General features: G+C 39.1%; 1 protein-coding gene across 6 annotated transcripts; it reads left to right on the top strand.

Annotated features, from left to right (window-relative positions):
- The first annotated feature begins 30,825 nt into the window (after positions 1-30,825).
- On the top strand, positions 30,826-86,853 carry CYRIA (CYFIP related Rac1 interactor A). Of its 6 annotated transcripts, XM_063150862.1 has the most exons (14): positions 30,827-30,915; positions 46,610-46,660; positions 48,471-48,539; positions 67,280-67,359; positions 67,548-67,627; positions 75,159-75,280; positions 76,186-76,291; positions 77,315-77,451; positions 77,536-77,613; positions 77,889-78,005; positions 78,100-78,179; positions 79,669-79,795; positions 83,585-83,655; positions 84,805-86,853. In XM_063150862.1, the coding sequence occupies exons 5-14, from the start codon at positions 67,555-67,557 to the stop codon at positions 84,866-84,868; spliced, it is 975 nt and encodes a 324-aa protein (XP_063006932.1). In that variant the 5' UTR covers positions 30,827-30,915; positions 46,610-46,660; positions 48,471-48,539; positions 67,280-67,359; positions 67,548-67,554; the 3' UTR covers positions 84,869-86,853. The 6 variants fall into 6 exon arrangements, with proteins under 6 accessions (XP_063006935.1, XP_063006932.1, XP_063006931.1 ...); XM_063150861.1 differs by lacking the exon at positions 67,280-67,359; XM_063150864.1 differs by lacking the exon at positions 67,548-67,627.
- The last annotated feature ends 57,326 nt before the right edge of the window (positions 86,854-144,179 follow it).

Genomic DNA, 144,179 nt, shown 5'->3' with positions numbered 1-144,179 from the left:
GCAGTCCCTCAGGAACAGGCTGTTCCAGCATGGGTCCCCCATGGGGTCACAAGTGCTACCAGCAAATCTCCAGTTTGGGCTCCTCTCTCCATAGGCCACAGGTCCTGCCTGGGGCCTGTTCCAGGGTAGGCTTCTCACAGGGCCACAGCCTCCTTCAGGCACCCACAGCTCCACTGTGGGGTCCTCCATGGGCTGCAGGTGGATCTCTGCTCCCCCGTGGATCTCCTTGGGCAGCAGGGCAAAGCTGCCTCACCAGAGGCTGCACCAAGGGCTGCAGGAAAATCTCTGCCTGAAGCACCCCTTCTGCTGCACTGACCTTGGGATCTTCAGGCTTGTTGCTCTCTTGTGTTCTCACCCCACTCTACTCCTCTATGTCCACAATTACTTCTGCCCAATACATTTATTTTTCCTTCTAAAATGCGATATCACAGAGCTGTTGCCACCACTGCTGACTGGCCTGGCCTTGGCCAGCACTGAGTCCCTCTTAGAGCGGCTGACCTTGGCTCTGTTGGATGTGAGGAAGCTCCAGGCAGCTTCTCAGAGAAGCCTCCCTATTGGACCCTCTGCTATGAGAACACTGCCATGCAAACCCAAAACATCAGCTCTCTATCCAAAACAGAGAGACAACAGACAATTCAGCTGCCTGAGCCTAAGCATTCCTGTCCATTTGAGTTAGCCTAGAGATGCCTCCAGCTGCTGCTACAGAACGGTGCATGACGTGCCAAGATGTGTGTTGCAATTGTCAACACCATGCAGGTGCTTGGGCAGAGTGGGACATCCCAAACCACGTGTTTGGGGGTCTGAGTTGAGACCACACATATGGACATTTTCAAAATATAACTCATCCTCCTTGTTTGAGCCATGTCGCTCACAGTGATGAAGTGCATTAGGAGGAGGTACCTACCCTTTCTGTCCATTTAGCAGAGAGAGTTGAGGGATTTCATTCAGCTGGTTTCTGTGGCTATGCTTGCCACTAAATATGTGTTCATCATAACTGACAAAAATGGAAAAAAAAATTCAAAAATTAATATTTCATAATATCAAATTCAAAAATCACACCCAAATTGGAAGCACCACCCAGTCTTCTCAAAAGTGTCAGTAGACATTAAGGTTATCCTCCCATGGTGAAACTTAATCTTCTACTAGGACAAAGCCATTGGAGATTAATTAGGAGTAATGATCTGTGGGTAAGTCTTTAAAAAGAGGACTGGAATACTTTTTGTGTTGCTGTTGTTATTGCAATTGTCAGATATGTCAACACAGAAGATAATGAACTTTTGGAGAAAAAACCTCTATTGGATACTTTTACAAATATGTTAATAAACCACACAAAGTGGTATCTTCCATAGCTTCCTGGTGCTGAAGTCCCAGCAAATGAGTAGTTCAAAAGTTAGAAAGTTAGTTAGGCCTCTCCAGTTTAGGCATTTTTACTTTTTTAATTTGCAATAATTTCTTGGCCACAACGGTACAACATCCTTCTAATCTTTCCTGACTGATCTGTTCAGATTTGTACAAACACACCTTAATAATCTTTGGCTCATGGATTAAAAAGCAGATGCCTGACTTCTCAGGGGTCTGTCCCAACCCCACCCTGCAGAGTTGGTCAGGTGCCCCATCACAGACTGTGTCTGCTTCCACAGAAGCTCCAGAGCCAGGCAAGGATCCAGTACAGCAACTGAAGGTAAATCCTATAATTATTCTTTAGGTAGTATGAAAAAAGGCAAAAGATTTTTGAAAAATCATCTTTTTGCTGAATCCAAAGCAATTACTCAAACAGCTAATAATCCATTGCTTATTAGTACAACATGTTTTTTTCAAGCATCTGGACGTGGGTGTTAAATCCCAAACAGATGTTAGTGATTCCCTGCTGTATTCCTGTATTTTTATTATTGTAATCCATGTATCTCTTGAATATTAGAAGCATTTTAACACATAGAGTTACCAAGCAACTGCTCAAGAGAGCTTTATTATATGCACATTTCTTGCATGCTTCATGAGGCTGCGCTGTGAACAGAATTATCAAAGCACAGGAACAGAAGACTAAGCTGGAGAAAGAGACCAGCTAAAGGAGACAGCAATTTTAGAGGACTAATTCTATGAAACTCACTCTATTTAATAAACATAAAGACTCAAAGAGCATAGAGGCTGTTAACCTTCTGCAGCTCCAGGCTTCACATTCTGACATGTGAGGCTGGCTGCAAGCTTCATGCTACAAGAAGGATTTCAAAGACTTTAGCCTTTCTATCTTGGCCCTAGAATTATACTTGTGTAGAGGATATTCTCAAACATTCAACCTAATGACCCCAACATAAATGAGCAGCTCAAAATGACAGTTTGTATGTGGTAGCAGTGCTCCTACAATGCTACAGTGTCATCATTCCTCATTCTATTTAGTCTAATTTGTGCATGCTTTAGTAGCACCTCTCACATTTTAGGCCTTTTCTCCAATATCAAGAGAGCTCAGACCTTACATCTTTTATAAAAGCCAGGTATTTCCTGTAATCACATGATTTCTCAAACCTGCAGTGCTTGGAAGCAAGCAACTATATATTTGTTTTCTATATTGGTCATCATACTTTGATTATGGTAAGAGTCTAAGAAACTGACATGCCATGGTGTTTTTTGTGAACTGCAATTCATATACACATTAATACTTAAACTGTAACAAATATGCAATTTAATTAGAGATTAGAGGAGAAGATGGTAGTAATGTTCCTTTCTGGAAAATTAGGTGTTTCTGAGAATGATGATACCAAACAAGACTAGAGCATTAAAAAAAGTGAATATATGAGACATGAAATGTTGTTCATTGAAAGGATTTTGGGTTTAAGGCTAAGTACTTTATTAGAAAATGTGATTTTTTTCAGTCTGAAAAAAAAAAGCTATTTTTCTTTCCTTCTGTACTTCTAACTCCCAGTGTGCTATGGCATTGTAGAATGAATTTTCTGTGTTTTTTTTTCTAGCAGTAACGCCCACAAGAGGATCTGCAGGAGTTAGCACATCTCCTGCAGAGCTTTTGTTCAGGCAAAATTAAGAAATCTTTCTGGATAGCAGCTGACATGGAATAGAGCTATTTGTCTTTTCCCTGTAACCTTGAGAACTCCAGCTTCCAGGAACACAGCTTACTGCTATGCTAACAGGTCTGTTGCTGACAGGCAACTGTCTTAGGCTTTACTGCTTGCCTTGGAAGGAAAATAAATACATTTACTGGCTGCTATGCTTCAACTCATGTTGAAGCTCAAGCAGAGCAAGCACCACTGTCTGATCTCCAAGCTGGGTAGACTTTTTCTGTATAAATGAGAGTTTTCATGTAGAAGTGCAGTATGCTTTCACATAGCTAATCAAATGGGATGAAAATATGCTGAAAAGGTGAGCATGTTTTCGTATTTCCATATTAAAAGGATACGTATTTCCCATTAAAAGGATGCTCACCTTAGAGTCAAAGAAAGTGAAAAGCTCTACAGGATAACTTGAAAAATATAGTTGTATGTTATTAGCAGGGCAAATGTGATAGTTTTTCCAAAGTATCCTGGGTCAAATTTATTTCAGGTTACCTGGAATACGAATCTACATCAAAAGCTCTGGCAATGCTTTCCTGAGCAAGTCTCCTACCAGCACTGACGTAGTGGTTGCCATAAATTGCCACCAGGGAAAGGGAGCACTGAAGAAAGGATGGGATGACTTTCTGTCCCACACCTAAAACCATGGTGGGAACATAGCAACAGCTGAGCAGGAGAATACAGCATGTTTCATATGGCATAGAGAGCATGATAAATCAGGTAGACTCACACTGAGACCTTTTAATTTTTAAGTGGTTTATCACAACATGTGAACCTTTGTTTTATGTTGAAGATTTGCTTATGGGATGCCTTATTGGGTCCATTAGCAACTGGCCATGCAATTTCAGACATTAACATCTGCTTCTCTTCCACTAAGCAGCTCTAAAGTTAAACCTGTAGTTGTATGTCATAAAGCATTAACCCCCCAACATCATCTGAATGACTCACCTTTGTTAGCAAATAGGCCTACTGATTTTTGAAGATGGACTAGCAAAAGTCAACACTAGAATGGCACAAAGCATTGTAATGGTCATGCTGTGTCAGGCATCTTTTCTGGAAATGCATACACCAGCCTTTTCCCACCCACCTGAGGAACTGTGCAGGATAATAAAGATAATTTAAACATCCTTCCTTCAGACTGCTCCGTTTTAGCTGTAAAAGGAACATGGCATTGTCAATAGAATATGCTCCTACTAAACTGCTTTCTGTGTGTAATATCTGGAAAAAGAAACCAACTTTGTATTTCCTTTTGCATAATACATTAACACCCTGTCACCTATAAATACTCAGACTCAACCTCCTGTCAGATTCCATTTGTACTTCTATTTAATATTTTCTTCCCCTCCTTTCAGCACACTCTTTGATACTCTTTGCCTTTTTACTGGTTTCTTGGGACCTTGTCTGCACATGAAATTAATTTAGCAACTCCTTTTGAATATTCCTGCTTTTGAATCTTACTTTTAGGCTGATTTAATTTCTGAAGTAATTTAAATGGTGATAAAGTACCCTAATGAAGATTTCTAAATACATTGGTATTCAGGAAAAAATACTGTAGATTACAATCATTCTCTGCCTTAATCCAAAATAACATTTTATTTCTGGGCTTAAAATAAAGCCTATTGCAACTGAGACTCTCCCTAGTGAAGTGAGACCATGATTGATGTTGAAAATATAATTAAATGAATAATATAATGTAATGTAATTTGTAACTATAACATAGTTCTACCATAGCAGTCTTTTTGAATTCTACTTTAATCATATTTGATATAGTTCCTGGAAGCTATGAATGATTCTGGGAATAGAGGACTTCTTATCTGATAGACTTCTACTTTTTGCATGACCATTGCAATACAGAAGTCTCCAAAGATCTTCTACCATGAATACTGTTAATTTGATTAATATGGTCTGTTTAACTGATTTTGTTTCTTCTATTTGTTGTCCCTCTCATCATTTTGAGCCACTAGCATGGGGGTTCCCACATCATTGGCTATGGATGGAATCTGGAGAATTTGAATAAGGAAAATTTGTCTCTCTCAATTTCTGACTTCTTTTATCATGCAGGCTTCCTCATCTGGACATCTTCTCAGCTCTGGTGGACTGCCTTGTTATTGGGATCTTGAATCCACAACTGCCTCCTCTTCATTCTTGTTCTCCTCTTCCTCCGCCTTCTCCATGGTGTCTTCATCTGTCTGCACTGCAGAATGAGAAATGTCCTGGGGGGGATGCTCAGCACTGAGACCCTTTTCCTACACTCAGCACTGCTATGTCCCTGCCTGCTTGTGGAAATTTCCAACAATATGTCTCCAAGACAAATCCTATGGCAATTTTGGGGGACATAATGATACCTGCTAGGAGGCAATATCATTAAATCTACCCATTTCCCAAATGCAAGCATCCCTTACTCTCACTCATGCAAGGCAGCAGGCAGGTTGCACCATACCTGCAGAAAAGCTGCAAAAATGGATTTTTTGGACCCTAAGTTCATCAGATGTGGGCATGTGGCTTAGTGCTGTGCTATATGGTCACATGCAGTCTGTCACAGAGGGAGACAGATCAGGACTGGGGATTGTTTTAAATGATGAGTTTAATTTACTCAATATTCTTACTCCTTCACCATCAGTCTCCCTAAAACAAAGAAAAATTTATTATCCATTTCTACCAGTGAAGATCTTCTTAGAATTGGCCTTAAAGACACAGAAAATTACATCAGTGCAATTATATACATTGTTGATGCCAGTCCTGAAAATTTTATCATTTCTTTTTGTTTGAAAAATACATATGTGCTTGTATACATATATTGCAACTGAGAAAAGCTACTGCTTAGCAAATAAAAGCATATTGTCAGTGTAAAATTTGTCACAATCCCAGTTTTCTACAGACTCTTACAATGGCACATTTTTCTACCAGCTTTTTTATGTCATCAGTGCACTTGCTGAGAGTAGATAGATTCTAGGGGTTTACACAGGTTAAATTACCTTATGACATTGCATGATTGCTTTGGAACACAGCAATATATCTACTGCATGCAGTGCTTGGGTCCTAGGCACTAGCAGCATTGTTTAAAGCAAGGAGCTGTCATGAAGATTCTGCACTCACTCTTTGCCCCAATTCAGTTCAAGAGGAGGATACAGCTGCTTCATGTTTTGAAAGATCTTAGCAAAAGAAATCATATTTTTCGTTCCACACTTTTTATTCTGCTCCAGCTATTTACATAGTTAGGATACAAATTGAAATAAAGATTTCTTGCATTTAAAATGTAGTGAGATCTGATCTCCCATTGAAGGGAGAGGGTTCAGGGGCTGTAGTTTTATTATCAGTAATTTTGGACATCTGCCCCTGATCTTTCCCTAGGCCTGGAATTATACCAGTTATTTTCTGCATTGATGAAGGAGGAAAATAGAAAGAGGAACAAATGTCAACACAGCGATGTGTTTAAAAGGTCAGAATTAAACATGGAGTTAGATCTGCCATGGGACAGGACAGCAGTGCACTAAAAAGGGAATGACCATCCCTGAGGAAGTGTCCTGGCAGTTCTGCACCAGGGCAACAGCCAGGAGTTTTCACTGGGTTTGCCAGCAAGGGCACAGCTCCCTCCACAGTGGCATCAGGGACATGAAAAGCCATCCTCTGAACTCTGCATGGACTCCACAACTCTGCCCAGCTGCCAGCGGCTCTGCACCGGCCCTGAGGCATGGAGATGTCGCAGCTCCAGCCTCCTGAAAATCCCCTGGGCAGTTTCCAAGCCTTTGTCAGATCCCATTGACAACAGACCTCAAGGCTCCTCTTTATTGTATGAAAACAAAACAAATATCTGATAATTCCCTGATTTTGCTTCATAATATATAATATGACTGGAAACATGTCACTTGTAAATATGGACAATATTTAACCTAACTTAATATCTTAAGCAATTAACAGATGTGATTCTTCTGCCAAATGCTAATTAGGGTAATATAGTTAACAATCTGTACTAGGACTAGATCTCTAAAGGATGTGCAGAAGTTCTCCTTAAGAATCTGGTGCTTTTCTTTTAACAATCCTTCACACTCACGTTATGATGAACCCTATAGGAATTTATAGGAATTTCAGAGCAGTCTGGACCCTTGAGGATGCCATTAAGGAGCTTGCAGAAGGCCTGTCAACAACTAGTCAGTACTCTCACCCATCCACCACCTAAAAGTAATTAAACTAATTATGAACAAATGTCAGTGAAATCATAATATTTGCTGCAGGATGATAAATCACAAAAGAAACAAACAAAGAAACAAAAACATAAAAAACCAAACGAAACAAAATAAATAAAATAAAATAAAATAAAATAAAATAAAATAAAATAAAATAAAATAAAATAAAATAAAATAAAATAAAATACCACAAAAAACCCCCATAAAAAACCAAACAACAAGCTTTCCCTTCTTCTCCTTCCTCCTCCTCTTCTTCTTCTTCTTCTTCTTCTTCTTCTTCTTCTTCTTCTTCTTCTTCTCTCCTAATATATTTCATTTTGTTTGTTCTGAGCACCATCTGCTGGATGTTGCCAGCTTGCACTAACATCCCTGCCAGAGTGAGAACAGGTTATTCACACACACAAGCTGAGTGAGGCAGACCCTGCTGTCACAAACAGACACCACCCTTCATATAAACATCCTCCCAATCCTCATATAACATAGGCAACTGACATATGTTTTATCATTTATTTTTAAACACAGGAGAGGCACACATAGGTCATGGGTTGCATCAGTGTTGGAAGTGCTAAAATAAATCAGTGGTCAGTGGTACAGCTGAGTGCTCCTGTGTCAGGCACTAATCTGCTCTTAGACAGGCACAGAGTGTGCTTGGACAAAGACAAGCTTTAATCCTAATTATCAGACTCATGTTTACTTGGTGCAAAAAGGTGTAGAAAGAAGAGTTTAAACGTTCACTTTTGTTTTAGGCTTGCCACCCTGCCTTGCGACCACAATCTGATGTGTTTGTTCCTTAGAAAATTCCAACAGAATTTCTCTAAAATGTTTCTCCAAAATTTCACTGACTCCAGTACCTCCCCATTAGAGCCTATTAGACTTGTATAAGGAAAACACAATCTGATCTCATTTGTAATCCTCAAGACACCTACTTTAGAAGCTTTTCAAACTATGTGTATGTAAGCCATGATATTAAAGTGTCCACAATGGTCTTTATTAGCTGCTGCTTAATTTATTTTTACATTAATTTTGCAACCATTAGGGGTTTTGGCAGGTGTTCATGCAAATCTTGGGGGAAATATAGTAATGTTGTACATTGTTATCTGTGCTGAGTCACTAAAATACAATCATTATCTGTGTGGACCTGATACAGTTATGAAGAGAACAAAACTCTTTTGAGCAGAAAAGTATCCTTGACAGAGCTATACTTTGAAGAGGGAATGAGATAAAGAAGGAACCCTCTCTTCCAGAATTGTCTTTTTTTTTTTTGCCACAAACTCCCTGATTTCTCCCTGAAAACTGAGGCAAATGAAGATGTTGCTAAGGGCAAAGGCAAAACTAACTAGTGCAGAGGGAAGGAGCAAAACAGAACGTCTTGAATCATATTTAGAGGGATTCTATCCATGTGCCCTAAAATGCAAGCCACTTACTCCATAAAGAGCACATGCAAACAGAAACCACTTCAGGACAATTTTCACTTGTCAGTTTTCCTTTGGCAGCACAGGATACATAGGCCAAATCAAATATACCATCTACAGTGTTTACTATAAATAAATTCCTTCTACATTGGATTTTATTGTGACTTTATGAAGAATATGGGAGTCTAGGTAATAGTATGTGTCTGCAAAGGGTACATCAAGAACAATCATTGTATATGTTAAAACACCCTCATAATCTCCTTAGAGACTTTCTTTTCTGAAAGGAAAAAGATTATGAAAATGTGAAAATGTTTCTTTTTTTTTTCCTTCCTTAGTCCCATTGTGATTGCTCTAGTATTCCAAAATATAATATTCAAGGGTTTATAAGCAAAGTAATAGATTGCTGGGGGTCAAAATAAAAAAAAAAAAAAGAGAAACCATTTTACGCCATCATCAAAAGATGAAATCAACAACACTATTGTTAATAAATTACTCTAGATGGCATACCACTACTGCCACTGTGATCCAACTAAGTAGAAATAAAAATATTTAAGATTTATGGAAAGATCAAGGAAGTTGATGTTCTTATTGCCTGAAAATGTTCTTGCAATGTCTGACAATATTAAAACACATCTACTGAGGTAAAATCAGGAAGTTGTACCATAATGTAGGTTGAAATGGATTGTTGGAAGTCATGTATCCAGCTCCCCACTCAAAGTAGAGCCACTTGCAAAGCTGAATCCAACTTTGAAACCATAAGGTGGTCAGAGCTTTGTCAAGCCTAACTTTGTATCTAAGGATCAAGATCCCACAGTCCCTCTGAGCAACCCATTCCAACCATTTATCAACCTCATTACAGTAATTGGCTTTGTCTTACTTCTTAATTGGGATTTTAGCTGTCTGCAGTTTGTGCCCACTTCCCCCAGCAGTGGAGGCTGTACATCTCTAGGAGGAATCTGGCTCCATCCTCACCGTAAACACTCACTAAACTGTTGGAGAAAAAGCAGCTTGTTTGCTCTTCCATGGGCTGGACAAACCCATCTCTCTACAAGGGTCTCCATGTCTCATGTGCCAGTCCCCTGGTCATCTTGATGGCCCTCTGCCATACTCAGCTCAGCTAATCAGTGTCTTCTTTGTGCTGAGAAGCACAAAATTGGATGTAATACTTTCAAGGCAGTCTTGGGACTGCTGCACTGAATAGCCAGCAGCAATCACATCCCTCTTCCTGTGCCTGTGGTCTCTACTAGTACAGTCTTTGATGTTCTTAGGCTTCACTGCAGTACATACAAACCAGCTGCATATAAACCAAACACTGCTGGGTATTGTGTTGCTCTAATATAATTGTAATGTTGTTGTGCTGGACTGTAACTGAATTTCCAGAGGAAAATGTGTCATTAACTGCAGTTGTTATTTAATTAATAAACACAACTTGTAAGCCATGTTATCTATTTTAAAGATAATGTCTTAAAAAAGTTTTGTAAGCTGGAGAATCCCTCCTAAGAGCTATAAAACAAACTACCATGTGGAAGACACAGCAAATGCAACTGCAGTAGAAGCACACACCCCTTTGCACTGCTGCAGTCAGTTTTATCCAACACTAATGAAGTTTGTAGAACTCCTACAGAGCAGATAATTATTACATTATGCGGAGGGGAGGAACTGAAGCATAAATAAGCAACTGAACTAATTTTTAAGTCCGCATTTATGGCCTAAATGACCTCTTACTGAGTGGGAGTTTTAGGAATGATTTAATTAGAGGAGAACTGGGTCAAGGCTAAATGCTTTTGAAAATCTCAAGCTACCTTTTCTAACTCAAGGTCAAGCAGAGAACAGAAGTCAAAAGGAAGCTCCACTCCTAATCCTTTAATTTATTTATGCATATCATACTCATAAGCAGTGAATCAGATTCCTCCTACCCATATTCTAACATTCCCATTGGGAGCAACACAGAGAAAAAGAGGGAAAATCGGTTAGTTCCACAATTCTGGGGAATAAAAATAGTCAGCTAGAGAGTGGATGGATGTAATAGTAGTAGATAGTGGGTTTTTAACCAATTTTTAATTCAGATATTTAGTGTTTATGTACAATACATTGGTATCCAGAACATTTTTCACACATTGTAAATAAATCATACCCCAAAAACCATTTTTATCAGGGCAGCCTGTCAAGCTACCTTCTCGACCACATATTTTCACAGCATGAGAAGACATTTGCTTATCTGCAAATCCTGAAATATCATTTAGAAGTTGTAAGGACTTTTTCTTTCTATTTAATGATATGATTTTTTTAAAGTGAAATAAAAGATCTCAAAAATGTTCCTGGGTGAACAGGGAGATTTTATTTTATTGTGTTGTTAGACAACACATCAAGAATAATCTTAAAGACCTTAAAATTATAGGTTTTTATTGTATCACAACAAAAATTAACATTCTTGAAAATGTCAACATTTTATAAAGTAATAGAACAGAAAAATCAGGAAATAACCATACAAGTGATGAGTTCCACAAGATGGCACTGCTTCATGCCATCGGCTTGATTTTATGCATCCTAAAGCTACTAATAGATTAACAGAGATGATAAAATAAAACCAGCAAAAAGATACATGTATAGGCTTATAAATATAAAATTATATTAATAAAAAAAAATTAGAAGTTTGTTAAATAGCAGGTTCCGTAGAAATAGGCTAGAACTCATTCAGCAATGCCTCATATTTGCCTCAATATTATCCAGAGGTGCAGAGGGCCTGGAAGTAAAGAACTCATTAAGATAGTCTAGTATTAAAGCTTTCATTGTAAGACTTAAGATTGAGGAAATATTTGTCCTCACTGCATTCCTCAACCTTTTTCTTTCCTTTGAAACATAAAATTCATCTACACTGGTATCTGTACAAAACCTCTCTCTTTCACTGGTTAGAAAATGTATTTTACAGAAGAAAGGAATTCTGTAGTATGGGCACTTAGGCATTTGTGCAGAGTGTGTGTATTGACATTATTGACAGGCCTAAGAAGAATTGTACCCAAGCTCCCCAGAACAACAGTGTGATCAGAGCACCATGTTTCCATCCCAGAGAATAGGAATTTGTTTCAAGTTGGGAGAAAGGTGGATCAAAAGAACTTCTTGGCCACACCCAATGCATTCAGTTTGGTATTGTTGGTTGAAACTTAAAACAGCTGATGCTTATTCAGACCTAAAAAGTTGTGCCTCTTCTATTAGTGGGCAGCTCCATAAAGGTCAAGTAGCTTTATTACTCACATTCCTTCATGAATGTCAAGATCAACTTTACCTGGAAGGTCTTGTCCTAGACCTTCTTTGCATTTCTCAGGGAACACTGTGTTCCCAAAGGCCTATGGATGAAGGCATTCATTCCCACTGACTTCACTGGGAAAATGTAGGCCATTAAATCTTTGCCTGGTTAGCAGTCTTTAGTTCTGTGTACAAGTCCTGCTGGGGAGCATGTCACCCAATTAATGTACAGCTTGTCTTTATGTCAATGCAGGGGAGGGCAACTTTCTCTCTTGTGGGAAAATGTCAATTTACAATATTTTTCAGGCATGTCTTAGGAAAACACGCCTAAGACCTTTGACTGAGTTTTGAGTTGCAATTCATCACAAGTAGAGCTGTGTATTCAAATAAAGCCAAAGATAAAAGGAAAATCTATGCTGCATTTAATGTCTGAAATTCTTTCCTTTTTGGATTATTTAAATATTACCCATATTTTTTTCTACCTCTGTATTTGGAACATACAGGAAAAGAAAGTATTTAACTACAAAATGTGTATGTCTGTGTATAACAATATTACCTCAAGTATGAAACATCAAATTTGTTAAGCGTTGCTAGAAGCCTTTCTAAAAAGTATTAATTTGCTATTCTAAAACATTTCCCAGCCCTTTCTTAATAGTCGAACCGTTTAGGTTGGAAAAGACCTTAAGATTGAGTTCAACCATCAACCCAGAACTGCCAAGTCCAGCACTACACCATGTCCCTAAGCACCACATCTACATGCCTGCAGGGACGGTGACTCACTTCCCTGTCCCAATGTTTGACAACTCTTCTAGTGAATAGATTTTTCCTAATATCCAATTTAAACCTGCCCTGCTGCAACCTGAGGCCATTTCCTGTCGCCCTGCTGCTTGTTACTTGGGAAAAGAGATTGACACCTGCACCACCACCCACCCTGGTAAAGTGCACTGGCACAATCTGTCTGGAAAAGCTATGACTTCATTGATCAAAGTCCATTCCTCTCTACTATTGGGGAAAAAAATTCAGGCATTATTTTAGCAGCCTTCATGGAGGAGGAAAGCAAAAAAAAAGCAAAAAAAAAAAAAAAAACCAAAACCAAAAAAGGGGGAGTAGCATCAGAGGTTTGGAATACTTTAATCCATTATGACAGAAAGATAATAATAAGTGTGAATCTTGGCAAATGATTTCTCAGCTCAGATCTTTATGTGTTTGCTGGGGAGGGAGGAGAGACAGGAGGGGGGTAAAACAGACATAGTGTTTGGAAGATTGGCTCAGGACCCTGAAATATGTGTTTGTAGAGAGTTCCTATTCTGCAGATAGTCCAGCCTTGTCATGTCTCTAAGCAACAAGATCTATAAAATGCACTTGCAGTAACAGAGAGTAAATTCCCTCAAATGTGCATAAATTTTAAGCCAGATCTGAATCTTTATTTAATGATTGCTTTCTTGTCACAGTAAGTAGGGGAATAAATATTGTCATGGCTTTAAGACCTTCATAAAGCTTATTATTTTTCAATATTCATAGAATCTAGAAGTATTCATATTCAGAGTTCTGAGTAATGATCAAAATTGTGGGCAATGCCCTTTACCTGAAAAATTCACCTCTTAATATTTTTCAGAGGATAGTGCTGGCAGAATGTAGAAATCTCTGGATTATGTAATATTCATTTGTGTTATACCTTTATGTAAAATACACATTTTTTCCAGCACTTGTGATCTAAATGACACGAAACATTCATGTAAATAGTAATAAATGCATACTCTAAATCTAGAAATAAATTGAGTTGAATAATGGAAAGAAAAACATTTCATAATTCTGTTAGAAGTACACTTCTAAATTGCAACATGCAAATATGAAGTATGTTATGCCTATTCCATGTATATTTATATATTTACATAATTATATTTATTTTTTAATAAAAAATGTCACAAATTAGACTTAAATCTTTCTGGTAATTCACAACATTCATTAAAAACGGTACAAGAAACAAAATAATATTTTAAAATGGAAAACCAATGTTCTGAAGATTAGGAATAAACCAGTATTTATTAGACTTGAAAATTGGAGTTTTTTCTTTTTTTGCACCTGCATTAAGGTAACTGGTAACACTTCAACATGACTGACTAAGTCTACTATAATTGATTGACTTTTACAGCACAGAAACAGCCTTCTATAGCACAGAATAGAGAGAAGATAATAACAGCTCAAATGATGTAGTTAAAGTGTGAATTTTGCCATCATGATAAAGTTGGTGCTATTGAAGATATGAGAGTTTTATTTATTCATTAAATATGCCAAGGTAGGTGTTTAGCAACATTCTGACTGGGAACACTGGAGGTCAATGTATAGTCAATACAATTTGCTATATAACTCTATATAGAACAGTACAAATTAGCTCAGCTGGACAGGAACCTGGGGAGGGTTCAGGGTCTGTACCTCACTTGATAAAGTCTCTTTCATTGATAACATCCTCTGGACTGGATAGTCTTGTCAAACAGTATTAAACACCAAGCACACTTACAGACTCCTATAGAAGCACAGGTGCCTCCATCTTGAGCTGAATTCCATCCCAGATGTATTTCTAGAAGACCATTAGAGAGCTGATGTGATTGTCCACACCTTGACTTCTGGGACTGTTAGATAGGTGTTAGTGTTGATTTGGTCCCTACCTGCCACTGCAGAATGGCCTGGATCACCTTTGTATTTGACACATCTCTTCAAGGTTTCTAAATGTGCAAGGCATCTGAAAAAGCAGTGGATATTTATGAGTGAGCAACCGAACAGAGGATATTTTGAGTTTCAGTATCCCTTTACAGAACAAGAAAGGCTCAGCAAGCACCCAACATCTATAATTTTCCTGGCACCAAGTGACTTCAGTATCCTTTTTTCCCCTATGCAAGACTAAGTCTTACATAGTCTGGTCTCTGCTTTCAGATAGTTCAAATTGCATTCATCTGTCCTATTTTACACACTTTTATAAGATCTGATCTCACAGAATAATTTTCTAGTCAAGGGAGCTACAACACATTTTTAGACTGCAATTAAATGTGTCCTAAAGTACATGGTCAAAATAGGTTAGATGAATCACATGCCCATTTCTCCTGATTGTTTATACAGGATGGCTAAGTCAGGTGTACACATCTAAAGTCAGGTCAGATGAATCATGCAGTGTGGTATCCCTCAAGGACAGAATTGGAGGGAGGAGCTGCATTCCTTCTGAAGCGACTTGTTACCACAGTGTTGTCAGAAGTCAGAAAGATTAATTTCACTTGCATATTTGTATGAAGTATGATCGTCATTTTGCATGTTATTGTTTGTGAGTCTCAACAAGTGAAAAGTTTTACCGTGGGAAAATAGGTATATCATCATCAATATTCAACTGAGCATTTTAAAATTATTTGGTTTAAAAAGGACAAGATAATAATGCTTTCACAGCATTAGTCTCAAACTTATGGCACAAAAATTGTTGGCTTTATGTCTTTCTGCCATTGTGAACACAGGAGAACAGCAAGCATTTTATGCAGCACAAGGGGGACCATATAGACAATGACTTACTATGCATAAAACCTAGCAGTGCAAGGTCCATGCCTCACATAAATTAATCATTTAAAAAGGCTTGAATTTACACAGCTGGTTTATACCAGAATAATTATGATTATCATGTGATTATTTTGTTCTGGTACTAGGAGTCCTAGACCTAAATTTACTCTGTCCTCTAAACAAAGACTCAGAGTTGAATGAGGCCTTGCTGGGATGAATATTTTAGCAAGTGCTTTGTTCAGCACAGAATAATCCTCTGCACTTTTGATCCAATTCATCAAATCTTCCTTTATGCAAATACAATTCCTAGTGAAACTGGATTGTACACAGATCAGTAGAATTATGGAAGTTAAAAATAACTGGCAGCATCTAAAAGCATCTAAAACAGGAGCAGAAGAAAGAGTAGAAAGCAGGGATGAAGGGGATGAGGGAGCTTCACTGTCAAACTGGCTTTGGTGTCAAGAAAATGCCACATGTTTACTGCTAGGCAATAAATTACTGCATATGGCCATGACATATGCATATGCAAGTTGATAAGCTCAAGGGGCTGAACAACCACAAAATGACAGGAAAGCTGAAAATACTTCCTGATGGAGTTGAGGACCCAGAAATCCTTAAAGGAGGCAAAGAGTTGGAGGACTAAACCTGAATGTCCTTCAAAGCAGTTCAGAAGAACTTCATGAGTTCAGATTTGTGCCAGTTCTTGTGCAGCATGGAGATTTAATCCTGAGGGAGGTATACACATATCCTTAGCCAGACGACTGTGAAGTATCTATTAGTTAGTCAGACAAAGGATGAGAGACATCTTTAGAATCTAAATATTGCATAAATGTTACATAACTGTTATTAGAATTTACATGAAAACTGTGTTTTTTAAGCCTTTATGGCATTATTGTTCACTCATAAGAAGGCTTATATGCCTTCTTAATAGAAGGCTGTTCATTTTAGCAACTCCCAGTTGGATGACCTGATTCTACATCCCCAAAGCTTGGAACTTGCAAGAGGTGGACACCACAGTAATGGATTAAAGTTAAGTTATGTTTAACACCTTGCTATTTCTTTCACAATGGAAAACTGAGAGACCCAGAAAAAAAGCTTCATAGACAGCAAAAAGAGATAGCAAAAATAACCTGTGGTTTGCAACAGTCAGGGAGATGTGAGTCTTTATTAAAAGGGATGTTATGTGCCTTAGGAATTCTTTTTGGCTCTAGTTTTAAAGCACATTGATGAATATTGTAACATGGCATTTTTTGTTCCACCTCCATGCATTCTATATTATCTATAACTATTGTGTCTCTGGGAAAGTTGTGAGTATTAAATTTATTTTTCTGTCTTGAATTTTGCATCCTAGCTTTTTTCACAAAAAAATAAAGGGAACAAAGGGAAAAAAAACTTTGAACATGTATTCATATGAAAGACAGTATCTACAAAAAAGATCATCTTGAAATAAACCAGTAGACCTCCCAGGAATGTTCTATTACAAATATTGTCACAGTTGGAATGAATACCTCCTGAAGCCTAAGCCTGCTACCATAACTGGTCTGACTCTGTTACAAGGCATCCCAAAGGGGGAGAAAAAAAAAAACAGGAAAAAAAAGGAAAAAAAAAAAGTAGCGACATTTTAACAACGTGCGATGACTCTTAAGGGCTGTCCTCATTGACTATGGCACAAACATCTAATGTTCCTAGTGTCACTTTCTACAATCAGCACTTTAGTATGTGCAGTAATTTTTTATTTTTTTTAAGGAGATCCTATTTCACTAGATCTTTTGTAAGGGCTTTTTAGAACTGGTCGCACAGAAGCTGCCAAGACCCATATTTGCCAGTTCTTTGAACAGTTAAGCCTTCTCTCAAGTGACCTCTCTGGTCGCAGTTGGGCCACCAGCCCTACACTCTGTTCCTTTTCTTTTAGTACGCTTATAAACAAGAGTAACTGCAAGTGTGTATCTATAAAGAAATAAAGCCATACAAGGTTTGATCAAGAACCAATCTGTGCCTTTACAACTGCCTACAAACATTTGACTTGTGACAGACCTCACACTACATTTGAATATCTGTAGTGCCACATACGGATCTCTGAGGCAAAAAGTGATGAAATGCTCCTGCATGCATTTGCAGGTCTGACAGAAACACTGGCCTCTGACGAAGATTTAGAGCAGACATGTACAAAAAAGGGTCATTGGATTTTTAACTGTTAAGAAAAATAATTACTACTTAGGAGCTTTGCTTTTCTTATAAAACTTTTTGCTTGAGCCTAAGAGACATTAAATTCCATTAAAATTCATGTTTCTAACAGAAATATACTGTTAAATAATTATAACAGAACTGCTTTTTTCTGGCCTTGGCCTTTTGGCACCATGGCAGGGGCCATGACTGACCCTGTCCCCCCATCCTGGGCTCTGGCACTGGGGAGTGGTGCTGGCAGAGCAAGGGCACTCCCCAAACCACCTGCACCCTGCTGCTCGTGACACTTCATTTGAAACACAGAGATCCCCAGCCCTCCCCAAGGTGCCTTCTGCAGAAAATGAAAGGAAGAAGCTCAATATGCCGTGTCCTTTGCAGGGAACCTCCAAGGGCAGCTTTGATTCCAAGGAGAGGCTGGGCTGGCGGGCCGAGCTCTGCTCCCACCCTCTGTGGGCACCAGGAAGGTGCTGACAGTTTGTGCTCTGTTGTGGTGTGCTGTCACTTTTTTCCAATAGTGCTCATCACCAGGCTGAAGCAGAGAGCCTCTTCCTGGTTCCTAGAATGGGCTTGATTTGTAGATCCTTGCTCTAAAATTATAGCAATTTTAAGGAAAGGTTTAAACCAAGGCCGTAGGAAGCACAACTGATGAAATATTGTGGTATCTGTGAAATAAAGCGGGGATTTTGAGAACTACTTTCCAGATTAAGATGTCTAATTTCAGCCTCAGCCACAAATACAACTTGCACTTACCACTACGAGCATCACCTATATGTTTTGAGGTGACAATTGCTAAGAAAAAAAAAAAAGATTTCTATAATCACAACACGATTTTGTGAAATTTCTTCTTTTTCTTTCCTTCATAGCACATATCACTGCTATAGCTATGTCAATTATGTCAGCCCTTTATTGCTGTTCTTAGCAACTTATCCAGGCCACGATAGCCATTATGACTTGCTGAGATGCACATAGCACAGCACAGTACTAATGCTCCAGCTGTGAATGGGAATCAGGGATGGAGTCACATTTTTCCTTACTGCATGCAGGTAGTAATTAAAGCTACTGGAGATTTTCTTCATTGGATTCTCCCATGGCTCCCTGAAGTTCCACTCCCAAACTTTATTAAAAAACAATCTGTTCAATGTTTTTCTGTGCAAGGCATAAAGTCCCCTTGAGAACAGTTGTTTGTGTAGTGATGAGCTTTTACTGTGCTTTAAAGTAGCTTTAATATTTCTGTATATACAGGAACACACGTCACTGTACACATGCAAGTACTTTGTTTGCAGTTTGGGTTTTATCAGCCTGCACTAACATAAACATACCCTTGACAGTTATGTGTCTATGTAGATACAGTATCATAACATTTTAAGACTTCAAAGATGAATTCTTGCTATTAGAGGGTTTTGGAGGTTCTGTTATATGCACAAGAAATGGTTACAACCAGAAGAAAAGGGAATCAGAACACTGTTTATTTAAGAAAATCTAATGAATACTGCAGCTTATTTTCATTTTTTACTTTACAACTTCATGCTTCATGTTTTCTAAATAAAATCTCCTCGTGGTATATTTGTGACTTTTCTAAACACTGCAGACTGAAAGTTCAGTGCCAGCTAACTTTGCCTTCTATCACTTTTTTCTATGACAAGAACGTGTGCACATGTGTTTCCTGCTTGAGGTGAGATTCATATTTACAGGATATGGAAAGTTAGCATGACAAAAGTAATGACTGTGTAGAAGGAAACTCACTTTCGTTAGCAGGCATCCTATTTACTCTACTGTCACCTCCCATGATATGCCACATGCCATTTCAGACACCAAAGCTCTTTTAGTGAAAACTTCCTGCACAGAAAATGGAAACTTTGAAAAAAAAAAAAGCTGAGTAGTCTGCCCTGGGAAAAAAAATGTACCAGTGAGATCTTTCCTCAGATCTACCCGCCCAGCTTCTACTGAGCCCACTGATCACATATGAACTTGATCACAGAGGATTATGAAGAATTACTGGGCGTAATTAAAAAAAGCCCACTTTATTTTTTTTAAACCCACTGCATTCTACTCACTGAGAGGACTGGCTGTCTTCAAAATACTTTTTTCCAAAACCTTTCAATTATGACTTAAGATAATTTTTCTGGCAGTGGCTGAGGAAGGATTCCTGGACAGAGAAGTAACATCCAGTGGCACTGGACAATAATCCTCAGCAGCTATCCATAGGATTACTGTGGGATAAAGAAGGACAGCAGTAGGTTTGCACTCATAAATCCTCATAAAATGGACCCAGAGACACAATCACTGTGTTGGAGACAACCACATGCAAGCCAGTGGTTGGATTCATAACAATCTGGGGGAACTGCAGGGCTCACAGTTACCCTGCCTACAGATGGGCACCACAGGAGCTGGAAATTTAAGGGAAATAATTTTCCATGGATTTAACTCTCCTACAAGTCCTCTGTGCTAAAAAACTGGGCTCAATGTGATTGCAATTCAAAACACTGAAATTAATATAAGACTAGGAGAAATTCCCATTAATTGGTGCAAAAACTACTTTTTGTAAAATATTTCTAGGCTTTCTAAAAAACAAAGATATAAGAAAATAACTATTAATTTGAGTGCTGCAAGAAATAGCAAGCTTTGCACCTTTGTTTTAAAAATGAAAGATTTGGATGCTTATTTCATCCCAGAATCACCTGCAACCATTCTTTTGCAAAGGCTATAACACTAAAATTTAAAAGGATGTCATTGACCCACATGATAAATTATAACCTGTGAAGCAAGATTTGACCATAAGTCAGCTCATATGAATGACTAAATTTAGAATCATGGAATAATATTCTTCTCTGCTCGGTGATGCATGAATTTAATTTTGCGCAGCGGTACGGATCACTGAAAATGACCATTTCCAGGGTTATGGAAGAGCTTGCCACCAATTAGAAACCATTGAGTGCACCTGAATTTAGGAACAAATGGCTGAGAATCAGCATAAAGATGTGAAGTTCTAGCTTCAGGGAAAAAAAAAAAGTGTGAATGGTTCACTAGTTACTAAAATAGATCGAGTGTTACAACAGCAAGAGCTTGTAGACGTTACTTGTGTAATAAAAATATGGGTGGTAGAAAATTATATTGCTGTGAAGAGCAGATGAGGAGAGACGCCTACTGAAACCTGATGCTGCCTTTGAACTTTAAAATTTTGACTTAATAAGCTTTGCAGTGGCGCTGCTTAGCAAAGAGCTGTCACGAAGGGCAGATTTGTTTCACAGCAGAGTTGCTTTATTAAAAATCCTCAGCATTGCCATAAAGTCCTGATTCAGAAACAGAAGGAGGAGTTACACTGAACTTGACTGCTGACCTGACAGTGAGAATGGAGCTATTGTGCCCAGGACTGAATATGCATATCTGTGCTTCTCCCGAGCTTCACAGGGCAGCTCCCCTCCAAGGCAGAGGAACCCTTTAGAGATCTGAAAGCTGCTACTGCCAGATACTGAAACCCTGTAACAGACACTAAACTCTGTAGGTTTCATGGCCATTAAGAGGTTAAAATACAACTTTTAACCTTCTCCTTTTTTTCCCCTCTGTTTGCTGTAGGGTAATCAATGGAGTGCAAGCCATGTGCAGCAGCGTGGCCCATGGCGTCATCTTTGTGCTATTCAGCAAACTGCAAGCTAGATGTGCTCAATTAATAGTGAAGATTGTCAGGGAAGCAGAGCTGGAAATGCTTATTTGGTACTGCATGAATTGAACCTGCTTGTTTGAATAAAATACTAATTACCTCACTGACTCTTTTGCATTAAGCCTTCTCTTTTTGCTGTGCTTTACTTGGTGGGAAGGAGTTGGTACAATTCAGCACAAAATGTGATACAAACTAATGCTTGGGAAGGAGAAAAAACTCTAATAGCACATTAAGTGTTGTCAATTGCATGGCTTTCTTTATTATTGCTGAGCTTTCAGGATAAAAAAATACCATCTGTAATCATGGCTGCACAAATAGAACACACAGAAAGGAAATTCATTCCCTCATCTTCAACCTCAGAAAAAGGCAGGGCTCTTTTCTGCTCTGCATGTGTTACTAGGAAGACTAGCATGCAACTAAATCACATTTTTCCCCCAGATTTTGACTGAATTTCAAACTCTGTGATGCAGATAGATATGCCTGGGATTTGATCTAGTAATGATGACAAGAAAAGCTATTTTACTTGACTTCTTCTGTGCCATCCTTGAGACAGAGAAGCTGTCATCTCTAGGAAATTTTTTAATCCTTTTTCAATTTTCATCCTGATGGAAGCTGTGATGCAGTTAAGCATTTTCTTGTTAAGGCTGCACTGAGACAGAGCTCTTGGTTCTATGGTTCTAATAGATCCTTCTTAAAGGGATACCAGCAGCAGTAACCACTTATTTTAAGCAAAGACATGCAGAAAATACACTGAAAGACTTAAAGAATATGCTTCATTCAATTTTTAAGTTTCATTTGTTTTATGCAAAATCAATTGTTCTATAATTCAGTGCTCAGATGCTCCTCTAAAAACTGAATGAACAGAATTTTTGTCATGGAAGAGATAGTTTTATATTGCCACCTATTAGTGAGCTAGAACAGACTGTTGGCATAACCTGTTGTCTGAAAAACACTTTATTTTGCAATGAAGTGACAAACTGAAATCACTCTACAAAGTAGAAGTGCAGCATGTCTAACTGGCACCACTGCAAGAGCAGTGCCACAGCAATGAGACCCTCTGAGGTCTTGTCACCAAGGGTGAGAAGCTCCTCTCCCCTGAATGAAAGCTCAAGGCAACATTGGAACATTGGAACAACATCATGGAAGATGGCTTTGTGGGCTTTGGGATGAATGGGTCTCCAAAGATAAAACAGGGAGGAGGGTGAGATTAGGAAAGGTGATGTTATTGGGTAAACAGAAGAAAGTGAGATGGCATACAATATTTATTTCTTAATCATAGCATTTGATGGGGAAAATGAGGCAAAGTTTTACTGTGGTGCTTATCTCTATTAGGTAGGAACTAATGGCAGCTTTCTAAGGCCCTTGAGAAGGTTATCAAGAAGAACCATCCCTTCTGCATCCCTGGAATTTTTCAAGGCCAAGTTGTATGGAGTCCTGAGCAATATGGCCTTGTGGAATTAGATGTTTTTTAAGGTCCCTTCCAACCCAAACTACTCCGTGATTGATTCCAAGAGAGGGACAGGCTCTCCTGAGTGGTGCATGGCAGGTGGAGGAGTTTCAACACATGTATGCTGAAAACAGTAGTTCAGACTTGTTGTAAGCAGTGTCCTCAACACGAGGACAGTGACAAGCAGAACAGCTTTCACATAAAGGTTGTGCACTTTACTTCCTTGAGGGTTTGCAAGATCCATCTGGATGAAAACCAGAGCAACATGGTCTGAGTTGACCCTACTTGGAACAGGATGTTGGGCTAGAAACTCCCTGAGATCCCTTCCAACAGGAATTATTTTATGGTCCTTTGAGCCTAAGATTTTTCTATTTTTTGTGGACACAGGTCTTTTTCCACACATATAAATGAACCTTCCATTTATCCTTATAATTGACTCAGAATTCACTACTGTTCATTATAAACATCTGTTTGACTGCTGACTATTGACTTTCCATAATTACTGGTGTATTTACCTTTCAGTTTAGTGAGATTTTATTTCATTTACATATAGATTCAGTGCTTGCAAGAAGAGATGTAAGGTTATTTAGAGAACATGGAAGAGCATGTTCAGCTTTTCTAGTTCAGATGCCAGAAAAGGCCAGAATACTTTACAAAGAATAAGGATATTTACTTTTTTTTAGGTAGTTTTAACATCATCTAGCCAAAGGAGCTAGATGAGCTATAATCATTCTAATTCCAATAAGACAGAAAAAAGAATAATGCACTTTTTGGAAGTGAGGAAAGCATTATTTCAATGTCCCTAACACTTCTATTGCTGTGCTGTTGGTATTACATGCTAGACAAATGAGAGTCTAGGCTTGGAAAGTGTAAATTGTAGAGGGCTTAAATTGTTTTCATGTTTTCATCTCAAATGGAATCTAACAGTACTGATACACTTATATTTTCTTTGAATTTTTCACTCCTTTGTAAAGAGGTGGCATTCTTGATTCTTCAGATTTTAGGTGAAAAAATAATTATAAGGATGTGAGGATTATTTTGTCAAATGACACGTAAGACACAGTTTTAAACTTACCTTTCTTGTTCTCAGATAAATAAAAAAAAGAAAAAAGAGAAAGGTCAGTCTCCTACTGGCTTAGTTAGTATAGTTCTACATTTTGGGAAACATGGATAAAGAGAAAGAAGGGCCCTGTAGAAAAAAACTTATGAGATTTACACCAAGTGATTTTTATACATCCTGATACAGCAAAGAACAGACAAATCCAAGTGACTTTGATAAGAGCTATAGCATGTGGTTTAAGTTATTTGCTATAGGAGAAGAGCCAAATAATTGTAGGAGAACTCAGTTTTTTAAGTTCCTTGAGTTTGCTGGACTCTAAGCAGATGCCCACTCCAGGAACATCCAGCTCATCTCTCTCCACACTGTGCTGGAGGCTGACACATCTACTCATGTCTTCTAGAGCTGACAGGGTGAGCACATCTTAATATGGTTCAGTCAAAATGGAGTGACCCAGGAGAGAACTACTTCTTAAACTGTTTCATCTAACCTGTCTCATTTTGACTACAATAGCAAATCACCCCCACAAATCTTCGGGGACAATAAACAGAGGCAAGCTGTGAGTGGTGATGTGATGGTACCAATGTAATTGAACTGAGAAGATGACATCCATTCACACCTTAATGCTCCTGCAAAGGAGGGTCTGGATCCTGCAAATCCTTTCCAAATAGTTAATGCAAGACAAGGCATTAGATCATATTTGGTTTGATGTATTCTTTAAACAATGGTGCTGCATACATAAAGCATTTGGTAAAAAACATATTTAAAGCTGCAAAGTTAAGATTTTAGGAATTAGGAAATATCAGAATCAAGATTTTCATGTACATTTTCAGTTGGCCATAGTCCAGTTGGACACCTACCCTTCTTTCTGGCTGAAAAGCAGAGGCTTGGGAAATTGGTTTATAAACAACGGGCATTCATGTATAAGGATTTTGCAAAAGTTGGATCCACACTGATATAATATGGGAAATTCAAAGCCTGGCTTTTCCTATTACAAAAGACTAATTTAGCAACCCAACTGTTACTTCAAAACACTTGTGTAATTTCCTATAACAACTGCTCATCACTTCATACATCTTCAAATTGGAGTCCTGGCCTTTTAAATTACCTACAAAGATTCAGCTCAGTTGAAGTTTGGTGACTGCCACGCAGCAATGGAGCAAAATTAGATGGCTGAAATTTCCATTTCCATCAGGTCTGTCCTCCTCTCCTTTGAAAGAGCCTCCTGTACTCAAGGAAAGCTCTACTGCTTATTTCCTGAAGCTTATTCCAAATATTGTGCTGGTCCGTAGCTATATGAATGTAAATTGAAAGAAGGGTCCTAGGCCACCAAGAGTTCAGTGGCTCAGGAGCTGCTTCAGAAAAAGTTCTTTTGCTATATGTACATTTAACTCTTGACATGAGCACAGGAAAAGTGACTGAGGACCATTTCAGTTGTCTAACTTGAATTTATTCTGGGTATAACTGAGTCCTACTGGTCAGCTGAGGAAAATAATTTTAGGAGTAGAACAACAATAGCTATCATGTTCACTGAGGAGCAGCTGTAGGGTTTTGGTTCAGCTTACCAGCCATGCTGCTAGAAAAAGCTTCATTTATTGTTGTTGCTTTGAAAGGAACCACATAGGCCTGGCTGTTCAGAGTATTCAGATTCCATGATTTTGATCCAGGCTGAGAGCTCTTGAGGAACACTAATTAAAAAAACCAGGAAAGAAAAAATCAATTTTTCTAAATATGCTGCATTTACAGGGTATTATACATGGTACATTTCTATGAACAAGCTTTGTCCCTGATGAACTCTATAGAGCTTACCAAAAATTTTAAAAATTTGTTTTAAAATACTGTAATATAACAAAGATACACAGGTTTCTGTAAACTGCCTTCTATACCAAATGTAAAAAAATTAACTGACACATAATCACCAAAACCAGAATACAGCTCTCTGAAAAATGTCCTTTCAATGACATTCACACATGATATAACACATATATATAGCACTTCAACTTCATATTGCTGTAGATGCTGTGTTAGCTTCTCAAGCTTTCAAGTCAGCATTCCTAGGTGTGGGAATGTTGGGAGCCCTTGATCCTCTGCTTCTCTGCATAAGTTCTATGTGAGTTTGGTGAAAAATACAGGATTTTCAACACAGAAAATTACAGAGAAGAAGCAGGGCTGTGGTTTGGGATAATCATGATGGCATAGGACTTAGGTGGGGTTGCTGCTTGCTTTCCATGTTTGAGTGAAAAATACGTGAATCATGCCGGATACACATTTAAGCTAGATAAATACACTGAAGAAAACGTCTAACAGATTATTTTTTCAAAATCTAACTCACATAAGTTCCTAATCATCTATCTATAGCTCTGAACGATGGAAGTTATCCATCTTGTATTCTCATGATTCCTGCAGTATTGGTTACCTCATTTGCATAAAATGAATAGAATAAATTGTTACGAATCCAAAAATATACGGTTGCCAGGATACATCTTGCTCGATGCAAATGAAAATGGGTTTGTGCCGACCAGATTAAAGTAGTTTGGAACTTAGACATTTTCTTATTAACATTAATAGTGATAAATGAAATACTACATATCCAGTGAGCTATTGAAATTATTAATATTTGTTTGGCAAAAGGAATTTTACTTCAAGCAAATCTGAACTAATGGTTGTACAATGTAATTCTATTAAAATACCCTGAGGTTTCACTGTAGAAGCAGCATTCAAAGTGAATATTTCATGCTTGCTTCTTTATAAACTTTTGAATTTAAATGATGAGTTTTTTGTTAATTGTTTTTATGATTTTCACTGCTACAGCCTTAACAACAAGCATCTATCAGTGCATAGAAACACTATTATTATGCTTTGTCCATGCCTAATATGTGCATAAAATAGTCATAGTTGACAACCATAACAAAAAAGAAGCCCTAGGATCTAACCACATTTCTATACAAAGACACTGACAAACTCTTATTTAATGTATTCTTACTTGCTAAAAATGACAAAAATATGATTTATTTTTATTTGAAGCATTATGCTTTATACATCCCAATTTTTAAGCTGTACGCATGCATATCAATATTTTTTAAAGCACGTGCCAGAAGTTAAGCTATATCACTTTTTTGAGTAAATTTGTTTAATTTCCATTGAATGCCTAATGAAGATACTTAATGCATAAAATAATGACATGTTTTTGGTGAGTGGTGTAGCTGCCCTGACCTGCCGTGGCTGGTCCCTTGTCAGCAAAGGGCTGGCTGCCCATGCCTCTGCCAATGTCACGTGCCACTTGATCCCAGAGAGAAACTGGGGGTTATTACAGTCAAGGCGCAGTGTGCTCTGAGAAAAAAAACTCTTAATGCTGAAGACACCTGAGACAATTGAGATGAGGAAGTTTATACCCCCTTACTAATGGTTGATTCTTTCACAGGAGAGAAAAGTACCGACAAAACCACAGCAGCACTGTTTTTTCATAGGAAAAAATTTCAGACACAATTCGGAGTTGTAAAATTATAGATTAACTCCCTCCTCTCCTCTTTTGATTTGTTGTGTCTTGGAAGCTACTGGCTTCATTCCTAATTTTCAGTCACATAACTGAAAAAGAAGATTATGTCGCTAAATTATAAAATAGCACTGAGGTTCCTCTTCACAAGTTGCCATTGCAAACAATATCAGTGGTACTGTGAATTATACAAGTGATGACAGGACCATATTGAATATTCATATAATTTACTTCATAGAATATATAATTATCTTTTATTTCCTCAGTTAACCACAAAAATAAAGGGCTTCCAGACTGAGGAAATGATTAAGGGGCTGATGGAATGGGCACTGAAATTAAAGACCCTCTCCTTTGAATTTAGTAATTTCTGAACAGAGCTCTAAACCTTTCTTTTCATCAAAATGCTCTTTGTAATAACCTGTTTCCTTTCAGTCTGCACAGAGCTAAAATGAGCATTAAGGAAGATTTCCCTTTATTCTACAAATAAACTCCTACATGTAATACTGGAGAAAAGTGCTAGATAAATACATTAGTTCTGCTTAGCAAGTTAAACATCAAAAGCTGAAAAGTCACTTGCCCATCTGTTCAGAGACTGCTGGTTGCATCCAGGTGATTTTGAATGCAATTCTGCATAAAGCAATGAGTTTCAGGACTTGAAAGGCACCATACTCTACAAAAGACTAAACAGCACTGTTCCAGGTAGATAAAAATACAAGTATTTACCAGTATTGCAGATGACTTCTATGAATCATTTCTGTTTAAAAAAAAGAATTTATGTCACCATTCAAATTTCACCAGATGTTATAAGACCAGCACCTTAAAAAATCCAGAGATTGCTGCTATGCTCCAATGTCCCAGTTGAGCCATGACAACTGGTTATGTCATAACCATGAAATAAAATGTGTAAAAATCCCCTCGGATTTCAGACTGCAAATCAGTTTGGATGGGATTCAGTGTGAGATTCAGACTTCTAAGTTTTGGATGTCTGTCAGCAGGTGTCTTTAGCTAAGTGACTTAAATTTCCACTGCAGTGATGACAGATTCACGTAGGTAGCAATGGACATTCTGACCTACATCTACAGGTCACAGGACCTACAGGTGCTTCTGGAAGATGAGTAGAAAATAAGGCAAGATACCCAAGGGTAACTTCAAAACCTCTGGATGTTTGTTCTTATCCCACCCGTGGATCAGGACCAGGCTAGCTTTCAGCTGTGATAACCAGACTGTTACTGGCTGGCCCATTGCATTGCTCACCAGAGAACTGATTTTAGATGCCTACCTTCTTCTTGTGATGTTGAAACTACTTCATGAAAGCACCAGACCTGGACTTTAGCACTGCCTGTAATGGAAGATTAGACACCTAAATAATGTCTGAGAAATAGGGGTGTCTGCATACCCAAATTTATGGCACAAAATTTAGAGGCACAATTCGCCAGTGTAAATGCAAGCACATCCTTTAACCTGAGAAAGTTTAGGTGTTAGTGCTTGAGGTATTTAGGGATGGGGCTAGCAGAGATTAGACAGGAAATCATGGGTATCCTGAATCTTTTCAAAGAAAAACTGGCTGATATGTGAGATCCCTCACAGAGTCCATGTGATAAGAAATTACCAAGGAATCTAATCCCTACCCAATGTGCTGCAAACTGATTTTGTCTCACACAAGCACCAAGATAACAGTTTCACACAGACAGCTGTGGCCTGGCTACTAAGCCAGTAGGCAGTTAAATAATTGTTTCCTGGTCTCTAACGTCATTGTCCAAAGCTGAGAATCTGAAATCTATCACTCGCCTGCCATTTCCCCTACAGGCTGATCAACTTCAGTCTTATGGCAGTATGTGACACTACATGTAGGTGTTCTACAGTTCATTTCACCAATATCTACCAGTCCCTTTATTTGGCGGGATTTAAAACTTGGATTTTTCTAACTCCTAAATATTACCTGTATGCAGAATAAAAATATTCTCCTGGCAAAGCCCTTGATGTATTCAGTACAGACAACTTGAGAGCATACATAGCATGCAGTCATAGACTTAGGATATTTCCAAAAGATGGGTGACAGCTGCCTCTCCTTTTGTAAAAGCATCCAGTTCAAGACACAACCATTATAAAAGCAGTCAGAATGCATGCCCCAGAAAAATAATTAAAAGGGGACATTACGTTGCTAGCTGGGAATCTGAGGTTCAGTTCTTTCTCCTGGTTCCAGTTTTCCATGTGACTGTTCTTCCCGCTTGAAAGTGGAGCAATGCTATTTACTTCTTTTAAAAGGTACTTTGAGACTTGTGGGTAAAAAATGCAAGCCAGCAGCTCAGTGTTCTACTAAGCTGGGTGCTGTAAGGGTAGCTATACTAAATGTGGTACAGCAGCAGAGACACAGCCTTTTAATAGACTAAGTATGTCACTTGAATTATTTTCTAACTAGACAATTTGGAATTTTCAGACCAAAAAAAGAACAATTCAAGGACATCTGGATCAAGCCTGGGTAAAGGGCAGAAGTTAAATCATGAAAGTGATGCTGCTTTGGACTGCTTGCTCAGAGGGAGTGACAGGCCAGAAGGTCAAAGCAGCAGCAGCAGGTCCTACACGTTCTCAGCTCCACCAAACCACTCCACTTTGCAGTGCTCCAAAACTTGCCTTATTCATGAGAATCACACCTCTCTGAGCACACAGCTCTCCTCAACATATTTGCCCGAGGCAGAACGCAGCTGTGAACTCTCGGGTTCACTGGCACGGAGCTGTGATGGCTTTGTGGTCAGCATCACAGCATTTCTCACATTTAAAGAGCTCAGCAAGCAAAGCCCTTTGAACAATTGAGCAGGTATTTCTGTACTGTACTTCTAATATTGCCACTTTTTGTTTTGTTTCTCTTTTCTTGCTTTCTCACTCTAAATGACGCACAGACTGGCTTTTGGGGAAGGGAGAAACCAAGTGCTGCACAGCCATTCTGGCGACTTTAACCTCATTTAACCCTCAGCACAGCAAGAGGAAGTACAAAGTATTTTCACGAGCTGTGAATGGGCTCAGATCTAGTTTTGACGTCTTGAGGAAGCGCTGCCTTCTGCAAAGCCAGAAACACACAAAAAAAATGTATGTGAAGTTCCGAACTCCAGGGTTCAGAGTCGCAGAATCACACGGAAACCGTCCCGTCCCACTTCCCCCCACCCCACAACAGAGGCCACCGGAGAGAGGGGGATGGGATGCCTGCGGAACGGGGAGGGTTTGGGGCAGCGCCGATGTCCCCGGGCGGGGCGCAGCGCGGGTGACAGTCACACGCACCCTGCCCTGATCCCGCCGAGCGGACAGCCCGGCGCCCCGCCCCGCCGCCTGGGGAGCCAGGGGGTGTCCGTGTACGGTCCGCGCGGGGCGGGAGACCCATCCCTGTCTCCATCCCTGTCTCCATCCCCATCCCCATCCCCATCGGAGGGCGCCTCGCCCCGCGGCGGCGGGAGGCGGGTCCGGGGAGCCGCGCCCGGGGCGGCCGCCGGCGGGAGCCGCACGCAGCCACCGCGGGGCGGGGCGGCTCTGCCAGCGTCGCGCTGGGCCGGGCGGGCTGGGCCGCGCCGCAGCGCCGGCGGCTGATTCGGAGGCGGCGGCGGGGGATGGACGAGGGTACCTGCGGCGGCCAGCGGCGACGGGCGGCCCAGGTAAGAGCGGGGAGAGACGGCGGAGCCCGGGGCTGCGCGGGGTGGGGGCTAAGCCGCCTCTGCTGCTCCTTCTGTCGGCGCCCCCGCATCGCGGCGGGGCGGGGACGGCGCGCTGCAGCCCCGGAGTCTCCCCGCTCCCCTCGCCCTCTGAGCCTGCTCAGCCGCCTTTGTGCCCGCTCCCCGGCCGCGGGGTGCCCCTGCCCCTCGCGCCGGGGGGGCTGCGGGCGGTGGCGGGAGGGACACGGCCAACTGTTGCCTGGGAAGCGCCGGCCCCGGAGCGCTGCCCGCGGCCCCGGGGCGGGGAGCGCCGGGGGCTGGCTTCGCCCCCAGCCCCGCTTGGAGAGGCTTCGGGTGCGGTGCGAGCCCGAGCTGAGATTCCCGATTGGCCTCGCCGAGCCGGGCAGGCGCTTCCCCGGCCACTGGGCTCTCCCCGGTGGACGTCTCCGGGTTTTCGGTGCCGGCCGGTGGGTGCCGGAGCCGCCGCGGCTGCAGGGACGAGCAGCGCCCTGGCGGAGCCGGCTGGGCCCGGGGAGCCCCGCGCCGGCCCGGGCTGTCGGTCAGACCGCGCGTCGCTGTGCCTGCCTGCGCTGAGCGCGGCGGGGAGGGCGGGGGGCATGGGGAGATTAGGCTTCAAACTTTGATTACACCGAAAACTTTCTATTCCAGCTGCTGGTGATTGCAGGGTGCCACAAGCGTGGTGTTTCCAGAGGGATGTACCTAGACAGGAGATGAAAGGCTCTGTAATGCTGCTTTCATCTCGTTTAAATTGCTGTCCATGTTGGGAGGTGTTACAGCGAACAGATAGCACACTTGCATCTGTTATTCCTATTACTGTTTTTCTCTTCATTTGATTCCAAGACCGTTTAGTTTTATTTATCTTTATCTGGGGTTTGTTTTGCTAAGGGCTCAGTAACACATTGTGCTACTGTGTAGAATCGAATGCTTCGTAATTCACTGGCAACACAGCGAGGCTCTTAACTGCACAGGCTTTCAGTGGTGCTGCTAATAACTTGCCGAGGGTGGTGATGTGAGTTGATTTCCAGCCTGTTCCTGGTCTCTAATTGCCATGCTGACCATCTTTACACTGCATTTTTGTTACCAGTTCTAAAGTCAGTTTATATATGTTTGGGGAAAGGGTGGGTTAAGGGGGACAGAGATATCTTTGCTTTGCTTCTTCTGTTATGATCATCTGCAAGGCCATAAAAAAATTAAAATTACTTTGGCAGTGGGGGGGGGGGGTTTGGAATGAAATGCTGTCGTGACATGAGGTTGCCTTGTGGGCAGAGATTTTCACATGCTCAGCACAGCTCTACAAAAATACCCCAACACCTGTTACACAGGGAAGAACTGAGCTGATACTTCCTTTTTCTCTGTTATGGTAACTTTCGTATTTCTGTAACATGTAAGGAAGACTGTTACATCAGCAATATACTTTTTTAAAAGTAATTTTAAAAATAAACCTTGTAAATTTAAGTCTCTTTTCTACTCTTCTGTAATACCCCCAATCTTCCATCTCACCAGGCCCAAATTAAAAATTAATTATAAACTCCTACTGTTTCCTATGGTACACTTTAAAATAAATGTTTTAATGAAAATAAATTACAGGTTATGGGAATATCATGAAAGGTTTGACTTAATTTTATAAAGAGCATAGAGTAGCAACCATGAATAAAATTCTAAGAATTTTATTCTTCAACTTAAACTGCTGTAGTATAGTTTAACTGCTGGTCTTTAAAGTTTCACTCAGTGTAAACTATGGCAAGTAAAAGCAAGGCTCTCTGAGTTACTTACATGGTTTCTCAAAGACTGTGCAATATTTTGCTGTATTCTGTTCTGAACTTCTTCAGTACCCTCCTGTGCTGCTTTTGCAGTGATGCTTTGTTTTTTCCCCCAAGAACTTCTGTTCTTAAAAACTGAAAATAAACAAACCACAAGCGATTGAAAAGACAGTGTATATCAGTAATTAGAATGAAACCCCCTTGATTAAGTCAGAAAGAAAAATGGTGATCATCTTGGATACTATTGCATAATTACTGTCGTCAGATGTCATTTTGCCATGACAGTGAGTCTATAGTGAATTTTACAGTGCTGAGAAAATAATTCATTGTTAGTGTGCTTAGCTTGTCCTCATGACATCACTTTTGACGCTGTTTTGTCAGGCTGAAATATCTGGTCCTCAGCAGTATGGCAGCCTTACAAAGGCATTGAGGATTTGCATGTGCAGTATGTTGCAGATTTCCACATTGTGTGATATACAAAACGAGCTTAAATGCTATATGTTATGCAGATGAATAACCATTTCTGTACTTTGACAGAAATAATATTTTGTAGGTGTACAGGTACTATAAGTAAGATCTGTTTATCATATTTTTATCTACTTCCAAATGCCATTCCAATTAGAGTTTTTGGAGAAAGTAGAATATTTTTTGTAGAATTACTGACATTCTTGAGCACTAGATGTATATTACATGCAGTAGCATATGAAGTTAATCATTCAATTCACATTTTATACAAACTAGGAAAATGCTATTCTATGTCTAAGCCCTGTATATGATCCAGACATCATTAAGTCTCCCGTTAAAATCCCTGGAGACAAACAGGGTATTTTATTGGGACCTATAATGTCAGTGGATAGGGGTGTATGAATGCTAACAATGTATGTTAATTTGAAGCAGCCAAACATCTTAGTGTTTCCTCTGTACTGAATTCAGTATGTCTTTGGATCCATTTCAGTATTATCAATCATTCTTTTAGCAGTGCTTTCTACTCATGTTATCTAGGAATGCAAAACAGTAACACTAAATCAGAGAAAACAGTTTGAGAGGCATGAATTAAAATGTTTAATATATGGGGCAGTTTGAGAGCTGCAAAAAATGCAGTCATAAATTTGAATTTTGTTGTTTAAATTAAAATTGTAATAGAAGCTGCTCTGCACTCGTGTGAATGATGACAAGAGCAATCTGAATGATTTGAGCTGTAGAGGTCCTAATTGTTATGAAGTACCCGAAATTTGCCATTCTTCTACTTAGACAGAATTCCAATTCCTGCTTTCAATTAAAATGAAAAACGTGTCTTATTTTCTATCTTTACATACTGCTCAATACAAGTTCTTGAATTAAACTGGTAGCAGCAGCTGATCCTACAGAAAAAATAACAGTAATAGGTATAGGACATAACCTTTCAGGACTCAGCCAGTGCAGCACTGACACACAAGCGCTTGAAAGAGTTATATTTAGTATTTTATTTTATTTAGTATTTTAGTAGGTTTAAAATGTTTAGAAATGATGCCAACATGAAGATACCAGCCATGAGATTTAGTTAAACATCACTCAGCTTTAACTCAGGAATGGTTACTTTGGCATGCTAACAACTGAAATACTCTTGTCTAATTTATGAACTTGTCAATAGACTAGAAAACCAGGGCTCTGAGGGACTTCTTTGTGCATATTACCTTTTTTTGTTCCTGTCCATGACAGTACTTCTGTAGCGCTTTTCATTGTGGACGAGTTGACAGATTTTAACATGGTTTGGACGACCAGCAGTGCAAAAGGTGAAGCTAATGCATAAGTTCTAGTTTTATCTTTGAGTAAATCTGTATAAGGAATTTGCAATGTTTATAATGTGTGAAACATTAATTTTGAAGGTTCCAGTAGCAGTGCGGATTGTGGTGTTAAGTGTGCCTATCAAAAGTGCCAGTCTGGTTTGGTTCAAGTCTTGGGTTATTAAATGTGATTAATGAACCTGTGTTCCTCAGGCCTGGTGAAGAGCCTCCATAACATCCATTCAGCATGGGAGTTGTCGTGACTAGAATGTGGCATGGAGCATGCTGAAATGTTCAGTTTGATCCCATTTGTCTGTGATGAGCTCAGGATGACAGAGTGCAAGTTCTCACGATATAAAAACACTGTGGAGGTGGTTTGGTGTTTTTAAGGGAATGTGTAGACTTAAACTGACATTTTAGATAAAAGTCATTCTGTACTGTGCTGTATCTCTCTGATACACATAGGTTTAACTTAAAGTTTAAATAGCTGCTAGAAGCTTTCTTATATATAATTTATGGGATTTGTCGAGGGGGGAAAGTTCTTCTCTCTGCTGTATTACTGCCTGAGTTCATGAATTATTTGAGTGGCCTATTTTACAACTAGATGCCTCAAAGCTGAGGTTGATGGTCCTAAAACCCATGTCTGAAAGCAAACTTTTCTACATTTTTTACTGTGAAGAAAATGAGATGCACAGTTCTGCATCCGTCCATAGCTGTTAACCACTGAGACTGTTCTGGAGAGTGGAATCTCTCTCCTGCCTCACTGCCTTTGGCATCCAGAGATGGCAATGTTCCCTCAGGATTAGAAAAGCTTGTTTTGCTAAGAAATAAGTGTAATCTATTTACTCAAACTTGAGTAAAAGCATTTGCAATTATGTTAATCTCTCTCCTCTTCATGTTTTATGGTGCATTAGTTGCATCACACATTCATTAAGTATGACACTTTATTCTCTGTCCTTTTTAGCTTTAAGCACCTTGAGCTCACATCACCCTCTTCCCAAAAGACCGAAACAAGCACAGTGTCATAAGCTGTCCTTTATTTCACCTGCAACCTCTGAAAAAAAAAAGTAAAAACAGTAATTAGGCCAGAGGCCTAGACTCCTGCCCTGTGATTAAGGCATTCAGGTGAGGGAAATCTGGTTTCTATGGGTGTTTCATTCTTTAATCCAGTAAATATTTTTCCGTTTCAGAACTTCTGCAGGAATAGTCTTAGGACAGACAATAGCCTGTGGTTTAGGGCTCTACCCTGGTGTGCAGAGATGTGGTTGGGAGGCAGTCTCTCAACCTGAGAGGAGCCTGCCACCCACTTCTACTTCCTCTGTGGTTGCTTTCCTGATGCTGTTAAATAGCTCCATGGTGCTTGAGAGCATGCTCCTGCCCTCTCATCCGAAACTTCAAAATTGCATGACTCCTTTCCTCAGGAGCTTGTGAAAGGAATGTATCTTGCTTCTAGAGAGCCCTGAGGGTTTTACAACCCTTTTTAATAACATAGGTACCTCTTGAGCTTCCAGGAACAGCCTTCACAACTTTCTTACCTATTTGGTTAGGTGGCTTCCTGCTTGCTATCCCAGTTATCTTACTTTCCCTTCTATACCCAAATTTGTTGCAGCCGTGCTCAAAATTCTCTTGTGAGTCCAACTTGGTCTAGAGTCTAGACTTATATGGATAAGTAAATCTAGGAAGAGTGTAGATTTTGAAGGGATGAAGGCCAGACTTTGGCAAGACTGAGGACTTCTGGAGAAAGTCTTTTGGTTTTAGGATGCAGTTTGAGTCTGGTTTGATTCAGTTGTCCAGGGTAAATGTTTTGTCCTGGATGAGATGCTTTGCAACAGCTGTTGCCTCTATACTTGGTTAGCAGGCACAAGGAGGCCAGAAGACCCATATCCTGCATAGACCCATGTCCTGGAGCACCTACTGGGATATTTCAAAACAGCTCAGTATTATTTGCCTCTGCAACTGAACGGAGCCCAGTAGTATCCTAGGAGTGTTGTTGCCTAAGCTGTGTGTGGTTATTCTGAGAAGTGGGAGGAAAGGGTTGTTTTCATGTTTTTCAAAGATATTTCAGAGCAAACCTGAAATATCTGTTTTATTTTCTTATTGTGAGTGTATTTAATACCTAGCTTGATCATTATAATTTTCATTTTGCAGCTGCCCCAGATAAAATCTGGAAGGTTAGCTTGAGTTAATGGCTTTCTGGAAAGAGGGGAGAAGGTTCATCCTCTGGTTTCTCTCATGCATGTTAATAATGGTATGGAGCTGTGGGGCAAAAATTCATTACTGGTTTTTTTAGCTGTTATCAGAATGCTGAGTGATGGTGCCACTTACAGAGCAGAATTGGTTTTGGAGAAGAAGGAAAATTCTCTCTGGTAACTGGTCCTTATGATTCTATCTCCAGTAAATTGATTCCAGAATTGTATTTAAATAGCCTCCATGGGAGACATACAGTAATATTTATTTCGTATGGGTGATCTGTTGGTCCTAATTTTTCAGAGGGGATTGCTATAATACTGAGGAAACTGAGGAGGAAGTAATGGCAAGGGGAAAATTCGGTAACATTTCTCAGAGTTGTTGAGATCTGTTTAGATTTGAGAAGGCTAGATTGTTAAATTTGTTATGTTTTATCTCCAGGAACAGTCTAATTTTGTCTCAGTTGTACTTTGTCCCACCCACATACACACAGTCTGTACTGTATTGCTCTGTAATTGCAGTATTTTGCTTCAAGGATCATCTGTAGGCAGTTGGCGACTTCTTCAAATCCAGATTTCATGATGGATGTTGGCATCTTTAGAAGCTTCTGGAAATAAGCCTGTAATCCTCTCCCTAAGAATGGGATGGTGGCAGAGGAAATGGGTTCTGATATCTTGTAACTCTTTTCCTTATTTTTTTATTATTAAAGCATAAAAGCCCTGTTGGACTGACTGGAATGCTTCCCTCTCCCAAGGCTGTGCTGCAGCAGGGCTCTGTAATACCAATTACTGCAGGGATGGTTTTGCTGCTCCAGATGAGATCATGATGGGGGTGCTGGAAAATGAGTCGCCCTTAAAATGTATTTTACGCTCTGAATACATTACAGATTGTGTTGTTATAGTGCAATACTTAGGTCTTTGGGGTTTGTGTTTTTAGTTAGTGAAGGTGTTAAAAAATCCACTTAGAATTTTTTATCAATGTCTCTTGTATTCAACAGGAAAACAGAAAATATTTCCTGATCTTGAAGTATTTTGGGACTGTGTTGCCTGTAGAACTGATTTGTATTTCTGTAGCTAGATAATCTTCCTGCTTTTATTTATTTTATTTTTTCCCAGAAAGACAAGGTCATATCACATATATTAGAGGTCCTAGATGTATAGATGCTATGTTTGTCCAGTTTTATACTGTGAGCCTGAAAATGATTGGGGTCTGACTACTTATGCCTTTGTTTTGCAGAGATTTTGATTCATTAAGGCACAGACAGTATCATGTTGTCCTTTACTGAACTAGAAGTAAAACTGCCAAAAAAAAATCCCCTTTTGTTCTGCTGCTGAGGAACACTGTGGGCTGCCAAATCCTGACAGTCTGAGTCACCACAATTGTAATAAAGTGTTTGTACTTTGTCGGTTGCTGTTATTCAGTGTCTTCTAATTTATTCATAAGGCAAAGGGACACCTACAGGTTTTAAATACTACTTTTTAAAGAAATAGTCAGTGTTTATAAAGAAATAACGTTTGTCAATAGAGAATTAAATACACTGTAGTTAACACTTGAAAGCTTCTAAGGAGTAAATAGTTAATCTTTAACAATAAGAAATATACATGTATACTTGTATTTAACAAATTCCACGTTTCATGCAAGAGTAGTGCTAGACTTCAAAAAATGATGGGATTATTTTAAACTCCTTACTGAACTCTGTTGTTTTGGTCCTCTGATCTGACCTTATAATGATCTGATAACCAGAGAGACTGCTTCCTTCCTAAAAAAAAAGCCAAAAAAAAAAAAACCAAAAAAAGTTTTAAGGACAGGGCCTGTGACCCTGGAAATGCTTATCTACATTTTAGCTTTGAAGTGTGTGGGTTGTGACCCAGCGAGCCTAGCTCATGTAATTAAATTCAGTTGTTTTCAGCATCACTTCCAAACAAAATAGTCAAGTTCTAGTAGTCAAATTAAGTTGTAATAGTCACATATAACTCAGAATGAGCATGCATAAAAAGCTGGAGGAAGGCAGGGTGGTTCTGACTCAGTGGTGGTACCTGTAAGGCTGACAGGTGTGTTCCAGTACCCACAGCAGGTGTTCTGTCCGTGACCATGTGCATGCTGTGGTTCTCTGGCTGATGGATCCTGCCGCCTGTGCTTGGGTGGGAGGTGGGAGTACTTACAAGTTCTGGATCCCATCACCTGTTCATGGAGAGGAGGTGGGTTTCTATATAATTTCTCAATACTGTAGCTGTTATGGATGTGAGTCCTCATATTGTCTAGTATCAGTTATTGAGGCAGAAACAATGATTCCTTTCTTTCCATTGACAAAATAACAATAAGGCTTTTATTCTCGATACATGGGGAATTTTGTGTGTCATTTACCTTTCCCTACATTGAGCTAATGAAATTTACACGGTTCTCGCTCTCAAAAAAAGCACCAAATTGGCTAAACTGGATTATTAATAACTTTCCCCGATTCTATCTTATAGAGCTGCTGGTGAAAAGCACCGGCGTGGGTGTGGGTGGTAGGCACTGGGGCAGTGTGGAACATGTGGAAATTCTTGCAGCAGAAAGTACTATAATTTTAATTGCTGCTCAGTGTCATACTATCACTACAGCAGTTTCCCGAAGAAGAGGTTTGCCTGCTATTGACAGGACATTCACACAAAGGGAGGAGATGGTAGATAAGCAAATGCAAATATATTACATGCCTTCTATCCTTTGGTTTTTAATACATGCTGTGGTGACGAGTTCAGTGTGAAACACTCAGTGACATGTAATTATATATGCATTAAGTGGATGTTGATTCATGGTGTCCCTCTCTGAGAGTACCTATCCATAATGCACTGAGGTAGGGATGCAAGAGGAGCAGCACAGCTCTGAGCTGCTTAATTCATGTGGCACTGCAGTCCCGCTCAGCTGCTGACTTCCTTTATCCTTTTTTTTTGCCCATAAAAGGAGAAAAGTGCTGCCATATGACTCTCTTTAGAGAGAATCACAAGATGAGGTTGGGGCCAGAGGGAGGGAGTGGTGGGGGGGAAGTTATTCAGGTAGCTTTGTTTCTTGTACATGATACAAAACATTGTGCTTTCTGTGTTTATTTCTGTGGTATTACTAGCAAAGTATGTTGTAGTATTTCCTTCAACTGACATTGCAATCAGACATTTAATTCTTGTAATAACTTTTTTTTTTTTTCTTTTGCTTTTCCATGGATGAGAGATTCTGAAGGGAAGGGATATAAATGAGTTTGGAAGGAGCTAACTTCAGTTCTTAGGGATTAGGCTGTCCTCCAAACTTGCAGACAGTTTCCTGCTGGTTGTTGAGGAATGACTGTATGTGGTATTCTCCCATCTTGTGCCAGTGGCTGTAGGTAGACATGCCTGAATTCTTTGCCTAATTTTGCGCTGTTAAAAAGCTTCATCTCCGGTTTTTCCAGAAAGCAGACTACTTAGGTGATTCTCTGAAGATTTGCTCAGAGATCAAATCTGGACCACTCTGTGCCTTTTCACAAAGTCCTTGAGCTCTCTTACTCTGCAGTCTCTCAGCGACTCTCTTTTACAGTAAAGCAAGAATTGCCTGCCTTCCTTTGGCATATTCTGACAAAAAGCACAGCCCTCCCACTGATGAGGGTCACAGTTTCTCCACAGAGCTAAGGCATTAGCAGCTCTGAATGAGTTCCACCCAGTTTCTGGCATGGGTTACTAGATGGTGTTTGGTGGGGTACTGATTCTGCATCAGAGTGCTCAGCAAGCACCAGGATGGTCAGCTCCCAACCATGCTGCCAGCTAGTCCTGTGTGTGTTCAAAGCCATCTCTGAGTCAATGATTCACAGTATTGATCAGCTTGGGTTTAGTCAGCCTTGCTGTTCCCTTTATTTACTGATGCTGTGAAGTGATTTGACATGGCAACATACAAATCAGCTGTCTCTCTTCTTGCTCAGTCCAAAACAAGAAGTTTTAGAAATCACAGCAGAATATCTGTGCAAACCAGACTTGGTTCTTTGACAATTATGGAGATCTTCGACCCAAACATTTCCTTTCATACAAAGTGAAGCATTTTGTCAAGGAGTCCAAAGGGATCTGGAGAAAATTGAGATCTTACTAATGAACAGTCATTTCCTACATTTCCTAACATCACCCTTTTCTACTATCACTGTAGGTATCTTGGGGAGAGAGCAAAAGGACCTTACTAATTATGGATCTAAAGTAATCTCTTTTTCCCTAGCTGTTGGTTTTTGGCTTTTTTTTTGGCTTTTTTTTTTTTTTTTTTTTTTACGTCAGAGCTAGGATGTAGGCCAAGATCTGTGAAAAACAGATGTCTGTCTCATGCCTACAATGTTATCATCACTGGGATTTAATAAATTTGTTAGTTCATGTATGTGGGTGGGTTTTTATTGTGTTGTAGACTTCTGGTAGTTTTTCTTGAAAGATCAGACAGTTTTGTGGTTTATTGGAGTGATGGTCTTTAGTTGAGTGTTGATGTCATTGTTGAGATGTATTTGTCATCTTTTCATCTGTTTGGAAGACTGAAATTGTACCTGTAGTTGAAGGCACTACAGTTAAAGTATTCACAGGTAAACCAGTGTGGGACTATTAGGCTGGAGCCGATGGTTATTACGTAGATTATTAGGTGGACTCACTAGACCAGATAGGCAGCTGGTATTGCAACAGTTATAAATTGGTGCTCAAGATTTTACAGAGTAATAAGCAGTTTTGTCAATATTGCCGTGGGTTGACCCTGGTTGGATGGCAGGTGCCCACCAAAGCTGCTCTGTCACTGCCCTCCTCAGCTGGCAGAGAACAGAAAACATAATGAAAAGCTTGTGGCTTGAGATAAGGGCAGAGAGAGAGATCCCTCATCAGTGACTGTCATGGGCAAAACAGACTCCACCTGGGGAAATTAGTTTAACTTACTACCAGTCATATCAGAGTAGGATATTGAGAAATAAACCCAAATCTTAGAACACCTTCTTCCCACCACACTCTTCTTCCTGTGCTCAACTTCACTGTCAATTTTTCTACTTCTTTCCCTCAAAAATGAGAGAAGAAGGAGAACAGAGGTTGCAGTCAGTTCAGCCCACCTCTGCCACTCCTTCCTCCTGACATTCTTTCTCTTCTCCAGCATGGGCCCCCTCTCACAGGAGGCAGTTCTTCATAAGCTTTTCTAATTTGAGTCCTTCCCATGGCCTGCAGTTTTTCATGAAGTGTTCTAGTGTGGACCCTCCCAAGGGATGCAGTCCCTCAGGAACAGGCTGTTCCAGCATGGGTCCCCCAGGGGCTCACAAGCAGCAAATCTCCTCCAGTTTGGGCTCCTCTCTCCGTAGGCCACAGGTCCTACCAGGAGCCTGTTCCAGGGTAGGCTTCCCACAGGGTCACAGCCTCCTTCAGGCACCCACAGCTCCACTGTGGGGTCCTCCATGGGCTGCAGGTGGATCTCTGCTCCCCCATGGTCCTTCATGGGCTGCAGGGGCACAGCTGCCTCTCCATGGGCTGCACCAGGGGCTGTAGGGGAATCTGCTCCAGCACCTGGAGCACCTCCTGCCCCTCCTTCTGTACTGGCCTTGGGTCTGCAGGGCTATTGTGCTCATGTTCTCACTTTCTCTTCAGATGCTCTTCTGCAGCAGATTTTTTCCCCCTTCTTAAGTCAGTTATGCCAGAGGTGCTGCCACCATCACTGATGGGGTCGGCCTTGGCCAGTGGCAAGTTGTATCATCCCATCCTGTTCCCCTTCACTGCCCTCCCCCCTACCAAAACCTGGCCACGGAAACCCAGTACACAGTGCCACTGCACTTAAGACTCCAAGGTGAGGAGTTGGCACTGAGGATGATGATCTGTGGGTCAGCCCTTGTGAAAGGGTTGTATGTTTTTGTATTGTCAGAATGATTTTTCAGTACCCTGTGACACTGCATAATCACATCTATACAAAGTTTCACGCACAGTAATTCTTGCCAAGTACAATATTTATGTCCATATTTGCACCACGGTAGTTGTGTTTTCCTTTGGAAAGTTTTATATGCCTCTCTTGTCTTTACAACAACTTCTTGCTCGTGTTCCTTTTTGTGCAAAATAAGGGTAAATGCTTTCAATTCAGGTTTGCATGAATTTTTAAAAAGTAATTAATTTGGGAATTCTGACTTAGATGTAAAAAAACAAATTTGTGTGTGAAGACATATATAACTTTGTGAATTATTGAAATAAACCCACAGATTTGTTCCTAAAACGCTGATCTTGCAAGATGAATTTCTTCCTTGCCCATCACTCCTGTGTGGGTGAAGTTTGGAGAAGCAGAATCTCAGCTGTGCATTGGAATGCAGTTGATAGAGCTATGCCCATTCTACACCAGCTGACAATCAGGACTAATGTGGTACTGGCAGCAGTCCAGGCTTGCCAAAATTAAGAAATCAGATGCTCATGTTCAATCCATCTGAACACATTAAAAAGCTCCAAAACCTAGAGAGTGCAGATTTTCTTGTATGCTGCATATGATACTCATTGTGGAAACACAAATGCTCAGATATGACATGATTTTGTGATTCTGTTTCCCTGATTTGAAAGCAACAGCCACCTAGGCAAGGGTGATCTGTTAATTCTGAAACACATTTGGCCGTTTATGGAATTAACTTCCATATTAACTAATAAAAGTGATGTTCTCCAGAAACAACTGAGTACTGTATTTATGATGCATGTTCATAGCAGGAACTAAATAAGGAGTGGGTATGGCATGCAACTCTACTGTTACATTTTTAGTCCTGCTCATGACACAGTTTTGTTCTATGCCAGCTAACACTCTCCCAGATAATGCCCAAGCATAGTTCTGGGGTTGGGAGGGACGATGGACTGTTTCCAAAAGTCTGTTTGGATCTGGCTGGGCTGTATGGAGGAGTAGGATTTTAGTTGTCCAGCTACAAGCTGTAACGTGTTTGCTGGTTCCAAGCCCAGAACGTGGCTGTGTGCCCTGGTCTGTTTTATTTTTTGACATATATGTGGCCACAGATCCTGCTTTCCAGGAAGCTGGGATTCAGCAGCTTCTTTAGGGAGGCAGTAGCAGCATTGTCAGTGTGTGCTTAGGAAGGTAGAAGAACAATTCTTTCAAGCCTGGCAGTCAGAAGCTGTCTGGGAAGCTGGAAAAATGAGCCAGAGCAACTTAAAATCATGGAATAATTGAGTTTCATATTTGTTTTATAAGACAAGCCCCAGAGAATACACAAGTATAATCAGCCGTTTTGAAAGCAATTGTTTAAAAAATATATATATATTTGAAGAATTATGGCCTGGCATTTTAAATCAAAATTAATAACCTGAGTGTTAAGCAGATGGCATCTACAATGTTCTCAACCAGAGGATGTAAATCCTGGCAGTAGAGTAAAACTTATCCCTAACCTAAGCTTTGCTTTCTGTTAGCTAAAGGAGCAGTGCTAGTGCAAACCTGAGTTGTCATGATCCTTAGCTTTTCCCTGGAGAATCCCTGTCTTCAGCAGATGCCTCAGCCCTCTTCTAATTGTCTGTTTGCCTCATGTCTAGGAGGTGCAAGTCTAACCTTCTATTTAGCAAAAACTGTAGGGTGTGAAGTTTTGAGTGTGGGTGTTTTTTTTTCCTTTAAGCAGTGTTAAAGCTATTAGAATCCTAATGACTTAACAGTGTCTGGTCCGACAGACAGCTCGGGGGTTGACTCTAGTCCGTGGGGCTCGGCCATCTGTCTCACCAGCCCGATCCTACAGGACATGAGGAATAGCTCTTGGGATGGCCTGGGCTTCTTGTCATGCATTCCTCCAGCTGGCTGTGCTCCAGTGGTCAGAAACTGACCTCCCAGTGCCCACGGGGACAGTGCCATTCCTGGGCTGGCAATTCCTGCTGCAGTTTGTGCTTTGAGGGCTGTGTCGGGTGCGCATCAAAGCTCAGGTCAGGATGCTCTAAGGATGAACTGCCCGGAATTACTGGGATTGCCATTGCCATCTCTTGCATTTTTTTGCATAAGATAGAAATATTACCAGATTGGTAGTAGAGTTTTTAATGAGTCTGTGTTTTTTTTCAGTTTTTACATTGATAAGTGTGTTCAGTTGCTGCTCCTTTTTTTGGTTTTGTCTTTTAAATCAGAATAAAACTCGTTGCTTTGTTTTGGAACTTGTACTTTCTACTTCTTGAGTAAAGGACTTCTAAAACATGAAATAATGTTGTGGTTGCGTAGTTAGGATAGAGAGTTTGGCCTCTGACACACACTTCCTCTCATTTAACTCTCCTCTTTTTGCCTTTGAACATTATGTAGTCCATTCTGTAATGTAGCTTCTCTTAACTCCTTATTTCCAAATAGAATTAATTTAGCATCTCTGCTATTTATGCTTTGTTGAATACTGATCGTACAGCCTTAATTATTTCTTACACAGCAGGAAACCTTCAAAATAGCAGCTGTGTTTTTCCTTAAGTCAAATTGGTTGTGAACTACGACTGCTCAAATCCCTGGGAGGATAATAAGCTTTACTCCCAGCAGGTCCCCCAGACTACTACGCTAAGGGAACCAAACTGACTCCTGTGTTTCACTGTATAAATGCATTTTAACTAGAGATAAATTGACTTGCTGTAGCTTCCCAAAATAGTAAAAGAGTATCTTCTCTTCTGTGTTAATATATATTATGGTTTGCCTCCTTGCTAATACCCTTTCCTTTGAGCAACATTTTACTAGAGTTTCAGGGTGCCTTATTTACTTCAGTCCATTTTTGTCAGGCTGGTGTTTAAGAAATGATCACTTTCCTTTCTTTCTGACTCCCAGTTCTCCCAAGAACAAGAGTGGTTGCTCATAAATACATTTCTTCATGCTGTGGTTAAGTCACAGTGCTGTAAGAAAGTGTCTTGATACTTAGTTTTTTTCTGAAGTTATTAAAGTGTTGTTCCTCTTCCCTCCCTCAGCTTTCCTGTGGAAAACTGATACCAGTCTTGGGATGTTTATCTCCACTTTTAAAGGAATATTTTAAAGATACCAAACTGGAAACTAAACTTTTCAGAGTAGTTTATCCTCCTTCCCACCCATGGCATTGGCTTTGGCTTTCTCACTCAATGGCATCTCTCTCAATCCAAATGTTATACCTCAGTGAACTTGCCTTGCAGCCCATTCCATGCAGTTATTGCTCACAGATAATAAATGGTTTTTGGCATCTGTTTGTAGTCTTTTTTTTAATGCCCATTTCATACCTGCTAATCACATTAACCCTGTAAATTACACTGACGTTGTTTTTATATCCTGTTTGATTTTGTGGTTTTTTTTTTTTATAGTGAACAAAATTTAGATATCTGAGAAATTTTTTTAATATATTAAAAAGCAGACTTCCAGAATGTTGTATTTGATTAAAAATCTAGTTCAGTCCTAGCTACTACCTGAGTTATGCTATTATGAGGGATAGCTTTCTGTATAAGTTGCAAAGGTTTTGTAGTTTTATAACTCGGATGAACAGGAGGTTCTCCTTGATAGTTGCTGGGGTTTTCTTTCCAAAATTTAGGGTTGTTTTTTTTTTTACATTTTCTATATAAATGTAACTAGTGCTGGAATTCCAGAGTCTTTCAGACCTGTGATTTTTGTTGCTGGGTCAAGAGGGAAGGGGACATGTTTTCTTACACCTTCAAGCAGTAAATGCTGTACTAAACAGTGGTATTTAGAGCTGATTTTTGCAGCCCTGTAGCACTGGAGGGTCAGGAGTTGTCTCGTACTCCATCACTGCTCTGTGGGAATGGGTGGGTGTCTGGGTTCTGTGCCAGTCCTTTCCCTGCCCTGCAGCAGTCCTTCACTACCCCGGTGTGCTCTGGTGTGAGATTAATTGACCTTTGGCTCTGGAAGCAATGCACAGTAGAAGACACCTTGCAGAGTACTCTTTGCTTTTGAAAAAATGGAAGTTATTCTCTCCATTGAAGGCATTTAAGTAACTTTTCTGATTTTTACTCATTAATTAAAGCAGTTTCATTAATAACGATCGTTTTAAATAAATTTTAAAATCCACAGATTGCAGCCTCTGTTTAAGTATTGGGAAGGCTCTGGATCATCTTCAACAAGGTAAGAGTCACCTCTGGTCCTTTCATCCTTTCAGACTTGCACAGAACAGCTGTGGAGCAGATTTGAACATCATCAATGATAAATGAATGCTCAGCCCTCATTGAATACCATCCTTTATGCAGTTTTGCTGTTGCACCTCACTGATGCTTTCAGAACGCTATCTGGGCATAATATTCTCGCCTTGAGGTTTTTATTTGTTTGCTTTTCTTGTTATAGAACAACAATTGAGAATTCTTCTTCCCATGTACTTTTTTCATTTACTCCACTGTTTGTTTTGAGTCATGTCACTGTTATTGTTCTGGTCTGTCTAAACCCTTGGGACAGAATTGGCTTAGGGAGAGAGCAGGATTTGTTCACATCCCGTTTGAAGTCCTGGTTCTGTGATTTTTATGGGTCTTCTACTACCATTTTTTTTTTCCAGATCTTGACCAATTTCCCATCAAAGTGTCTGAAATACAAGTTGCAAATACCATTCATTGCTACATAACTGGAGAGAATTTGCAGCCAGAAGCAAAACAAATCAATGCTAAAAAAAAAAAAAATTGTTTTTCCCCTAGAGAGAGGGAGTTCCCTGACTTGACCAGCTACTAATTGGTACAAAGATTTGTTTACACAGAGGAGCAATTCCTAATTAGTTCCCTGTGTGGGTGTTCTACTTGGGAAATTAGTATTACATTTTGATATAATCTGCTTTTATAATGAATTGTTACAATTTGCAGTAAGGAATGTATTTTTAGGGAAAAAAACCCAATCTGCACTGTACCACATGAGTTTCGAGAGATAATTCCTCTTTAGGCAGCAATCAAGGTTACTATTTTGAAATTAAATGAATAAAAGTCGATAATTAGATTAAACCAAGTTTTTAGTCGCATATTTATAAATATAGCTGCAGAAACACAACCATGTGTTTTTCAAAGCCAAAACCTAATGAAGCTGAATTAAGCTGATTTATGGACGGGATGGCTTGACCTCTGAGGCTATGAGGATAGTGAAACTCAATATTTGGGAAAAGTGTTTGTGGAGCTCTATTACCATTATTAAGGTTATGGTTGAAATTGAAGTTCACTTCCAAACTTTTCTGTAGTGGACTTATTTTCCTTATTACTTTCACCTTTATTCTGGGAGCAAGCTTGCATCTCTCTTAAGTTATTTTATTTAGAGAGTTGAAAAAGTAACATTAAAATAGCTGTCTGTATAGAACCTTATGAAGCACCTGGTCCCTTGTTTTTCTAGTGACGTCCCCTGCCCCAACACTTGGAAAATGAAATGATCGCTATTGGACATTTAAATTACATTCTTTATTTCAGTAGTTTCAAAAGATTGGAAAATTAATTTCTGAACTTAGAACTGCTTAGAACTGGACTTTTTTTCATTATAAGTATTGCTTTAAATAAATATAGCCTTTATACTAAATTGCTAAATGTTTTGGAAATGTATTCCATTTCCATGATTTCATTATTATATCTTTTAATTCTTAATATAATTCATACCACTATCAGTGCACATTATTTTCCTTTGGCTGTACTAGTCTTGGCAACAGCTCGTTATAAAATCTAACTTATCTTCTGCATCTATTCAGCAGAATTATATGATATAAAATTTAGTTTGAATACCTGATCATTTCAACCCAGCTGCAGTATTTAATGATATGACTACAAAAATTTTTGGATGTTACAAATCTCACTTTCAATAGAATAACCTCCATTTCTCATGGAAATTTCTTTTTTAAACTAGAAAGTTCTATTGCAAAATTGAGATAGGGAAGAGCGAAACTGACCCCAAGTGTAATCTTGAATGTTTTTCATGACAGACGGACATTGAATGTTTAGCATCGCCTCTTTGGAGTTTTGCATGTGAATTGGAACCACTTTATTTCTAGGTAAGACATAACTGTGGGTTTGTGTTAAGTACCCTCTTCCTTTTATATGTGAGTTGTGAGAAAGCTGAAGAGTGCAGTATGCTGGACTTTGCTTTATGCACTGTTTATGTGTTTGTTGAATGAGTCCAATGTAACTTGAGATTTTAAGTGCTCATTTGTCCGAAATGTGTTTGTTCCCTGAGAGAGACCACACCAGCCACTCTGCATGGTCAATACATTTACAGGAGTTTATTTTGTGATCAGATGTATAGCTGTTCTGTTAGCTCATTGCCACCTTGAGGAGTTAGCTGAGTGCTGTCTGCCCCTTCTCTTGCATCAACACCTTCACTCAGCAGGATGTAGTGGTTTAGGGAATTTGCTGCTGAAAATCTGTGGGATTGCAAAGGCTTCCCGGAGGATTACTCTTCTGTCAGGTTAGGCCTCTGCATCAGCTCACTGCAGATTCACACAAGTACTGGTATCAACACAAGGGAATCAGTGCCAGTACCTGCAGTAACAAATCATTTTATTGGCTTTAAACTTCTTATTTCTCTCTGCTCCAAGAAAAGGATACATGAGAAGGACTATGAAGAGGTTGTGAACAGCTGCAAACTTCAATAGCTGAGGGGGAAGCAGCGGGGTGATAGAAATGAACTAGAAGGTTTTGATCTGTAGATGTAATTAAAAGAAAATTTGTCACTGGAAACAAACTACTTCTTAGTGAAATACTAGAGGTTGTGCCAGTCCAGCTTCTTGTGCTTTCTACAAAGACTATAGGGACCAGAAGGGACATCTCTGTCACATTTCACATGCAGCTGAGTTGTGAGCAGGGCTTCAGGGCTGAGATTCACGGACATTGGTTCTGGTTGTGACCCAAACAGTGCTGTTTGCCAGTCCTTCCTGGATTCCTGGGAAGTGTGAAGCAGACAGGACATCTGACCTGGACTGCTTGCAGTAACACCTAAAATCTGAAAGGCAGTGGTATCTTAACCGTACTGTTGGAAGATGGTGGCTTTGATTCAGTAACTTCTCAGAGAGGTGGAAGCCACTGAGTATAGAAAGGATTCTCTGAGTTAACCCTGCTTTAGTAACAGTGAATTCTGTCATTAATTCAGCTTGCTGTGAGGGGCATCCAACAAGTGGTGCTGTGGGCAAAAGACCACAAAAACTTCCACTTGCAGGTGAAAACAAGCCCAACACAGCAGCAGCCTGACTGGGTTTCTGTCAAAGCAGGTTCACAGTACCCAGGCGGAGTCAGGGCAGTCTGTCAAAATAAAGGTGTTTGCTGATCATGTGGAGGTTTGTTCAAAAGAAATAAAGCCACCTGCAGAGGTGGAAGGTGTAGAGGTTCATCAGTTTAAGGTTACAAAGGATGTGGAACCAGCATAGCTGAAAGACAGCAGTATTCCTGTTTTATTTCAGTGGATGGGTCAACAAACCCAGGTCCAAGGGAGGAGGTGGATGGGAGGGGTGGCAGGAGAGACTTAAGATGAAAGACTGCAATCAGAGCTTTGACAATTTCTACAGGGTAGAAAATTATTCTCTGTGTTTTAAACTACTGATGTGAACTTGTAAGAACTGTGTACACAACCAGCAAACCTACTTTGCATCTTTTATTTCTAAGTTTTACTTTCTCTGTTAAAAGAGCTTCCAATCTCCTATTTGGTTACAGTCATATGGGAGTTGAAATAGGAATTATGCAAATGACATACCTATTAAATTTTATAATAGCATTTCAACTAAGATTAATGGCCCAGGATGATCCTGATCCAGAGAGGAGAGAATCTGAAATCCAGGTGTTCAGCATGGATTTATCCACTCCAGTGTCTGGGACTGAGAGGAGGTGAAGGGAAATCTTAGAGACAGGACAAGTAGAAGGAAAAGAAAAAATAAAAAGACAAATGGTAGGAGTGGAGATGAATACTCTTGATGAGACAGAAGAAAACAGGAAATGGGGAGGAAAAAAGGGCAGTGAAATGAGGAAATAAAGATTTGTTAAATTATGCACTACTTAATATTATTCCATATAAAGTTAATACTACTATAGCATGATTAACTGTTTTTATTAAGTTCATTGGTAGAAGGTAATAAACTGGTTGTAATTACATCTGGTAAGAAAATTAGTTAGGCTTTTTTTTACCTGATATATGTTTGAAGTCCTAACTGTTGGCTGTTAGACCTTTTATAGTTAAGACTTTTTTTCAAAATGAAACCCTCAAATATGACTTTACTGATCTTAAAAATATTTTTTTTCAGTCTAACTAAATACAAGATTTTTTTTTGTTTCTAAAAGGAAAAGTTCTGAAGATCAGATCTTAATATAAAAGTGAAAAGCCAATACTAAATTCTAAATACTAACACAGCAGAAGCTATTTTTTGTGTTCTGAAGTGTGAGCTGTTTGAGCTGTGCTGGGAACTTTACATGATAAGGTTTTAATTTCTGTCAGTGCAAAGAGGAAAACTGAATCTTGTAGACTGTTTTTAAAATGGCCAGTATTCCTTACTTTTGAAAAATGTGACATGAATTATTGCTTTAGTTCTCCAGAGTTTGAATGTCCCTATCAGATTAAATAATAGTATAACTGTTTTCAGAAGTGTTTTGGGTATACATGTATATGGTGATCTGTTACTGTTGGTTTTTTTTTTAAATGACCTTGGGAGCAGGAGAATATGGGGTGGGAAGGGAGTAAACTGTTTTTCATTTTCAATTTCCTGTTTTCTAAGAATACTTGGGAAAGTTTCTTAATTAAATAATATCATAATAGACAGTTGGAAGATGAGCTGTGATTACATTCAGGTCTTTACATGGTAAATATGTTCTTAAAGTAGTAACTGCTTGACAAGAATTAGGCATCATTTTCCACCAAAAGTAGTGTGAAGTGTTAAAGATGAAGTTAGCAATGCAGGGAGAGTAAGATCAAACATTTAGCCTAATCCAGACAATTAAGTTGGATGTCTAAAGAAGTCTTCACTAACTGCTTAAGCATTGATGTTGAGTGCCAGAATTAATATCTGAAGTTGAATCTCTGGAGTGAATTTGTACTTCACACACAAATGTGTCCTTAGTTTACCTTAGGCCATGATAACTTACTAACATTTCAGGTATCTTGATAAAAAGAGGAGCACTGTGGTTGTAGAATTTCAGAATGCATTTCAAACATTATTTTAGAAAGTTATTAAAAGTTTATAAACAAGTTGATAACGTTTCACACCTACTGCCGTTCAGTTTTTGAGCCTGTTTTTATCTCACAGAGTATCTTGTACAGACATGTTCTGTACGGTTATGAGGAGTACCACGTAATGAAGTCTTTAACACAGACCTCTAGTTAATTCATTGCCAGGTATTTTACAGATACAATGCATAAATGTGTTTCAGGGAGAACTGTGAAGAAAAGTACTGTGGTAATTCTTGGGATTGCCTTGTATTGTTGGGCAGATGTGCTTTCCCAAGAACTGGGCACACTCTCAGTCTGGAATTCAGCTTTATGCCAGATTTTGGTCGGTAGTGCTAGACTGTGACTCAGAACCTAAAATTAAAAGGCTTTTCCTGAGTTTTACATCCTCAAAGAATGATGGCTTTCCAGCAGGTGTTAATTATGAGTTGTCTGCTAATTTACAGGCGCCTCAGTGAAACTTCATGAAGTTTTTGAAATTAAGGGTAACATTTTTCAAAATAGCAAAGGACACAAACTCAGTTAATTCTTCTGAAACAAAGGCTCAAATTCTTCATCCACAGGCAAAAATAAGGCCTTGTACTATCTCTTTTTTAATAAAAAGTCTTTCAAATACATTTTTTTAATGAAAAAAATTGCAAGCCCTTTTTTGCAATGTTCACCTTCATTAACACAACTTGCTGACTTCCTTCCTCAGCTGCAGTTCTTCCTACACTCAGAGGTCAGCAAAGAGCAAGATCAACAAGCCACACATCTGGCTCTCTCTCTTTCCAACTGGAACAAAGAAACAATTTTTTAATGGCTTTTTGAGTTAATTGTAAACAATTTGGTTTTGGAGTCGCTGACTTGCAGCAAATGTTTGTCGTAGGCGGATGTAGGGAAGAAGGACTATGTCCTAATGCAATTCCTCTGTGGCCAGTGAGGAGAAAAAAATCACTTAAAAATCGCTTTAAAAAAAAGGGAAAAGGAATGTCTTGCTCCTTGTAGCATTGAAGTATGCTGAGAATTTTGAGTGCATATATAGGATATTTCACAAGCTTAAAATATATACTTTGATGAGGCAGAGAGATGGAAGTACTTGCTCATTTAATTTTTCTGTAATCTTGTATACAGTAGTACTGACTTTTCCACCCCTTTAAATTCATGAGCTGTTTATGTATGAACAAACTGACAGTGATAAAAGACCAGAGACAAACAATAGGAATAGGGGAAAGCTATTTTAAAATAAGCATTCTGTTCTAATACTTTTCTCTGGTGTTCATATTGTTCCTAAAGGCGTTTTTCCAGTAAACAATTTTCAGAACCCTATATTTACTGTTGTTAACCATTAATTAATATTTTGAAAACAAATTCTTAATTAGTATAGTCGTTTTCTTACTTTCCCAGTTGTCATAATCTTTTATACTCCCTAGAATCAGGTAGCATCAGTATATCTTAATTATTAGAATTATCTTTTTTTTTAAAGGCTTTTGTAAAGTAAATATTTGGTGTGACTTTTGTACTTTTGCACTTCACAACAGGCTTGCTGATTTACAGCACTTCTGAAACCCCAAATACTTTTAAAATATCTTGCTGTAATTTTATGTGTCTTAATTTGATGTCACATTGCTCCCATATTTTGGTTGCTTTGTTTAATGCATTTGTCATGATTGTTTTATTTTTAATCGGACCATCCTGATAAATATTTGCAGATGTCTTGATCTGAAAAGGAAATTGCCAATGCTGTTTGGAATTATGCCAAAGCTTATAACAAAATTGAATAAAATGAATCATTCAAAGGAAATGTTTTCCATCAATTTGTTTGTGGGAGATAAAGTGTTCTGTATTACGATTTTTTGTCAAAATTAGGTGTTTGGGTTGCTAATGCCACTTAGTGGATATCTGCCTTAACTGCAGCCTGTTCCAAAGCCAAATCAGGTGCCAGACAGCTCTCTTAATTTGTATATTGGAGTTTTCCTCCTGCCTAGAATATGTTGACTATAGCATGTTTTCAAGAAACTTAATTATCAGGTACATTTTAGGAAGTTTCTTACTGCTAGTTCATTTTTTAAATTAAATTTGTTAAAATGTCGGAATTATTTATTACAGAATTTTGAACTTAGAGGAAAAATAAGGATCTTAATTTCATATTTAATGTGATTTGAAACATTAAACAACAGTCTTGGTCACTTTGCACTGATTCTTTAGGTTAATGAAATATTAATTGATAGTAAGGTGATAATTTTGGTGGTTTAGGAAATGCTTTGCTTTAGCCCTTTTGGTTGGTGACTCAGCAAACGTGGAACAAGCTGATAGTTCAAGAACTGATTCGAAGAAAATAGTGAATATGTTTTGTTTGATATATCCAAAATGGGAGTGGGATAGGCTCTGCTGTAATTGGACTTCTTCACACTTCAAATAACTGGTGAGAGCAGGGTGCTGATAATGCCCAGGTTGGGTGTTTGATCCCCCGCATGGGCCATTCACTTCAGGGCAGGACTCGATGGTCCTCGTGGGTCCCTTCCAACTCCCAATATTCTGTGATCCTGTAATTCTCCTTTGGAAGATCTGAAAGGTGAGATAGACGCCAAATGTATATTCTACCACTGTCAGTGAAAGTTATAATTTCCTGAATATATTTTTAAATATAAATTCTTTTTTTGCTAAGTAGTTTGGATGGTAATATTAATAACTTGGTATATTTGATACAAAATGTAAATGTATAAAATTCCATCTTTTGTCTGATACCAATACATATATAATCTATATTGTGTAATTTTTTTTTTAATGTTAGTGTTTAAAAAAAAATCTAGTCTATACAAAAAGATATCCTTTTTGCAATTTAAAGGCTGTTTTTAATGGAAAAAAAATTTTGACTTCTGAAATGTGTACGATTTAGGTCTTTCAATTTCTTTTTAGTCTGTGAACTCTGTTCTTTGAACTTTTTTGTTTACTTCAGTAAATTTTCATTATTTTCCAACAACCGTGATAATTTTCAATCACTATGTATTTTTTACCTAATCTCTCGGGCTTTTTTGTATGCTCTTTTTATTAGTAAATCAGTTGAATAATTTGCAACTAAAATAGTAATTGGCTCAGAGGAAGATAAACCACAATTCAATTTCCAGACATGTTTTACTGCTGTATTACGGGCTGGTTAAATTAACAATGAAGATTGAAAGACAATGCAAAGACTTTTGGTGTTGTGAGTAACAATATTTTTTAGAAAATTTCTTATCTTCCATTTGTTTACAATGAAATTAGGAATAATTGCAGGGTTTTATCTGCCTTCTGCCATCCTCCAGAGAACTCACATCATCATAGGTTATGAGATAAGAGGAACGTGAGCTGTAGGATTCTTCTTAATGCAGCTGAAGTCATCCAGGCATTCCTCCTGCCCATAGATGGCTCTCAGTCACCAAACAGAAAGCTTTGGTTAAGTCAATGGGTTTAATCTTTTGATTTGGTTACAGTTGTAATCTGGATGTATCTAACTTTTTTTTCTGTAATAAGCAGCCAGTTTTGAGTTCTTGGTTAAGCAAGCTCATTTGCAAGTCCCTCTGTACATGCACGCAGTCGGTGTTTGCATGTCTGCACATTTACTTTTTACAAAATTTAAGTTTTTCAACAAAGTTTTAAAATGTTTTTACATTTCCTATTTAAATAGTTATTTATAATTTGGAATGTTCTCAGAAAAACTAATGGATAGTACCTTTTCAAGGATGTCATTATTTTAGATGTGACTTCTGTCATCTCTAAGTGTGATGGCAAGTTAGTTACAAGTCAAAATGAGACAGGGTTGTGCCAAAGTAAAATTTTAAATTTTGCTCTAAACCTAAATATATTATATCTTGTATAGTTCCTAGTTCTACAAGGCATGATTTGTCTTTGAAATGGGATTCAGCAAAGGCAGTAAGGAAGTCTTGGATGTGACTGCTTCCCTCCTTTTTTGGTAGCAGGTAACTGGCATTTTAAAATTAGAGGTCTCATCATGTGTATCTCTTTTTTTCAGACTACAAAACCATTTCTTCATTCTCAGCTTCTAAGCTGCTTCTTGAATTCAAAAGAAATAATGTTAATCCATCCTTCTTGAGAAAGTGTAAATGAAGCCAGTGTTTCTGTACCAGTTGTACTGGTGCCAGAGCTGATGTGGCACATGGCAGATGCCAGGCGGCGATGCCCTGCTGAGAACCCTCACCAGCCTCGGGATCTCACCGTGCTAAGCCTGAGCAGCCCCCATGTGTGTTCCACTCAGCCTTTGAGTGGAAATGACACTTCTGATCATTTCAGATGCAGTCACAGTTACTTTTAAGCTAAATTCTGAGTTTCAGCCAGAAGAAAAGGAAAGCAATATGATTTGATTTCTAATGCAGGTATTAGTTCTGAAATGTGGTTATTACATTGTCTGGATTAATTTGGGTTTTGTTTGAGCTGCAAGAGTAGAGGAGAAGGTCATGCCCTGGAGCTGGAGCCCATGCAGAACTGCTGGCTGATCGTGCAGAGGGAGGTTGGTACTGTTGGGCTGATTTCAACTGCTGTGAGGGCTCCATGGCCTTTCTTTAGGTGGGAACGTGAGCTGTGGAGACAGTCAGGGAGCTGATGCACCTCATTTATAAGGAAAGGCTGAGGGAGCAGGGGCTGTTTAACTCGGAGAGGAGAAAAGTGAGAGTAGACCCCGTCAATGTGTGTGAAAGGGAGGGTGTCAAGAGGATGGACCAAGCTCTCTGGTGGTGCCCAGCAGTAGGACAACAGGCAATGGGCAGAAACTGATGCACAGGAAATTTCACCTAAACATGAGAAAGAACTTCTCTGTGGGGGAGCAGATTGCCCTAAGGGGCTGTGGATCACCCTGGGGAGCTGTGGATTGCCCAGGGAGGCTGTGGATTGCCCAGGGAGGCTGTGGATTGTCCTGAACGGCTGTGGATGGCCCACAGGGGCTGTGGATCACCCAGAGGGGCTGTAGATTGCCCTGAAGAGCTGTGGATCGCCCACAGAGGCTGTGAATCACCCGGAGGGGCTGTGGATTGCCCAGGGGGGCTGTGGATCACCCACAGGGGCTATGGATCGTCAGGAGGGGCTGTGAATAGCCAGGAGGGGCTGTGGATCACCCACAGAGTCTATGGATGGCCTGGAGGGGCTGTGAATGGCCCGGAGGGGCTGTGGATCACCCACAGGGGCTGTGGATGGCCCGGAGGGGCTGTGTATCACCCACAGGGGCTGTGGATGGCCCGGAGGGGCTGTGGATCACCCACAGGGGCTGTGGATGGCCCGGAGGGGCTGTGGATCACCCACAGGGGCTGTGGATGGCCGGGAGGGGCTGTGGATATCCCGGGCGGGCTGTGGGTTGATCTGCCTCGCCGGAGCTGTTCCAAAGCCTGGGGCGGTGCGGTGGCGGCCGTGCGGCAGCAGGGGGCGCTCCCACGCCGTCCCGGCCGCGCTCCGCATCCCATGGATAATGGATGGTGGATAAAGGATAATGGATGGTGGGTAATGGCTGAGGAATAATGAGCCTCTGCAGGCCTGTGCGCCTCCCAGGGTGGGGAACCGATGGGCATGGATGGGTCTGGGAGCAGCCACCATCCGCACTGGTCAGTCAGCAGTACATACATACCTGCAGGAAAGTGAGAGTAGGGTATAAAGTCACTACTGTGCATCCATTTTACGGTCTTAATAAAAAGTTATTGTGCAAATTTCATTACTATACTAGGAATGGCTTCCAGGAGTGATTGGAATTAATTACTGCAGAGCCTGCCAGGGTCAGTACATGCTTTCAATTTTCATTTACACTTACAAGAAATCTAATTTTTAATTAAAAGGATGGTTTTAATTCGGCACCATCCATACTAGTCCTTCCCTGTTTGTCATTTCAGGCAAATGACAGAATTGTTAATATACTCAGAAAAGTTGCAGTGGTTTTAGCAGCTCATGTTGAGGCACAAGGCTTGTTTGCCAATCAGTGTAAGTAAAACACATTATTTGAAAATAGATTTACTCGGGAATGTGCTTCTTAAAGTATTAGGCACAATGCAGAATTAAGAATCTCTTTGTGTTTGCATCATTAAGAGGGCTAATGTGCTTGTCTATTAACACAGTTTTCCAGGCAGGCTCTTTTGCAGAAAAATGCCACAAACCCATTCTGCTCCGTATGCCTTAATGAATTGAGTCTTTAATTTGAAAGTATGTGCACTAACAAAATAATATCAGGAGGATTTTTAAAAAAATGACACAGAATTAATTAAGAAAGAAAGGAGGCATTTTATTGAAATTTATACTTTTCAGTAACTCCTGCATACTTACAGGTTAAGCTAATGTTTTGGAGAAAACCTTTTATTGTTCAATATTCAGTCTCCTCCTCCCTTACCTTGACTGTGAGAGCAGACATTGAAAAATTCCAGAGTTTAGCACCTTTCTAACCTGCCTTATGTTTAATTTATAGTCCAGTATAATGATTAAATATTTTTCCTTGGTCTTTCTGCTTACCAGTCTGTCTAGGTCTGTGGGATTGATTTCTTTTTATCATTGAGTGGAATAATTTACATTTGTATTTGTGGAATGTCTTCTGTATAGTATCTCTAGTTTATTAAAGTATTTTGAATTACAATACTATTTTCCAGAATATTTTAATTCCCTTCTAGCTTAGTGCATATTTTAAAAGGGTATTTTCTTCTTCTCTACCTGTCACTAATTAAAAGTATTGAACAAAACCAGATCTATACAACAAATACTGTTTAAAAATACCATCATCTTTTTTTTGCCAGTAAACTGCTGACAGCTACTTTTTCAGATTTTCAGTGTTCTAGCTAATTTATGGAAGTAAATAATATTTTCCTCGTCTCCAGTGCTTTGTCCAAGTTTCCTCTGTATATTTTTTCGATTCTGCCCTATGCTTATGCAGGTGTATTGATTCCTGAGCCTCAGTTTTGTCTCTCTTGTTCATCCGAATAACCTGTTGTGTATTTTCTGCTAAGTTTCTTGCACTCCCTTATCCATTAAATCAACTTTCCGAGAGACCTGTCCTTCCTTTAATTTGCTGTTTTCTTCTTGTTTAGTAACCTCCTCTATTTTTAATTTCTCATGTTTCCATCCTTATATTTGGTTAATTCTCCCCATAACTACCAAAAAAAGTCAATAATAGCCTCTCAAAAGGACTTTTATTACTCCAGAAGCTTGTAGAGATGCATGGTTAATTAATGCTCCTGAAGCTTCTTGCCCCATTCTGTTACTTGTATGCCTCCATACTTCAGCAGAACCTTCTTAAGCACTTCCCTGGGTTATGTGGTCTCTCAAGTTACTGTTTTGGGATGGTACCTGTTGTTTCTTTTTTTCTCCTTACCCAGACACACATAGAAGTTTTTGTTTTATCTTTTTCTGAAATTTTAAGTACATCTTAAAAGTATACATTATCCTCCAATTTATTTAAGGTGGATTTTGATTTTTTTTTTTTTTCTAGTGGAACTCTTGTTATCCATCAGCAGCCTTGTGGTCAGCAAGTTTTCCTATTTTTGTAAGGAGATATTAAATAGGACCACTATGACAAATTTTTAAACTAAAAGCAGCAAATCCCTAGAAAGATCCGCATTTCATTTCTAATTCCCCAAATCTTGAGCTGTTGGTAACTATTGCCAGCCATAGCTGTCTTAATTCCACTAAGGTCAATATCTTTGATTGAATTAATTGTCCTTTTAGTATTTTAAGATATTCTTTACCTTCTTTTCCCTTTCCTAGGAAACCATACTTGTAAAGACTGCTCTGATCCATATCTTCTAAATTATTACCCTCCAAACCATACATACAAAATGGCAAAATGCATTATATCCTACATAGTGACACATTCAGAGCAGATCACTAGGAAGTGTGCACTAAGAAATCCAGTCCCTGTAGGATTTATGTTTGACTTACTAAGATTAGATGTGCTGTTTTGGCATTTATGTGTTAAAATGAGAATTAAAATAGAAAAAGAAAGCTAGCATGTAAAGACTTACTCCTGTTATCAACTGGCACAAGAAATAACTGTAAAATAAAATCACTTTGAGTAAAGTTTTTACCATAGTTGCCCAGAGAACTAGAATATGATGGTTTTCATCCTGTCTTTCAGACACTTGCATTGGATTTTCTGTGTGTATAATAAAAATACTCTGTATGGCATAGGCAGAAGACTGAATGATCAGCAGTCATTTATAGGTGGAAAGGACCAGAAACTTTTTGTTTTCTGTTTCTGAATTTTCACCCAAAAGTCCTGCTTCTGATTCTAATTCTTACCTGATTTAGCATAGATTTTTCACTCATTATATTCACAAATATTGAAACCAGATACCTTCTCATCATGTTCAGATGTTCAAATCATTAGATTTCCAAAACTGAATGGATTCTAAGATGGCTTATTTCTTTTCCCACTGTGAATTTGGTGGGAGATGATGAGGACAAGAAAACTTTTAAGAGGAAAATTGTAGTGTGGCTCTCCTACAAGATATTGGAGGAACTAAGTAAAACTCCACTTGGAACAATATATAGTGATTTTATTTTGAAGGAAGAAACACACAAACTATCCAAACCTGTCCTGTGTCTTCTAAAGGTGTCTCCCTGCTGTGAAAATTGATAGAGGCTTCATTTGTTGTGTACAGAGGAATTGTGTCCCTGGTTTGTGTAAAGCATCTGTTCAGACTAGGTTACTCTAGTTACTCTCTGCTCAGGCAGAAGGATCAAAGTGCAGTTTTCTTAAATGTAATTTTACTCTAATTGCTTAATTGGATTCCATTTTACATTTTTGTTGGTGTTTTTTGTTTGTCTGGTTTGTGTTTTGTTTTGTTTTTTATTATGACATATGAATCAAAATCCAGATATTTTGGATGCCTGGTTTTCATTCTCTCATGATGGCTGCTCTGACATTTTAGACTCTGAAAATATACAGGAGTTCTGTTCAAAGTAAATTCAGGTGTGAGGGTTGGTGTATAGAAAAATCCCCCTGCTGGACAGGTTTTAGGTTCATCTAAGGTGATTTTTTCTTTTTTTACTTTTAATTTTAGAGAAACCACAAGCCAAGCTCTGTAATCCTTGAGGCTACAGGCATTAATGTTGGCCAACTCTTTAAACATTTTATGATTACTGAAAGACATACTTGTCATTACAACCCATTTATTAAATCCCTTTGACTTGCATCACTTTTTTGTAGGTTTTAATTGTGTCCTGCAATCTGCATATCAGTTAACACCAAAAGCTCTTGGCTAGAAGTGTTCCTTAACTAGGAATTTTAATAAAATGTTTGTTCAAAGAGGGAATGATTCTTTTATCTTCAGTTATTTTCACCTTGAGCAACTTTCTTCTCTTATTCTACTTTTCACTTCTTTATAGCTGTTTTCTGGCTTTGAGTTTTGTTGGGGTTTCTTTTTGTCTGTTTATACTTACCTGCCTAAGGAATGTGTGGCGCTGATTTTTCTTTGCTTGTGTATAGGTTGCCACTTAATGCTCTTTATGTATGTTATTTGTATTGTATGAAAACCTTATAAATCCAGTGTTAAGAGGCCAGCATTGGGGATAATTTCATTTTTCTGGAAAGTGAATATGGCTTGCTTTCTGGAAAGAGTTTGGTTATGTTTTTGTATGTGCTTTTCTATAGAATACTGTACATACTTCATTATCAAATATCTTTGGAGGTTTTGTGCAATTATCACCTCAACTCAAATGTATGGTGACTATTACTACTTTTTTCTTAGTACAACTGTACATTTTTAAACTTATTTTTAGAATAAAAATAAATTGAAAATACTGTAGAGAAGTAATACCATTTTTGCAAACTGATTGTATTTGCAGAACTGAGACTAAATATCAGTTATATATTAAATATATTAAATATCAGGTGTTATATTTTTCTTCATCAATGCAACTGCCATTTATAAGATTTAAACACTTAGCAGTAAAACAGCTGAAGACAGTAATAATACCATATCCATGCAAATATTCTCAACTTTAAGAAAATTGAAGAGATTATTGAAAAGAAACCTACTGTGGAATTTGATGGGAAGAAGTAGTAAAAACATAGAATCATTTAGGTTGGAAAAGATCTCTGAGTTCATTGAGTTCAGATGTTGATCTGTTCCTGCCAAACCCACCATGTCCCTGAGCACGACATCTACAAGCCTTTTAAATACCTCCAGAGATGTTGGCTCACCCACTTCCCCCGGCAGCTTGTGCCAGTGCTTGACTGCCCTCTCAGAAAAGAAATTTTTCCTAATATCCAATCTAAACCTCCCTGGTGCAACTTAAGGCCAGTTTCCTCTTGTCTTATTGTCCGTCACCACTTTGCTGGTCCTGCCGGCCACTCTGGGCCCAGCCTAGCTCTTGCTCAGCTGCTGCTGACCAGCACCCCCAGGTTGTTTTCCTCTTGGCCGCTTTCCAGCTGCTCTTCCCCAGCCTGTAGCACTGCAGGGGTTGTTGTGACCCAAGGGCAGGACCCAGCACTTGGCCTTGTTGAACCTCACACCATTGGCCTCAGCCTCAGTCCAGCCTGTCCAAATCCCCCTGCAGAGCCTTCCTGCCCTCCAGCAGGTCAGCACTCCTGCCCAGTTTGGTGTTGTCTGTGGACTGACTGAGAGTTGATCACAGAATCATTGAGGTTGGAAAAGAGCTCCAAGATTATCGAGTCCAACCTCTGATTGAGCACCATCATGCCAACTAGTGCTAAGTACCATATCCAGTTGTTTCTTGAACACTTTTGGAGTGGTGACTCCACCACCTCCCTGGCCAGTCTGTTCCTGTGTTTAACCACTCTTTCCTTGAGGAAATCCTTCCTGGTATCCAACATGGGCCTCCACTGGTGCAGCTCGAGGCCATGTCCTGTCATCCTAACACCAGTTGCCTGGGAGAAGAGACCAAAAGACCAAACCCCCCTGGCTCCAGCCACCTTTCAGGTGGTTGTTCAGAGCGTTAAGGTCTCCCCTGAGGCTCCTTTTCTCCAGGCAAACACCCCCAGCTCCCTCAGCCGCCCCTCATCAGACTTGTGTCCCAGAGCCTTCCCCAGCTCCCTGCCCTGCTCTGGACACGCTCCAGCCCCTCATGCCTTTCTTGTAGTGAGGGGCTCAGAACTGGACACAGCACTTGAGGTGTGGCCTCACAACTACAAATCCAGGTCCCTGGTAAATATATTGACTGGGACTGGCCCCAGTACTGAGCCCTGGGGAACACCACTGGTGTCCAGCCACCATTTGGATCTAACTCCATTCACCACCATGTTTTTTTCACCCTGTGTACCTGTCCAGGCCATGAGCAGCCAGTTTCCCCAAGATAAGTTTTTGAATCTTGCACTTCTGTTTCCTTACAAGCACTTAGACAAACTGTATGAGTGAATATCACAATGATTTGAAATCATACTTTTGATCTGAGAGGTCTTGAGTTTTTTCAGATTCTGGTATATTTTTGAAGCCACAATTAATTATTCATGCAGTAAGGTCAGTTCCAGTATCTTAATGATGCTGATGTGCTTAGTACATTTCCCTCAGACTGTGGACTGGATGCCTCCTGTCTCTACCCACTTAGGTGTGCCACTAGAAGTCATCATTCTGAATCATCCATTGCCACTCCTGAGCTTGAGAGCCTTTCTCCTGAAACTCCCAGTGGAGCTGCTCATGAAAACATGCAGAAGCCTTGCTTTCGTTAGGATGATCTAAATGGGGTTAAGCAGTAGGTATTTGCTGATCCAGCTCATTTTGACAAAAGCCTTTCAGACCATGTTTATGTGAGCAGACAGATTTAGGAAATATTATCTGGCAAAGGAGCACTGATGAGCTGCAAAGGCTTGAGCTGGTGAATGTGTCCTTTTTCACTAACACAAAGTTTTAAAGCTTTGTCTCTCTGTTAAATCTTCAGTGTACTGCAGTGCTGCTGCTGGTTTTGGATTGATACTGATTAAATTAGTCCTGTAAGAGAAGAAATCAATCAGTACTTCTCTAGCAGTTTGTATAGTACTGTAGCTGTTACTTGAAAGGGGTACAAAACTCCACGCTTGAGAATTGGGTAGTTGCTTAAAACAGTGTAAACCAAAATTTTAAAGAAGTGTTGAATAACATGATACTCAGTCTTCAGTTAGTAATACACAGTTTGGGAACACTTACTGTACTTTCAAAAGTGGATTTAAGCATATAATAGATATATTTCAGTATACTTTCAGTACATGTATGTAAAATCCATGGCAGATTTGTGGGGTTGAATTCTGATTTTTTTGGGGGAGATAGTATTTTATATATCACAATTCAGAAATAAACTGATTGCTTTAGTGGGGAAGAAGGAATTTATTTTCCCATACAAGGTAATACCTCTAGAACGTTGAAACTAAATCAGTGGAATCTTAGGAACACAGTTATTTGTTGAAAAAGCAGCCTGTGATATTTTGTTCAAAGCTCGAGTTTTAAAACCCACTACTGGATAATGGTAAATAAAATGCAAAATGCTAAATGTACCTTCCTGTTCATTGCTGGGTTATGGTTTATTTATGTCTCTGTGCTACTAATTAAATGTTGAGCATCAAAAATTAAGCAATGAGCTTTAAAATGTCAACAATAGCTTAAAAACTATTTTCTATATGCTTACATAATATCTTAGGGTAAGCTTTAATGGTTTGGAAAACAATAGGGAAAAATGCAGACATCGTTGTCAACATGTCATAGTTTTTAAAGCATAGTTACAAGTTGGAATTTTAAGAGATTAAAAAACTAAGGAGAAGCTGCTAGCATTTAGTGGTGCATCATCAGCAATATTTTTAAATATGCATTGAGTCTCAGTTCAACATTTAAACTGATTTTACAGTAAGTAAAATAAAATGCTTTCCGGTTTAATGAAATAGGGTTTTATGCTACTATGTTAAACCTTTATGATTTGCTTCTGTACATCAGCTGTTATTTGCATTTCTCTTGCAATCACAGGATATATATATAGACCTGCTCAGAATGTGTGCTGTTAGTTACTTTGAAATCTCATTAAAATTATCCTGGAGGTGGCTTTCAGTTCCTGAGGTTTGGAATATGTTATTAGAGTTTTTGAGGAAAGACAGTTTGAAAGAGCCAAGTACTGGGAAGCAGCAGGCTATGCAGAATAAAATAATACAGTTTGAGGCAAAGATTTGCATTTTATTAGCACTTCCTTTAAGTTTTGCCTTTTAATTTGAAACTAAAATTTAGTGTTGAATGATGAATTACACTTGAAAGGGTAAGTTTCATGGAACCAGATGTTGCTTTTAGTTTCGTTTTTTAGGAAACCATTAAGAAATAATATAAAAAATAATTAAAACATCTTTAGCAGCTGCCTCAACCATATTTTTCTGGATGTTGATGTTGAATACGACTATTTTTGGGGTTGGTGTGCTTTGAAAATGGGTGGTGTCAAACCAGAGCCTCCAGGATCACTGGAAAATGTCACCTGCATGAACATGTGTGATTATAATAAGTTTGTGGTAGGCTTCTGTTCCATACTTGTGACCTGAATAGCTGGATCAGTTTCCACACAGGGATTGAAGGAGAGGGAATAATGTAAAAAACAAGCTAGGAAATGTAACAAAAGTTCTGGAAAAGCTCTAAGAAATCTCCCAAGCCGAGATGTGCTGTACTTGTTTAAGAAGGATCAGAGGCAGAGCTTGGGCACATGACCCCAAGCGACTCCGTGCAAATGAGGGAGCGTATCCTCAGGTTTTTGGCACAAAGGCTTCCTCGCTGTTCGAAGCATGCTATCAGCTAAACCAGTTCTGGATGCAGTGCAAGCTTTGGCAGCAGAAGAAATGCTTGGGTACTCTCTGAAGATTGAAGGCAATGAGGTAAGTTATGGCGTAAAAAGAGTTGAAGGTGAAGAGTCCAAGCTGAGTCAGTCATGTCGATTGTGATGCTATTACATAATTTTTTTTTTCCAAGGTTATGAAAAGGAAAATAAATGTGTGTACTTTATCGTGTTTCTCCTAGCTGATGCTGATAAAATGTATTATACCAGTGTGATGAAAATATTAAATTATTGAAGATAGAAGTTTTAACACTGTGTAAAATCTATTTTGCTCTGTTTGCATGTTTTTCCCCTTTGTAGGCTAATCAGAAAGTCAAACTCGGTGTATAAGGTGCTGATTTTGTTCTGAGAGTAAAAGTGTAAATATTTTTCCTGCATGTAATGAATGTAACTTTATGAATAATGGAAAATGTTTCTTTGTGTTTCAATTTTGTATATGCAAGATGTTGCTAATTAGGAAGGGCTTGACAGTCTGCTCACTGGATTTGTTCTGGAGAGAAAACTTTGAAGAAGTATTTAATGCAAAACAAAGCCATTTATTTAACAAAAGCCTTGCTTACATGAAACTGCATGTTCTGAACAGACTATTGATTAAATTTATATCATTTTATGTTATGACTGTGGCTGCTTTGAAATCTCCAAGCCTCACATTACTTTCCTAGGTTTTACTGATGTAGAAATACATCCTTTATATGCACATAGAAATTGGGGTTGATGATTCTTTTCCTACTCTAATGCTTGTGGGAAAACTTGAAAAAAGCTTTTTGTCCTTATGTGGAGTATCAGCCATGTACATGCTTAGAATAATTTTTTGTGGTCTGATTTCTTAAGTGGGAAAAGAGTTAAACTGAATCACAGATGAACATCAGATGTGATCCCCAAGAGCCGTGGTTTAAAGTAATGAGAATATTTCTCTTTGAGGCAAAAATCAGTTTTCAATCTGTGTTTTAAATCTAAAATTACATTTTTCTACATCCCTCCAGGCAGATCTCTTTATCCTGATATGTGCTTTTCATGGTTTAATTTTTCTGTCTTCTGAGAGAAAGTTTAAGTTTGACCAAGAAAGCTCTTCTTCTACATGGTGTTAGAATAACTTACCTTCTAAAGACTGTACTGGCAAAAGAACCTTTTTTCAAATCTCTTTCTTTTTTATCTTCTGTGGAGACTTGCTTTTTTAAGAACTAGTCACTTTTCCTTTTGGAAGTTGTTCATAACTTGAAATGCAAAGAATTCCAAGATGATAAAAGATAGGAGTAACAGATAAAAAATAAGGTTCAAGCCTCCCCTTTTTACTCTCTTTTTTTTTTTTTGAAATGCATGCTTACACTTTTAAAAGCTAAAAAGCTTTTTAGCTGTCCTTTTTGATAGAATTTTGTAGTAAACTTGTTATAAATCTTACTGACTAGAAACAACTAGATTTTTTTCCTTATAGTCAGTTATTTTCTTAAAATGACATGGATTTTTGCTGAAGATCTAAGACAAGTGTTAAGATGTCAGTTTTTAATTTGAAATGGTTTTAAGTAATCTGGAGTCCAGCAATTTAGGGAATTAACAAATAGAGATATAGCTCTGAGTTTATTTCTCTTGCTAAGTGAATAAATTCATAAATATCTGTTTATACAGTAGGATGTTATCCTGATGTTTAAATTCCAATTTGTTAAACAGAATTATTTCTGTGTTTATCTGAGGTCTTCCTCTTCCTGCATAAATATCACAGAATTGACCATCAAAATGTTTCTCATGGTCCAGAACTTGCCAAAATGTTGATTTTATGATGCAGACTGTGTCAAGCTCTTAACTGTAGTATTGTGAGTTTACATGTATAACTGTTTATGATTTTGTTGCATTTACTAGGTTTGCTGGGATGGGTAATCTTCTTAAGGTCCTTACCAGGGAAATTGAAAACTATCCACATTTTTTCCTGGATTTTGAAAGTAAGTTCAAACTATTACAAGACAATGAGAAAATCTTTTCCTTGACTTAGCAGCAAACTGAGGAAAAACTTTTAAAATCTGATTGCTTACAGTGTGTATTTTCCAGCACAACCAGTCTGTCCAAGTCCTTGTCTCTAAAATAATTTGTTCACTCAGGACTCCTTTTCTCTTCCTTTTCTATTTTTCAGGAACCAAATGGGAAATCTTTTAAAAGTTCTCACTTGCACAGAGCTTGATCAGGGGCCAAATTTTTTCCTTGACTTTGAAAGTGAGCAAAGCTTCTTGCCTGGCTTGCCTTCTTTGCTTATTTCCTAATAAACTGCATGTGCTTATGCATCATAAAGCAATTCAAAAGGGATTTGCAAACAAATCAAATTACACTTCAGTAGGATATTACTTTCTGATATTTATAAAACCATACAAAATTACTTTATTCTGAGCAGAGAAAAGGGCAGAGAGGCAGATATGCAAGTAAAACCCTATCTTGAATTAAATTCAAAACATTTATGAACCATTGTTAAACTTACATATGAATGAACTCAACCTCAGCTTTCTTTAACAAATCAGGGTTAAAAAAATTATGATTCTTTCTTGAACAGAAATACATGTGGAAATAAAAAGCTGGGGAAAAAAGCAATGGAGGTGGAACTATTTTTGCTTGGTTTGGTGATGATTTAGCTGGGTTTATAGTTTCTAAAAAGTAGTGAAATGGTCAAAGTGTATGTGCTTGATTGCATCTCTCTAAATGATTATCAGTTATCAGGCATGGTTATCAGTTGCAGAACAGTGTTTCCCATTCCAGTTCTCTTGTCACATCCATATTTGATCCAAAGCTGTTCTCGCTTTTGCTGACTACAGTTTCCCTGCATCTACTTCTAGACACTGTCACCAAATCCTTTAATATGGGTTAAATCTGTCTTCACCACATACATGAAATGTATTTTATTTGAAACACACAGTTTGTGACGTTTTCTCTCTTAATACCTCTGTTCTAAAAAGAAAAAAAAAATAACCCAACCAAAAAGTTTTGAGAAAATCTAGTGTTTTTAAAATATTTTCCTTTTCTAGCATGGTTTAAAAGAGCATTTCAGGTGATTAGACACGTATTTTGTCATCTTGAAATAGTTTTGTTCTTTAATAATTTATTCTTGAATTATTTTCTGAAAGAAGTAACTGGCATGTTATAAGCATGTGTGTCTGTGTACATTCAGAAGCACTGCTTCAAAAAGTCTTTTAAATACATATTTAAATCTGATGAAATTGTTCAAACATGCATTCTTAGATGAGAGCTAGAATGTATGATGAGAACTGTGCACAAATCTTAATCTTATCATCTAGAGCTTAATTACCTCATTATGAAAAATTAGTTTTAAAATATGAAAAAAAGGTTAATTGGTTAGTTTGGGTTTGGGAGGAGCCCTATCCCTTCTTCTCTGTCTATATAATTTGTAAAACTTTGCTGTCACCCCAGGATGTCAAACCTCTATCTAAATCACCACTTAATTTTTTTCGACCAAACTTTTGAGGGCCTTGGCAGTGCTCTGTGGCTTTGCCAAGCTATTGTGAAAACTTTCAGCTGCCCTGAGCTTACAGGTTTAATCAGCCCCATTGTGTCCTTGTTGGCAAGCAAGTGTTCCTGACCCAGGCTGCAGGCTTGGCAGGAAACAGCTGCTCTGGCAGTGGGGAGCCTTGGTAGAGGGGGCGGTGAGAGGGGGAAATACCAAATTTGTTGCCTTGGCAGTGAAGGTTGTTTTTCTTTCCAAAAGCACGTGGCCAAGAACTGAACGAAGTACCCTGTCCCACAGGAGGTGCCAGTGGTTAGGGCACACTAGTCAGGCACACCTGCCTGGAGAGGAACAAAACTGTCAACTCCAAATTTCAGAGAATTTCATGCTTGTAAGTGAAAGTTTAAAAGTTTTTCTCACAAAGTACAGTCCCAGAGGTTTTTAGTGGCACAAAAATCTGTTGCGGCTCAAAGGGATGTGACTAAAAAAAGGGCTGTAGTTTTGTGCTTTGGTCTCCTGTAGCTGGCTATTGTACAGTGAAAAAGGACACTCTGAGTGAGTGGACATGGAGCAGAGTCTGGTGTGGCCTTGCTGGACGTGTGGCTTTGAGCTCATGGCTGAACATGGTCACTACACTTGGCCATTCAGAGGATGACAGGTGTGCTGAGCTGATGTGTTTACTGTATTCATTATTTGCATCAGCATCTTGCTTTTCCATTTCTGTGGGCTTTTTCATTAGCTGTCTACTAAAAAAAAACAGAAAAAAAGAAAAAGTTTTACATCATCTCTTTCCCCCTACTTTCATGCAGGTGTCCACATCGTCACTTGCAATTCTTTTTGACACCTAACATTATTCTTCAAACTGGAAATCAAGTTTTGCAACTCCATGGTCATACTTGAAAAAACTTGAATCCAGCATTAATTTCACTTAATGTTGTATAGCAAATGCAGTTCTGTTTGCTCCCCAGTACTCATTTTAGCGTCGGGCAGTTATGCTGGGTCTGTGTGGAGAATAACATTCTCCATGCAGGTGGAAAGACCTTTTCTTTAAAGGGGTATTGCAAAATTAATGCATTCAGCCAAATTACTCTTTTTTAAGGTCTACTGAAAGGTTTAAATAGAGAAAAATAATTTCATCCTCATTAGAAAGTGCACCATTTTGCTTTTTACACTTGGATCTTGATGGGAGTATTTTTAATCAAGCTACTACCTCTTCGTTTGATTATATATCATTTACTTTACCTTAATTCCTTCTTAGTGCTCAGCTTGAAAGTCATGTTAGGAAAAGTGAGTGCCTGGCAAATCTTGAGAGTGGCAAGTCTTGAGAGTCTGTGGCTTTCGGGATTTCACATCAAATTCTCTTGAAATGGATTTGTCAGTTTTGTCAGTTCAAGAGCTGTTTTGTACTTTAAATGTTGACCTTATTTAAATTAGTTGCAGATAAATTATTTCTGGGTATTTGAGTTCTTTCTCTCCATCTTAAAATTGCTCTTTTTTGCAGAAAATCTGTTGTCAGATCACTGCCATTTCAGGCAAAGTAAACAATTCCACATGAATTCTTGGAAATAATTTGAAAGTTGAGGCAACAATTTAACTTGAATCTAAAAGACTATGCTTATAGATTATTCAAAGATGTCCTTAAGTGACACCTACGGTTCCATCCTCTCCTCAAATACTTTTTATAAGATGTTTTTTATCCTTAATGTGAGCAGGTTCTTTTTTTTTTTTTTTACTCTTAGCTAGGTGGATTTCACTTGAGCCTAGTTAAATCTCTCTCATCCCCTCCAAGAATCTTATTTTCTAGTATTCCCCATATCCCCAGAAAGATTAATGAAATTTTCAGTTATTATTCATGTACCGTTAAAAGGGTCTATTATTAGAATGTGTCTGGCAGCAGAGCAACTGCCCACTTTTCACATAATAGGCTATTAATTAATACTCTTGTTGCTCAGGCAGCAAGGCTGAGGATATAATCTGGGTCCAGCCTGTGGGAGGTTGCACTCAGTTCCTGAGCTGTGGAATGCCCTGAGGCACAAACTGCTGCTCAGCCAGAGAGGTGCTGTGTGTCCATCCCCCATCCACCACAGAGCTGAACCCAGGCACTGATCTCCCTGGCACAGCACCCTGCCTGGAGCCAGAATTAACAATTTTGTGAGCTTCACTTTATTCTAGCTAGTTCAGACAGAACGAAATTCAAAAATCCCGTGTAGCCTGGATAGGGTACTGTTTCTATCCAATACTGGGGATTCGTTAATGTATGGAGTGGAGCAGGTTCTGGTACCCTCAAAAGTGTATTACTCACTCTAATTATAATGCCTTTGCTCATTTCTGAGCTTTTCTTTTAATTTTGTCCCAGATTGGCATGGAAAAAGTCATTGTCATGGTGACCAAATCTGAAATAGGACTTCAGCATTATGCAGTTAAATACGTATACTGCACTCTGACTTGCTGACTGAGGAATTATTTGCCATGTTCAGCAGTGAAAGCTGAAAGCAGAACCCATGAAAGCTCTTGTTTAACTCACTTTCTTTTGCTATGCTGTGGAGGCCAGAAGGGCATGGTATTTTTACAACAAATATGATTCTGCATTCACTGTAATGGAAGAACTAACCAGCCTCAGTAGGAATCTTCTTAACCACCGAAGGGGTGGAATAAAGTTCTCAGATTCAGAAAGGGTGTGTGAGTTGGAAGTGCTTCTTGTAGTCCTGTTGCTAGTACTCTTCATAGTACTGTTCTTTCTTCATTAAAATTGATTACTGAAGTATTTTTGTACTTCATTTGGTATTGGTAAAGGCATCACATCCTTTCTATATTTAGTCTTATCCTATGAATACTAATGTTTTACCTATCTAGAAGTTTCTGTGTTTGTTTCTAATGCACATCTGGTGAAGGATGAGGTAGATAACTAACCCTAACTAACTCTGTTAGGAGGGTTTTTCTGAAACAAATGACAGGTATTTTGCTAAGAAAATAATCATGACCCCACTTTCATGCCCCGGCATTCACCTGAAATTCTTAATGCATCCACAAATGAACTGTAGTCGCTCCAGGTTTCCTCTTGTTCTTTTTGAAGTCTGAAGTTCCATCCAAAACATGGTATAGGCCATGTGTAAATGTGAAAAAGAGCATGTGTTCATTGGAATGGATGAATTACCATGTCCTGGTTATTTCTGATGAGCCAGTGGAAGTGTATTTCTTTCCAGATTTAAAATTTTCAAATTTTGCTGGTAGAATCTGTATATGGGAGATTCAGGCCTTATCTGACTCTTGCATTAATTTGATACAGGATTCATGTAGGTGTTTGGTTTAGGGTTCACATCAGAAACATCTGTCCAAAGGGAGGTAAAAGGGTTTTCTATTTTGTCTAAAGACAGAATGCTCTGATTGCTAATCCTGAGCGTTCTAAAAACTCAGCCTTGAAATGCAGTGAGTCTGGCCATTATGGTAACTTGCTACTGAGGGGGTTTGCATTCACATGGGTTGGCCAGTGGGAATGGTTTTATTTATGAATGGGCTCAGGTTTCTGAAGCTCTTGCTGCTTCTCTGGCAGTGTGGGGATAAGAGGTGAGCACGGCCAACCAGTGATTCCACACCATGGTTCAGGACTGGCATTGTTTAATTCAGAGCAGAGAAACAAGCTTTGGTTTCATTGACATAGCAAGTCAGTTCTAAAAGTCAAAATATGTCATGAAGAAGTCTCAATTCCTTTTAGTTGTTGCTGCTGCTATTATTATTCTTGTTGTTGACAGTAAAATGAAATTGTTTTCAAAGTGATCCATTTCAGTTATTTTAGCTGACCATTTTTGGCAGGATCTTCTTGTAAAATCCCTTTTGAAAAATGGCCATGGTCTTATCAGAACATCTGTTTGCATAACTTCTATTTCATAAATAAATGCATGTTTTTTTTTTAAAAAAAAGAAGAAGCCTGAATCATCCTCCCTACCTTTCTTTTTAAGCTAAATACTTCCAACATAAATGTAAACTGCTTCTGCAAGTGCAAGCTAAGCCTGCTGCTCTGGAGCTTTTGCAGCCCTCTTCCTCTCCCTTCCCTTTCTTTCCCTCTTCCACACACCTACCTGGCTCTTGCTCCTACTCTATCTCCAGGTGCTGGGATACTACAGAAAGCTCAATGAGTTTCAAATATTCCTCCTTCCACCAACTTCTAAAAGATGAATTGGGAACTTCTGAAAAAGACTTACAATAAAAGATGTTACTAAAGGCCTTTTTGAAGTCTTAAAGTGCTGGGCAGTCTATAGCATTTGCATCCCCCTTAAGCACTAGTACTTTTAAAGCAAATAAGTTGTAAAAATTAACATAGAAGTACCTTGTTAACCAACAAGGTTAAACAAGATGCTTCAGGTTACCTGCACATGCAAATTTGACATTCATGAACTGCACTAACAAGTTATTTATTCTCTTTTGTGTTAGCATTCACTGAAATGTTATTTTCATTATCTTAACTAATAAAATATAGATACTGATTTTTATGTGACTCCCACCTTCCCCTGCTCTGTTGTTGAATGGTGTGAAACTGTTTCTCAGGATCACTGCTTTCCTCATTAAAATCAGAAGAGTTTTCTGTTCTGCTTCTTTATCACAAGATGGCAAACCCCTTACGGTGTGTACCTGAGATTTCTTGCAGCTTGAGGAAAGAACCAGTCTGGAACACTGTAAATTTAAAGTGAGTGATGGGTCAGTTCAACAGCCACGTCCCAGATGGGATCTTCCTGTGGGGAGTTTTTCCTTTTGGTGCTCCTTTCCCTCACTTTTTGAAGGATAGTGGAATTTTTTAGCTAGATGAAATATTTTGACTATAAAACCCAGCTAAGTAAACCCAGTTTATATTTATTTTAACTTTTTAAATGAGAGAAAGGAAAACTTCAGAACAAAAGGAAAGTCTAGTCAGTATTATGTGCCCAGTCTCTTGGAAGTCATGGTACCATAGGAGTATGGGAAGGGTTTTAAGTATGAGTTGCTTTGAAGCTACAGACATGTAAATCTAGTTTACATTTGTGTCCTGTTTGTGCGAGGTCCATAGGTGACTTCATACATTTAAACAAATTATCCTGAAACACCATGGAGAGAATGCCTGTTTTCTGTATACTCCAGTGTGAACCAGTTCATTTGTTTCTAATGGGGACTGGATAAATTAATCCCATACTGATACATGGGTAGAAAATTCTGTCAGTTTTCTTAAGGAGAGTGAGACAACCTAAACAGAATAGATGCTTTTAATATTTCTTGTCTATTAATGTAGACATTAATACAGTAGCTCATCCTAGTTCTTGAGTTTTGAACTGAACTTACCTCACTGCTTTTAATTCAAACAAATAGTCTTTAAGTTCTAAGATTCAACTTCAAGGTGATTTTTTTCTTTCATAAAAATTAACATTCTACCTTTAGAGGCTAAAACGAATCTAAGGGAAGAAATAGTTGTGTCTCCGTAGAGCTCTCATTGTCCCTTCACATATAGACTGCAATCCCATATGTAGGTCATCCAGTCTTTGGTCAGTGCCTGTCATCTTTATGTTTTAAAGCAAAAGAAGACAGAAAATCTCTACCTTGTCTAATGTGTCAGTGTTCTGGGGATAACATAACTCCCTGGTGTCATACTGCTGTGTAAATCCCGTAGGAAGAGATTTGAATAGGATAATTGATCTAATTTCAAATGTCATTTCTCTCAACAGTAAAGGTCTACAGGTCACTCACACCCTGAAAACTGATAACTGGCAGAGCTGGATTTATTTTAGTGGCAGGAATGATCCCTGACATACATAAGAAAAATTTTTTTTTAATAGTGCTGTATCTGTTTTACAAAAGGAGAAATAAATTACCCTGGTTGAGGAAGCCTGGAGGGAAGTCAAAGTGGAGCAATATCCTACTGCTCTATCTATTGAAAGGCCTGATTTTATCCCCAAGCTGCAAGAAAAGTGAGCAATTCTTTGTAATTGAGCCATGGAGCTCATGAAAGAGAGGGACTGGTGCATTATCCTATTTTCCAATAACATTGCTTTATGATACTGCTGCTCTTTAAAATGCTGCATTATGAGAAGAGGCATTATGAGCCAGAGCATACAAAAACTGTACTGTTCTTCCTTCTTCCTTGCTATAAAAAGCAGAAGCTTGGATGTTAGCAGAATGGCTGTATAATTGTATATTTGGAAAAAAGCTACATCAGAATGGAGTTACACATACTCAAGCTGCATATGGTATTGTTAAGTAGAACTGTGTAATCTTGCCTTTTGTACTGCAGCTTCCTTTTGACTTGGTGCGTTTTGCTTTTCTCTTTCTTAGATGCACAGCCCACGGATGGAGAAAGGGAGGTCTGGAACCAGATCAGTGCAGTTTTACAGGACTCAGAAAGCATGCTTGCAGACCTTCAGGCTTACAAAGGAGCTGGACAAGAAATTAGAGATGTATGTTTGTTAATGACAATTCTTTAGAAGCAAAATCAGGCAAAACTTGATGTGTTCCTTGCTTCTGTTCTCTATCCAAGCACATTCTATGAACTGAAGTGAAAATCTCCTTAAAATGTATTTATAAAATACATACCAGATTATGCATAGCATTCAGTATGAAGCTCTAGTTTGAAATCATTAAATGGTGGTGGTTGGAACTTCTTTCTGGTTTTCTGTTAGTAATTAGTTACTATTTTTCACTTCAAGAAACACCATTTCATATACCTTGTTTCATGTATCTCATGGCAGAAGTCAAATTTGAGGACATGGAAGAAGTAATACTCAGCTGTCAGAAATACATGATGCAGATAGTTCTGTTCTGTACGTGGAATAATGAACCTCAGAAATTATAACTTCCCATCCACTTTAGAGGCATCTTATTCTCTGAAGCTGGTCCTGAAGTACACTTCTGAACTGTAACTTAGAATTTTTCTCAGGTGACCAAAACTTCCTGCATCAGATTTGTGGATACTCTTAGTGTGACATGTTGCTTACTTAAAAACCTCAACATGTTGAAGTGTTCAAACACATTAAAACCTGAAAAAAAAAGACATCTTTTGCAACCACTAGTTACACAAAAGGTTTTACCTGATGTTTTTACAGCAGTTTTGCTCCCAAAAGAGTATGTTAGAACATATTTCTATGTATCAGTGGTTCACTGTAATGAATGATTTTGAAACAGTACGTTACAGGGGGAGAGGGAAGGTGAAAAACATGGTATTTTTTTTAATCCTTTGCAATGTAATTTCGCAGAATCCTTCTGTGTTTTACAATACTTTTTAAAATAATGTAAGAAAATTCCAAACCACCTCTTGCTTGTTATTTATTTATCACAGGTCTTTACAGTAATATTTTCATTTCAGGCAATACAAAATCCCAATGATATCCAGCTGCAAGAAAGAGCATGGAATTCAGTCTGCCCCCTGGTTGTAAGGCTAAAGCGCTTTTATGAGTTTTCACTCAGATTAGGTGAGCCCTGTTTTAGTATCTCCATTTTATATGTTCTTTATATATAATGAAAGAGGAAATTTTGTCTTTCCACAAACTTTTTAAAAGACTTATAGAGTTATTATTATTTCTGTTTGATATCAATGGACATTTAACAGTAATTGCATTTATCAAGGCATCTCTTTAATCTTAATTTCATATTTTGTTAGTTTGTCTATATTACCTAAATAGCATACAAGCAAAAAACCATGATAAAACTGCGCTGTTTTTCTCTTATTTCCTGTCACTTTTCTGCACTTCTCCAGTCCATGTTGGATTAATGCAATTTATTTTTTGTAATTTGGATCCCCTGGAGCTTTAAAGGAGTGTAAGCTAGTCATATTTTGAGACTTTTTAAGAGCAGGGATAATGGGGAAAGTGTATCAATAAACTCTCTCAGAGGGTGAAAATCCAAAGTTGGATGTGTCATACACTGGCTTTGTCATCCCAACAAACACAGAAGGTGATGTAATTACTCTTTGAATTAGGACACTGGAATGAAAATACATGTATGAAGAGAGAGGGTTCCTAGTGCAAGGGGTTTCTTCTACAACATCTTCTAACTATGTCTTTCACTTTTTGAGTTATGCTTGTAATTACAGGCACAGAAGCTGATTTATATTGCTATCACTGCCCAAGAGTACACTTTTAGTAACAGAGATGCCAGAATAATCTTTATACTGAGCTGATGGCTAATTGAGGAGGATGAAAGTGTTGAATATCTGAATGCAAGAAAAATGCCTCCTCAAGAATTTTTGATAAGGATCCCAGATAAAGGGTGACAAAAATAGAAAATAATTCAGTCATACAAAATGGAGAGAAATGGCAGAGCCTGAAGAGGCAGGTGTCTTTAATTAATGCTTCTCACTTCAGAATAGTAAAAAAAAACATCTTTAGGGCTTGGCATGTTTGGAGGGTTTCTTTCTTTCAAATGCAGTATTTTTAGATATGTAGTCAAAACTTGGTGTGGACTGACTACAATTTGTGCTTCTGATTTTTATTCAGAGAAAGCCCTGCAGAGTTTACTGGAATCCTTGACATGCCCTCCCTACACTCCAACTCAGCACCTGGAACGGGAACAGGCTCTAGCAAAAGAGTTTGCAGAAATCTTACATTTTACTCTTCGTTTTGATGAACTTAAGGTTAATAAAGTGTTTCTGTATATGTTGATTGTTGCTGTGTATTTTGAACCAAAACTGATTATTTTCTGTTTCTCTTCCTGGAAGATGAGAAACCCTGCAATTCAGAATGACTTCAGTTATTACAGGCGGACAATAAGTCGCAACAGAATAAACAATATGCATGTAAGTAAATAAACTCTGGTGTGCTGCATGCAGTGAGGTATTTATCTATCAGGATGCGTTTATGCCATTTTTGGTAAAGTTTTTGCTTTTGATTCAGTAGCTGTCATGTTCTTTCCTTCACACTGAGTGTTAATCAGCAGTCCGGATGAAGTGATTAAAGAGGACTATTCAAGTAACAATCTGCTTTATGACATGAGCATGTAGTGCATCTTTTTCTTGCTGCTGGCAAGATTTTAAAGAGCTTTACTGACTATTTTTTCTCCTGTTTTTATCAGCTAGACATTGAGAATGAAGTGAACAATGAAATGGCCAATAGGATGTCCCTGTTCTATGCAGAGGCCACACCAATGCTGAAAACCCTCAGTAATGCAACGACACATTTTGTATCAGAAGTATGTAAAGAGGAAGAAAGGTCTAACACAGACATTCTTGATTTTAATTTTACAAGATAGTTTACTGAACACTGCCTTTTTCTTACCCTTCCAGAACAAAACATTACCAATTGAAAATACAACGGACTGTCTAAGTACTATGGCCAGTGTTTGTAAAGTCATGTTGGAAACGCCGTAAGTTTTATCTTAAATCTTGGGGGGTTTGTATGATAGAACTTATATTTTAATTAGCCACCTGGGATAATACATTCTTTTCCAAGTGAATTCCTATATCTTTGCCTTAAGTTGTTACTTCTTTTGTATAAAAAGTATGGCCTGGTGTTAGAAAGCCATGCCTCCTGTTCTTACCACCTTATGACATCTTTCATTAGTCAGTGTTGAGTTCTCTTGGGGAGAGCTTACATGGTCAGCCTGCATTTCACAAAAGGTTAAAATACAGTGTAATAATCTTATGTACTCGCAGGCTTCAGTGTCTGTGTCTTGTCTAACCAGGGCAAAAGGCCTCCTGCTTGCCCATGCTGCTCAGTTATTAGCACACACAGAGGGCAAGATTTTGCCTCTTCCAGGCAGTACTTTAGCAAATACACAGGGGCTATTTCAAGGATCATTTAAGTAGATTTTTTTTGGATGCAGCCATCTTATTCTAGATAGGAAAAAAGTCAGCTGTATGAATTTTCATTCATATAAATGTATTCAGCTGTACAATTGTGTTCATATCTGCTAGTGTAGGCAATAATAGCCAGTAGGGTTCTTTATTTTGCTCTGCATTTAGTGGAGTATATTTTAGGTTAGATGTCTCTTCAACTGGAAAACACATATAAGATAGAGTCAAGGTAGTCTTTCTGCCTATGAGTCATTTGTTCATGGAGCCATGTAAAGGGTAGAACTCCTGAGGTTTGTGCTTGTTCATGAAGATTCTGGAGGAGTGTCTGTAGGGGTAGGACTCATCTCACAGTCTTGAGACATCATAGAAGTGGTAATTGAAAAGTAGCCTTACGAGTCAGCTCTTTTTTTGGCAAAAGGAGAGAAAAAAGTTGTGAGTCATCTAGAAGATTATCTGATATTTAATTCTAATTGTGGGATAATGAGGCATTTTCACATCAAAACTTCTATCACCTTTAAGTCTGTTCATGTTACAATGCTGTGGAAGAATAAAAGTTGAAGTTATTGTAGACTGAGAGGTATTCCAATATACACACAGAGAAAGAGAGAGAGAGAGAGAGAGAGAGCATGACTGGTAAAATCCATCTTGGTGAAACCCTGAACTTTCCAGCTGCTGAACTTGGGTCCCACTGGACTATTCCAAAGTAGGAATTTAAGCAAAAGCAGTGGCTTTCCTTTGAGGTCCTGGCATGTGGTGTTTCTGTGATTAAACTGGAGTGTTTCAGATCAGTCTGCATTATATTTCATTAAGTTTTCTATGTAGATTTTGAGGATCTCAGCTGTGCATGGGTATGACGAGAGATTTACATCTATCTACTCTCTAACCATTCTTGTAAATTGGCACAGGCTTACAGAATTTACTGATATTCAGTGTCCTACTAATGTGCATCTACAACCTTAAAATATACTTTTGGTTCAGATTTCACGCACTCCCAGTATAGTTTTTTAAATTGTCTAGTAAAAGGTCTGGAATGTTTATTTCTTTTGTTCTGTCTTGCAGAGAGTACAGGAGTAGATTCACCAGTGAAGAGACCCTTATGTTCTGCATGCGAGTGATGGTGGGAGTTATTATCCTGTACGATCACGTTCATCCTGTGGGAGCTTTCTCAAAGACATCAAAGATTGATGTAAGAGAAGTCTTTCTTTAATACTCTGTAGGTTTGAGTACTAGTCTGCAGCTCTTTTTCAGCACAAGCTTATGCTTGGTAGAAATAATTTTAATTACTTTTGAATGGCAGTTTAGAATTTGTGCTCTTCAATACATCAGTTTTGACCAGCTTTTTAGCTTTTTATTTTTTTACAGACACAGATAATAATTTTTCTCAGTTACCTCTGCTTTTTTGCCAACTGTATAGTTAGGCTAAAATAATTTTATATTACACTTAGCGTGGAATATGTTCTGTGGTCATAATTTTTTTTTTATCATGTAGTATATCGATGCTGAAATGCTCATCTTTGGCAGTAGTTCTCTTGTAAAAAGTAGATATTCAATGTTGTCTCTGCTTTGTCTGACATCTGAAGTAACAGCACTGAAATGTTACTGTTGTAATGTTGATAATGACCCTTCAGTTTTATCTTTGGCATGGCCAGTCACAGAGACATCAGTCTTATTTTTCCATTTTAGAAATTGCAGGCACACATGAAAAGAGTACTCTTGTCTTTTCTACATGTTTTTACAAACCTAAATCTCACACACCACTTCTTTTAGCAGAAATAAGCTTTTAATAATGAAAAAGATGCCAAGTCTTTCGATTTACATGAGAGACTTTTTCAAAAGAGAAGGAAAAAACCAAATATTATTGCTCTCCATGACACTGGGTCTTCCTTAGCATTTTGCATCTGTGGATACCAGAATTTTGCCACGTCTCCTCTTTGGCTCTCTACAGAGGGAAAGATTTTTCACAGAGGTGAATAGAGTTGCTCAAGGTCATGAAACAGATAGAGCCTGGGACTTGAATGCAGATTTCTTGAATGCTGGTTCAGTCTCTTGCCTACAGAGGCAACACAAATGAAATTCTGATAGGATCAAATGTACATTGGGTGTACTTTGTTTCTCACGTTTATCCTAAAGCCCTGTCATCATGCAGGAAAGTTAGGTAGGTGTAAATGGGAGGCAGGAGACATACGACTCAGTTTTAAAAAATGAGTACATGGTCCCAAATCTTGATTTGCGTAATTAGCTCCATGATTTTTTTTTAATTCAAAAAATCTCCTAACATTTCAGATTATGAGTTTGTTTTACTGTGGTAAACAATTCTTTTCTCCAAACTATTCACTTCAGCCATTCAAGCCATTTCAAGATAATTTCAGGGACAGTGGAGTATATTACCCTTTCCTTACTCTTTCAAGATTGGAGGCTGTATTTTAAGCTCTTAATGACAGTCTCCTAGCTTAGACATCTGTCTTGGTTTGAAAGACAGGTGTCTGCCAAGGAAGGCAGGAACCTCCCTTGGAATGGAAAGTATGACCCCTTCTCTCTGAATTATTATAATTTTGAAATTAAGTGCAAGGCAAAGATACGGGGAAAGCAATAACAGTTCTTTACTAGTATGTATGTGTATAACAAGGCAAGCAAACAACAACAATGGCAGCAAAAACAAACAAAAGAAAAATCCCAGAAAACCCAACAAACAGTTCCTGCTCTCCAGGCCCCGTTCCCTTGGGTGCAGTTCTGGGCACAGCCGGCAGGGGCGCTGCTGGCTCCCGGCGGGCAGGGCGGGCGCGGTGATTCCCCCGCGGCTGCAGGGGGCGCTGTGGGGCGGGCGCGGTGATTCCCCCGCGGCTGCAGGGGGCGCTGTGGGGCGGGCGCGGTGATTCCCCCGCGGCTGCAGGGGGCGCTGTGGGGCGGGCGCGGTGATTCCCCCGCGGCTGCAGGGGGCGCTGTGGGGCGGGTGCGGTGATTCCCCCGCGGCTGCAGGGGGCGCTGTGGGGCGGGCTCGGGAGCACACGGCAATGGTGGGAGGGTAAAAAGCGATCTGTACAAAGCCCCAGGGACCGCGATCCCACTGCCCCAGCGGCTCCACGGGAGCGGCAAGCTGGAATGGCAGGAAGGAGCACAAGTCCTGGCATGGTGGAGGGAGGAGTTGTATGAGAAACTCTGCAGCTGTAGCTGGAACCGCAGCGTGTCCTGAAGGGCAGGGAGTGCAGGGCTACAGTGCAGCCGAAAGAACGGAGGGGCCGGGCAGCCACAGCGGATGGGGAAGAGTACTTTTTTTGCTTAGGTGGGGTGTTAATAAGGTGAGGTGTTCCTAAGATCCCAGTGCAACAGCCACTCTTCAGAGCAGAGCTCCACTCGCAGTAGAATAAAGGCAGCAGGAGATGGAGCCCTGCACTGGTGATGAATTCTCCCCACAGTGACTGCAGCCTCTCTCCCCTCTGAATGCCCAGAGTACAAGAGAGCTGGGGGCTGCACCCAGCCCCTTTTTCCCAATCCAGTTTTCGTTGTGTCTCTGCTCTTCCCAGAGAAACACCCGGGTAAAAAGAGAGAGTAGCCAGCTGCTCTCCTCCCCTGCGCTGTGGCAACTTTTGTCTCTCTTGAGTACGCAGTCGTTATTGTCTCCTAGCAACACACAGGGGAGAAAAATTCCTTGAGAGAAAGAAACAAAAGGAAGAATCCTAAACCCCAACATTATCCTACTTGGTTTAGGTATTCTGATTGTAACAGAAATGAAAAATAATTGTTTGAATTTTTATCCCCCTTTGACTTGGTCTGCTCTGATCAGACCTGCTGGGGCATGTAAACCAGTACTGAGTGATGTGCACATAGACTTGAGCTTCTCTAATTTAGGAAAAATAACTGTGTCACTTAAGAACACATGGTTCTAGCCCGACAATCTCATCTGATCTGGTATTTGCAAAGCTAGTTACACTTTCCAGGTAGAAATGAACCAGCTGAGCAGTGAGCAGTGTTTGTTGGGCTGCTCCCTGTCAGGGATGCTGAGCTACATTTTCAAACTATTTTTTGCTGGAACCCTGACTTAAATTAAGTGTTTCATCATCTGCTTCCTTAATAAGGCAGAGGTGCTCTTCAGCTGCAAAGAAATGTCTACATGTAGATTTAGCACTCCAGTGTGACTTGGAAAATTAAAGGATTCAAATCTTGACTCAGCTGTCTTTGTCTGTCATTTTGAATAAGATGGAATTAATCTAGGTTAATTTCTGAATAGCTAGATTTGGTGTCTTCATAGCAGTAGGAAGAAAAAAGTACTACTAGGGAAGATATATTCTGAAAAGGTTAGAAGAATTCCTTGTTTCCCTGTTGACCAGCTAGGGAGTCTGTACAATGGGTCAAATGAGTTCTGCTCCTGCTTTCTCTGCTTCATTTCCCCTTTTGTAAATTTGGACAGAGTTTCAGCCTGTTTTTTACAGTCTCCACAAAGATGTTCATTCAGTGTGGAGTTAAAATCAACACCATGGACTTCTTAGATTAAATTTTTAACCACTAATTATGAAACAATAAGTTGTCACTGGTTAGGTTCACAATTAAAAACTGAATACTGAAAATTACTTCCTTGTATGCAAATATAAACATAAGTCAGAGTTGAAACATCTCTTCTTAGAGTTAACAGCAATGACACAGAACTCACAAAATCTCTTTTTTTTCAGCTTGTATCAGATAGTTTTGATTTTTGTGTTTTTTACTTGGCTTGAAGAAGCAGTGTGCAAGTTAAAATATAGACCCTTGATACATAATTTACACTCTACAAACACTTATTAAAGTAGATATTTTCTCCAAAGTTAAGTTTTTAACTTTGAGATAATTTTTAATAAGTTGTAATGCTTTTATTGTGTCATGTAAAGCAGCATTAACACTCAGTAAGAAAAGAAACCTGCCTGTATATGGTGAATTTTTTCCTTGTTTTCTGCTAGTGCAATTCATATATTATTGTTCAATAGTGGCATGCTTCTGTTCCCAGATGAAGGGATGCATAAAAGTTTTAAAGGAACAACCACCTGACTCTGTGGAAGGACTTCTGAATGCTCTCAGGTATGTGTGATTCAGCCATAGAAAATTCCTCTTTGTTTTTCTCCCAGTCTCTTTATATTTAAGATTCTTCACTTTAGAGCTTTGCTTTAATAAGATTATCCTCTCAGGTTTCCTCTTCATCACCTGGGTTTTTAAATATTAATTTCTTCCCATTTCATTTCATTTGAATAAACAACAAATGTTAATATTTTAAACAGTATATCCTAGCTAAGATTTACTATATAAAATACCCCAGAATTTATAGAACATTTTAGAAATGAAGTGTCATTTCTATTTCTCAAGCTCTAAGTACTTCCCTTCTCCCTCTCCCTTTCCATCTCAGTAAGACTGGGTTTTGTTTTTTTTTTTTTTAATCTTGCTAAATTACTCAGCTTCAAAAAAACAGCATCCTAAATCCCAGTCCTGTTCATGGTGCTGTCCTGGGAAGGAAGACACTGAGGGGTCTGATACTTCTCTGAAGCTGAGAATGTTGTCAAACCCAAGTTTTTCAGAGCTGTTTTGAGTTCTTTAGCTGTTGAATGCTTGGATAGAGGGAGAGCTGCACTTCCTTATCATATCTACACTTACTTATCGTATCTTTTGAATTAAAGTTGATGTGGAGTTAAATGTACAGGTATCAAGTGTGTTTCAAGCTTATGTTATAATCAGTCTCCCTATTAGCATAAACAGTGGAGAATGCCTGGATTTAAATGGAAAACAACACACTAAGGCTCTTCAGTCCTCTCAGAATATTTAAGAAAACTGCCTAAAGTCATAGATTATGCCAAAATTCAGTCTAGATTCCTAAGTGATTTTAGTATTTACCATATTTCTTATGTCTTTTCATTATTTTTCTTATTTTGAAGCTTTTAACTAGAAAAAATAAGAGATAATTTTGACCCAAGATTATGACAATGTCATAGACAGATACCAGACAGGATTTAGCCACAGTTCTCCACCTTTTAGCAGGGAATAATTTATTGCATAGGGTATTTAGAAGATTAAGAGCACCAGATTCTTGCCAGTTAAATTCCAGTGATCAGTAGAGGAACATGTAAATTTGTCCTTTATGTAACTGAACTGTGCTGATTTCAAAAACAGGCTCAAGTGTTCAGACTTTTCCTGTCTCTGTTCATTTTGTAAATTATTGTTTTAACTTGTAATTTCTAGGTTCACTACAAAACACCTGAATGATGAATCTACTTCAAAACAAATTCGAGCTATGCTGCAGTAGTACCCACAGACAAGTAGATGTTTGTATTGATCACAGAAGATGTGTATGTTTACATAATTTAATACAGTTTGATGTTAATACTTGTGTGTATTTACATAACCATTTTCTTCACATTGCTAAAATATATAAATCTGTTCATAACCTGACTGACTTTATATAGTGCAACCTAAGTTCTTATTCCAGCCTTTATCTTTTGACTTTTAAAATACTTTTTTACTTAGATACTTCAGTTAAGACAATTTACCTGTGCATTTTAATCCTTAAACATCTTCTCTATCAGAGAAGTTGTAGTGAAGACAAAATGGAAATCAAACTGAAATGTCAAAGGTACCACAGAAAAGGAACTTTAAAGAAGAAGAAAGTTAATATAAGAGAAAGCAAAATTCATTTCGTGTGTTTTGAAGAACATGTGCACAGTTTTTTGGTCAGTTTTAGGATCTTGTCAAACTAGTATGAATAGGAGAATACCTGAATGTTCATTACTCACAAAATGCATTGTCTTTCCTGTAATAAGTGGATTTTATGGATTATGTGCTGTCTGGCATCCAAAAATGTATTTCAAACAGGTAATTTTACCTTTTTAATTAAGTATAACCTGTACCTTTCAACAGCCTAGGAAATTAATATCCTTTTTCAGATGCAGTATAAATGAAGAGAAAATATGCTTAAAGATCATTGATAGATTCTGAAAATTCTATATAATTTTATTAGATTTAGAAAGGAAAGGGAAAATACTAATGCCTTGACTTAACTGGAAAAGGTTTGTCAGTGTAAATATATCACAGTGAACATTAACTACCAGACTGCTTTAGCCAGTAATTTTTTGGCTGATCTAAACTAGTACACTCTTCTGTAGCAAACTTCCTGGTGTCATATCAGCTGCATCAGACTAGGGATGGTTTAAAATTAAGAGCTGATCTTTTCTTAGGAACTCCATTAAGTTCCTGGTAGTGTTATTCATTAGATGACTCAGAATCAACACAGAAATATTTATCAGCTGACTGCTCTTCACTGGCTATTGAGATGTGATTGATACTTCAAAAAGTTAACTTCCTTGCTGAGTTCTTTGTTCTTACTTTCTGGTAAATGTTCCAGTTAATGGAATAGAAATACTTTGCCAAAAGCAGCGAAGTGCTCATGCTCTGTTATGTGTGTCTACTGGGTGGTCTGCAGTTGCTGTACATATTCTTGCAGAGGTCACGTTCAGAAAATGTGTTTGATTTTGTGTACTTTGCTTGCATGTATGTGTGGAAACTCCAGTGCTTGTGCACAGATTCAGATTTGCATTTGCTTATCCCCATATAGATAAATCAGGGTTTGTGTGCTTTCACTGGAATTTTCATGCACATCTCTTCTAAAAACATTACCTTAAGACTTTGAAGATGCATTTGGTCTGCTGGAACTCGGCTGCACTGTGACAAACTGTGTCTTTGAACTCAGTCCTTAAACAGTATTAATGTCACAAGTTCTCTGGAGTAGGGATTAACTTGAGAGCTTATTTCTGGGCAGAGCAACCCCTGTGAGGTTTCTCAGACCCAATCAGAACCCACAGGTGCCAATGTCATGCATGTCCTGATGCTGGACAGCACCACAACTCCAGCATTCATGTCACACCCCTGCAGGTGCAGCAGCCGGTTGCTATGATGTTGTTGGGGAGAGAGGTAGAACTCACTCACATTAGATCTTTTTCTTTTTCTGAAAGCAATGACCACACTTTTTTTCACAGTAGCAAATCCACTGTTTACAGGCTCCATTTTTAATGGGGGGACATTTTAAAATGTATGTTAGGGAAAATCCTGCTTTGTTCATAGTCACTTCCTGTTAGGTAAATTAGGTGGATGACAGGCCATTCTGTTGAGCTTTGGTAACTGAAGTTAATATATGCTTACCTGCAACTTTTTGTCAAACAATGAAGTCTTATCTTTAAGTAGCCCAGAGAAAAACTATTTGTCACTTGTATAATAAAAATGTAAACCTTAAAGCATTCTGTGAGTTGTCATGTGCTGTTTGTGAAGTCACGGGATTTCTTGGCCTGCTTTGATGTTTTTGTACAGGAGTTTGTTTGAAATAATAAAAAATTTGGTACAGTAAGCTTTGGGACTCCCTATATTTAGTGACAACATAAACAGGTTGAGAAATACGTCATTTAAAGTTTTGGATCATAGGTTCACCTTTATGTGTCCTAAAAGCCCTTGTTTCACTTGTGTGCTACAACAGTATAACCTCACATCACCTAAAAAATCCTGTTTTTCTGACATATATTAGCACTTGTTTGTCATCATGGCCAAGGGGAATTGCTGATACTGCTGAGGGCATGAATCCCTTCTCTGACTTTTATATCTTCACATTAGTCATCCTGACCTGTGGGGGCCAGCTCAGGTTATGTTTATAATCAATAAGGTTACCAGAGGATTATTCATTTAATTGTAAGATAAATTCAAATGAATAGCTTTTGGAAGAAGATCCATATAGACTAATGGAGATCAAAGTTATTGATCTCCATTTTGTCAATGCTTCTTCTTATTTTGTCTCATTGTTATGTAAGAGTAAATGTTTGTGGTATGATAAACATTTAAGCTTCATAATATTCAAACTTCAGAATGCTCATAAATAGGTGTGAATAGTTTGATTCAGAAGAGTCCTAAAAATTTTACTAGTCTTGTGGTGGAAGAAAATACTATTTTAAGGTTGTATGAATTTGAAAGACTATGATTTGTCACTTTGAACAATAGAATGTGTTTGAAACATGATTTATGACTTCTAAGCTTTCTGCTGCTACTGAGTGGCTGTCATGAAAGATAGCTTCTGAAATTGCATTTACAGGTCTCTGGTAGACCACGTCACTCAGATAAATTGTCTTACATTTTCCATGTGTACTAAAATTTACAAACCAACAAGAAGTCCTCTGTCTGTTGCTTTTTCTGTTGTATTTCAGCTAAATCTGAACTGGAAGTAGAACATAAATGTATGCAATTGCTTGCATTCTTACGTACTGAATTAAACAATGTCAGATATAAATTCTTCATATTAAATGATCTGTCTTCCCCCTCCCCCATTTATTTCTTGATCAGTTAGGTGCAATCAATATATTCCTATGACAATACAGTGTCATTTCAGTAGATTCCCATTTGGGAAATGGTGCATCACATTTTCATGCCACATCTGAACCAAAGCAGTACAGATGTCCATTTCTCAGTCTGTCAAGGTCCCTCTGAATGGCAGCACAGCCATCTGGTGTCTCAACAGCTCCTCCCAGTCTTGTATCAGCTGCAAAATTCCTGAGGGTCATTCTGCCCCATCCTCTGGCTCATTTATGAAGGTGTTAAATAGTATTGATCCCAGTAACAGCCACAGGGGAGCACCACTAGTGACTGTCAAGATGCATTTTGTGCTGCTGATGACATCTCCTTTGAGCTTAGGGTGCAGCCAGTTCTCAGTGCACCCCACTGCCAGTTTATCTCATCCAGAGTTCACCGGTTTGCCTATGAGGAGTTAAAGTGCCAGAAGCCTTGAAGTCAAGATAAACAAGACATCAGCCAGCTCACTCCACATTTATGGTGCATCCTATCATGTCTCACTGATTGTGTAGGTCTGGCTTGTTTAAGTCTTCCCACCCTGATCTATGATCTGCCCAGAGTTAAGTCTCTCTTGCTTCAGACTTCCTGGTTTCAGAGGCCTGGGATTCCTGAAGGCAAATCCTACCATTAAAAGACTGAGGCAGAGTGGACACTGAATTCCTTGATCTTTTCTGTATTCTTTGTCACTGGTCCCATAGCCCATTTAGCAGCAGGCAGACATTTTCTGTAGCTTTCCAGTTGATGCCAATATACCTATAGAATCCCTTTTTTATTGACTTTCATGTCCTTCACCAAATTTCACTTCAGAAGGGCCTTAGCTTCCTAAGTCCAACCATACCATCTTTGCTTGGTTTCATGCTTGTCAGGAAAGGCCTTTTTGAAGTTGGAGGAGGTGGTCCTTGAAAATAAGCCAGTTCTCCTGGACAAATCTCTCAGGGGTTGTATTCCATGCAATGCTTCCATTGTTCAGCTCCCTGAACAAGCTAAATTGAAATTCCCAAGCCTTTTTTTGTAAATCATCTTGTGGCTGTGTAGTCAGAAATAGCTTTTAATGTTTTTGGACTGTTAGAAGTGTTCTTTGAACATCAAAGGTCAAGAAATACAAAGTCTTGCATATCCAAAGTTTGCTTGTAGTTGCAAATACTTGGAAGAGGTAGAATTTTGGTTCTTTTTCTTTAAAATGTAGGACACTAATTACTGTTTCCTTGCCTCAGATGAATTCCCTTATCCAAAATTACAGAATCTATAACTTCGTACTGTGCAGCACACTAGGTAGCACAGTGCAAGTGAGCAGGCTGAAGCAGTGACATGAATTTGAATTGCCAATAAGAGAATAAAACCCAGTTTTGATTAAAAAGCCAGTGTAGCAAACTAGTATTTTAATGTAGCAGTCTGTAATGCTTCCTGGTACAGACTAATAAATGTGAATTCCTGGCTGCCACATAATCCAGATTCAGCAAACACAGAAGTTTTTCATATGGATTTGAGTCAAATATAACTCAATGGAGTTCAATAGAGCTTTTTCTGATTGACACAGGTGTAAACAATGCCCTTTGTCTTTTCTCAGTCGTGGCCTTTGACCCAGGTTGCTTATTACTGAGCAAATTGAGTCTTCTCCTTGTGAGGATCAATGGCGTAACATGATAGTCTTGCAGAGATCTCCTGTGCTGAACTGCTTTGAAAATAAAGCTAAAATGAACAATGTAGTAGGTGTTCTAGAAAATAAGGATATAGTTAAAATACAGGCCAGCCAAGCACTGTTCCCTAGTTTAAGAGGAAGAAACATTATTTTTCAGCACATATTAATTTGGGTTCGGCTGGAATTAATATAAATTTCTTGTCTTGCATATTTTGGCTGTTGGCAATTAAATATGTAGACTTGGTTATTAAGAACTTGACATACCTTTTCACATTTTAAAATTGCTCCCAGAACTTTAAGGTTAGACTATTTGTATGTGGCTTGAATCAAAAGTGCTATTACAGCTTGTGATAATTCTCATCCTGTGAGGATCCATTTCATGTAAGTTGGATTGTTTTGGTTTTGTTTTCTTTTTGTTTGGTTTTGGTTTTGTTTAGGCAATTTTTTTGTATTGCATATGAAGCTGTGTTTAACTACAGGCACTTTGACTATTAAACTCAGGCTTAAATAATGTGCAGCAGCAGAGCTCAAAGGCTCTTTAATAGAAACCTTCCCAAACAAGATGCCTTCCAGGAGACTTGAATTAGGTGTCTAGGATTAATTTACTGAACAGGTAAGTGTGGTTCTAGTTGCTGAGATACTGAATTATATCAATACAAGACTGAAGCAGGTATTACATCTCTGGGGAAATTTTTAGTTTGGGGAAAGAAAAGTTGTGGTATATAACCAACTTAATTAAAGCATTTTGTAGAGATTTTTTTTGTGTATCAAATTAAATGAACATATTCTGATTAATTTTGAATTCCCCATATTCAGGTATACATTCATAGTAATATTTATGATACTTATACAATGAAAGTTTTTTTGTAACCACTGACTTAGCCTGTTTGCAGCTGTGTTTTGAAACTACAGAGTGAATACCACATTTGTTTTACACAGCCTGTCAGATTGGTATTTGCTTTATTAAATTTGAAGCTTAAGATTCCTTTTGTTCAGTGATTTCAGATTCACATTGAGACCCACTGTTCTGATTATATGTTGTACAATTGTAATTAATTTAGATACACAGATAAGACCAAATTTTTTTTTCTTTTATTCTTGTCATTTACTATATAATTGACCAGAGTTTAAAATGATGCATGTTTAGGTTAAATAGAATCAGCAAAAGTAAATGTATACTACATGAAAACTACTTTACATTATTTTGTTGAAAAATATTACTTCTGAGACAAGATTATTTTATAAACAAGTAAAAGTATTTTTGTATTTTGTTTTTTTCAAATAGAAACTGAGGGTTTACTGTTACAGATATTGCCTGAGTATGTGAGTAGGTTAAATCAAGAGGTACAGTGTAACTGAGCTAAGAAAAGACAACAATTTTGTTAGAGTTTGATATAGGTGCCCAAGAAACTGATCTCTGTTCATGTTGGAAAGTTAGAGATTTCTCAGTTCTTTCATACTGATTAAATTAGAAGAAAAAAAAATTCATTTGTCTTTGATCCCAAGTACAATTTGAAATGCCATACTTAATAAAATTTAGCCAGTCTAACAAGCAAACATTGTGGGGTTTAGCTTTGAAAGGCACTGGCTTCCATTTAACTCAGATTATTTTCATGCCAGGTACTAGTGAGAACATTACCACGTGAAACAAAAGGCCCAGGGAACAGCAGAGATTTGGCCTTGCCAAAGTCAGCGTGGGGTTTTGCATGTATGTGAAAAGTTAATTCTCCTGGGGCTTTCATTCAGTTGTATCCAACTGTATTGGAAACTAATGCTGGAATAATTCTGGGACATCTTCTATTGACTTTATGGGTCAAAAAGCATAAAAATGAAAGATAGTGTTCTAGACATGGCAGTGTCAGGTCATTTACCTCCCTGATCTTAAGAGCAAAGTGAAACTAATTCATGGTCATAATACTGGTAGCAGAGTTCCTAAAATGTCATCCTCTTGCCTTCTTTTTAATGGCAGTAATTATTATTTTTCTAATTTTATTTTTTTTAAATTCTCTTTTCAAAATTAGAAATGTATTTTTGCCTCCATTTGAAATAGATCAGTTCTTCCACAGCTTTGCTTATATAGATATTAACCTGATAGGCTGTTTGAAGCATGGATTTTTTTATCCTGCCTGACACAAATATCTTGAAAATACAGGTGACAGGTGTTACAAACTTACTCATGTGATATTTCAAGGCAGAGCACTTGGAACACCCATAGGTTTTAAATATTTGAGGTAGCAAATTATACATTTGCAGTCCTCCAAAGGGTATGGAGAGAAAGACCTCTAAAGACCCTTGTTCTTTGTGTTAGGGAAGACTAATTTGTCCCCAGAAATCATAGAGTGGTTTGAGTTGGAAGGGACATTAATGTTCATGCAATTCTGACCCCCTTGCAGTGCTCAGGGACACCTCCTGCTAGACCAGATTGCTCAAGAGCCTCATCCAACCTGGCCCTGAACACTTCCAGGGCTGGGGCATCCACAGCTTCTTTGGACAACCTGTGTCACCACCTTCACATTAAAGAATTTCTTCCTAATACCTAAACTGAACCTACTCTGAAGCCATTCCTGCCTGTCCTGTCACTTCAGGCTCTTGTAAAAACTCCATCTTTTTTGGTGGCTCCCTTCCGGTGCTGGAAGGTCACATTTAGATCATCCCAGAGCCTTCTCTTTTCCAGGCTGAGCAATCCCAACTCTCTCAGCTTTTCCTCACAAAAGAGATACTCCATCCCTCAAATAATCTCAGTGGCCTCCTCTGGACTGGGAACCCAGGGCTGGCTGCAGGTGGGGTCTCACCAGGGCAGAGCAGAGCAGAGGGGCAGAATTCCCTCCCTCCCCTGCTGCCCACGGAGCTTTGGATGCAGCCCAGGGCACATTTGTCTTTCTGGGCTGCAGGGGCACATGGCTGGGTCATGTCCAGCCTCTCACCCACAGCACCCCCAAGTCCTTCTCAGCCAGGCTGCTCTGGATCTGTGCATTCCCCAGCCTGGAGTGACACCAGGGGTTGCCCCAACCCTGGTGCAGCACCAGCACTTGCTCTTGTTGCAGCTTATGAGACTCCCGTGGGCATCATTCTCTGTCTCTCTGCTGTTGCCTGTGGAGAACATGGGCTATTACCTTAAATTAAATGCCAGCTCTTACACTCCTCTTCAAGAGGCGCATCAAAGCATCTAAGTGTTCTCAGTATCTGAAAGTTTTTTTGCTTTGAGCAGTATCTGTTGCTATCCTGTTCTGGGATTTCTGCAACAGCAAGAGGGAGACAACACAAGCAGCATTATAAAATAAATGACATGGTTTTCATTCTAATTTAGTTTATCTTTGAGGATCTGATTCAAAGTCTGTTTGAGTCATTAGCTTTCAAATTGCCAAGCTGAAAATAAACCTTAAAAAGGTCAAGTAAAACTTCTTCACTCTTACAAGTTGTACCTTTTTCTTCATGTGTGCTTATAAATCATCTTCTCTGTCTAGTAGCGCTCAGCTACCTGACAGCATCACCAGCAATGCTAATTTCCTCAACAGGGGTCAGCAGTTCAACCTTACTGGGTTACTAGGAACTCCTTTGACTTACTCTCTCTGGTCTCTTCCATCTGTATCCACTTAGAATAAATGTCCTCTAAATACCACGTTTTAAGACATGTTACCTTACATTTGCCAAAACACAAGTTTTTTGCTCTGCTGCAGTAGTGGAGAGTTACCCAGCATTTCTTTAGTAAGGTCTGGGTGCAATTCTGCACTCATTGTATGTCTTAATAACAAGAATCTTAATTGTAATTACAAGTAATTTTTAATTCTAATTACAAATAATTGTTCAAATGGAACTATTCAATAGATAATCAAAGCATTTACATCAGCCACTGTGCAGCAACTCATAAAATCGCAGAGCTTTTTTATCACATAGATTCTAGAAACAACAGCACTTACTAAAATAAAACTAAACAATAAATATAAATAACATCTATTTATATTATTATATTCTGGGGATTTGCTTGCATTTTAAAACAAATATATTCCCCATTTTATGCCCATTACTGTGTTTGTTTTCTTTGAGATATAAGGAGTGTTTACTGATAGAGCAAAGTCTAAGTGTGAATTCTAGAGCACACAGAGAAAAGATTTGCTCCTGAAACCACTCCAAATAACAAAGAGTAGTAAATATTCAGCTCAGCTGGAGATTTCAGCATTGAAACAAACCACTGTTCAATAACAGCTTTCAAAAAATATTGATATTTTGCATTGGAATCCAAGAAATTTACACACTACTGACTGATGGAAAAAAAAATTACTAAAGAATTCAAAATTGAGCTTCAACTTGCATTCAGTAGAAAGACTGCATCAGTCTTCTCTGACTTTGGACCAGCTTTAAGCTGACTTGTAATGATTGCCTTTGTTTTGATCAGATCAGGTGCAGCTGATCAAACATACAGCTCATTCTCAAAATTTATTGTGATGGTGTAAGTGAGAATTTTTTTAAACTAAAGTTGGGGGACTGGATTGTTTAATAAGAGTGAAATTGCTTTTATTGCTTGTATTTTTCCCTGAGTTGGACTTGATTACTATAAACTGCAAACATGCTGCCAACCCTGGGCAAAGAACTCTCTGCTGGGATAATCCCATTAATGTAAGTGTCCTAGACATAAAAAACAGCCTTTATCACACATGTGGTGTGTTACATGAAGCAAAGGCTTTCATGTGCTATTTATACATCATGAAATGCAAGACAGCATAGGGAAGGACAGTTTGGCCCTGAGTTTAATCTTATTAGGCAATTATCTTTTCTGAGGTTTCATTGTGAGACAGATTTCTCCCTTATTGCCAGTCCTACTCTGGCAACTTTTTTTCCCTTGTACTTAGATTTCATAGAACTTTTTTATTTTACTTCTACTCAGATCTGCTTTTGTCTTACAGAGAAATAAAACTAAGAGACTGGTCCGTTATCTCACGTTTCACTTAAGTCTAACATATATTTGCTTAGGGGTAAAAAAGGTTGAGGAAAAAAGGGAAATGTCAAAAATGAATAATAAATGGCATATAAACAGAAGCAGATTTTCTGTGATATGTTACCCCTGATAAACTTGATAATGTTTCCCAAATGTGTTACCTTGGTTCAAATCCAAATCTACTGGTCAGGTTTTACGTGCTATTTTTAATTTTACTGCTTAAAAAACCTTACATCATATTGTAGGAATTCCCTCCTACTGCATAGCTGTATCTAGTTATTTGTAGGTTAAAATTCATCTTAATATAGATTCATATAAAACATGTGTCACCACAGAGGCAGCAAAAAGGCAGATCTGGGTGGGTAAAACAAGCTGGATTTGCAAGGAAACTCTTTTTTCTTTTTAATGAAATATGTTTTCCTTTGAGGTCACTCTGCTGTTTGATATTGTAGACTCCAAGGTCTTTCCATTCAGTAAACTTTCCTTGCCCTTTAAACAGTGAAATCAGAATGTGAGAGGTGAATGCAAACAACCAGAGACAGGGAGACCTGGAAATATTTAAGATCCACAAAAAGCCTCTAGAACTAGGCAGTGAACTTGAGACATTGCAGAGCAGTTCAGCTCTTTGGAATGCTTAAAAACAGAGACTGTTTCCTATAACCATTGACTTGGTAGAGGTACTCTACTTCTACATTGATAGTAGTGGAGATATTTATAGAGAAATAAACTTTCTCAACATAAAATATTAAAAATGTGGAAGCATTAAAATGGATGGAGAAAGGAAAGGAATTATGCTTCCAGTGGCACAATACTGAGATGAGAAAACAGAACCCTGGTAACAGAAGAGCTTTGTAGTGCTACTTGCTGCTCAGTCCATTAGCTAGGGTTTATTCACTGTTATTCCACACCAAGTAGGAGGTATCACTGAATCACAGAATATTTGGAGTTGGAAGGGCCCCACAAGGATCATCAAATCCAGCTCTTAAGCGAAAGGCCCATATGGGGATCAAACCCACAATTGTGGTATTATTAACACCCTGCGCTGACCAGCTGAGCTGATCTCATACACTGCAAGTAATATCCTTAAATATTGATTCCATGCTTCCCAGCTTTAGCTAATTGCAATATCTTCAGGTAGATTGGGCCTGGTGAACTTCATTGTAAGGAATTTGATGAACTGGGTTAGCACAGTGTGTAGTTACTTCCAAATGAGAGGTGTCATGTGCCTGCCCTTAGAAGTCAGGTAGGGGTGTGAAAACAAGCCTGCATAGATAACAGACTGTGCCAGACCATGTCCAAGCAGTAGTTTCCTTAAGAGAAGGAAGAAGCACAGAAGAAGCAGCAATATCAAGTTCGTTTGTCTCCATGAGGCTTTGGATACTACCCCACACTGGTGGCCTGTAAGCAGCTAGAGCAATGTGGTCTAGATAAATCTAGACAGGATAAACAGTCTTTCTGGAATGCAGACATTCCAGCCCTACAGGACACAGGAGCCTCTTCAGCCATGCTCCCAACCTGTGACCTGAGCACCCACCAAGGTCTCTGTACAGCTTGAGCCTTTGCTCTGTCTGTTGGGACTGGGCTGTTTTGGAGGCAGAGGTGGAGCAAGGACGTGGCTGTAGCCACATCCTGCAAGTCAGCCCACTGGCCAGAGACTGCACATGTTCAATTTATTAGTAGTGATGAAGCCTTTTTGTGTAGACAGTTTGCATCTTACTCCAGGTAGCAGTGGTTCAAGGAGACAGAGCTGTTGGGTGGGGGAAAAAATGGTTCATCCAACAGGTTTTGTATTTCATTATACTTTTTATGTAGTTATTCCTTTAAGCAAACACCATAATCTGTTCTTTTGTATCAAGAAAAATGTCCAATGAAGTGGTTAATTATTAGGTGATATTTAATAAAAATGTAGCTAGCTGATGAAAAATACAGCCACTCCCATGGAGTCTAAAATGTGAAACACTTAGATGTCATCTCTTGTACCTTGTACCCTGCCAGAACACCATAATTGATTTAAAATGTAATAGTCCTGACTGACCTTTATGAATGTTAAGGCAAAATACTAACATTCTAACAATAATATTTTTAGAGCTTCAGTAGAAATTAGTGGGTAAGATCTTGTGCTGGGACTCATGAGGAAAGCCACCATTTTGCCTTTATTTACCAGTTCATAGAACAGGAATAATTATGCAAGGCTGGATAATTTAATCAGCGGGTTAACAGGGCTTGCATGAATACCCTGGAGTCAGAGATTACATTTGTTTTTCTTCCTTATTTGACTGCCCTTTAACTATGAGTGGTTTGTGAAAGCCATGAATTTTAATTAAATATAATCTGAGAAAGGTGAAGTGTAGCATAATTGAATATGGGTAAAATGTTACTCTCATTCCTGTATTCCTGCTGTATAATATTTATCAGCAGACAGTCAAAATAGGTAAGACAAGAACAAATGAAAATCTAATTGTTATAATGACAGATTTAATAAACATAGATGCCAAACAACAGCAAAATTTTGTGACCCATTCTTTATCTCACTTCCATCAGTGCTTGATCTTACCTGGGGATGAAAAGTCTCCTCTCTTTTCAGCATAAACTGTTGAGAACAATGTTTTGGCAGCAAACTTAAGTATTAACACATTTTATGATCTCTTCTTTTTTGTTTCTTTGCTTTGGTTAGGTTTGGTTTGTTGGGTTTTTTTTTTTTGTTTTTTTTTCTCAGTATGGATGTGAGTGAAACCAGGGCCATGTGAGTTACGGCTGACCCTGGCTGAATGCTGAGCCGTGGAGTTCCCCACCCTGTGGCTCCCTTTGCTGCCAGCAGCCAAAGGTCTCAGGACCTGCTTGGAGGAGCTCTCTGTCCCCGGCAGGGCTGACCCTGCCGTGTGTTCCTCTGCTCTGCAGGCTGCTCGTCCTGCTGAAAGGCGGGAATCCGAGCTCTGATACATCCTGCAGAGAGGCCAAAGAAAGAAGCAGAACACAGCAGCAGTAAGAATAAAAGGAGAAAAATGGACTGTGTACAGAACTGGAGGAGAGGAAAGCAGAAAAAACCACAGAAAGGCCTCAGAGTGAGTTGGAAGAGGGAAAAACAGCTTTTTACAAACCACATTCCATGCAGAATGATGTGTGTGGCTCAGAACAAGGGTTTCCTCACTCAGACGCCTGTGTAAACATGGCTGAGGAGCCCAAGTCTCTTCTTTTGCATATTGTTTATGTTTTTATGTAATTCTATTAATTTAAATCCCATCAGAAGGCAATTCTCAAAATAAAAAGACACCAAGCATTTTCTTTCATCTAAAAGTTAGGAAAATAAATTGTTATCCCTCTGGTAAAAGCTTAAGAAGATAAATCTCATCTGTTAGATACACATAATATTGCTCCATTCATGGTGGGAAGGTAACATGGGCAGTGCAGTATGGAAATTATATATTCCTTGTATCCTGTTGAAGCATAGAAGGGTGCAGGTACAGTTTTTGAGTATCTGTCTATTAAAGCAAATTCATATAAAGATAGAATGATATCTAGACAAGGCAGCTGAGATGTCTGCTGAATTGAACCCTTCCACAAGGTTTACACCTGAGTAAGGTCTCCTTGAAAACAGAGGAGAGATCAGTGCCAGCTTTAATTCTGGATAAACAGTAGGAGAGATGTGAAGCCACCTAACCATGTCATTTAGGTTGTGATTTTTGCTTGGGAGAGCAGATTTTTTGCTTGTTTTGTCTCCTGCCTTGTTTGAAAAGCAGAAGCTGGAGGCTGTAGGTGAAACAATTATACAGAACACAGGGATTGCTACAGGTGTTATGTGCAGTAAGCATTGGCAGCAGGTTCAGTATCAGCTCACTGACTTGTGGGACAGCCTTCTCTCTATTTTGCCCTACTACTTAATCATGACCAAACTGGAAAGACAACCCAAAACGCACACAGGTAGCACAGAAGTACAGGATCAAGATGGTGCAATCAGAAGTCACCATGGACATAAAAAAAACCCCAAAAAACCACCCCCCCCTCTCCCAAATAAACCCTAACAAAAAACCCCCAAAAAACAGCAACAACAAAAAAGAAAAAAAAAAAAAAAACCCAACCAAAAAAACCCCAAAACAATACAACAAAATCCCAAAACAAAAACCCAACTCCAAAGGGTGAATTGCAATCCTGTAAGTTGCCTACAATAAACATCTGTATTTCTTAAGTACAGTACTTTACTCCTATCCTATTTAATCCTATTTCCTGTGAATATCCCACTTGTCAAGATTTTTAACTCTGTTTCTGTTTTTCAGTGTTTATTGGGGTGCAGTTGCAAGGTGCCTTTACAAAGTCTGTGGCTCACTGTTCTGAGCCAGGTGTCCTGTCACTTCCCCATATACCATGTACAATGTCAACTCCAGCATGAATGTGTCTGAGAGAAAACAGGAAAACAGCACCATTTTTAGTAGCAAGATGTACCTGAGCCTTTTTCTTGTATTCTCAGTCATTCTTACATTGCTATTACTTACAAATGTGTTGGAAATATTCTCTACTCCACTTGCCATGACTTTTTTTCCTTGGGAGAAGAAATTGACACCTACAAATCTTTTGTTACACACCTTCCTTCTGGCAGTGAACTACTGATTACTGATTTTTCCATTAAGAGATTCATTTAAGCTAATTATTTTGGATTAATATGGATTTTTTTGTTTATTTTGTTGAGGTTTTTTTATTATTATTTTTATAGGCAGATATGCCTGCAACAACGTTCATGCTAAGTTGGTAATTTCCTAGGACAAGTATTGTTTTGCACTTCTAGGGTATCCTTGGACAGGAGCTTTATATGTGCAGAGATGTTAAATCAAAAAACTGTCCCTGCCAACTGTGAGGAATATATTGCTTCATCAGTCTTCAAGGATGCTGTGTCTAATTTTTAGGGAGTTTTTCTCCATATCAAAACATCTCCTAATTTGGAACAAGTCAGAATAGCTCTATTTAATGAATATCTCTAATTAATCAAAGAACAGGATGTGAACTTACCTAGCACTGCATTCTAAGGCAAAATATGGACAGTTTATGCTTGAACCCTGTGGAACTATGTTGTCTGTAGAAATACAGGCTCCTATTTTTGGTCTTCAGTTATATAACTGTATAAAAAAAGCAAAAATAGAAGACAGGGAAGATTTCAGTGTGAGCTGAGGATAAAATGTAATTTTTACCCAATACTCCACAGCACCTACAGAACTCCCAGCTCTAGAAATTATTTTGATTGGGACCCCTGTATATCAGCAGCACCTTCATCTGTGCCAGGAAAGCTACACACACAGAACCTGCAGAATGGGTTTTAGCTGCACTAGTTTTGTGCAAAGCATGGAGGATTTTGGATGCATTGGTGTCTGAGGTCAGATGGGAGGTGCTGCAGACCTTAAGTGTGCTCATGCACTCTGCTTTCTGCTTCTTGGAGATGGTAAAATAAGGGATGGGTACACCATGCTGACTTCCCAAACAGAAATACAATTTCATCATCACATCCTCTTTCACCAGTCTCTGCTGGAGTAGACAACAAATTCAGAAGGCTTTGTCTTTCCCAGGAAAAAAAGCTGCAGTGCCACTCTTTTGAAGAGAGAGATTTATCTGACTCTGAGGAAACTTTTTATTCAACTCTCAAAAAAAATTAAACAAGAAAAATCAGGAGATGGGTAAGAGGTATGTGCAATTTCACTACAAGAAAACAAGGCTTTTACGCGAGAAGACCCCAGTTTTGGTGGAAAGAGATCTTACATGTATGGGTGTGAGCCAAGCTGTGATCTTTGGCATGGTTTATTTACAAGCACAGTCATAGCCTGATAACACATATTTCCCACTTCTTTAATGTCCAATCTGCAGTTCAGGTTGAAGAAACATGAGTTGCATTTACCCCCTCTTCTCCATCAAATGAAATGTGTGTGGTGGTCATAGGACTGCTGTGGCTTATTTTGCATCAGCAAAATAATGTAGCATTTTGCATGGCTGCCTCTGAGATGAGGGAGAATGACGTGGCAGAGTTTGCATCCATATACAACAGGCCCATGGTAATAAGCAACGTATTTGGGTGTATCTGCCTTAGCTTTTTTAATATATATCAGGGGATTGGAGTCTTTGAAGCAGGTCTCTGACCCATATGGTGAAAATGTCTTGGAGCACACAAAAAACTACTTTGCCCTGATAACAAACCAGGTGATGTGCTCCAAAAGTTTCTTTCACAGCTCTGGCTTCTCATGGGCATTCAATTCATGTCACCAGAATAGATCTGGTCTTATGTAAAGCCTCCAAAATGTGCATACAGGGGACAATGTCAGCACCATGACAGCTTCACTGTTTTTCAGCCACAAAAGAAAATTGGGTCAAATCCATTATTATTTAACATTGGTCAGAACTTTAGTATACACTTTTTACAATGCTTTTTACCACAATCAACTGGACATGGTGGTAAACTGCTCAGCCACTTGTCTGACCTCTCAGCAATCACAGGAAGATGTAACAGAGAATTATACCAAAAACTAGCAAAGTCCAGTTCCCTACAACCAGGTGAACTCCTGCCTGTGAGTATCAGTGAGTAAAGCACACTACTATGCAGCAGCTTACTTCCAAATTATTTTCATAAAAATGAACTTCCCTTTAAAATTCTGCTGTTGCAGTGTTGAGTAATAAAACAAAGTCTCACCATTCTGTAAAATTTAGAATTCCTAGGAAACCAGTCTGAATTTTTTCCCATATCTGGAATTGTGCTTCACTGGAGGCAATTTCACCCAGCTGACTGAGCTGGGATCCTCTTTAGGATGATCATCCCAAGGGGCCAAAACCCAGATTCTCTGTCCACTTTTTCTCATGTTCATCTTCTTGTTTCTAGCAGTTACTTGTAATAATTTTCAAGTGTGCCTGATGGAGTGAAATAATGGAGAACCCTTTGCTGCCAGCAGCAATCTCAACTAATTCTGCTTTATTAGCATTGTGCAAGATAATTTCTTGCCAAAGTATAAAGGATTATATTTCTAACAAAATCTTCTAGAAGTTGATTTCATCATGAAGTACAGATGTTTTCCAAATTCTGTACTGCATACTTTCTGTCAGAAATATTTAACAGCAGATTGTAATCTCATTAGGCAATCTCAGTAATCCCAAACTAATATATATGTATAGAAAATTACTCATAGCAAAATTTTTCATCAGTAAGAACAGTAAGGAACAAGTTGGAGTTTTAACAAATGGACAGGGACTGTGCACAGAAGGATGAGGTACTATAATTTATGGGAGCATATTATAAGGGCAATCAAAAATAAATAACTTTATTACGCAGGTAGCCAAACATTAATGGCATGATGTTATACCATGTGGTAGTGTTCCCCAGAAAATGGGATAAATGTTTCACAATTCCACCATGTGAATAGTTTCATTAAAGCTATGAGGAACACATGAATGACAAAGCAAGTGGGGTTTTAATTGTAATTTAACATTCTGCCTGTGCTCAGCACTACTTCTCTGAGTCATAGTGAGGAGAGGTATTCCCAGGGTTTCTGTCCAGCTCTATTCACTCATCCAAGTAAAATCCTCTGGACTGGATCCAGCAACTTTACACCAGTGCAAGTTCCGCCTGCTGGAAATGTCAACATCACCTGTGATTTCAAAGAAAATATTATGTGCTTGCAAACAGTTGTGCTCCAGCACCCCAACAGCCTCATTAAAGCTGATCTCAGGAACACAGAAATCCAGCACCAGAAAGTGAGCAAGTTTAAAGGGAGGTGCAGAAGGAACCTGTAAGGCAGCAGTTAAGGAATTTCACCAGTGTCCCAAACCCATCTCTATTAGCTAATCAGTAAAATACAAATTGTTTAAACCATTTATAAATTAATTAGAACCACTCTCACTTTCTGCAAAGTGTCACAGAAAATTATTCATAGATATCACCAGTTCATGCCTTAAACTGAGCACAGAAGAGTGCTTGCATCAAATTCATTGAACAGCATGGAAATGCCAGCAATGGTTTGAGAACAAGCGGCCTAAAATAATCCTTTGCAAGTTATAGAAATAAAGGAATTAGGGGTTTTATTTTTTTAAATGTAAATCCATACAGCTTGCAGCTGATTTATTCAACAAGAAGGGTAGCATTTGGTATACAATGCCAATCATAACTTGAATTTTTTGGAAGTCTCTCAAATACAGTATTGAATTCGATTTTTTAAAAATTTAAATTAAAGTATCACTGCCTAAAATGACTTTACTGAACTGCTTTTAAATGGCCTGTTTATATGCTGACAAAATTTAAATAAAACCTGTCCATCGGCAGAATCAAATGCTTAATGAAATTAGCAAGAGCAGGTCTGTGTGTTTTGTGAGGTGAGGAAGTTGCCAGACCTAGGAGCTAAAAGTTGACACCAGGTTTCCCTTTCACCTTTGGAAGCCGAGCAGTTCACCTCAGCTTTCAATCCTGTTGTTTTTTCAGTCCAGTAGCTGTTGCTCACTGGAGCTTTCTCACTCAGTGTCTCTGTTATTACCCACGTAGCAGCCTGCATTCCTCACTGCCCACCTGGAGTTTGGCTGTGTGAGCTGTGAGCTGGGTAACACTGCAGACGCAGAGGCCTCTGTCGGTCAGTGTTCCTGTGTTCCACTGAAGTGTTTTTGAGTATTCACTGCTACTTGGGCAATACTGGGTACATTGGGCAAGGTCCATCAGGAGCAAGCTCAGACCATTTCTGGTTGCTTCCTAAAGCTTCTTTTTATGTCTCCGAATCATCATCTACACGTGCAACTACTCCACCCTATGTGCACATCAGAGATGAGCATTTAGTCCCCTTCCTAAAGCCCAGTCCCCCTTCCTGCCAAATCAGCTGTGCTCAATAACTCTGTTTGCAGAGAAAGCTCACCCTTATGCTGGTGCATTAAAAAGGCCACGGATATGGTATTTCTAGACTTGTTTTAATGACAACAGCTAGAAATAGTCTCAATTTTGTACACATAGCTCTCCATTAAGCTCAACTCTTTTTAAAGATCAATTCTTTTCCATTCTGTCCTTATCCACTTCCAAGGCTAATTAATTACATTATCTCTTTTAAAATGTTTGTACTTAATCATTCATGACCCTTCTTGTCTCATTATCTGAAATATAATAATAGAAAGTGAGTGAAAAAATCCAGGTTAAACTGCAGGGTAGCTCCTGCTTTCTAATCAGAGATCTTTTTTAGCTTAAAAGTGGCACTACTGCTGTGCTAACAGAATTTTTAAAGCCTTTGGTTTTTTTTTTTCTTAGTAAGTACGAGTTTGAAGTACTTATCCAAGAGAACTTTAGATACTTCAGAGCATCAATAGGGCTACAAAGATGATCAGGGGAGGGGAGCATCTCTCTTAGAAGGGACAGCTGAGGGAGCTGGGACTGTTCAGCCTGGAGAACACTGAGAGGAGATCAATGTCTGTAATTATCTGAGAGGAGGCTATCAAGAGGATGGACCAGGCTTTCCTTGGTTGTGCCAAGTAATGAGAGACAACAGGAAGAAACTGATGTACAGGAAGTTTCACCTGAACATAAGGAAAAATTCTTTACTGTGCAGGTGACCACACACCGGAACAGATTGTCCAGAGAGGCTGTGGATCTCCCTCACTGGAGGTGTTCAAAGCTACTTGAGCACAACTCTGAATGATGTGCCCCAGGGAACCCTGCTTGAGCAGAGGTTGGAGGACATGACTTCCAATGGTCCCTTTCACCTTAACTATTCTGTGATCCTAGACAGTCTTGAGGGAAGAGAGTGAATCACAGAGTTAAATGTTTCTGCCACTGGAGAGCTAAACAAGCTGCTGTAGAGGTATGAACTGATATGAACTGGACCAGAAAGTCTTGACCTGCTGAGGAGGTTACACAGTTTCTGTCTTTTGGACAAGAACCATATATGTTCACAGGCTAAAATCTTCTTGAGCTGGGACTTGTGAAAAACTGCATTCTATGGTCCAGTGAAGGATGGAGCAGGAGCAATCCACCTCTTATTCTCCTGTTCCTCTCCATGTGTCTCCCTTCATGAGCCTTGAGGAGTACAGTCCATAACATTTGTGCAGCAGTCACATCTGATGGCAATTACAGCCACACAAGAGTACATGATTGATGAGAAGGCCATCCAGTGTCAGCAGGGACTAAAAGTGTGAGGGGCTGATGGCAGCCAACACCCAGGGACGTGGGCCAACGAAATTTCCACAGACTTGGGTGCCCTCAGCAGACACACAGAACACTGTGGCACCCGGACAGCAGCATCACCCCTCCAGCAGTGACACACACTGGAGGAGTGTCACAGCAATGTCACACCCCCATCGCTTCGGGGCAGATTCTGTTGCACTTGCTTGTTGTCATTATAGCGCAAAGGTTCTATTATCATTATATTGTAAAGGTTCCACATTGCTGGAGTTCCATACCTCCTTGATGCTTCTTGAAGGCAGCTCCTCCAGGCACTGACTCTTCCTTGCCCTCACAGCAGCCACTGACTCCAGTTCCCTCAGCCAACCAATCCACTCTTTTATAACACCCTTCTGATTTGCCACAGCTGTGGCCTGTTAGCATCAGGCCTGCTCCTAATCCTTAATAATTAACCCAGCTGCAACTCTTTAGGGGGTAAGATTACATTCTATACTACCTTTATTTACTTATGTTCTATCCCCCTACATTTCCTTCCCTGCAATTCCCTTGCTGCTACGTGGCTTTGGAGCTTTGCCACAGGCCCTGAGCATTTCCCCATCATAGCCAGGGCTCCATGTCTGGCTCGGCTGTGCCTACAGTCCCCTGCCCCGGCAGTGGCATCGCTGACAGCATGGACTCTGCAAAGCTGCACACAACTCCCTGCAAGCTTTTAGTTATCTGTTAAGCACAGAATGAATTTTTAAATTATCTATTAAACATGTGCTAGTGGAGTGTAAGGAGTGGTATCTCAACACTACAGGAACAAGAGTCTGCATCTACCATTCTGCAAGGAGCACCTTGTCCCAGTAGCAATCTGAACAAGGACAACCTGTTCTGGAAGCACCAAGAGTGGTGATGAATGATGTCCCTCAGGGTCTGTATTGAAACCACTGCTGTTTAATACCTTCATTGGTAACATTGGGATCAAGTGGAGACTGGGAGAAGAACTCATTGAGAGCAGCCCTGCTGAGAAGGACTTGGGGGTGCTGTGGTGAGAGGCTGGACATGACCCAGCCATGTGCCCCTGCAGCCCAGAAAGCCAAACATGTCCTGGGCTGCATCCAAACTTTGTGGGCAGCAGGGGAGGGAGGTGATTCTGCTCTGCCCTGCCCTGGTGAGACCCCACCTGCAGTGCTGCACCCAGCCCTGGGTCCCCAGCATGGGAAGGACATGGACCTGTCGGAGCACTTTCAGAAGAGGCCACCAAGATGATCAGAGGGATGGAACACCTGCCCTGTGAGGACAGGCTAAGAGCATTGGATTGTTCAGTCTGGAGAGGAGAAGGCTTTGGGGAGACCTTAATCCAGCCTTTCAACACATAAAGGGAGCTGATAAGAAAGACGGGGACACAACTTTTTAGTAGGATTTGTAGCAACAGATCAAGGGGTAATGCTTTTAAACTTAAAAATAGAGTGTAGAGTCAGGCTGGAAGGATGAGGATGGTGGAACAATGAAGCAGGTTACCCAGAGAGGTTCTAGATGCCTCATCCCTGGAAGCATTTAAGGTCCTGCTGGACAGCATCCTGAGCTACCTGATCTAGTGGAAGATGCACTTTTGCAGGGGGATTGGACTAGATTACCTTTAAAGATGCCGTCCAACCCAAACTATTCACTGGTGCTAAGAGCTCAATATTGTGGATACAGTCAGCTCATGCTGACTGACCTGGGAGCCCAGGACAGGACTTTGCCTCTTTCTTGCTCCCAGGATTCAAGTCTCCAAGGAGCTCACATGAAGAGGAGAAAGTGAGGCTGCAAAAGTCCATTGATATAACAATGTACAAAAAGCAAAGGCTATTTGCAAAATTTGTGCCTTCTTATAAGGTCTTGAACTACCTTGTATGGAAAAGCATAAATTTCTAGGAGAGGGCTAAGAGTTCTGGAAATAAAATACAATCATGTTTTCAATCAATGTAACACCTGGCTATCACCAATATGGTATTGTAACCAAACTGGAATTTAAATGCTATGAAAAGCAAGAAATGTCTTTTTCATGTTAACGTTAGCCTCTTACTGTTATTTCGTCACCAGCCAAAACTGGGGGGTTCTGTCTCACTTTAAGTCATTTTGCAATAATGGGCAAAGGAGTTCTTGGTTAATGATTCTTTGGATTGTTTTGTTGTTTTTATTTTTTCTCTAGGAACCTGCTACCTTTGACATTCCTCTTTCTGGAATTTTTCCAGTGACTGTAGTTGGTGCAATATTCACTTAATGACATGCTTTTTGAAATTCCACCGTAGAGTTTTCATTTAGAAGCTGTTGGAAAAATCAGATTATAGTGGGAAACAATCAATAAGGTTGACAGAATACAAGTAATGCATAAATAATAAGGCAATATGATGCATTTTCAATCAGTTTTTACAAGAAGCGGGGAAAGAACTGGGACTTGCAAAGAGATTTCTACACTGCAGGTTTTCTCAGTGCAACTAACCCAACCAAAGGTAATTTTTGTCATTAATGCACAGGAGGTCTGGATGCACAGGTGTCACAAACACACGTGCTGTACTCTTGTGTTTGTATGCTGCTAGCTTGAATTTAGGTGAGAAATTTTGCTTCTCAAGGTGAGATTTTGCTTCTCTTGGCCCATAAGAAGACTCAGTTCCTTAGAACAGTGAGGCTGAATTGCAACTGCAAAATACCAAAATAAGAACAAATATGAACAACACCAAGTCTCATTAAAGTGCCACCCATGAAACGTATTTCAGGGAAGGAATTTTGAAAGCAAGGATCCAGGATTTCTTACACCTGGTGGCCCATAGAAACTTCTCCTCTCCTAGCATTTGTGTTCATAAACTTTTGATGATCACTGTAACATAGCATGTTTTTCCTCCTTAGCAATAACATTTTAAGAGTGTTCAGTGGCTTCTACCCCCTGAGATCACACAAAATGCCAATTACCTGGTAGTATTCCCACTCCCTGCTCCCAACTGGCTGGTGTTATCTAAAATATTTCTTGTGGATAGACTCCATGTACCATTTTCTGCAGTAGCAAAAAAAAAAACAAAAACAAAACAAAGCAAAACAAAAACAAAAAAAAATTAATCCATCCAAACCCAGAAGACCCACTTTTCAAGATGTCTTTGTGTGCATAAACTTGATATTGTTTAAAAACTTTGTTGTGCTACATATTGAATAGGAGAAGAACAGATGTTCTGGTGAGAAACAAGGTCTTTTGGCGTGATATACAAGCTGCTTAGGTGGAGGTAGAGCTTAGAAACAGAGCTACTGAAAGTAGTGCTCAGCATTTACTGAGGCTGTTCTCTTGACAGCTGAAGGATGTCTTTTTTAACTCAGGAGATATTTGCTAGTGCTTTTTCTGTGAAACTGACAATTGACATTGCATTTCAGAAGTGCATGAGCAACTTTGATGAACCTGACTCCTGATTTCCATGTATCCCCTGTGACCAGACTTTCATGGCTTAGTGCCTGCCAGCTGAGTGTCAGTGGCTCACATTTTGTGCACACATTTGAATGCACACATTTTGTGTGTGCATTCAGTTTGTAGCAAATGTAAAAGGAGTCTCACTAGACCTCAGTGAAAAAGGTAATACTTGTGTGTTATCCTTGGTGGCAGCAATGGGCTGCGATTAAGTACACAGGAGCTGCTGTGGTTCAGCTGAGGCAAGGTAATTCATTAATATTCAATAACTTGATCATGTGTCAGAGCCTTCTATTTTCTTTAGCTCCTTTAAAAAGTCTTAGGCAGGGATTGGACCTTGGGAAGTACCTTCCACCTTGGACAGGTATGATTTTCCCAGGAGTTTAAGCCTGCAGCAGCTGGAGGGTGTTCTGCTCTTGACATTTTGCTGTGAATCACATCTAAGTAAGAAAAAAATTCAAATCCTACCCTGGCCTGTGGTTGCTGCAGTAAATCTGTAAAAATCACTCCTGCTGAGCTGTATGGATCCACATAGGCCTGTGCAGAATGTAAATCACATAATCCTGAGAAAGCTGCCAGGGCTGCAGAGGAGAGAAACTGCATCATGCACAGAATATGCAAGAGTGTGTGGAAAGGCAGACTCTTCCCCCCACAGGTGATTTGTGAGAGTTAACATTTGGGCTGTGAGATATTTAACCAATGCCTTCTCCTCCCCCAGATTGTTTGGTAAGGTCTAGAGGGGAAGACACAAGCAGCCACCTGAAGTGTAAAAAACACCCTGAGCTGGGGATAAGGCAGGGAGGCAGTCAAAAATAAGTTTTACAAAGCAGATTTTTAAAAACAGGCAGTTAAAATCAGGATATTATACACCTTCTGTCAGCTAAAGTGGATTTTTATGGATATCAGCTCATGGCACTTAACTGAAGGTATGCCAGGAATGCTGGATAGGTCGGATGGGTGATGAACTGACTTGTCCTAAAGGAGTGAGATAGGATGCAAGAGCAATACCACCATTAAAACATGTGTTAGGCTATGTCAGGACAGAAAATTATCAACACCTCCTACTTTTAATGGTCCTCAGTCTGCACAGCAGCAGTGAGTGGACCATGAGATGTTTTATTGATGACACCGTACACTGTGAGACAAACTCGTAAATAAAGATTTTCAGGTTTGCTTTATGGTCTTTCCAATAAGGAGTAATCTATTTTTCAATAAGATAAGACTTATTGGCAATCCTTTAAATTATAACAGATGCCTGAAATATACCTTAGCTAATTTAGCATTAATAGGAAGATAATTACAAAGCAAATACATATCTATTGATTGCTGCAATTGTGTTTACTGACCTTCATCATCTATCTACTCTTACATGCACACACAAGTCTGCCAGATCTTTCCTTTTTTAGTCTTAGAGGAGGACCAATATTAAGGATATTGTTAGGGTTATTAGGTATTAAGGCTAGAGGAATTTCTGCATACAGGAAACCAATTTCAGTTGTTTAGAAGTTTTCCTATTTTCTTGGCTATTTTTTTTTTAATCCAAGAGTCTGTCTTGTATGGGAGTCAGTGCATATGCACAGAAGTTTTTATTGAAAATTCTTCAGCTGTTTCTGAAAACTAATACATGAGTTTTAAGAAAAATATGTTTTTATAGCTGTTACAGAGAGGTGATTTACTTTAAGTGATTGAGTTACCCACATGCCATGAGACTTTAAATATGGAAAAGGGGGAGACTGTGCATTTTACAACATCTTGGTCTTCATCTTCCTGCAGCAGCAGCACGTGTCACCACATTTTTGCTGTAAGGTCATTCCTTTTCTCATTTCATTGTCTGCAGTTTTACAGACCCACATGTTCTCAGGCCAAGGCTTTTTTTGTGCATGAGTGGGAGCTTGGGCAGAGACCTCCCAAAGGCCCAGCCCAGGAAGCTGCTTTGACCTCTGTTTCTCTGCCCAGCCTCAGCTCCTCACATCCTGCTCACAATTTCTTCCCAGTCTCCTGCCACAAACTGCTTTATTGTTATTGTTATTTTTATTTTTATTATCATTATTAGGTTGTTTTGTTGTTTGGGTTTTTTTTTTCACAGAAACACAATGTCAAGTTCAAACTCTCATTTCATATTCCTAAATCTTTGCTGTTTGTGAAATTTATTGTGGATTCCTTTTCCCTACATTTTTCCCCCTCAGTTTTCCTGGGATCTTTTCCTTTTCTGAGGCACATTTGACCCTGTCCGGATGCTTCTAAATTCCTGTAGTGCCATGCTAAAACAGCAGCCTTTTCCCTATAGGGGACTAAAAATATTAGAAGGAGTGGTGAAGCTCCTTGAAATTTCACCTGCACACCTGCACAAGGGTGAGGCTCCATTTTCTTCCTCAGGGCTCACTCACACCTCATGACCTCATTCAAAATCCTCACTCAGGTAAAACTCCCTGAAATCAATGGCTAAAGACACTAATTAGGAACTTCTGGATTGGAACCAGACATCTTGTTTGAAGCTAATTAGGGATGATTCAAAGTTGATTGTCTACAGAAAATAAAATAGGCATTGTTGACTTTCTTTTCCACTCTTCTGGGAAAGCTGAGAATGGCTGCAGAAAAAAATGTTTGCGTTGATGTTGTGCTTTACATGTGGCTGTATGTAGGTGGCTTCTCCTTGTGACTCTTCAACACTGCTGAAAACTTCATGCTAAAAGAAAGAAACAAATGATAATAAAAATTTTAAAAGGTGCTAACATTCCCAGCATTCTTTCAATGACTGTGTCTGGGCTGTGTACAGTTCCTGTAGACACAAGAATTACTGTAGAGTTGAGATTATTATTGTAGAAAATGTGTTCTCTGGTAACAATAAAAGAAATTAGTTTGTACTTAGGATGATGTTGTAGAAGGCTGGGTGCTGATGCCAGGCAAGTTGACTTGAGTATTTACACTACAGTCTGAGATGTGTAGTTTGTGTGAGAAATTTTCAATGAACAATATGAAAACGCTAAAACCATTTATAACTCATATATAACTTTATTTTTTCTCTCATTGACCTGTAGAATTTCATTCATGCTGACATTCATGGAGAGCAGCTTTCAAAAGATAAGCACAGAATAGTAGGGGCTTTTGTGCAATATATTTCAGATGTGGTAATCTTTCTCTGACTCCATTTCTTTCCTTGACCAAGTGGGGGTGTTCTTGGCATAGTATTTCTCAAGAGTACAATCCACTAATATATGAAAATTCTCTGCTGCCACCTGAGAAGAGTTGGTTCCAGTCTATGTTCCAGCTCTGACAGCAACCAGAACACCACTTTGACTGGAACTAAGAAATGGTCTTGTTTTGAGAGTCCTATTATAACAAAATCCACAGCCATAGTTCTGGAGCAATGCATTATAATTAAAATAATCATTGGAAACAATGTGAAATAATTGCCCTGACAAAAATGTTCTGTTTAATGCTTAAATCTCTAGCTGAGGGAAGGTTTTTTGTTTTGTTGGTTTTAAATAATGGAACAAAATAAGAATTCTGCAAATAATTTCCTGTGGACTGTAAAAAGTTAGCCTTTTTTTCTGAACTCAGTTGTTTTATCCTATCTCTGTGAGTGACTAAATAGCTCTGGAATTATATTAATCTTGACTGAAGATTTACATGGGTGTATATAGACTTCTATGCTTTTGTACCATTATACCTAAAAAGAGGAAGGACCCTGTTAGGGTGAAAAATGGTACAAGATTTCAAGTCACAAAGAAGGACTGTGACCAAGTCAGGAAATTAAGTCAGGGTAGTGCCAAATATAACACCATCTTTTCTATTTTCTTGTCACTCTTTAATGACTACTAAAAATAAGAGTTAAGTAAGTAGCTCAAAAAACTGATCCCCTTGTCCCACTGCCAAGGAGAACTGAGCATGAAGAAAATTAATTTTAATTTTGCAGACTTTTACATTAGAGCTGTGGACTTTCTCTTAAAGGGTACTTCTGCTTCCCAAAAATGAAATGGCTGTTACATGAAATATCTGCTCCACAGTCACATAAGTGGGATAGCCAGCAATCAACAGTCATGGCCATCATCATCATCATATAAGGTGAGAACTCTTCAGCTTGCAGGGACAGTGAAAATGTGATGTAAAAGTAATTAAGAGGCTAACAATGTGGATGGAAGGAATTAATATTTTCTTTTACAAACAGGAACTGTAGCTGAAGCTGCTTTTCCAAATAAAGCATAAAGTTAGATTTCATGTTTCCTTTGTCTCACACAGTGCTCTACCCTCAAGCCTGGACTGACTCAAACCAAAAGGTGTTTGTCTTCAAGAACAGATCTGTACTCACTGGCATCTCAGCAGACATCATCACCTTGACACAGGCATGTTTCAGCTTTTGTTATTTAAATCACAAGCCAGCATTACCCAGGAGATAATACCCTAGGCCCATGTGATGGTCCCTGCAGTAAGCAGTGTGAGATTACACTCCACTTGTGCACATACAGGAATCTGTGCATGTGGATCTGCCATACTGCTCTTCTACATCCCAAAAACTCTGAATCACTTAACTAGTTTCAACCCAGGATAGCAGTAGTGAGCAGGAATTAAGTATCCAGTTTTCTAGGAACAGGTGGCAGAGCAGGAAAAAGAGGTGTCACCATTGGTCTAATCAAGTCAGACCTTCCCTGATCATGAGGTTGCAGTGTGCTCTCCACCCACTGCAGAATTCACACAGAAGACAACTATTATGACTACCCCAACCACAGGAAAAGTTTTAATTGGTACTCACAGCAAAGAATCCAACCACAAGGCACAAATCCATTAAAAAACCCCAAGCTTCATTAGATCTGTTGCAGATGGAGCTGCTTGTCTCCCCAGGAACCACCCTTTACTGTATTTGTGGCAATTTCATCAGACTTTTCATGTTCCATTTCATTTGAGCTAATCTCTCTCCGTCACAGCTGGCCTGCTGAGCTCTGAGGAACAGATGGATGTGGTCCCTGACTGCTGCTTGGCAAACCTGGCTTGTGCCGTTTCAGTGCTGAATGATTCTGCCACATCTGCTCCCTTTCTGATCTCTGCGCACTTTGAGCTATATCACAGGGCAGCTGTGGATCAGTGAAGGTTTAACAGAGAGCCCTCTTATATTTACAGAGCAAAAAAATGTCTGCAACTCCATTATTTGCCTTCCTTTTCCAAAAAGACCACCTCCAGTATGCCAGTGTTTGCTAATGGAGACAGTGAGTTGGTTTTGACGCATATATACTTCTCCCTGAACTAAATCCAGTTGTCTGAGCAAGCTTGGTACAACCTCCTTTTATCAATAAAGTGTTTTTTCCTGTCTCTATAAACTGCAGATTTTCCTCTCTGTGAGAATTGCTTAAAGGATTTCTCTCTACAGAGAAAGGCAGGCATCTCTGATGGCAGACATTCAGGCCAGCTGTTTTTAGGACATATTGTAGGCACTCCTTCACAGTGCCTGTGCATATTTCTAATGTGCAGGAGGGGTGTTCTTGATGAGTAGCTTTGATTGGGTATCTAAACTTGAACAGGGTTTAAAATGTTACAAAATATTACTCCAAATATATGGACTATAACCTGTGACATACATAACATAAAGCAGGACATAATTTTCAAACCTCCTTTCTCAATTGGAAATTAAGTGATTTTTTGGTGACAGCCCAATCCTCATTTGAAATAAACTGGCATCAGCAGCCATCAAAATCAATAAGATCATGTAATAAAACAGCAGCTAAGGATGTGGACTTAACAGTATATTATTTTCACTAGATAGAAAAACCTTGGGAGACAGCTGTGGCCTTGAGAAGAGCCAAGAAAAGCCATACTTTCTCTATGCCCATCTCTATCAGCAGGGAAGAAATGCTGACACACAAGAAACTGGCAACTCAAATGGACAAGAGGGCAGTGAAGTCAGTCTATTTCCACCCCAGAGAGGACAACAAGGTACAATTCCCCGTGATGACAAGGGACTCATAGAGGTGTTAGCATGAGGGGCCACGTCATGTTTTATTTGTAGTGCTCTTTACCTATGGAAGGAGGAAAACCCTTAAGCTGTCATGCTCAGGTTCAAATCAGATGAGCTCCTTTAACTACCAGATTCTCAAAGTCCTCTAAATGCTCAGGCCCTTTATACAGGTTACAAGGAAAAGCAACAGTTAATATTTTTTCAAAATTATATCTTATCCTTATGGGATCTAATCAATTCTTTACATCTTTAATTATAATAAATCCTATTTTATATTAACATATAAGGATGTTTGATTCAGATTACTTTCCTTATAATTATAAAAATATTAATCTCTTTATCCATTTTAATGTAAAATTCTACAGTATTTTGGAAGTACATGAGATGAGATTAAGTACTACTCCAGATTTTAAGACAGGCTAAAGGAGAACAGTTGTAACTTATTGAGGTAGCTGAAAAAACTGAGAAAACTGCCTATCCCCAAACAAGTTTGGCTGAAGGTTAATATCTTTTTGCCTTGGAAAACAGACCCTGCAATATGCAAAATCTTCCATGACATTTTTATGTCACACAGGGGCAACAGCATAGAGGGCTTCAACAGAATTTAGGGAAAATATCATCAAAATTTTCTGAAATATTTCATCTCTAGGTACAGTTCTACAAGTCCTTGATTTATGTTAGATCTGACAGGTTTGATGACTACAGTGGAGCATATTCCATTATGTGTGATGCATGATATTCTTTCATAAAATCAGCTAAATGGAAAGATGGGACCACAGTACTCCCATTGCCTTTGAATTTTTTTAAACCATAGAATGCCAGAATTTCTAACTTTATTATCTTCATGTGAATATCAGGAAAGAGATGGCCACTACTGACAGATGTGCATATTCCTGGCAAGAGGCCAGGTATTCCTGATTTGGTTACATTGCAGCACTGGCACCAAGCCAAGGATCAGCAGTTTTTGTTTCCATGAGGAAAAGAATTCTTCCCAGTGAGTTTCTATGTGATGGGATTTTGATGTGATCCAGGATGTTTCTGAGGTCTGTAAGTATTTTCTGTGTGGTGAAAGGAAGGGCTGTGAGGAGGAAGGGCCTAAAACCTGGCAGTCAGGGTGTTTCTGGAGGTAACCCTACCCCTGCTCTTGGCGCGCTGCCCCTCACTGCACGCAGGGAAACTCTGTTCAGTTAATGATATCCATAGCTGGCGACTTCAGAGAGCTGTGACAAATGCAGCTGATTGATTGCTTTTCTATTGCTGTTTTCCAAGTGCAGACCAGCTGCTGGAAGATGTTACATCAATTCTTGCTGTAAGGCACAGCTCTTAGTCTGAGGTGCTACTGCAGCCTTTTCTGGGGGCATGGGTTCCCCCAGACTGAAACCTTGGACACTGTACAGGGATGTTTGATTCATTTTCTTTTTGTTTTTTAAGCAATAACTGTTAGCATTCAAATTATTCTCTGCTTCCTGCCATGCTCCCTAAGATAAGAGCGGTTCAAGCATGTACGTTTGTGGTAATTAAACCGTCCTGGAAGTGCAGTGTCAGGAAATATATGGCTCTCTACTCTTTTTTTCCCCTTTTCTTTTTTTTCCCCCGTGTTTGCCAGCTACTTGCCTATTTATAGAAATACATCTCATCATTTACTTCAGAGCAGTGACATGGAGAAGCAGATATTTAGAGGAAGTCCATTTGCTTCACGAAAACATCCATTACCTTTATCACCCGTGGAGACCAAAAAAGAATCAATTACAATACTTCACTTGGGAATGACTAATTGAATTGTGAAATATACTGACACTCTGAAGTCACTGTGGTGAGCTAAATACTGGCACTTGTAAAAGGCAGGAAATGTAGATAAGATGCTGATTCAATTGATTTGAGGCTAGAATGCATTTTCAGTTTGTGTTGATGCTCTAAGCTTGTCTAATTTCCACCAAGTCTTATTAATCAAGGGTCAGGGAATTAGCTCAGAAGAGAAAACTGCAGAGGATTTGCACCTACTTGGTGAAATTAGCTCGTAGTGCTAAATACACCTCATCCCATCCTGCAGTCAGAGATCAGCTGTCAACTCCGTGTTTAATCACAGAACCACTTCAATTAGTCATTTGGCTGGCTCTACTGGGGCATCTATCTTATGTCCTCTGCCATCATCCTCCTCCACACTTCATAGCACCTTCAAATCCTGCAGTAGAAGGCAGAGAAAAGAGGTAGAGCATGGTGCTGGCTGCTCTCAGATGGATCTGCTCAGTCCTGCTGCTGTTTGGTTGCGTCTTGATTTAATGCACATTGAAAAGCTCCACTGGATGTTCCAGCAACTGGAATTTCATCACCTGTGGTATTGAACTCTTAGGAAGATCCCTGGCACAGCTTTAGCTAGAGCCATCCTCCCTATCCCAAATGCCTCAGAAGCCATCACAGGGCAAATACCAATTCCAGGAGGCCCTTTGGGTGAATGGCTTCCATTTGTGTATTCATGCTGGGTGCAATGTTCTCAATTCAGGTTTTGCTTTGTCCTTTGACCTCAGTGACAGAGAATGTTTTGGCTCAAATTTAATTTACTGGTGCAAACATTGTTTCCATGCTGCAATAAATAAATGTTCAAAATAAAATACTAAAACTTGGGAAATCTAGCCTCAAAAAATGAGGCTTATTTTCATATACTGCAAAATTAATCAAATAATGTGCTAATAAAAATCAGTTAATTCAAGTATGAAAATCTGCAGATGGATATAATGTAATTACTATGCTTGCTTAGTAACAAGCATGGGGTTCATTTCTGAGGGGGACTTACATGTCCTCTGGGGATCTTCTCTTTCCCATTCCCCTGAGCTGCAGGAAGGAAGAAGGGGTGACCTTCCTGCCCCAGTGGAGTCCACCCTACAGATCCATCCAAATCAAAAGGTACCTTTTATTTCTAGGGCTTTCTGAAAAGCTTCTGAAGAGGAAAATGCTTTGGTCTTTGCAATGTCCTAGGGGCCTGATCCAAGCACTTTGCAAGCAAAGAGAATTGCTGAGTTTGCTACAGAAGGTGAAATCTCAGCCATTGAAATAAATGCTGCCATCCCCTTGATCCACTGAAGTTAGGATTTATGTTCATTTCTTCTTCAGTTCATCATATTGAAGAATTCTATCTCCTTATCTCCTAGCTTTAACACTTTGAAATAACAATAGTTCAGGATCATGATTCAGTGTAGTCAATGCTTCTTTTTCTTACAAAGGAAATAAAAGAACATTCTATAGGTACAGTTAATTTAAACTGGTTCCTAATTTATTTTTTCTAATATATTTGGTTTAAACATTAGAAGGGCTGGTCTTGTTTACAAGATGAAGTGTTAGAGTCTCTGGATTCTCTCCCTGAAATTGACTCAGTCTCCTTTGTATCGAAAGGATTTGTGATCCGTCATGGTCTCAGGAAGGAATGTTTCTGTGAGAACTGATCAGGTTATTCACTACAGCAGAAGAAAAAAATTCAGGAAAGAAATGTGTGGTTATGATCTGTGATCTGAAGAATAGAAGCTTTGAAAGGTAGAAAGGAAGAGATTGTGTCTACTACTAAGCTCAAGATGGAGGTAAAGGGAAGGGAGAAAAAGAATGAGAGGTAAAAAAGGAAATCTACTGCATATTTTTAGTCCATATTTACATTGCAAGATGCTTTGGTGCTGGACATCTCATGAGCAATGGTGTTTTAGGTACATTCTACCAGTGTGGAATAACTGGCACAAGTACCTTTCCATTTTCAGGCAGGACCAAGATGTAATTTTATATTAAATAGAGTGCACATGTCCCACTTTATGACATGATTCTATTGATGGGACTTGGCACTATTTCTGTGTCAAGCACTGCTGGAGAGAGCAGTATGTATATTTTAGATGGACGAATATCAGGGGAAGAAACATCTGAAGTTGAAGTAACTTGTCTATGGACAGACAACAGGTGGCTGGCAGGACTGGAGGTTAAACGTGATTTTCTAACTCTTAAACCCATGCCCTGCTTGCTCAGTGATAACAGGCAGAAGTGTAAAACAAAACAGAAATTGCAGCAAACTCCTCTCTCTCCTTCCCTTCCCTTCCCTTCCCTTCCCTTCCCTTCCCTTCCCTTCCCTTCCCTTCCCTTCCCTTCCCTTCCCTTCCCTTCCCTTCCCTTCCCTTCCCTTCCCTTCCCTTCCCTTCCCTTCCCTTCCCTTCCCTTCCCTTCCCTTCCCTTCCCTTCCCTTCCCTTCCCTTCCCTTCCCTTCCCTTCCCTTCCCTTCCCTTCCCTTCCCTTCCCTTCCCTTCCCTTCCCTTCCCTCTCTCATGACTTAAGGTAAAGCTTTTACTTAAAACATTACTTCCTAGCTAAACTGTTTCCTTAAACCTCATTAAAATAACTTTGAATAATGAGGATATGATTTTGTGTCAGGTAATTTTTGGTCAGTTATTTCTGCTTGTGAATGAGTTGCAATGTGTTTATTAATATAGATTCAAAACTAAGAGTCCAAAAGTGTAGTTTCAGAAAGAGAAATTCAAGAATGCAGACTTCCTAAATAGAGGTGCAACACATTTCTGTGTTCAAACACAGAGAACATAGCAATTCTGTATTTTAGAAACAGGTTTTCACATATGGTGTAGATGTCTAAATGAACATGTCCTAGAGCTCTTGAAATCCACCAAGTTTAGAAAATTGTGATGTCATCCTGAAAAATCAGATTTTTTTACAAGGAGGTTCTCAAAATGTATACAAGAACAATACACATTTTTTCATTTGTGTCACATGCAAAAAAATGACACTCACTCCAATATCATTGCCAAGGGTTTACACCACATATTTCCAGTGCACCTGTTACGCAAATGAAAATTGCACTGCCAACTGAAATTTTATCTGACCATGTCCACATTCTGTACTAAAAGCTGGCTTACAACTGAAAAGCGAAATACAAGAGCCTGAGGATGGGACTTGAAGAAATGCTTTCACAGACCCTCACTTTTCCCATGTTTTCAATTAAGTAGAGGATGAGCTTCTTAGATAAACCTAATTTTGTACAAAAAGATAGTCATGAGTATAGATATACTGTGGGAAAATGAGTCTGGCCAATGAACTGGAATGAGATGGACAGGAATGCAAGCTGTAATTCTTGCAAAGTCCTCTGGCAACATCTAGTTAGGTTTATCACAATACAAGAATGATATTTGACACAGTGAAGTCTTTGTTTGTGGTTCTCTTCTTGTAAATCTTTACACTAGCACCAGTTCACAGTATTTCCATTTCCTGAAGAATTACCTTTAGTAATTCCTTATGGGAATTATATCCATGTTGCTGTCAATATATTTTACATTGTCCTTAAATGATGACAAGTGTGCAAAGACCCCAACAACTGGTTAGAGCCTTGACAACTGCAAAACAAAGATGTTCTGTGCTGGCCTAAGCTTGAGAGAATGAGAGAAGTGCTGGAGCCAGCCACATACTTTGGGATTTTTCCAGCTCTGTCAGAAAACCCTTTTTTTTTCTTGTTTGGCAACAAATGGCACTAATGAGAACAATGAATCTCAGTAATTAGGTTAAGAGGCTTAAACAAACAACCTAACTAGAACAATGAAAGATGAAGATGGGAATATAGATTATTGTGAGCTTATTGTCATTGTAGACTGATGAAAGTTTAGTTTGCTAGCTGACATTTATATTATTCATTTCATCGCAAAGTTCATTCCAGACCTGCCCAATTCTCTATCTGCTGTTTGTGTTTAGGAGCAAAAGAGAATTGGGAAAGTAAATCTGAGAGATGCTGGAGGTGAATTGACTGCACAAGTACATTCAGCCAAAGAACAGCTGTAGGTTTTTTTTCAGAAAGGGAGCTCAGTCCATGAGTTAACATCTCATAAGTTTTTGGAGAAGACGGTTCAAATCCCTCCTCTTCTGCTCATTTTTTGATCCTCAATAATTCATTTGGAGTTTCCTATTCGCTAAAAACTAGGATCTGGAAGGTACTTATGTAGGGAAACAATTCTGTCCTGCAGGAGTGTTGCAAAGCTCATGACATGCTCAAATAACGAGTTAATTTAAACATCTTATGAAAAACTGTAATATTTTGCAAATTACCCAACTCATTGGCTTTGGCTGAAACCTGAAGCCTTTGCAGGCAGGCTTGATGTTCTTTCTCTGTGACACTTTTCAATGGCTCTTTACCTGTGAAGTTGCTATATTTTTTCCAAATTTGCCCTTTTTTTACCTGTATGGTCAGTCACAGCAAACATGTCTGCAAAAAGAGTTCATGTGTAGAGCCATTCATAAAGGAATGAGGAGAGGCACTTCACTGGAGTGGGAACAACTTCACTCTTCAGGACAGAAACTGATGTAATCATAAAAGTCAGTTTTTCTGATAAATTTCTTCAGAAACAAGTGAAGCTTCTTTCTACATTTTTAAGCCTTCACAGTGGTGTAATAGGATGTGTTAAGTGATTAGTAAAGGTAAGAATGGTGTTGGTTAAGTGATTAATAAAGGTAAGAATGGTGTTGGACTGGAAACATGCTGCTCAAAAACCAGTGATTGCAGTATTTAACGTGAAGAATAAATATCTCAAATATTATTTAGTATTTTCTTCAAAGCGTCTTCAGCAGGGTTCAGTTTCTAAAGGCAAAACCAGCTTGATGGTGAGGAGGGATTGGATTGGAGATTTAGGCTGACAACGCGTTTTGCTTTAATGCATATTTGCTACATATTTAAACCTTCTAATGATGCACATCCAAGTCTCTCAATTGTTTATAAATAAAACTTGATTACATTAAGAAGTAAGCAGTTGGGAAAAAAACCCCAAACACAATATAAAATATGTAACTTGCATGCTAAAAAATACTGAAGGAAATAATGTGAGAAACTAAAATTAGGGAGGAAAATGTTAGCATGGTAAAATGTAGGTTTGTAATGTATGCTGGTATAAAACTATATCTGAAGATAGAGTGATGTTGGAAAATATCAGTGTCATGATGTTGGAAACAAATAATGAAATTATTTTTAGAAGACATAGAATAGTTAAAATTCTATTCTAAAATTCTATAAAAATAGCTGGATTCCTAGAAATAAAATACAGATGCTGTACTTCTACCATACAAGAACAATAAATTTCTTTGTGGCTTGTCATGGTCTGAGGAAAATACAAAACAACTTTAAGTAGAATTAAACACTTCTAATTCACTGGAAACAGATGTTTTGCACACAAATTGCTCTAGGAAATCTTTAATCTTTAATCCTCATTTTTGACAAATTCTGGAACACAGAATTCCAGCAAGGAAAATTCCAGAAGACTGAAATTGAGTTTGGAGTGAGCCAATACTTAAAATCTGACAAGATGACTGGAGTTCAGTGTAGGTCAATTAGTCTGACATCTGTTCCAGAAAATATAACAGAAAAGCTGGGAAGAGAATCAGCTGAGAAATAATTAAAGGATAGAAATAAAATTATTTCCAGACAACATGGTTTTATGAAAAGCAGATCATGTCAAAGAAATCTCACTTTATTCTTTGATGAAATTGTAAGCTTGTTTGAGTAATCTGATTTTTGTAAAATATTTGAATTTGGCAGCACAGCATGTTCTGATTTAAACATTGGCATCATATACTATTAATAAAGCAAATGTTTTATGAATTAAGAACTGGTTAAGTGATAGATCTTAGAAAGAGATTGTCTCCAGGAAATTATCAACAGCTGAACATACTTATAATGGAGTTTCATGGGGATCAGTAGCAGACCTGATACCATTCAACGACTTCACTGATTATTTTTGAAAGTAAATAATTAATCACTTATGATAACATTTGTAATTAAAACTGAGAAAAGAAAAGCAAGTTGGTAAAATAGTACACAAGGATAAGGCAATGAGGCAAGATGATCTTTTCATAAACAGGACCCTGAAAAAGACCTAGGGATCAAAATGAAGGAGTGACCTAATGTGGGGTCTCAGCAGGGTGAAAGTGCTGATAATTAGCTGTAATTGCAGTCTACCTGCAAAGGCAGCTCTGCTGTTCTCTGGCTCCTGGCTCTTGAGTGTGCAATCAGCACTGGGGTGTCTGTGCTGCTCTTCCCTGCCCTTCCTCTTGTGCTGGTTTGTACGAACTGAGACAGCTCAGATGCCTTGGATGCCTCTGCCAGCATGATGTAATTTTGCCCTTGATCACAATCACACTATTGCACAGGGAGAATGTAATGGGTATTAAATAACCCTTCAATCTAAGAGGAAGGAAGTAACAAGAACCAATGTCTGGAAGTTGAAGACGTGCTCATTTGAGTTAAAATGTATTATTGTTCCTATATACACATCACTGGAAGAAATTATCTGGGGAATGTCCAGCTTTAGTCAAGCCTGTGCCTTTGGAAGCATGTAATTTTGTGAAAGAGGGTGGCAATCCATGAGACCTAGGTGTAAAAAGCACTGTGTAACTTTCTCATTATTGTTTTTTTTAAAAACAGAGACCTGGTTGCAAGTTCTGTTTATTGCTCAGAACAGGTAGCTTGCTGACACTGATTTTGGAGGGGAAAGGGCAGAAATCTTATATTTACAGGCAAAGTACATAATATGTACAGAAGAATCTGTAAAGAAAAAGAAAGTTAATAATATAATACACTACAAGTTAAATCTGAAACTCTGCTCTCAGGCAACAAGCCTGCCAATTGCAAAAAGTCTTGGATTGCCCATGCTTAATGCTTTTCAGATGACAGAAAGGGTATGACCTTGAGAGGTCATCCCCTATCTTAAGTCAAGATCAACTCCATTGAAAGCTGATTAAGAGAAAAATGAAATGCCAGTAATGTTAAACTCACAGGTATAAAAAATGTCTTCCAGCAACAACATAAACGACTTCTAATCCAACTGAGGTCCCCCTATCCCAGGCATTGCAAGGAAATAACAGCAGCTTCTCATAAAACCTTTGAATGTTTGGACTCTTCCAGAAGAATCCTTAAAATTCCCCAAATGTGTTGCTCTCTCAGAGACTCCAGGCTTCAAATCTGTGTATTGTAAATAGTTTGAGTCAAAGATTAAAGAGTGTTCTGACTCTGAGTAAGTCCAGGTAGTGTGAAAAGTTGTATTTCAACAGCAGAATGAGAACAGTGGGATCAACTACTGTTCCAAGTGACCAAACTTCTCAAAATAGAAAAGACTCCCTGTTTTAAATTCAATTTCATAGAAAGATTCTGTAGTCAATACCCTAACTTGCTTGTAACTCTTCTTCTGCCCATTGCTGAAACTAATCCTTCTGGATTTCAGTTCCTGTAGAATCACTTATCCCGCCTGACAAAAAGATTGTCAGGGATCTTTAAATTAAAGATTATTGATTTGGAAAATCACAGTAGTTTGCAGTGAAAGAGTGATATTGATATATTTTCTCAGTAAAATGATGTTAAAAATCACAGCTTATTCAGTATTTTTATATGGTGTATAGTTGTACATCTTTAGTACAACTTCATTTAGGAAAAGTTGTTGTAAGATGGGCAGACTGCTGGCAGCGTTCATTTTCCACCATTAATTATTTGGGGATGAAGGTGCTCTTCCATTAATGATTTAAATACAAATATTTAAATATTGACCACAATATTGAAAGAGGTATTCTCCTTCCTTCTAGACAAAATAATGTAAGAAATAAAAAAGCACTGATACAGCTGCTTTGGGAACATCTGAACTGTTACTTGTGTAAGACAATGATTGACACAATCTACTCAAATTATATCTTACAAATCCCAGACAAAGAGATAAAAAATGTAGAATTGACAGCCCTGCATCAGTTGTAATAAGCAAGGCTTGACCTAAAAATAGTCCAGAGGAGATCACAAAGATGCTCAGAAGACTGTAGCACCTCTCCTATGAAGACAGATGGAGAGGGCTGGGGCTGTTTGGCCTGGAGAAGACTCTGGGGAGATCCAATTGCACCTTCCAGCACCCAAAGGGGCTGAAAGAGAGCTGGAGAGGGACTTTTGACAAGTGTGCATTGCAATAGGATGAATGGCTTCAAACTGAAAGGGGGCAAGCTTAGATGAGGTATTAAGGAAAATTTCTTTCCTGTGAGAGCTGTGTGACACTGGAACAGGTTGTCCAGGGTAGTTGTGAATACCTCATCCCAGGAAGTTTTGAGAACAGTTTGGATGAGGCTCTGAGCAACATGGTCTGTGTAAGGTGTCCCTAATCATGGCAGTGGGGCTGGAACTGAATGATCTTTTAAGTCCCTTCCAGCTGAAACCATTCTATGATCCTATGAATTCCATAGTCTCTTTCTGCTCCCACTCACTATCACAGTGGTGTCTGTCAAGAACAATATATTTTACAGAATCACAGAATATGCTGAGTTAGAAGGAACCCACAAGGATCTTCGACTGCAGCTCCTAGCCGTGCTCAGGGCACCCCAAGAGTCACGCCACGTGCCTGAGAGCACTGTGCAAATGCTTCTTGAGCTCTGTCAGGCTGGCGCTGTGACCACTTCCCTGGGGAGCCTGTTCCAGTGCCCAATCACCCTCTGAATGAAGAACCTTTTTCTAACATCCAACCTAAACCTCTTCTGACACATCTTCAGGCCATTCCCTTGGATCCTTTCACCAGTCAGCACAGAAACCTATGGTTTGTAATTTACAAAGACTAAGAAATTGAAATGAATTTTTACATTCTTTATTTCCTTAAGGGAGAACAAATTTTGAGAAAAGGAGTGTAGATTCCATTATAAAGCACTTGCACCTGTATGAGAACCTGTATTAATTGGGAAGAAATTGGGCTAAGGAGAGAGCAGGATTAGCCTGTCAGAAGAAGGGTAGATGAGGTCAAGGCAGCTGTGAAACCACACTTGAAGTCTCTTTTGTCAAGTTAGCCTGGATCCCCAAGTCCCTGATAGACCAGCTCTTGTCCAAGGCAAGTGGAGAAGTCCCCAGGCAGGAGTTCTGTTTTACATGGGAGCTCTGGCCACACATCTGTGCAGCAGGGTTGGCTCAGGCCCTGGCTTGATGTCACACTGCTTGAGCAAGTGGTACAGACATCACCACAGTGCTTCACAGACTCTCTTATGCTGCGTGATGCACACACAATGAAAAGATTGTTCTCAACCCAGTTTTAAAATATCTAAAAAGTTGAGTCAAAAGTGAAAGTTGGCAGAAACCAACAGGTGCAGCAGAGGGACATGTGTGGGAATTACCACTGGAACACCAGATCAGTTGTCCTTCCATTAGCAGATATTTATACACAAGGTGGGAATGTGGCTTTAACAGTCAACATGTGGCATGTAGACCTCTGCTCAAACTCAGATCACACAAATGGCATTGCCAGTCTCTCCCAACACCAAAGTCAGTACAGCAGCAGCCTGTGTCTCCTGGTGCTTCTTCCTCTAAGGGTCATCACAAGCAATCTCCTTTGGGATAATGTTTGCTTTGCAGTGCCAATCCCAGCCAATACACTCAATGACAATTCTGTGGTCACAGGCTGGAGGCACTGCTTGATGAGAAATACCAAGGGGGTTATGTATTTACTATCCAAATTCCAAGGCTTGCTGATCAGGAGGATGGAGAGCAGCCAAAATAGACTCTCTCATAACAGTGGGGGATTACTTCTGCTTCTTTGTGGACTTACCATACTGTCTTCCTCTGGTTAGTAAACACAGGTGGAAGAGACACCTGCAATACTCCATCCCTGGCAGTGTTTAAGGCCAGGCTGGAAGGGGTCCTGATCAATCTCATCTAGTGGAAATTGTCCCTGCCCATGGTGGGGAGGTTGGAACTGGATAATCTTTGAAGTCCCTTCCAGACCAAATATTCTATAATTCTATGAGTCTATGATTCTATGAGTCTGTGAATTTATGGGATTAAATTGATAAAGACAAATTAGAGGAATTTATATAGTCTCTCTAAAGTAGGTCAGATACTACTTTTCTCAAGTAAACCAAACCCTAGAACCTCATGCATCAGAGGAGAGGAACATGCAAAAGGTTTCATGTAGAAGATCTAAGCATTCTGGTAGACTTAGGTTCTATTAACCCTTGTTACACTGTGTTACTTATGTGGACACTAAATTTCTCTTTGCTTTAAGGTAGAGAATGTGTGGGCTCATTCTGCCAGACCGCAAAGGAAAACCTTTAAGCTGCCTCAGGATGTGCTCAGCAAATGTGTTTCTTAGTTTCTGCAGTGTGGATTGGATTAGCTGCTCTGCTTCTTGTCTCTGAGGTTATCTAAAATAGAGTTCTTAATAATTGGAACACTACTGTTGGAACACTACTCATGTTTCACTATAAGCGCAAGCTTATATTGCTGTAACTTTCTAAAGAGTTACTCTGGCAAAAACTCACATAACAGATTCATTTACAGGAGTGAACAGTAGCAGCATATTCTGTCTTTGCTGGCTACCCTCATCTGAACACCTCCATACAGCACTTCTTCATTGCCTGGAACTGTAGATTGCTGTGCTCAATCAAGGACTAGGTGCTGTACTGTCCTCTTTCTCGCCTGGGGCAGGAATTGACCCTGAATTTTTAACTTGAACCATTAAATGCCAAAGGTGATGTAGCTTCAGAATGACAGCTTTTCCTCTGTACCCCCAACTGCCTCATTGCACTCAGCTCTGCAGAGCTCTTTGAACTCACTGGTTCTCTTTGGTGCAATGCACAAGTACAAAGAGTAGAGGCTTCAGCTGTGATTTTTCATACATGTGCAGACTTCAGCAGTCCTGAATGCATAAACTTTACGCAACATGACGTGTTTGATTAATTTAATATTTATTTAAACACTGTCATAATATTTTGTCATAGAACATTCCTATTATGGGCTTTGCTACTCAGATGTAGCTACTGCAGAACCAAAAAAGAACTGCCAGCTCAGAAGGTGAAGGAGTGGATGTCAAGTGAAGGGCCACTGTCCAGCAGAACATGAGAAAAGAATTAACACATTTTGAGAGGACAGCGGCTGGCCTCTGAAGGATGAAACACAGCTCAGTGTTTCTGTCTTTGCTCCAGCTGGCTGACCTACAGATTGACTCCAGACCTGGGAACAGCTTGACCAGTTATCAGCCCAGAAACAAATGCTTCAGCAACTGAGCATGTCAAATAGAAATGTGAGAAAGAAAGAAAAATGCTAATGAGATTTTATATAGAATTTTGTGAGTGAAATATAGAAATAATGAAATATCACATCAAAATGGGTAGTGCTTGGGAGGGGAAAAAAGAAGAATTTTTTTTCTGGGTTTGGAAAGGGATAAATTTAAGAATTTAGAAAGTAGAAGAAATCAGATAAATAAATAATGAGGCCCACATAAATGAATAAATTTTACAGACTTACATTACCAAAGGTACTAAAAAGAGTATTAGTAATTATTAAACATACTTCCTAATTACCTAGGTGGCCTGTTTAGATCTGTTTATTGCGGAAATGCAGAATCTCATTCTAAATCTGAATAAAGTGGCATATCCACCAGGGGAACATGCAGCCCATGCAGAGGGGTAGCCTCAGTCTGCAACTGCACAAATACATCTGTTCATGACATAAGTATGTAAATGAGTTCATTATGGGAGGAGTAATTAGCCATTGGATAACGGTGGAGCATCAGTTTGTGTTCTGTGTGCTCGAAGACTGAGAGAAAAGGCATAGATGTGCTTATTTCTACACACAGTATTTACATCTTTATTAGCTGGGTAAAAATCTATAGAAGCTCCTCTTTCCTCCATTGCTTGAGTCACTGAAAAATTAACTGTTGAGAAATACAATAATGCAGAATGTTTCTCAGCTGTTTGGAGAAATGAAGAATACGGGAGAAAAGTGAAGTAGTAGACTCAGCTATGAATAATGCTGAAAGGCTGAATATGACAGGAATATGAGAAAGGCAAAATATGCCAATTCTGTGGTCACAGGAAGGACTAAACACCAGTTTCTTAGTGAGTGGAGGTCTCATGGGTATGGGTTGGCCATTGCTACAACCTCGGTGTTCCATTCAGTAGTAAGATGCAGGATTGATGTACTCAGTAAATGGTTCCTGGATGATGTTTCCTCAGCCTTTTCAGACTGTGTTGGTGTCTCCAGGTCTTCTTTTGTGTCACCCCAATTCTCCTGAAGTTTTCACAGCATTTGCTTCCTCAAGTGCTGCAGTCAGTTCTGCAAAGGCTTGTTGTGGTAGCCGGTGAGTCCTGGTTAAAGGATGGAGCATAAACCTGCTTTATCTGTGAGCAATGGCATCAGAGGCCCAGCCACGTGTCTGGTGCAGCAAAGCAAGAAGCTGGATTTCATGTTTGGGACCTTATCCTCTTCTCCTCCCTGCATTCTCAGGAGAAACTCAGCTTTAGGGAGATGGACTCTTTAGCCTGGCTTTAGGCTATCTTTTCCTTCTTGGTTTCTGCAATATCACAATAAACATAAACAGGACTAAGGAGAAGAAAATATGAAAATTCTGAGCATAAAACCAGAGCAATTCTTGCAGGATGCATAAAATATGAATGTGTAAGCGGAAAAAAAAAAAAAAAAAAAGGACTTAAACACCTGCAGTAATAAAGGCTCTTCTGCAAAAATATGTTTCAAAATTTAAATGACTATTTCTGATAGCCTTTTGGGTAACAATATAGTTTGATTGCTGGCCATTTCCTACAATGGAAACTTAAGGGACATCCAGTATAGTTTTAGTGCAATAAATAGATTTTGAAAAAAGCAAACTGTAAGCCTGCAAAGCAGATTGTTTTCCTGAACTGCTTTTCTCTCTGAAATGTTTTGTTGGCATGACATATACTGTTTATTGTTTTACATGTCTTTATAGCCTTCAGCCTCTCTCTCTGTCAACACATTACTCTTCAGCTTCATTGTGCTCTTCTGTCTTTGCTGGTGCCGTGGGAACATAAAGCAAATGATTCTTCTGTTCTCAGCCAGAAATTGTTTTTCATTATAATTTCAAGAGGGGCTTTGAAGTATCTACTTAGGCTCTCACAGCTAATAAGAGACAAGGCAGTTGCTATGCTACTTGTTGATTAAATGAAAACCAGACCTGATAACATGTGAAATCTTCCTGAGGGAGGTGTTTCTCTTATGGAGATGAGTACTGAGCAGTTAAGACCTGAAGTTGCACGTCTAAGGTTAAATGCCTAAATGGTCATTTTAAGCTCTGAAACCAGCAAGCTGGCTATCTGGAGTCAGAGTGTCAGTGGGTGTAAAACATCACTGACACTTCCTCAGCATTTGGGAGCTAGGGGATTTGAGGACAAAATGTCCATTTTTTATTCCGAGCATTAAAATCCTAAATTTTTATTTAAGAACAAAATGAAAAAAAATTATTCTTCTGACATGAAATGTGACAGAAAATTCTAATGACACCCAGGAGAAGATCCTGAGCTCTGCCAAAACCAAGATATCACATTTAAGGCCATAAATAACATGCAATATGTATGAAATAACATTACATACTTGCCACAATTTGAAAATGAGTTTATTGTGAAAATCCTAAAATACCACTTACATTTCTGAAACAGAGTATAGACCTCTAAATTCAAGACATCAGTCTTATCTAAAGCCCTGAATCTGTTTAGACATTGAACGCTTCTTAATGTATGGGGTTTCTTATGTATATGTTTCTTAAGGGGTATGTTCTACCCCTTAAGTCAGATTTAACACATGCTGAGAGCACCAAGTGCAGAATAAAATAAAAGTAACAATGAGTTTCACAGTGAAACACAGCAAAAAGAGGTTCCAGAGCATTAATTGTCTTGCATATTTAATTTGAAATATCATACTTCAAACTGCAACTCTTTTTTTTTTCCTTTGCTGTTGGAAATGGGCAACTCTGCAGCAAAGGATGTAAAAGGTGTGGGACCAAAGAAAGAACGGGCAAAAGAAAGCATAATTTTATAGCCCAGTGATTTAAGCATTGTTGGAAGAGAACAGAACTGGTTCTGCTCTGTACATAATTTTATTTTATGTGTGTTTGTCTGCTTCAATGGAAATGCAGGAGCAATCCTCAGCAGCAGAATATAAAATGATATTACACCTTGTCTCACTTGCTGTATTTTTGGTCCCACACTGTGGTTACCATGTGAACTGCTTGAAGAGTGGTGAATTTACCTATCAGCTTGTGTTTATCCTCTTAGAGCAGAGATATGAATTCTGTTCCCTTAAGCTAAGAAGGGCTTTCTTCTGTTCTGGTTATTGGTAGCAAAACACCTGATTTTGTAGCTGCTCACAAACAAACAGGACAGCAAAGATCTGCATTCTGGCTTAACTGAGAAGCAAACATCAATTAGATGAAAACATTGGATGGCAAAAATTGAGACAAAGAGAGATGAACATTTTTCAGATACATTTCTATTTCCATCTGGAAGAATCAGCCAGCTGCTGTCAGCACTTTCCTCTCCCATGTGTGTTTTCCACCCCTTCTCCAGATTGTCTATATTTTAGACTATTGCATCATAGGACTTTCTGGGAATGGGGTCAGCAAGATGTGTTATCTACCAATGTATTTCATGCATATGCTATGTTAAAATTTCAATGATTGCCTAATGCCTTCCTCTGCATACTAGAGGAAGAAGAAACAATCCCCTATCAATCTGTTGCTAGGCAATAAAAACACAATTTTTCTGAAAATTACAGATTTGAAAGAAAAAATACTTTAGAGGTTACAATGATAGCACATTTAATCTATTAATTTGTGATCTCTGAAAAGGCCAAGAAAATAGGGAGATTATCCACAGACACTTCCCACTTTATACCTTTATTTCAGGTTCATAAAAGGAAAATATGTGCTGGGATAATTTTTTGTTAATTGTGTCAGATTTCCTTTATTTCACTTGGCAATTTCATCCAATCTGTGCACTGAAAAAAAAGAAATCATATTTCCAAAACAAACAAAAGCTCCAGTTGCATGGTAACCAGCCCACATACTAAGCCCTAGAAATATCAGATCCAGAGGGCTCAGGACTTTGCCAAAGAAACAGAGTGATTTAAATTGATTTCTTCATATGATAATAACAGGGTTTTTAACCACTACATCATAAAAAATGATGTTGTAGCCAAAATTTTTACTGTCACTGAAGTCAAGGGGGTTACATCATTGCAAAGGGGATTCCAGTTCTTCCCAAGCAGTTTGTCCTGGTGCAGCCTGCAGAGGGAAGTTTGCCTCCATCACAGAGGGCAGGTCTCACCAAGCCCCCTGCCTGTTCTGTCAGAAAGGAACTTTACTGTAAAGACACTGTGAACTTTAGACCCACAGAGTAGGAGGGCACAAGAATAAAGGGCATGGGAGGATGAAGAAAAGGCCCTCAATGCTTGACATCCCTCTCATATTACAGAGATAAAAAAGACAGACACATTTGCATGACTTTTCTCTGCACATTGCATGTTAACCTGATTGTTTCAAAGGCTATAGTTACTTTGGCTCCCCTAGTGATGTGGAGTCACTGGAGATATGTTTCAAGAAGCTGGAAGGAGCCATTAAACTGGATGAAGTGCCTTGCTAAGGATCATAGGGAATCATGAGTTCACCCCAGCCAGCAGCTAAGCTCTGTGCAGGCACTCACTCAGTCCTCCCCCCTTCCCCAGCAGGATGAGGAGGAGAATCAGGAGCAAAAAAGTAAAACTCATGGGTTGAGATAAGAACAGTGTAATAATTGATACAAAGTAAAACACACTAATACTACTAATAAAAAGGAGATGGAGAGAAAATATCCAAGAAAAGCAAGTGATGCATGACACCATCCACTGAACAATGCCCAACCCATCCCTGAGCACCAATTGTCTCCTCTCAGTCAATTCTCTCACAGTTTATTTATTGCTCTCTTAAGCAAGAGAAAAGAAGGTCCTAAACAAAAAAAATTCTTCACAGTTCAGTTTGTAATACATCTTCATGAATAGCAAGCCAAAAACAAATTCTTATTCATAGTGTGTGGGTTCTCCATAATCGTGAACTTAATGAGTGAGCTGACATCAAAGTAGTCATTGAGATTTTCTTGATTTTTTGCCTAAAACATCAGTGTTTCATTCAATTATAGTTTTTGATTCATGGAAATCCTCAATCGACCTTTAATCCACAGACCATGGCTGGTAGGATTTTGGAGTAAAAGGGTAGCATCTGTGGCAATGGAGGTATTGTACATTGAAATCACTATTGAGTGTTCAATAGAGGGAGCTGGAAATACCTGACATAGTACAAAATTTCAAGTAAGGTAAAGATCACTATCATTGCTAAATTCATGTTTGAGTGGGAAGGGTACACTTGACTGTCACTACCAAACTTTGGAGACTGTTTTGATTCCAAATGTGATTCATTGTGAACAGTGGAGTCAGAGTGCCATTTTTCAGCTGTGTTCTCAGCCTGAACACACATACACACCAAGGCACATGGTGCTCCAGGGATATGATTCCTCACAGGTGTATGAACTCCAGGAGGGTTAATAACTGGGAGGACTGGCAGTTCAGCAGACTGACAGTGGTGATTCTATGCTGAAATGAGCCATATTTTGTTAACGCCTGTTGATTTGCACTCTACACACCCCCAGTTCTGTGAGCAACACTTGGCCCTCACATTCGCCAGTTCAGTCTGACACAGCTGCTTGTGGCAGCCCAATTCACGTGGTCTTTTCCACTGCCCCTCTATCTCTCCTTGTCCCAAGTCCTTTTTTCACTGCCTCTTTGACTGTGTGGATGTGACAGAAAGCATCTCTTCTCACATTTTGAGGTCTATAAGTTTGTCTCTTTATTTAGGTGTTCTCTCCCTTGCTAACCACAAAAGCACCAACCAGCCACAGCCCCAGTAATACACCTAGGCTTGTCTAATCTGTCTGGACACAAATCTGGACAGCACAAGGGAAATAGTCTCCTGTTCCTTCAGGTTGTCACTGAAGGATCTGTGGTACCTGTACTCCCCAGGGTGAACTATCAGACTTCTAATGCTCTAGTTTTAACTGGTATGGTTGATTGACCTGAAAAATAAATGGATGAAACTCAGACTCTTTGATCTAGGTATGATGCTATTGCAGCAGATTTGCTGTTGGAATGAGACAAGATTCAAGAGAACCAGCTGGAGTCTGGTATGTAGGATTTTCTGGACTAAAGCCAGGGAGCTTAGCTAATAACTCAGCAAGACAGGCTGCTCCATCTTCTAATTGGCTGCCAGCTTCAGGCCCTGAGTGCCCAGTTATTCCTGCTGGGACCAGCACAACTGAAAAGGTATTGGTACAGATTTTATGGTTGGTTTATTCTGTCAAAACTGGTAGAATTTCTCTTTGCATATAATTTTCTCTTTGCCTGTAAAACACAGGTTGCAAGTGGCTTGTGGGCTGCAGGACCTCTGACTCAAACCATGCCCTTATCTCCATTTGAGCATCACCATCCTTATAAAGGGCTGGTGTGAAGTTCTGTGTTGCTCTCGTAAGAAAAGGCCTGAGGCCCAGAAATCTTTCTGTGTTGTCTCTGCCTTTAAACCTGAGCTGGAGATAAAACAACCTAGGTGACACCAGGAAAGAATATTCTGTTCCACAAAAGTGTCTTCACTGTCAATAGTTGTGAGTCACAAACAATGGGGAACAATATCTGATTGCAAGGGATCCTTCTCTTAGACCCGTCTGACTTGAATCTTTGCCTTTGGACATTTTGTTTCAGAATTATGGTCTGAGCTGAGCCTCACAAGCAGAAGCCTATAAGATCTTTTTAGACAATATGAAATTAAACACCTTGCAAACATGTGGCCAAATCTGTAGAAAACCTATGAAGTACATACATCAAAACCAGTGCCCTTGTGATGTTCAGGCTGACAAAGGATTTGGGGGAATACTGGCTTAGGAGAGATGTATTTATGTCCAGGACACTGAGGTAAAAAAAACAAGAGAGAAATGCTGGTCACTCTCTAAACAAGGGTTGAGAGCCCGGTTCTCAAAACAAATAAAAGAGATCTTATCAAGAATGATTTTTCTAGGGGGTAAAGTGCTGGCTGAAAAAGGCATGAAACTCTTCTAACAGGAAAAAATCTCCAGTTGTTTGCTCCTAAATTCAGTTGAACAGAAATTTGTGCAATCTGTAAATAAAAGAGACTGGCAAGACACCTGAGCAGAGCACTCACACCTTCTGGAAACTGAAACTAGCTTCAAGGCTCAACTGTTTTCTAAGCAGGAATATCAAAGGAGGAACTGTAGAGAGACCCTTATGGAGTGGAATTCAGAAGAGACACAAAGTCCTTGAGCATCAAACGGAAAAGGGTATAGCTAAATTATCCCTGTGGAAAATCATGGCACTGCAGAATAGAGAAATGAAAGAGCAGGAGAGCCCCCACAACAGTGGAAGACAAGCAGAAAACAACTACAGCTGTACATGAAATTATGTGGAAAATAAGGGAAGAAGGGAGGTCATGTAGTCTAGAAGAGAAATTATGCCAAACAGGCAATATGTCTGGGCAGCAGGGATGTTGAGGACGAGACTGATTTTGTTGGTACAGTGGAAAAAGGAGCAGCAGGACGTTAGGGCGGGAAAAGGGGTGAAAGAAATGAAAGGTGACATGAAGGTTGAAAGCCTGAAAAGAGAAAGAAAATGTTTCAACCTCCAAAGATCCAACTGTGATTATGCAGCTGTCAGCCCTGCCCCTTTAATTAAGTAATTGATTAATTAAAATAAAGCACTTAATCTCTCAATTTACATATTGTGCCTCCCACTAACCAGCCCTGACTGTGGGGTCCTCATCAGAAAGCTCCTTCCTATTTGAATTCGTGTTGGTTCCCAAACATATTACTTTGTAAATAGGAAATGACAACATTGGCTCCGTGCCCCACTATCGTCGCAGCCCTGCCATATGTCAGTATCATGCTAAACATAGTAAGCAGAAGACCCAACAATATAATTATTGAGGACATCTGTCAGCAGCACAAGCTACATCTGGGATTAGTAGCTGTAATGCTGGAAAGACCCATAAGAAGCAGGAAGGAAAGTCCTTTTGTGTTGGCTTGGATTTTCAAGAATAGGAGCCAGATCCTCAGCTGGTGTAAATTTAAGCCGTTCAAAGAAGCTAATGAATCCAGCATCAGCTGATACTAGCTGAGGATCTGACACTGAAAACGAGGCCAATATCATTAAGTATGAGGTTTAATATTTTCTGTGTAAAGGTAGAATGCCTCAAAACATTCTGAGTTTACGGCATGGAAGATCATTTATTAGTAGAGCCAGCAGGTACAGACTGTCTTTTATCTCAGATCTGAAGGATTGTGGACAAGTTTGGAAAGCTCCTGAAGAATATTAAAAATTCTCTTTAAAGTTCTTTGTACATGAAGCATGCGGTAATTTTACATTTCAAATAATTATGGGTAGAAAAAAATCTTTTTGAGCACATTTAATAACACTTGTTACATTTTCTTCAGCCTCAGCAGAGTTTATCTTGTAGTTTGCACAGGCAGACTGCCCTGTGAAACCAGTGACACATACAGATTATACCTATTTATTAATCTGAGGGCAAGCTCCTGTTGGGAAGCCAAGTAGCTGCATTAATGGAATGCTCCTTTTGAGTCAATATCCCCTGTAGAAATCATATAGCCATGTCTGCACCACGCTGTGCTCATTCTAACATACTGTAGCTCTCAGCAAGGCTCAGTATTTCAAACCCCAGGCTGTCCCAATATTGGTTATGTGGCATCTGGGATGGAGGCTACCTATGCTTAAATACATGGCAGAAAGGCTTCACTCCATGGATCTCTAGTCAAGCCCTCAGGACTTGCAGTCAGTTCCCAGCCCTGTGGTTTGAACACCAAGGGTCTGGTGATGACTTGGATCACTGCCTTCAACTGAGAAGCTGAAGGAATTATGCCTAAGAAATGTTAACAGGCAGATTTTGAGAAATACCTAGAAAAGTTGCTTTCTGAAGAAAGTGTCCATGGATGTATTAAATGAAAAATAAAGGAGAAGAAACATTCATCTGCCCAGAAAAAGCTCTTCTGTCATGTGTCACATGAAACTTTTCACTCCTTCACACTCTGTATTGATGAACAAGGGTGTCTTTGCCTTGAGTCAGGTTTGTAATAAAATGAACTCATGCGCTGATCTCTCCCCACTTCTTAATTTTTTTTGCTTTGCAAGATTTCTTTGAGCCATAAATCCATAACCTATATGTAACATAGGATTACAATAAAATAGCAGATTACAGAACTGATAGAATGTAGGGTTTTGTTTATTCCTTAAACTGAGAAAAATCTTTCCTTATGTCTGCAAATTTAGGGGGGGTCTAAGAGAGTTATGCTGCTTCACCTCACTCATTCAGCAGGAGATTCATGAAGACACTTGTGCTTATGGATGTAAAAATGTGTGCCTGTACATGAGCTAAGTGTTTAAACTCTTCCTGTAGTCAGCAAAGACTCATCCCAGGAAGCCTGTAGGTCTACAGAGAGACCCAGCTGACTAAAGGGTCTGCTTTGATGCTTTGAATTGCCTTGCTGAGGTGTTTATTGCTCTCTTGTAACTCTCTTTGACTTGTGTAGAGGAAGCATATGGAGCCTAAAGCCATAACTGAGTGCCTCTGAACATGCCCCCAGCACACCCTGCTCAGGCTAGCAAACAAGGTAGCCAATTAAATGAGGTTAGAAATATTAGTTATTGTGATGAGATGTGAGAAAATAATCTGATACAAACCCGTGACAACACCCAAGCCATCAATAAATATGTTTTCATTTGCATAACACATACAGAACATTTTCCTTCCAAAATTCAATTGTGTCCTTCCTAGACTGGACAGGAGGGAAAAGCCCTGAAATGCAGAGAGCTCTGTCTTGCTCCTGTTGGTGCTTTTCAGCAGTCCAGACATTGCTTGAACCTTGTGTGAGTGTGGTGATGAAAACACATGATCATTCACTGACTGCATGTATTTTTCTGTCAAAGGCAGGATCTGAATGAGTGGTGGCTTTGTTTAATTACATTTTCATAATAAAACAGAAAAAATATCCTCTAAAATTATTTCAGGCCTCTGGTCTCCCACCAGTACATCCTCTCCTCTTCTCATGACACAATATCTGAGAAAATTTTTCCCTTGGGTAGGAAAAGAACAAACAATTAACCAAGAAACAAAAAACCCAACCCCCCAAAACCGAACAAAACCCCCAAACCAATCCCTGCCCCCTCCAAACCACCCAGCCAACTAACTAACCAACCAACCCCCCCCTTCTCCAAAAAACCAAAACCAACCAACCAAACAAAATGTGACAGGTTATTTAGACGGCATGGAAAAGTTAAAAATGGAAAAGTTAAAAAATTAAAACTGGAAATTTTTTACTGTTTGATTTTCAGGAATTTTTGTTCTCAGATAAGTGAGGAGAGCTGGTTTTTATTTATTTTTGTTAAAAGGCAGGACAATGCAAATGTCTTGAGCCTATGGTCTGACCCTGAAAACATAAATTTTTCTGCATAAGTAAACCTATCCACCTCATTGACAGTACTTACATTTGGAAATCTCTGTATTGAATAATAGTTTGCAGGATTTGTTCCAAGTGCGGCTAAAGTGAGACTGAGGTACATACCTTTAGCTTGGGGGTAGATTTCATTATTACTGCTGGGGGGAAAACACCCAGTTCAGAAAACTACTCTACTTCTTTCTAAAAATAAAAGATGGTTTTAGGAACACAGACATACAGAATGAATAAGTAGTTCCTGTCCAATTGCAGCTCTGGAGTGAATTGTGATGGTCAAATTGAAAATAGTGCTTGGATGAAAAGGAGTCTATAATGGAAACCATGCAGGAACTTTAACACTACCAGCAGTGCCAGCAGAGAGCTCGTAAGAATTTCAGTCATATGGGGAACTGTGCACCTATTCGATGTGTTCACCAAAAGATTAACTCCAAAATCTACAGCCTCAATTTCCTGAGTTTAACTGTGTTTGAATGATCTGTGAGTTTTAGGGTAATGTGTATTTAACATGCATCTCTGTAGGAGCTATGGACCCATACAGTGTGTCTTTATTTGCAATGTTATAGACCTTACAAGCATTCATTTAGGTGTAGCTTATTTAATTTTTTAATGGGCTAATTCTTGTTCTTTCAGGAGATTTTTTCTATATACAAAGCAATTACTTAAACTAGTGTTTGTTTAGCTCACCTAACCGGAGCAGTCACGTAATCTTTGGGCTTTTTCATATCTTGCCAGCAATTTTATTAATAGAATCGGGCTGTTCCTGTCTGAAATATTCTCTTGCAAATGTTTCCAGGCAGAACAAGAATGTGAATAACCTAGTGTTCAGCAATGAGTTTTAAACAGATTCTTATTCTCCTGTCTGATTTTGATAAGGTCAATGCTGTAGCCATCACATAGACCACACTTATACCATTGCAGTTGATTTTTGTTTGGGGCAATTTGCTAATATTTGTGTTATTGCAGGGAGGATTTGAGAGAGACATGGAGGAGAGAGTTAGGAGTTTTCTCTGTTCACATTTCCAAATCTCCCTCAAATCGTTTTTTTTTTTTTTTTTTTTTTTTTTTTGAGTATCATGCTGCAAGGCCTAGCTGAAATTTTACTTCAATTTTCTCAATGTCTGTCCTGCTGCATTGTTTTGCTGCTCAGATTTCTACCTCTCTTTTCCCTCATGAGGGCACATCCATACACATATACCAAACAACAAAGAAAACTTAGATTCCAACCTTTGTTAAAACCCAAACTGTACATCCTAGCCATTGCAACAGCTGCTTTTTTGGCTACCACTTTAACAAAGGCATTTAATGACTCCTTATGGCAGCTCTTTCTTTATGGAATTAATTCAGTTTAACCCTCAGGATAATGGCATTTACTAAAAATAAATGAATAAATAGCATCATTATTCTATTTTTGTATTTGTAAGAACAGAGACTGACTCTCATTTTGGTCAAAATCATAAAAAATTCTCCCGACATCAAAGGAACTACCATCATGTCAAAGTGCTGTAAGCTCATAAAGAATTTGACCAGGCCGTTTCTTACTGCATGGGAAACATTTATTGTGATTAAGCCTGTAAAAGTGAAGCACCCACAACCCCTTCTGTGCTGTACATTCAGCATTCAGCCTCACCATTGCTGCATCTAGGGCCAGGGTGCACTAAGGCATGACTAACATCCATTATAGATTTGCTTATTCCTCTCCTTCCCAGGCAGTAATCATGTGCAACAACTTGCAACACACCCATGTGCTTCTGCTGCTCCAGGTAGGGTCAGAGATGTGCAGATTGCTTTTCCAGCAGGAGGTGGTGAGGTGTGTTGTAACTCTGTTCCCGTGGGAATTTATTTCCTACTTTGGGTCAGCGCTGAGTCTCGTGCACTGACACCCCTACAAATGTTTTACCAAAGCAGCTGCTTCCTTCAGCTGGGAAAATTTTGATGTGCCAGCTTTATGTGTGCTTTCCTCTCAGGACGCTCCTGGAGGGGTCACTTTGCCTTTACTTTTCCCTCCTTCACAAAAAAAGAGGTCTTGCTTAAATTTTCACTTCCACTTTTAATGTAAACTTCTATCCTTCAAGGGGAAATGTCTTTCTTTAATGCTGCACCATACTGAAAGCAGCCCCTCCAAAGCACTGCTGGTTTCTACCTCTTCAGTAGGGAGGATGTCCTCAAAAAGCACCACTTGGAGTTTACAGTTGTTCAAGATAACCATCCAGAGGAATGAAATGCAGAGAAATGTAAAAAAATTTCACAGTGGGAAAAAAGGGAGATGGAAATCAAACAATGCAGAAAACTAAGTGTACAGGGGAAATTCATCATAATGGAAGAAACACATTGATAAAAAGGGTACTTAAAAATAGAGGAAAATTCCACATTTGAAAAATATAGTAGTTTTGATAAAAGCTCGTAAAAATTAAAATATAATTGCAAGTTACAGAATTTGAACAAAAAAGAAGCCTGAATGGTTAACATGCTGACTTTGCTCACTGCATGTATTGTTACTTCAAAGTGGTGTTGAACAGTGTTGCAGTCAAGACTCAGAGGCAAATAATAAACTGTTAGAGCGCAGTTACCTGCTACACAGAATATTATTTGCCAGCAGACTGGTCCTAGGTTCTTAATTTTAAAATGCCATTTTCATAGCTGTGAACATGCTTAATTTTTATAGCAACACATTGCCTTCAAAATGGATTGAATTGTTGCAGTGTTTTAAAAACTTGTGATCTGATTCTGCAATTTAAAAAATGCATGTTTTTGCTTTAAGTACAGCAAATTCCTTTCATTTTCATCTACAATGGAACACTTCAGTACAATGGGCTCTGAAGACAATTTTTAATGCTGACTCCTCTGCATTCTGGCTTCATTTGTGGAGATGCACAAGCAGCCACAATAACAGCCTCAAACATGACTTTCAAAATACACTGCTTTTATATTTCAAAAGAGATATGTCCCCATTTCTTTCTCATATGTCTTTTGTCAAGCCTTTTATTCTTCACAAAGAAATACAGAGCTGACCTGAAAAAAACCCCCACTTTTTCTGATAGAGTAGTCAAAATTATCCTGCCTGAGTAAATCTGAGAACTCTTTTCCTGGGAGCACGAAGACATATGTTTCATTTGTATCTCTTGGAAAAAATGTGGGCTGGCATGCAAAAGAACATGATTATAACTAGACCTAGAATCTTACCAGTGCCTTGTCTTCAAAAGGCAGCTTTCATCTCAAATGGAGGCCTGCTGGATTCATTGAATGTACACAAGGGCTGTAATTCTGTTGGGAAACTTGGTGCTGACATGCTTCACCCAAAACTTCCCTGACCTGGAAGGCAGCACACTCTCTGGGTTTTGACACCCTGCAGTTGTCCATTCTCCTTGCAGGGTCAAAGCTGGTAAGTATGCTGGGAACTGATTTCCCAGAGTATCCCCAGAAAGAGAGAAAAACTGGTGTAGTTCCTTTTTTTCACTTATTTACCTGGAAGGAAGAACACGCTCTGTGATACAGAGAGCTTGCTCTCATCTGCTTTATTGCATTCCTATTACTACAGAAAAGCATAAAACCCTATTCTTTAAAAAGGCCTCTTTCCACCAGTTCACAGCAAAAGAAAGATGTAAATAAACAAAGTAGAGAAACAACTCAGCACAAGAAGGGCAGACAGACATTTCTTAGGGAATCAAAAAAAAAATCAACCGCCCAACCAAGTGATGTCCTCCTTACTAGGAAAGGCAAGTCACGTGTCTTTGCAGGCAGAGTTTATGTTTCACCCTTATCCCTTCATCCTGGTCTCCATATGATGCTTGGGTCATGATGGCACTTCCTGGAGCAGCACGCCTGTGCTTTCTTTGTATGGAAACAAGAAACCAAGGATGGGAGGGAAGAGCAATTGACAGCCAGCAAGGCAAAGGCACACACTTGAGATGGGGACCAGACAAAGTCTAGACAGATTCCCTAGCTCTTTGGTTATTTTTAAAAGATTCTTTAAAACTAACCATTTGGTCTTTATAAAACATTCAAAATGTTGTATATATTAATACTCTTTGGGTGAAATATTAAAAGAAATCTTTTGCTGTTCTGTTCTGAGTCTGTTATTTTAATAAATGCAACATCTCCTGTTTCTTATATGATTTAAATGCTAACATAAAAAGCATTCAAAAAGACTAATTGGAAAAATACATGTCTGAAGAAAAGTGTTTTAAATTCATTTGAAGGATGTCTGAGTGTAATGCTATGTGTTCTTATTTATAGGGTTTTAGTAAACGAAGGACTTTCAGATGCTGACTCTCTGTTTCACATTCCTCATTGCCTTGTATAAAATAAACTCTCTTACACTTTGGGAGGGCAGACATTCCCAGGGCTGGACCCAGGCAGGGTGATGGGAGTCTCTGTGCATACACAAGTGCTGCTGGCCACCATCCCCACACAGATCAGACAACAGCCCCACACACAGCAATGTGGAAAGCTGTAAAGCTGATCAGCAGAACTATGGTCAGCTGCTTTAACAATGCTGCCTTTAAATCTCGCATTGTTAAACCAGTTATGCATTAAAAATAACCTCCATGAAAACAAGCCTGAAAGATAATGGCTTGGATAATGAGTCAATAGTTCCAGAGATTTTGAGAGATATGAGTGTAAGTCTGGAATTTATATACATTCCTGGTATTTTCCCATCTCAAAGGCACAGTAAAGCTGCTTAAATATAATGGAGTGGGGGAAGTTAGGAACACCAGATGATTCATGTAGGCTTCTGCCTCCACTCAACTCATATTTTAAACATCTCATTGAAGTTTATAATCAAATGCTTCTATAATTTTCTTTATGGTATTGGTAAGCAATGGTCCCTTTGTCTACAGTCTGTCTCATAAATATAAAGTCAACTGTTACTTCATGTTGTATTAGATCTAGGTATAGGAGACCTTTGTTAACCTAAATAATTTAGAATTTTCCTAGTTATTACTAATTTTCTCAGAACCCTGAAGTTAAATTTACATTGGCAAATTCATACCAATTCTTTGCCAAGAGAAAAACTTGTATGGAAAAAGACATTTCCCATCCATATAGTTGACGAATATGTCTGATAAAGCAATTGAATAATATGTTATCTTTAAAAGATAAATGTTTTTGCTCTATGAGTAATACTAAAGTTCAGGTAGGTTTAGTAGCAAATTTCTTTAGGAAATAGGAGGTACAGAATCAAAATGTTTTCTACTGTCATTTGTTCTATATTATTTTACTCTGTTTGAACAATCTAGATGCCAGAATGCAACTGTCTTGCTATTTGTTCTCTTTTGAACTTTCCAACTTAAAATGTATATAACTTATCCCAATCACAGTGCTTTTCACTTGGGAAAACTGATTTTCCCAACCCTTTTTTTATTTAGTTAGAATCATACAGGACCGTATGATTGTGGAAATTGTGTCATTGTAGAAATTCAAGAGACTGCATATGAGACTTCAGTGAACACCCTGTTACCACATATAGAAAACAGCAAAAATGAAGGAATGTCAATTAAATCCATGCCAGACTCCAGATCAGAGCTAAGAATGATCCTACCATCATTCTCTGTGTAGATATTTTCTTTTTATTCAGGTCTTCCAATAAAACAGAAAAATCACCCAGGGGAATTCACACTGTTAAAAAGACATGGATCTAGTAGACCTTCTAAATCTCCTTTTTTACTGCTGAAGTGTAGATCCAAAGCAAACTTAAAAACCGGGATGTGAAAAGAGCTGTTAACTTGTAAGGTGATGAGGGACCTCATCTGGAGAGAGCTTCAGACAGAGTGCACACAGAACATCTGGCACAGATGTGAGGAGCTCACTTTGTGGGCACTTGCAGCATCTGTTGTGCATTTGTTCCCACCAAGCCTGAAATGCATCAGTGTGTGCAGTGATCTCAGGGTGACTGTGTTCTGGGCTTTCAGCAGGCCTGGCCACCACAACCAGAAGATGCCTGATGAGCACCTCTGGTGTTTCTGAATGTCAAACAGTCTGATCAGAACCATTATTGTGTGTGAGGTGCCAAGTATTTTTTCTTCAGCAATTATATTTCTTCTGGCAGGAGTAGTAAGAGGCAAATGTACCATTGGTCCCCCCAATAAATCAGGCTGAAGGCTGATGTCTCCCTGTCTTGAGCTGGAGATGGCTCTGACTTCCAAGTGTTTTAACTTTCATTCACAGACCTCTTCCCTATACCATTCCACAAATGAAATAGGGCATTTGCCAGATAATCAGGAAATTATCAAATACATCTTATTGCCAAGGAGGTTTTTTTTTTTATTACATCCTCTTGAATTGCTCCAATATTGTCTCTATGTAGATACAGAAATAAATCCACACTTCTTTCTTATTTACATTATAAGGTCATTTGTGAATTACAGAGCTGTCTTCCATTGTTCAAATACATATAACTGAATCATCCTTTCAAGAAATAGGCTCACTGTTTCCACAGAATAGCCATTAATTTTTAGAGGTCAAATATGAGTGACCAAATCAATCATCAGTTCATATTCTGGAAAAATCATTATAAAGTTTACTTAGATATTGTTATTTTTCAGTCAAATCTTGAAGACCTGTTATCACACTCCTTTGATAGCTCCTACTTGAGGAGGGTATAATTTGCATTTTTTTAATCACTTTTCATGTGCGGATTCCTTTAGTCCCTTTGAGATACGTTGGAGGACATCAGAAAGGTGCATAATAGTTATACATACTATTATGCCTGAATAACTGCAGGGTACTGCTAATCCTACTGTTCAAATATTCATGGCTTGAACTGAAACACAGTTTGGGTAACAGACGCAGCTCCCTTGCCCACCTCAGTTTGCATTTGTTTGCAGTACAATTTTGTGATTTCTCATTAACTAGCATGTC

This window comes from Melospiza melodia, chromosome 3, assembly GCF_035770615.1.
Source record: "Melospiza melodia melodia isolate bMelMel2 chromosome 3, bMelMel2.pri, whole genome shotgun sequence".
Taxonomy (NCBI): Eukaryota; Metazoa; Chordata; class Aves; order Passeriformes; family Passerellidae; genus Melospiza; species Melospiza melodia.
This window is presented reverse-complemented; position numbering and strand designations above follow the sequence as displayed.

What these genes read in the sequence shown, in the direction of transcription:
- CYRIA (XM_063150861.1), top strand. Translation starts at nt 67,555, where the DNA reads ATGGGAAATCTTTTAAAAGTTCTCACTTGCACAGAGCTTGATCAGGGG. An exon ending in CTGGACAAGAAATTAGAGAT is followed by an intron (nt 75,281 to 76,185) that starts GTATGTTTGTTA and finishes TTTTCATTTCAG; the next exon opens with GCAATACAAAATCCCAATGA. An exon ending in AAAGTCATGTTGGAAACGCC is followed by an intron (nt 78,180 to 79,668) that starts GTAAGTTTTATC and finishes TCTGTCTTGCAG; the next exon opens with AGAGTACAGGAGTAGATTCA.